Source organism: Cervus elaphus, chromosome 1 (genome assembly GCF_910594005.1).
Source record: "Cervus elaphus chromosome 1, mCerEla1.1, whole genome shotgun sequence".
Lineage (NCBI taxonomy): Eukaryota > Metazoa > Chordata > Mammalia > Artiodactyla > Cervidae > Cervus > Cervus elaphus.
Genome location: NC_057815.1, coordinates 71,382,612 through 71,526,790, shown reverse-complemented (window position 1 = coordinate 71,526,790; position 144,179 = coordinate 71,382,612). Strand labels below are relative to the sequence as shown.

Below are 144,179 nucleotides of genomic sequence, written 5' to 3'. Positions count from 1 at the left end.
TATGAGTGAACTGACAGTTCACAGGGTCTGTTTCCCTTTTGTGTGTTAGAAAGTGACAACTTTGCACTTGACAAAGAATGATTTGTTTTCTCGCTTAGCCTGATGGAGAATTTGGTTACACTAATGTTAGTCTTAGGAAATATACTGAGTGGCTTCTGAATCCCTTCTTGCTGGGCTGCCCACTGTCACAATGGCTGAAAGACTATTGAGGGCTGAAGATAGTTCTTTACACTGTCCTCAATACTCAGGTAAGGTCCATGCCACTGTTTAGTCTCCCCCATCTTTTTTTTTTTTTTTTTCTAATTATTTATTTGCCTATTTGGCTGGGTCTTAGTTCCAGCATGTGCGATCTAGTTCCCTGACCAGGGATCCAGCTCAGGCCTGCTACATTGGGAGTATGGAGCCTTAGCCACTGCACCACTAGGGAGGACCCAAGTTTCCCTTTATCTCATCACTTCCTGCAAGTCAGCAGCAGGGGACAAGGTTGTCAGGTGTATGCTCGCCTCACCCACTGTCCAAGACCGGAAAGAGGGTAACAGTGTCCTACCATCCCAGCCAACTAGATGAGAGATAATTCCAGCAGGATCTACCAGAATAACTTAAGCCACTCTGAGTATTTAAAACATAGGGAACTCAACACAGGTAACTGGTTATATGGGCTTTCCTTGTGGCTCAGAGGTGTAAGAATCTGCCTGCAATGCAGGAGACACAGGTGTGATCTCTGGGTCTGGAAGATCCCCTGGAGAAGGAAATGGCAACCCACTCCAGTATTCTTCCCTGGAGAATCCCATGGAGAGAGGATCCTGGAAGGTTATAGTTCATGGGATCACAAAAGAGCCAGATAGGACTCATTGGTTACACAAGAGATAAAAGAGCTATGAAGCCTAAGAGGACAGTAAGGCAACCCAGAGATGAGCAATAGCATGAAGTCATTACTGTCCCCAGGCTAGAAGGGACAAAGAGAGAAGGTGATACCTGAGCCCAGGGGCTAGAATCACCAGTCAGAATCTGGAACCAGAGAAGGCTGACAAGAGGAATTGGAGCCATGGAGAAGATGCATACCCTACATGAGCTGCCACCCAAAGATTTTGTAAAGATCTGATAGTAAACATTTTTGGCTCTGTAGGTCCTATATCTCTGTACAGAAGTCTATCTCTGTAAACTCTTAGGGTTAATTTGCTATTTTTTTTTCTTCTTTAGATACTTTCCCTCCTCCCCTACCCCCACCATATGATAAGGAAATAAATGATTGCTCTGCTATGTAGTTGCGAACTCCTGGAGGACAAAGAACCTGTGACAGGCTTCGTTTTCTGGCTTTTCCATCTGTCTGCTGAGTCTGCCTCTGAATTTAGTCCCACTGAGGACTTGATGTTCTAGAAATGCTTGTGGCTCCCTGCATGCCCCGACATGTTGGAGTTTCCTGGAGTTCTGTACCAGATCACCTTCTTTTTCTCTTCCCCAACCCCTGACCCATGGTTGGTATTCAGTAACACTTGTAGGATAAAGAGGGCACAGTCAGACCTTCTTGTTTTTAGACCATGAGATTCTTGTTGCCTTCCTAAAGATGAGCAGTTATGAGGTCATGGAGAGAGTGTTAGACCTCACTCCCATTATACTGCTTCCTAGCTGTGTGATCTAGGCAAGTGTTTTTATCATTTTGGATTTCAAGTTTCTCATTGTGTGGGAGAATGATAATAGGAGTTGTTGTGAGAACTAGTTGAGGGACTGCTCCTAGCAAAGTGCTGGCTGACATTGAAAAGATTCTTCTCTTTTTCAAGAGTCCTGCTTTTCTGTTTAAAAAAGTCTGTTTGTTGGACAAGCCTTGTGCTGTCCTGGGGCTCTAGATGTCTTAGTGCTCAGACCCATATACCTAAGCAGGAGTAGAACCTCCTTTCCTCTAGCCATAAGGCTGAGTACCATGTACATTCCTGTCTCCACATCTGTGTTTCAGCACTTCCCTTATCTTCAATCTCTGTTGATCGAAAATGCATGCTTTGGGAACTTCCCTGGTGGTCCAATGGTTAAGATTCCAATGCAGGGAGTGCAGGTTTGATCCCTGGTCAGGGAACTGAGGTGCCTATATGGCGTGGCCATAAATAAATACATAAAATTGTCTTTAGAAAGCTAGAAACCATCAAAATAAAAATTCCAATTTGAAAAAAAATGCACTATAAAAAAATGCATGTGTTCATCCCAGGTCTAGGTACATTTCTCCTAGACTATGTTGGGTTCACTTACAACAGATCAAACTTCCTACAAAAAAATATTAGAAAGCATGGAAAATGTTTAAAACTCTGTTGTAAGGGATCAGATTGTTACTAAGGCAGTCAAGACTCAAGAGTCAAGATGACAGAGAGCAGGGAATCCCAAGTTAAGGATTCCCCTAATTTAGCATTCTAAATGTCTTGCTCCTGGAGGTCTTCCCTGAGTTCTAAGTGGCCAGGTAGAGAGGTAGAGAAGGTGAGAGAAATGTGCACCTAAGGGGGTGGGTGTGAGGGAAGAGGGTCTTCCCAGGTGGTGCTAGTGGTAAAGAACCCACTTGCCAACACAGGAGACATTAAGAGACGTGGGTTCAATCCCTGGGTGGGGAAGATCTCTTGGAGGAGGGCGTGGCAACCCACTCCAATATTCTTGCCTGGAGAATCCCATGGATAGAACAGACTGACAGGCTACAGTCCACAGGGTTGCAAAGAGTCGGACATGACCGAAGCGACTTAGCATGCATGCACATGAGGGAAGAAGCACAGATGCTGGCAACCTTACAATGCTGGTGCTGGGAAGACAGAAATGAGAAATCAGTCTGTCAAGGACTGACTGTCCAAATAAAAGCCCAAATCACAGGAGAAACTGCATGGTGCTTGGGGATATCTTGACTTGGGATGAATCTTTGAAGGAGCTTCTAAATTTTAGTTGGGTATGTTTATATTCTGTTCCAGAACGGACTAAAAACAAGAAGACCTATAATTCTGTAGAATCTAAATTTGGCAATACATTGAAAGAATCAGAGACAAGTGTTTTGATAACTGTTGCTAAATGGCAACCCACTCCAGTGTTCTTGCCTGGAGAATCCCAGGGATGGGGGAGTCTGGTGGGCTGCCGTCTATGGGGTCTCACAGAGTCAGACACAACTGAAGCAACTTAGCAGAAGTAGCAGCAGCCTTATAATAAAATATTTATCAAATACAGAAGCAAAAATAAAGTGTCCTTGGGCACATTTGGGATGAATTTGTATAAATTTAATAAAAAACAAAATGCTAATGTCCTCTATTTGGCAGATTTTGCTCTGAGTTTTCAAGGAACCTCAGAACTTGTAGAAAAGTATTTTAAAATTAAATACATAATGACCAACTGGAAGAGTCAGTTAAAGCCATTATCAATTTATTAACCTTAAAATGCTACTTTGAAGTTTTCAGACAATTTTCTGAAAAAATTCAAAGTAAAATCATGCAAAACAAAGTGTTCAGTAGCATATTTCATGTCACAGGATTAGACCCCTGTGCATATTCCAAGAACATCTTGTTCATTTTTTTAAGGTTCATATTATCAGTTTAAAGAAGCAAACAATTGTTTAATATACACAGGTGAATGTTGTTTTTAAAATGAACTTAAATATAGTTTAAAAATTAATCTATTTTATAGATCCAGTAATGTGATGAGACCAATTTGTTGAACAATCAATAGGTATTAAAAAATAATCAGACTCATTTTCCTCAAGAAGTCCTCTGTGGTCATCAGGCTCAGAAGTGCCCTTTGCTGACTCTGAGCTCCGTAACAGCATCCACAGGGGAAGGCCGTAGCCTCTCATCTCATAGTCCCCTTAATTCTAACCACTTGTGGACATTGAATCTCCATGGGAAGGGGATTTAAGTTCCTAGTTCTTAGAGAGACTCTGTATTGTACTTTATTAATTTTTCACCTTGAGAGCAGGAAGCTAGTAATTCTTACTGATATCTCAGAAATCACTCACCAAACAGATTGGTTGGTCCCTGGAGGAGAAAAGATATTCCACTTTTCTTGCCTGGACTCTGGGCTATTACTGCAGATGTGCTAATAGCCTTATGCTTTCCAAGTATATCACTTTTGCGTGTACCCTTCGTCGCTAAGTTGTGTTTGACTCTTTAAGACCCCATAGGCTATAGCAAGCCAGGCTCCTCTGTCCGTGGGATTTTCCAGGCATGAATACTGGAGTGGATTCCTTACCACGTGAACCACCAGGGAAGTGTCAGTTATATCACTTAAATAACCAGAAAGGGTAAAACACAAAATAAATTGATTAGAAAATAAAAAAGAATGAAATTTACAATGAAAACAGATAGGATAAAACAAAACTGAATCATGATAAGATCCTAAAAAGCTAAGATAAAGCAGTAATAAGTAATAATTTAAAAAAATAGATTAAGGACAATGACAATACAGTAAACAGTTAAAATGAAAGGAATAAAAGATTCAAAGAATAAATCAAGCTAAGCAGAGATGGAAGCAAGGACAAGTTTAGGTGAAACCGATTTAAGATTGGATGTGGGCTTGGCAGCACAGAGTTCTTTGTCTAACTCTGCCATGTGAAAACAATCTTAGCCTTACTGGCTAAGTCAGACCAGTAAATTCTAGAGGCCTCGAGAGCTAAGTGGAAAGAACTCTTGGGCAGAGGGTCCCCAGGGCTGCAAGCTGAATGCTGGAATGCAGCTTAAATCTATGAAGCGAACCCTTTCCTTAGACCTAATTAACCATATAGGTCACAGATTAGGGTGTGGATGGTAGATGTTTCCTACAGTTCATAGGGTTGCAGAGTCGGGCTTGATTGAGTGACTGAGCACACAGGCATGCAGATAGTTCCTAAGAAAAACCATCTAGTCCAATCACCTTTCTACAAATGTGTGAACTAAGGCCTACGGCGAAGAAAGAGGCGTAATTCCAAGGATGAGGGTGGAGAGATGGAGGCATAGGGAACCTTTCCCAGACACATCATTTGGTTACAAGGCCTATCCGATTAAAGATCCTACTCTCAGCACCTTCCTAAATGACCTTCTTTCTTGTACATGAAAAATAGAAATTGACGCAAGTGGGCTCGCTGAGCTGCACAGCTGAGGTGGGTCCCAGAACAGGGGTTTCCCATTAAGGACACAGAAAGCCCTGCTGGCTTGGGATGCGTCAAGGCTGATGCAGAGGCGAGGTCAGTCCTGCAGAGGGCTGGGCCAGGTTTGCTGGAGCAGATGGAGACGCTTCCAGCGGGGGAAGAAAGATGTAGAGCCAAGCAAGACCGAGGGCAGGCCCCAGCTCCACTCAGCCTCTCTGCGGTGCCTGGGTGTCTGCACGGCTGCCTGTGTAGCAGAGGCCACAAGCATGGAGCTGGCGGGCTGGGTCTGGCATCTACGGTAAGACCCAAAGGGCCTGCAGGCTTCTTCAGAGCTGCACCCGCTCTGGAGTAAGGGACCGAATTCCTCCCTATTACTGCTGTAATACATTACCATAGGCTTAGTGACTTAAAGCAAAACAAATCTGTTACTTTATAGGGCTTCCCTGGTAGCTCAGCTGGTAAAGAATCTGCCTGCAATGCAGGAGATCCCAGTTTGATTCCTGGGTAGGGAAGATCCCCTGGAGAAGGGATAGGCTACCCACCCCAGTATCCTAGCCTGGAGAATTCCGTGGACTTTTGTAGGTCTAGAGGTCAGAAGTCTGAAATGATTCCTTATGGGCTAAAGTCAAGGTGTTGAGGGAGTGGGGGTGGTGAGTTTCTTCTGGAGGTTCTGGGGGAGAATAACTTCCTTGCTTTTTATAGCTTCTAGGGACTTCCTGTATTTCTCGGTGCCTGGCTCCATTCTCCATCTTCAAGGCCAACAACAAAGCATCTTCAAACCTCTCTCCTGACCTTTCGCCCCCTCCCCTTTCTCTCCTATCTCTACTCTCTACTTTAACCCTCTGGCCTTCCTCTTACAAGGACCTTTAATGATTAGATTGGACCCACTTAGATCATCCAGGATAATCTTCCCATCTCAAAATCTTTCATTTAATCACATCTGCAAAGTCCTCTTTGCCAAGTAAGGTAACACATTCACAGACTCAGGGGATTAGCACATGGCACCTTTGAGGGGCTGTTATTTACCTTTCCATCAGAGCGTTCATCCCATGTCATTTCAGCAGGTGGCACAGTGTCCTGGAGAACCACCCATACTGAAGATGTGTGTTTTCCAGCTTCTGGTCCTCACCACTATTTTGGTGGGAGCTGAAGGCAGACACTGCCTGGTATCTTCATTAAATGATGAGTGATGGAGCGAGCTGCTTTAGAGCCAGCTTGTGGCTCCACTTCCTGTGAATTCTCAGAAGCCTCTGAGGATTAGCCTCTACGGTGAAGAAAGAGGCGTAATTCCAATGAGGGTGAAGAGGTGGAGGCATAGGGAACCTTTCCCAGCCACATCATTTGGTTACAAAGCCTATCTAATTAAAGATCCTACTCTCAGCACCTTCCTAAATGACCCTCTTCCTTGTACCTGAAATTTAGAAATTAACACAAGCAGGTTCACTGAGCTGCACAGCTGAGATGGGTCCCAGAACAGGGGTTTCCCATTAAGGACACAGAAAGCCCTGATGGCTTGGGATGCGTCAAGACTGATGCAGAGGTGAGGTCAGTCCTGCAGAGCTAGGGCTGGGCCGGGTTTGCTGGAGCAGAAGCCTCTGAGAATTCTCAGAGCCTCCTAGGCCTCTGGCTGTTTAGTAAAAAGGGCACTGAGGGGTGGATGTAAACTTCTTAGTATCAAACGAATTTATTGAAAATAAAAGCATCCTCAATCCTTAGGGGTACTTGATGCTAGGCTGGGCAGCTGAACTTCATTGGTCAAACCTCCTGCCTTCAATCTTTCCCAGCATCAGGGGCTTTTCCAATGAGTCATTTCTTCACATCACGTGGCCAAAGTATTGGAGTTTCAGCTTCAGCATTAGTCCTTCCAATGACTATTCAGGACTGATTTCCTTTAGGATTGACTGGTTGGATCTCCTTGCACTCCATGGGTACATAACTGTTGACTACATCCCTTTTTGCTAGCCTGCCAGCACTTCTCACTTTTTTGGTAGATTTTATTAAATTTGGAGCCCTCTAATCTCTTTCTCCTCTGTATTAAGTCCAGATAGTTCTTGGGTAGCATTTAAGATCACATAAAAAAGAAAAAAACACCTTTCCGTTCTGATTCTGTTAAGAGTTATGTTTTCTTTATTTTTTTCCTTCAAAATAAGTTTTTTAAGCCCTATTAAATATAACACATGCTGGTTTCATTTGCTGTGATTCTACAGAGATTTCCTGACAAGACAACACAGATAAGGCACTGGAAAAATTGAGATTTGGCCTATATTTTTTCTAAACCCCAATATCACGAAAAAGTCCTCTCCCATAAAGTCAGGATGTGACAATAGTAAAATGATTATTTTTAGGCTATCGAATTATAACCAGTCATAGAAGCAGGAGGTAAACTTACAAAAAGAATACTTAAAACTACCTTTTCCTCCTTTTTCTCCTGCCCTTCCTTCCCCATTCTGTCCTTCTCTTCATCCCCGTCTTCATTCTTCCCTGATGAGCACTGATGACCATACAGTAGCCTACACACTCTTCTCTGCTTAGAATTTCCAAAATAGAAAATCAGGGAGTACTTAAGGGATGCATTTATAAAGAATCTAATGATGGAAACTGTTCAAAACTTTTCCAAATAAAATTTAGTTTCTGATTCAGTCCAGATTCTTTTTCATTTAAGTGGTTGGGTCAAACTTAGGACCTCTTTAAATGAAATATTAAAAAGCAAAATCCTGAGAATTTAACAATACTAGAACCTGCTGTTTTTTGTCTTTCCATTAGTTCCACAGCCAAAAGAAGACAGCTGTATTGAACATGTAAATGTGCTTTGACAGAGAGAGTTTATGCCTATTTATTGTTTTTTAAATTAGTAGACATTTTAAAGAGCTCTAAGTTCACAGCACAAGGGAGTGGAAAAGACAGTTCATTCCTGTACACTCCATGTGTTTACACATGAACAGCCAAAGTGTGCATTTGTGATCACTGATGAACCAACATAGACTCATCATCGTCACTTTGGGTTGTATCTGCACATTATGGATTCACACGTCAGGACTCAGCACACCATTTTAGTCCTCCAAAGAGTGTTGATAATTTTTGTTCTAGTATGCAACTGATTTAGTTAAACTCAGACTGGAAAGTCTGTGTAACTGGTGGAAGTTAAAATCTCCAATCAATTCTGTTAGTTTCAGATTAGTTGTTTGAGTGTATCCAGCATATATGATTTGGAGTTCTTACCCATAATTTATGGGTAAAGAATCAACCTGCAATGCAGGAGACACAGGAGACACATGACATGTGGGTTTGATCCCTGGGTCAGGAAGATCCCCTGGAGGAGGAAAATGGCAACCTACTTCAATATTCCTGTCTGAAAAATTCCGCGGACAGAGGAGCCTGGCAGGCTACAGTCCAAAGGGTCACAAAGAGTTGGGCAATATGAAGCTCACACGCTCTTCTTTAGATTTCTCCCATGCTCCTCACTTTCTGATGACCGAGACTTGTCTAGGAAGATTCCCTGGAGGAGGAAAATGGTAATCTACTCGAATATTCTTGCCTGAAAAATCCCATGGACAGAGGAGCCTGGAAGGCTACAGTTCAAAGGGTCACAAAGAGTTGGGCAGGACGAAACTCACATACTCTTCAGATTTCTCCCATCTGAAGTTGCTCCTTACTTTCTCAGGTCCTCACATGAGCAGGAGGGAGGGCTTCCTATCAGGGGGTTACATTCTGCATCCCCCTATCAGGGGGTTACATGTCATGGCTGTAACTTGTGACAGCCCAAAGGAGTAAAAATGGAAAAACTCATCCTACTCCAATCCCTTATCCCAAATTTTGATACCCCTTCCCAATTTTTCTGTTTTGTTTATGCTGCAGACACCTCAGGTAGCTTTTCTCTTTTCCTCCTATCTTTTCCCCAGTGGTTATGGTCATCTGTTGGAGAATTATTTTGTTAGGGAGTTATTCCATCACATAGAAATGGCTCTTCCCTCCATTTTGACTACATTAAATTTTTTTTCCCCTCAAGTATTTACTAAATCACATAGCAGGTTCTGGGAACACCAAGAGGTACAAAGTTTAGGCATTGAAATATGGACTTCAGAGTAGAAAGACTGAGTTTCTATAGTGGTTCTCCACCTTAGTCATCCAGCGGGGCAAGATATTTAGCATTTATTTCTTTGCCTGTCAAGGAATAATCAAAAAACATAATATGGAATGCTAAGTGGTGCCTTTCACATTAGAGGGACATAGGTTATGTTAGTTTCTCTCACTTTGTGAAGCCCCACCAAGTAAGGAAGATTACATATATGAGATAAATACAATGCAAAGAAACAGATTTCAACACAAGGTTATACAAAAGAGCAATGAAGAAGGACTATTTCCCACAATAGGAAAAGAACTGGGAGAATTTACTGGAGAAGATAGGTCCAAGCTGAGCCTCAGAGGATAAGTAGGAAGGACAGACTCAAAAGCATATATTTGGGAGATGAAATTGTTACAGGGAGAGTATAGGAGTCATAAGTGGTAGGCTAAGAAGTAGAAAATGTGTCTTGGTTGTTCATTCAAGATTTGGGACTTCATTTAGATGTAATAAAGAATCATCAGAGAATTTAAACATAGGGAGTTGGGACTTAACTGTTATTATGAGAAGGTGATTTTGTCACAATGGAACTAGTAGGTGATAAGGTTAGAGAAAAGGATATTAGTTAGGAATTTCATACAGTATCAATAGCTATCATATACTGAGCATTAAGTATGTATATTACTATATGTATTTTGTATTTGTACTATCATAAGTAATCAGGTTTTTAAATAGTTGTATCAATCATGAAGATTGAAATGCTGGGCTAGTTTTCAAACATAATTTCACTTGTTTTTTGCATAATATCTAATCTTCACAATAATCTCTAGAGTTAAATGTTACAATCTTAACCTTGTTTCATAAGTGAGGAAATTTAGGTTCAGAAAACCTGAGTAACTTGCCCAAGATCACACAGCCAATAATAAACCAGGGTAGAGAACTGAGTCAAGTTCTGACTGAAACCAGTAGTTCAGGTGAGAAATGACAAGGGCATGAATTAGGACTGACTGGAGAGAATCTTTTTTGTTTTCTGAATAAGGTTTGGTTTTGTTAGTCTCAGAATCATTCTTCCATCCTTCCTTCAATTCATAATGCCACAGAATTAAGCTACTGCTATTTAGGAATAATTGCCTAAGAACCACCATTGAAACAGATGTGCCATTTATGAGAATTCTCACCTTTCCACTTCCTTCTCCAGAGGAAACCTCTGGCAACAATTTAGATCTTTTAAGTCTGTGTTTATAGTCACACACATATACATATGTAATACATATATTGTTTATATATATGCACACAATTGTTGCTAAGCAGAGCTCATAGATATGATCATAGAGAAATGTTACTTTATTCCCAGTGGCTCCTCTGAGCCTTATCTGAGGAGTTAGTTCTTCCCCTGCCCTGGAGGAGAACACATTTAGGTCTTGTCCCTTCTCTAGTCACTTCAAATCACAAAATATAATACTGCACTAATTACCATGCTAAATTGCAAGTGAAGTGAAGTGAAGTCGCTCAGTCGTGTCTGACTCTTTGAGACTCTGTGGACTGTAGCCCACCAGGCTCCTTGGTCCGTGGGATTTTGTAGGCATGAATACTGGGGTGGGTTGCCATTTCCTTCTCCAGGGGATCTTCCCAACCCAGGGATCGAACCCAGGTCTCCCGCATTGTTGGCAGATGCTTTACCTTCTGAGCTACCAATAATACACAAATCTGGCTTTGATTTAGAGTTGAGGCTTCCTCCCTATTTCGTTTTGGCCTTGCTTCAGGAAAGGAGGCGTGGTGGTTTTTATCCATCTTGCCTCATCTAGAACTTCTGCTTGTCCTCTCCCATCTCAATAGCCTTGTTTTTCTGACTCCTCTGGGTAAGAGTATCCATTTCCTCACTTCTGACTCATAATTTGATGTCATTGTTCACAAAAGAATTCTGCCAGTCTGACAGACACAATATCTCATTGTTGTTCTAATTTCCAGTTTCCCAACTACTAGTGAGATAGAATATCTTTATATGCATATATTTATGTATATATATATATACACCAATCATTTTTTCTTCTCTGAGCTGCTTGTGTCTTTTTTACCATTTATTTATTAATTGTTTTTAAAAAATGATTGGTACTTTGTTATACTTTCCCTATATTATTTGTTAAATATTTTGCAAATATTTTCTCTGAGTCTGCCATGTCTTTGTGTATGACAATGTTCTTATATAGAATTTTTAAATTTTGGGGAGGTCCAATAACTATATAAAAAAAATCTTCATGACTCAGATAATCATGATGGTGTGATCACTCACCTAGAGTTAGACATCCTGGAATGTGAAGTCAAGTGGGCCTTAGGAAGCATCACTATGAGCAAAGCTAGTGGAGGTGATGGAATTCCAGTTGAGCCATTTCAAATTCTAAAAGATGATGCTGTGAAAGTGCTGTACTCAGTATGCCAGCAAATCTGGAAAACTCACCAGTGGCCACAGGACTGGAAAAGGTCAGTTTTCATTCCAGTCCCAAAGAAAGGCAATGCCAAAGAATGTTCAAACTACTGCACAATTGCACTCATCTCACATGCTAGCAAAATAATGCTCAAAATTCTCCAAGCCAGGCTTCAACAGTACATGAACCATAAAGTTCCAGGTGTTCAAGTGGAGTTAGAAAAGGCAGAGGAACCAGAGATCAAATTGCCAACATCTGTTGGATCATTGAAAAAGCAAGAGAATTCCAGAAAAGCATCTACTTCTGTTCTTTTGAGTATGCCAAAGCCTCTGACTGTGTGGATCACAACCAACTGTGGAAAATTCTGAAAGAGGTGAGAATACCAGACCACCTGACCTGCCTCCTGAGAAATCTGTATGCAGGTCAAGAAAGAACAGTTAGAACAGGACATGGAACAACAGACTGGTTCCAAATCGGGAAAGGAGTATGTCAAGGCTGAATATTGTCACCCTGGTTATTTAACTAATATACAAAGTACATTATGCGAGATGCCAGGCTGGATGAAGCACAAACTGGAATTCAGATTGCCTGCAGAAATATCAATAACCTCAGATACACAGATGATATCACCCTTATGGCAGAAAGTGAAGAGGAACTAAAGAGCCTCTTGATGAAAGTAAAAGGAGAGAGTGAAAAAGTTGGCTTAAAACTCAACATTCAGAAAACTAAGATCATGACATTTAGTCCCATCACTTCATGGCAGATAGAGGGGGAAACAGTGAGAGGCTTTATTTTGGGGGCTCCAAAAATCACTGCAGATGGTGACTGCAGCCATGAAATTAAAAGATGCTTGCTCCTTGGAAGAAAACCTATGACCAACCTAGATATCATATTAAAAAGCAGAGACATTACTTTGCCAACAAAATTCATCTAGTCAAAGCTATTGTTTTTCCACTAGTCATGTGTGGATGTGAGAGTTGAACTATAAAGAAAGCCGAGCACCAAAGATTTGATGCTTTTGAACTGTGGTGTTGGAGGAGACCTTGAGAGTCCCTTGGACTGCAATGAGATCCAACCAGTCCATCCTAAAGGAAGTCAGTCCTGAATATTCACTGGAAGGACTGATGCTGAAGCTGAAACTCTGATACTTTGGCCACCTGATACGAAGAATTGACTCATTGGAAAAGCCCCTGATGCTGGGAAAGATTGAAGGTGGGAGGAGAAGGGGCTGACAGAGGATGAGATGGTTGGATGGCATCATTGACTCGAAGGACATGAGTTTGAGTAAGCTCCGGGAGTTGCTGACAGACAGAGAAGCCGGGCGTGCTGCGGTCCATGGGGTCACAAGAGTCGGACACGACTGAGTGACTGAACTATATCTTTCCTTTATCTTCCAGGTTTTTATGTCTTGTCCAGGAAGGTGTTTACCCCTCCATGGTTATGAAATATTCTCCTGTTGTTCTTATTATATGTTCATATTTTGTACATTTATCTTAACTCTATAATCTATCTGGAACTGATTTTGTATATAAAATGAGATTGAGAGGGTGAGGGTATCTAAATTTAATTCTTTCCAATGGATAGCCTGTAGTTTTTAAATGCTGTTTACTGGAAGTCCATCTTTTCCCCATTGATATGAAATGCCACTTTTATCAGAAGTAAAATTATGGATATGTTTCTGGACTCTATCTTATACCATGAAATTGCCTTCTATTCTTGTGCCAGTACTGTGGTTTTTGTTACTGCGACACAGTTTACTTTGACTTCTGGTACGGAAGAAGCCCCCTTTCCTTCCCTTACTCTGTTTTCAGTGTTCTTGGCAATTCTTTAACATTTTATCTGTACATGAATTTTAGAACTAACTTGTCACAGTGTATCTATGATCCAGTTGGAATTATGGCTCTAATTTCATTTTATTATGAATTTATTGATTGGAACAGGCCTGACATTTTTATATTAAACTTTTACATCTAACACCATGGTGTGTCTACAGTGTTCAGGTCTTTTAAAGCTATCTAAATCTTTCATGTTTATTTCTAGACTTATTTACAGCTATATATTCTAGTTTCCTTTTAAACGGTCTTCTCTTATTAGTACTGCCTGTCTTGTTTTGGCAATATGTTACTCATCTGAGAGGAACTAATTTGTTTGAGTTACATAAGATTCTGTCATTCTGAGCAATGTGGTAACATTGATTCTAAATATTGGGTTGGCCAGGGAATTCGTTCAGGTTTTTCCTTAAGATATTATGAAAAAACAAACAAATGCTTTGGCCAACATGATAGAAGAAAACTTGCTAAAGTCATGAAACACAGGATTGCTCCCACAATTTATTATATATAATCACTTAAGTTTTTTTTGGTTCCTGTTGTTAGATCCTATATGTAAAATGGGAGCATTAATTTTAGCTACACATCTTTTCATTAAAACACTTGGGGGAAAGGTGATTACACATTTTTATGGTCTTAAGAAACTCTGGAACTCAAATATACTTGCATGTTACAATCTTCTTGTAAGTTAAAGAGAAGAAAAATATATCAGAAACTTTTTCAAAAGTTCATTAGATCCACTACATAGGTACATTATGAGAGCTTCAGGCTATATAACAGCAATGAGCATCTTCTAGATTCTAGTCAAACCAATAAGCACTTTACATGAAAGTGAAAGTCGCTCAGTCATGTCTGACTTTTTGAGAGCCCATGGGCTATATATACAGTCCATGAAATTCTCCAGGCCAGAATACTGGAGTAGGTAGCCTTTCCCTTCTCCAGGGATCTTCCTCACCCAGGGGTTGAACCCAGGTCTCCCACATTGCTGGTAGATTCTTTACTGCCAGAGCCATAAGGGAATCCCAAGGATACTGGAGTGGGCAGCCTATTCCTTCTCTAGCTGATCTTTCTGTCCCAGGAATCGAACCGGGGCCTCTTGCAATTGCAGGCAGATTCTTTACCAACTGAGCTCTCAGTAAAGCCCAGCATTATACATATGTTGTTTAAATCCGCAAGGCAGGTATTATTTATATTTCAAAGATTCCTTCCTTCTTTCCTTTAGCTACACATAGAGTCATTATGAGTATCCAGTGAGATACTATTTGGGAATATGAATTATATGAATGTAAAGGATTATCAGTAGTTAGTCTTCATTTCAAAAGATTCCTTCCTTCTTTCTTTCAAACTTACTGAACACTTGCGAGAGTATCTATGTCGTATTAATTCAGGTGCTCCAAAAGTTAACATTATACTATATTTACCTCTTCATTTTCCTGTATGTATTCAATTTTTAATATTGTACTATTATTTCTCAAACAATGGAGGATAATTTGAAGATAAAAAGCCTTCTTACTCTTAAATGCTTCAAGGACCCTCTCCCGCAGAACTATGAGGCATTTATTAGAACCAAATAACATTGATCTAATATTACTATTGAAACCCAGGCCCCATTTAACTTTTGCCTGTGGCTCTGTTATTGTTGCGGATTTTGGTGCTGAAGGGACAGGCCATGATTTTCTCAAAGTAACAAGCCTGAGAACAAGAAGAGAACTTGAAAGATTTCCCCCAGTTTTTCTTCTCACTGCTTTTCAGACCATCTTTGGCCTCAGGCTTCACTGATCTCCATCTTCTACAACCCAGCCAAGACAGACATCATGCTCTCCAGGGCTTCTTACATTTTCTTGATGAGTCTGGGAATCCATATTTCCTTTTTATGTCTATGGTTTTATCCGGTTTAACACTTGGCAGGGAGCCAGCACCAACCCTTGCTGGTTTTCTATTCAGACAAAAAACTTTCAAAAACTTTTCAACATAGTCAAATGGCTATCATTTTTGCTTTATATCATCTGGGTTTTTAATGCAGATTGTACATGCCATTTCCTAGGTTTATTTTCAATATTTTATTCTTCTTAAAAAATGAAGGTTGTGTATCCATCTGTCCACCTGTAATTTATGATTGTGGATGGTGCAAGATTAGCATATGGAGGTCTCTATTCTTATTTTTCCAGAAAAATAGTCAGTTGTTTTAATCATCACTTAAGATATTCATCCTTTTATTTCAGAATTGAGCTGTCATTTTATCATACAATAAATTCTTTCACATAGTAGGTTTTATTTTTGGATTTTCTACTCCATTACACAGGTCTGTTTGACTATTTCAGTACCAATGACATAATAAATAAAGTGGCTTTATTATTAAGGTCTTGACTCATTTGTGACTTAGCTGAATTTATTCTCTGGACAGTCTTATCATCAAAGATGAGTCTCATATCCAGAGTCACTAATGTTGACTGTGGTTTCCTATTTTAATTTAGAAATATTTGCTGAATCATATTTTTATATGCCAAAATATTGAAAATAAAATTCACCAATAATAATTAGCTTTTGATGATCCGGGTCATCCGGTTTGGTTGACTCATTGATAGGCAAATTTTACCTTTTTCTGTCTTTCTTTTTAAATACTGCATTGTTTTTCAAAGTTAATCTAAAAGGCTACATTATTAATGGTTGCTGCTAAGGAAAAGCAGGTGATATCTTAGATTGTCTTATTTAAGAGGTCTGCTAGTTGGATTCTGGTTCCGTTTCTTCAACAGATAATCCCAGTGGGGAACATAGGAAGGCTTCTTCAAACTTGAGATCAGTTATTCCTTTGATTTCTGTTAAAGAGGATACATTATTTATCATCACCAATGCTTCAGTTGTATCCAAGAAAGAGTGCAGAACTTTCCAGGAATCATTAAATGCCAACTTTCACAAGGGTTTCATTTTAATGCTGATTGAACTTCACATTTCAAAGACACTGACTAAAATTTGAAAGCAAATTGTATGGGGGATAAACAGAAACCACTAAATAAGGTTTCTTTGCATGTGCATATTTATATTCATTGCATCCTGTTTCCCATCTGGCCTTGACCCATCGCTGGTCCAAGAATTAAGTCTCTATGTATGTCTTAACTCTATAAACAACTAGGACTGCAATTTTGCCCAAGCGTATTATAAAGGAAATGCTTGATTTCTGTCTTAAAATAAAACCACATATCTATATGAATTGCATCTTCTGTACCCTACTTCCTCACACCTCATTCCTTATCAAGAAATAAGTTTCTCTGTATTGACTTAACCTAGAAAAACTCAGGTGGTAAGATCTGTAATTTTGCATAAATGTATTAGAAGAGAAATCTTGTGATTTATATTTTTAAAATATACAATGAACACTAAGCAGCTGGGTCAGCACATTAATATTTCTTGGAGAAAAACCATAGCAATATTTGAGCTCATCAAGCATCATTGACATATTTTCTGTATGCTTTCCAGGAAATGCAAAGCTTAGCTCAGTGCCACTACTTACATCATATATAAATAAGCCAAAAACATCCCTTTTGCACTCGTTGTAAATGTTTTCTCATTATATTGATTTCAGCAATTTGACATTTATAGCCAGTATCCTTCCACATCACAGGATGACTTTTGGAAATGCCACTTTCTCCAAAAAATAAAAGGAAAGGAAAATTTTCCTCTCTTCTACCTACTGAGTGTGAAATTTGGATCATTTTCAAAAGAAAAATGTTTGTATCCCAAAGTGATACTTAGCTTGTGTCACCTGAGTCCCCTGTATACTGTGTTTTAGGAGTGTAACAGTGTCCAGGGAAAAAACCTGAATAATTAGTTATGCTGAAATCCTTGTATTACAGCTGTGGTAAATGTTTCCAAGGAAATGTTCAGCTTATAAGGACAATGTATGGTAGACAAGAGGCTGAGGAAGAAAGACGGCTTCTTGGGACTGACAGGAGTAGTTGCTGACCTCTGCTAATGTAGACGAGGCTAAGGAGACCCTCTCTGTGATACTTTTTTGCTACTGGTGTTCCAGAGGAAAATAAAGGAAATCATTGAGCGAGGAGAGTGAAACAAGTGCAGATGCTGTCTGACTATCAAAAGTCCCAGAAGCCTCTTCAGTAAGGGTTGCAATTCTTCTTCTGGACCACGTGATCCAAACACTGTTACTTAAAGTAGGATCCATGGACCACCTACCACCAGTTCCCTGGGATGCTTGTCAAATATCCATACTCCAAGACCTGGGCCTACTGAATCCAAATGGGTGTGTGTTGGGAGTCAGCATTCTAAACAAGCTTCGCAGTGATTTTTACATGCTCCATGATTTGAGAACTTTAGCACTCATGTCTATTAGGCCCTCAAATGACCTTTGCATCCTTTTTGGTCTCTGAATCAATTCTGGGATAACTTCACAGAAAAAGGAGAGTAAAGCCATTGGTAGGATATCTGGAAGCAGCAAGGAGCCAACCTAATTCTATATGAAATTAAAATCTTCACAGTGTGTAAAAATAGAAAGAGACCTGAATGGGAAACCAAAATTCATGTTTGAACTCTGGCTCTGTCACTCACTTTGTATGATCATGGAAAGTAATTTCTCCTCTTGCACTCTGTTTCCTTGTTAATAAGATGATCAGAATTTTCCCGACTTCAGTCAATGAAGTATCACCTTGTAAAGAGTGTCACTTATGCTATTAGGAATAGCTTTCTTCTAATGGTTATTAAGCTTAATTAGAAAAAGGAACTTTACATCATTATCATAAACAGAAGCCCAATTATACTATAATTAGAAAGTAATAAGTATAAAATATATAACAATTAAAAAGTTTATCCCAGAAGCTCTAAAATAATCAAATCTACTTTTAATATTATTATTACCATACTTGGGGAAGCAGTTAATTAAATGCTATTTAAGAGCATTTTCTGTTTTATAAATCTAAGTACTTATTGGAGTATCAGGCAAATGGTTATTTCATTATTTCTGAGACAAAAAAAATGTTTACACTTGAGAAGACAGTTCTGAAAAATCATCCTTGAGTGATTATAAGACAAAATATGACATTTAATGCTACTCAACTACTTAATTAAATGTTTATATTAAGTATACAGCATGTAAGCAAGAAATATTTTCCTTAATAGCATTTGCTAGCTCCATCTGTTTCTTTTTTCAAATCATTAAAACTAGACTGGAATTAAAAAATATAGTAGTTCTAGCAGGTATAAAATTCCAAATATATTCACAGAATGCTTTGTGCATAATTTTTTCAACTTTATTAAGATATAAGTGACATATAACATTGTGTAAGTTTAAGTTGTACAACCTAACAGAAGCAGAAGATATTAAGAAGAGGTGGCAAGAATACACAGAAGAACTATACAAAAAAGATCTTCATGACCCAGATAATCATGATGGTGTGATCACTCACCTAGAGTTAGACATCCTGGAATGTGATATCAAGTGGGCCTTAGGAAGCATCACTATGAACAAAGCTAGTGGAGGTGATGGAATTCCAGTTGAGCTATTTCAAATCCTGAAAGATGATGCTGTGAAAGTGCTGTACTCAATATGCCAGCAAATCTGGCATATTGAGTGGCCACAGGACTGGAAAAGGTCAGTTTTCATTCCAATCCCAAAGAAAGGCAATGCCAAAGAATGCTCTAACTACTGCACAATTGCACTCATCTCACATGCTAGCAAAATAATGCTCAAAATTCTCCAAGCCCAGCTTCAACAGTACGTGAACCATGAAGTTCCAGATGTTCAAGCTGGAGTTAGAAAAGGCAGAGGATCCAGAGATCAAATTGCCAACATCTGTTGGATCATCAAAAAAAAAAAAAAAAGAGAGTTCCAGAAAAACATCTGCTTTATTGACTGTGTCAAAGCCTTTGACTGTGTGGATCACAACCAACTGTGGAAAATTCTTCAAGAGATGGGAATACCAGATCACCTGACCTGCCTCTTGAGAATTCTGTATGTAGGTCAAGAAGGAACAGTTAGAACAGGACATGGAACAACAGACTGGTTCCAAATTGGGAAAGGAGTACATCAAGGCTGAATATTGTCACCCTGGTTATTTAACTAATATGCAGAGGACATCATGAGAGATGCCAGGATGGATGAAGCACAAACTGGAATCAAGATTGCCGGGAGAAATATCAATAACCTCAGAGATGCAGATGATACCACCTTTATGGCAGAAAGTGAAGAGGAACTAAAGAGCTTCTTGATGAAAGTGAAAGAGGAGAGTAAAAAAGTTGGTTTAAAGCTTAACATTCAGAAAACGAAGATCATGACATTTGGTCCCATCACTTCATGGCAGATAGATGGGGAAACAATGGAAACAGTGAGAGACTTTATTTGGGGGCCCCAAAATCACTGCAGATGGTGACTGCAGCCATGGAATTGAAAGACACTTGCTCTTTGGAAGAAAACCTAAACCAATCTAGACAGCTTATTAGAAAGCAGAGACATTACTTTGCCAAAAAAGGTCCATCTAGTCAAAGCTATGGTTTTTCCAGTAGTCATGTATGGATGTGAGAGTTGGACTGTAAAGAAAGCTGTGTGCCAAAGAATTGATGCTTTTGAACTGTGGTGTTGGAGAAGACTCTTGAGCGTCCCTTGGACTGCAAGGAGATCCAACCAGTCCAACCTAAAGGAAATCAGTCCTGAATATTCATTGGAAGGACTGATGCTGAAGCTGAAACTCCAATACTTTGGCCACCTGATGTGAAGAACTGACTCATTGGAAAAGCCCCTGATGCTGAGAAAGACTGAAGATGGGAGAAGGGGACAACAGAAGATGAGATGGTTGGATAGCATCACCGACTTGATGGACATCATTTTGAGTAAGCTCTGGGAGTTGGTGATGGATAGGGAAGTCTGGTGTGCTGCAGTCCATGGTTTGCAAAGAGTCGGACATGCCTGAACTCAACTGAACTGAAGGTGTACAACATGTGGACTTGATACACTTCTATGTTGCCATATGATTACCACCATAGTGTTACCTAACACATCCATCACATCACATAATTACCATTTATTTTTGTAGTGAGAACATTTATGACCTAATCTTCTAACAACTTGCAAGTATATGATAATAATACGGTACTGTTATCTATACTCAGGCTTCCCTGGTAGATCAGTGGGTAAAGAATCTGCCTGCAATGCAGGAGACCCCAATTTGATTCCTGGGTTGGGAAGATCCCCTGAAGAAGGGATAGGCTACCCACTCCAGTATTCTTGGGCTTCCCTGGTGGTTCAAATTGTAAAGAATTGGTTGTAATGTGGGAGACCTGGGTTCGATCCCAGGGTTGGGAAGATCCCCTGGAGGACTGCATGGCAACCCACTCCAGTATTCTTGCCTGGAGAATCCCCATGGACAGAGGAGCCTGGTGGGCTACAGTCCATGAGGTCACAAAGAGTCGGGCATAACTGGATGACTAAGCACACACATCTATACTCACAACACTGTGCATTAGATCTTCAAAATTTATTCATCTTCTAATTGGAAGCTTATACTCTTTGATACACATTTCCTCATTTCTTCATCCTCCCAGTCCTTGGTAATGCCCTACTCTCTCAGCATTATTTACTACAGCCAAAATATGGAAATAATGAGTGTTCATCAAAAGATGCATGCATAAAGACATACACACAAAGGACTGTTATTCAGTAACGAGAAAGAAGAAAATCCTGCCATTGACAACAGTGTGAATGGCTCTTGAGTGTATTATGTTAAGTGAAATAAGTCAGATAGAGAAAGCCAAATACTGTATGATATAATTTATATGTAGAACCTAAAATAGCCAAATGTTTAGAAATGTAGAGTAGAAGGAGAGAGTACCATATTATCATTATATATAGAGAGTAATTTCTCATGAGGGCAGACCTTGTTAAGAGAAACAGAAATTTTTGGCATATTTTAAGTGGTTCCTTTTCCCTCCCACTGCAGGAAGAGCAGGGGATATTTCTCTGATATTCACTAATGAGAATGTGTATAGTTCCTGAAGGTAAAACTCATAAAAATGTGAAGGCCCCTCTGTGATTGGAGCTCCCTAGAGCTTTGCCCTTTTAGACTTGTCCAAATTGAGTCTCCAGCAATTTGTCAATTCAGTTCAGTTCAGTCCCTCAGTCACGTCCAACTCTTTGCGACCCTGTGGACTAGAGCACGCCAGGCTTCCCTGTCCATCATCAGCTTTCAAAGCTTGCTCAAACTCATGCCCATCAAGTTGGTGATGCCATCAAACCATCTCATCCTCTCTTATCCCTTTCTCCTCCCACCTTCAATCTTTCCCAGCATCAGGGTCTTTTCCAATGAGTCAGTTCTTCGCATCAAGTGGCCGAAGTATTGGAGTTTCAACTTCAGCATCAGTCCTTCCAATGAATATTCAGGACTAATTTCCTTTAGGTTGGACTGGTTGGATCTCCTTGCAGTCCAAGGGACTTTCAAGAGTCTTCTCCAACACCACAGTTCAAAAGTATCAATTCTTTGGCGCTCAGCTTTCTTTATAGTCCAACTCTCACATCCATACATAACTACTGGAAAAACCATAGCTTTGACTAGATGGACCTTTTTTGGCAAAGTAATGTCTCTGCTTTCTAATAAGCTGTCTATGTTGGTCATAGCTTTCATTCCAAAGAGCAAGCATCTTTCAATTCCATGGCTGCAGTCACCATCTGCAGTGATTTTGGAGCCCCCAAATAAAGTCTCTCACTGTTTCCATTGTTTCCCCATCTATTTGCCATGAAGTGATGGGACTGGGTGCCATGATCTTAATTTTCTGAATATCTAAAAACCAATGTACTTGTCAATTATAAATTAGATTTTCCTACCCAGGCACTGGTCCTGTGGAAGTTTCTGCCCTGATAAGTTGTGATTCTCTGTATTTGCTTGTTTGTCTCTAGAGTTTTGGGGCAGTAATTTTCCCTGTGGCCTCACTTGTTTGACAGATCTAGGAAGTGCTATTGGTTTTTCAGTTTGTTCAGCTTTTACTTGTTAGGATGGAGCAAGGACTTTGAAGTTCCTTGCATGCTGATCTGGAAACTGGAAGTTCTCTGCTGGGATGTTTTAAATTGGTGAATGGACTGATCCTGGAAGGAAATGAAAAAGCTTTTGAAGCTAAAATTGGATATATGCATAGATAACATGTGTTATACAAGTGCAAGACAGAAAGTACATGAGGTCTCGCCTGGCATAAAAACTGAGGTTTTTCTAGATGACTGAAATTCTGGGGAAGTGACGTAGGTTCATCAAAGATGTAAAGTGGAGAGTACTCGTATGCCCTAACTTCACTCATTTATTGCACAGATACTGATATACTGGGGATACACAGATGAAAATATCTCTGTCTATAGAATTTGTAATTTATTGGACACTGTTGGTTGGTTTCTCAGCTTCTAGACTCATGGCCTTCATCTCTTTTTTCAAAGGTACCACCTTACTTTCCATGTCAGAGCCCTTACTCTTTTTGCTCTGCCTTTATGCTATCCTTGCCTGCTTTTCCCCTTCAGCTAGGTAAGTCTCTCTAGAGAGAGACCAGAGAAGACGCTGATGGTTGCCAACATGTCAACTAATATTCATCTTCATTATGACGTTTTAGTTATTTGCTCTTCTCCACACAACGTGTGCACTAGTGATGGAGACTACTTCCCAGCCAGAGGGCAGATCCTGACTCATTGAAGTTAAACATGGAAATTCCATTTTCTTTTGTCAAAAATTAGTTTAAGAGAGTTTATGTGACAGAGTTGTGATTGAGAAGACATGAGAGAAAGCTTGGAGGACGGGTTCTAGGAATGGTTTCTTTCTTTCCAAGAAACAGATATGGGAAATGTCAGAATTTTTGCTCCCTTCCACATAGTCATGTCTGAATATGATGCCTGGAACTCTTGCAGCCATTTTAGCAGTTTGAGGCCGATGCACACACATGAAGTAAGGCAGAAGCAAGAGACCTAGAGAGGAGTGGGACTGAGGAAATGTTATGTGGGGAGCCTGCCTCATTCTGGGACTTCAAGTTTTGTGAGATAAAAAATGTCTTTATTGTTAAGTTAGGAGTTTCTGTTGATTGAAGTCAAAACTATTATTATTGTATATCATTCTTCATCAAACCGCTCAAAAGTCGATTCCTCAGGGAAGGCTGAACACCACTCCCTTCATATTAGTTCTGTTTTCTCATTTCATGCTTTTGTAGTTTCCTAGACTTTTCATATAGAACATTTATCACAATTTGTAATCATTTACTTCTGTGATTACTTGATCAATGCCTGGTATTACCATTAGAGAATTAGCTCTACAAGGACCCTTGTGTCTGTCTTGTTCACCACTGTATTACCAGTGCCCTGAATAGTGTCTGGCATGCAGTAGGTACTCGTTAATATTACTAGAATAAATAGATGAATATGCAAACATCTATACTGTTCATGGGGTTCTCAAGGCAAGAATACTGAAATGGTTTGCCATTCCCTTCTCCAGTGGACATGTTTTGTCTTTTTGCCTTTTTGAGAGTGGCAAAACTGGTTTATAGCTCAACATTCAAAAAACTAATTTCATGGCATCCAATCCCATCATTTCATGGCAAATAGATGGGGAAACAATAGAAACGGTGACAAACTTTATTTTCTTGGGCTCCAAAATCACTGTGGACAATGACTACAGCCATGAAATTAAAAGACGCTTGCTCCTTGGAAGATAAGCTATGATCAACCTAGATAGCTTATTAAAAAGCAGAGACATCACTTTGCTGACAAGGTCTGTATAGTCAGAGCTGTGGTTTTTCCAGTAGTCATGTACGGATGTGAGAGTTGAACTATAAAGAAGGCTGAGTGCCAAAGAATTGATGCTTTTCAACTGTGATGTTGAAGAAGACTCTTGAGAATCTCTCGGACTGCAAGGAGATCAAACCAGTCCATTCTAAAGGAAATCAGTCCTGAATATTCATTGTAAGGACTGATGCTGAAGCTCCAATACTTTGGTCATCTGATGGGAAGAGCTGACTCATTGGAAAGATTGAAGGCAGGAGGAGAAGGGGATGACAGAGGATGAGATGGTTGGATGGCATCACCAACTCAATGGACATGAGTTTGAGGAAACTCTGGGAAACAGTGAAGGACAGGGAAGCCTGGCATGCTGCAGTCTATGGAGTTGCAAAGAGTTGGACATGACTTAGTGACTGAGGAACAATAAAACAAACATTTATGTAAAGCTCAGTGGGAGCCAGGGGAAAGTTTTTAAGCCTGACTGGGAGAATCAGGGAAGGAGTCACAAGAGAGGTAAAAATACTAAATTTTGAAGGGGGAAGATGAATTTTACAAGCCTAGAAGTTGGTAGGGAAGAGTGGTCCAGACAGTGGGGAAGTATGTGCAGAGACACAGAGGTATGTTATAAGCCACTACATCCAAATGAATCAAACTTTCATCGCAAGAACTTTTGGTTCAGATCTATTCTCAAAATGATATTTAACAACACAAAGTATATTGTTATTCATAAAGTCTTTCCTCTTCCTTAATTTAAATTCCTGGACAGAGAAATTACCCCCAGTGTCCATCAGCTTTTCCACAGATTTCCTCTTTTTGCATAAATTCTCACTAACAAAACTCATTTATTCACCTTTTAATGGTCTGTTGGGGGAGAAATAAAGACCAACAAAGATATCTTGTGACATGTCATTCTGGTGACCTGTGGAGTTATTCCGATTAACCAGCCAAGACACTAATATTCTACAAGTCAAATCAGAGAAATAGAACAGACCGTAAGAGTCCACACTGCCAAATGGGGGTAAATTCTAATCCAAGTTACATCAGATCTATTATGAGTTTGGAGGAAAGTCAAATCTTTAGACTATTATATCCAGGAAACCTAGTCATCTTCCGTCGGCACCAGCTGCTGTAGCCCATAATATGTCATGTCCTATATAACACTTAGGAAATTGTTGCAACAGCATCCAATCCTCTGCCCCTTCTTTCCAGGGCAGAAATAATTTTTCAACAGAGAAGGAAACAGCCAGTCTGTAGGATGCTGGTTTGGAATGCTGTCTTCTAGTGACAAAATACAACATGTAATTGGTCTAGCTGATTTTGAATATAAGCCACCACTGATTCTTTATGTTCAGGGTGTAACTAATTCCACAAACTAGGCCAATATCATTTGTTTATCATCATACCATGAAGCTTGTAATTTTGGTCACAATCACTAAAAGTCTCCAGGAAAGCAAGTAATGATTTCATCCACTTTCAGATACTTTCCAAACGCAGATCTCCAATCCAGGTCTTTGTCCTGAGCTGTATGTATATATAGAGCCAATGGCCAAGTAGATCAGCTCAAGGGCAATCCAAGTTCAGTCTGTTCAAAACTGTATTCATTGTCTTGCCTACAAACTTGCTTCTGCTCTTGTGGCTTCTCTCCTTAAGCATGGAATCACAATTAACTCATTTTTCTTAACTAGAAACCCGGCAGGCATTTTGAACATTTCCTTCATTCTTTACATGCAAAGAGGCATCAAGTTCTCTAGATTTAGCCTCCTAAGTATCTCTTCATCCCCTCTCCCAGCATTCTAATTCAGTTCCTAATCTCTCATCCAGCTTCCTACAGTAAGCAGATTTATAACCTCATAAGTAGATTTATAGCTTCTAGCTTGCTCATTTACAATTTCCTCTACACTGTTGCCAGATGGATCTTTAAAAAATGAATATCTGACCAAGGCACTCTATCGTAAAAAAAAACAAAAACAACAACAAAAAAAACCCTCTAAGTGGCTCCTCATTGCTTTCAAGATAAAATGTCAACTCTTTAGTGCAGCATTCATTTTGATGTTTCATGACCTGGTCCTTATCTCTGTCTCTGGCATCATGTATCTTGTCTCATCCTTGTCTATTCCCTCCCTCTACAACCTCTGTTATTATAACTAACAATAGTTACCATTTACTGAGTACTTACCCTCACTTAGGAACCATGTAAATACTTTACATTTATATATTTTCTAAACTTCTCTGATGATGTCTATCACCTGGGATCTTTGCTAAAGATACAGTTCTTGGTTCTTAGCCCAGACCCATCGAATCGTAGCCTTCACAGAATGAGACTGGGAAGTAGCATTAAAGGCACACACACAAACATGACTCTAATCATCTGAGAATTTTGAGAAAATTCTGCTCTCTGTGAACTTTTACTTAATCCACATATAATTTAATATGATAACTATTCTTAGTCTCATTTATATATAGAAATCTGAGGCTTAAGGGAAGAAGTTGTTTTTTCAAAGACACCTAGTTAACTGATTATTATTATTACTCTTTGAACCTAGGCATCCAAACCCAGGATTTACACCATTCCTACGCTCTGCTCTTTTTTTTACTTGTAAATCAGCACATGCACTGTGACCACTCTCAATTCTCTGTGCCTCTTCTATCTTTTGAGCTGGCAAGTAATTTTCCTGTCTTTGCCAGGAAAAACTACTGCTAACCCTCATTCAGCTTGGATGCCTTCCTATGAACCATTCTGTTAATGTAACACGTCATCATCTACATCCTTATCTGTTTCCCTACCAGACCACAAGTAGGCACCTCGCAAGTCCTCCTATGTCTTTAGGCTAGCAGTGTGCCTGCCATATACCTGCTATATGATTAAATATTTGTCAAATGAATAAAAGCATGACCACTCACCTTAGTGTTGCAATTGCCTGGAGTTGAGGTTTTGTAAGTGGATGGACCTAGGGTTACTCAAGAAATGTATTTGTTTTTAGGTACTGATTAGCTATTTGTTTTTAGGTATTATTAGCTACCCCTTCAGTTTGAGCCATGCCCCTACTGAACTTACCTATTTTCGTTCTAGGAGCCTCTTAGAAGAGATGGCGTTGAGAACCCGACCCACTCCATTTGGAGTTTGGAAAAATCAAACATATGTGGTGTACCATAGTAGCCCCATCAAGACCAGATGATTGGGAAAGGGCAATGAACACCCCAGAAAGGGCCAGCATTACAAGGGAAAGAGGAGACTGGGCTGGTGACGTGGACTTAATACCAGAGTTCGGAAAACAGAGGGGTGTGCTGACATGGGCCTCGGGCACTTTTCATCCAGATTCTCAGTGCCGTTGGCACAGTGTGAGTGTGAAACTCACGGATGGAAGTAATATTTTCATTTAGTTATAAACCAGGTAGAGCTCCACAGCAGTGGCAGTGATGAAGACTTTCCGAATAGGAGGCTTGATTAGGGCCCCAAGTGTGTAGACTAAAAATCTATATACTACCAGGATTTCAGCAAATGGAAATGCCAAGACTCCTTTTTTCAGGAGACACGGATAAGGACTGGGCACAGTAGGCATACTCAACAGGTACAACAGCTTTCATGGCTGGTGGTGACTCCTGTGTTCCACCACTGGGGACAAGGCAGTGGCCATAGAGAAAGCCGAGACCAGCAGGTGAAGCTGTCCACAGGTGAGCAGACATCATGTTCATTTGTGGGTGTTGTGTGCATCTTGGTTCTACCTTGACTAGTTCTTAGTTGAAGGCAAGAAGTGAAGGGAACAGATCAACAGACAGGGGTATGCTATCCTGGCAGTCCTTAGGAGTATTTATTTGGGGCAAGAGGAACTTTGTAAGGGCAGGGGACTATATTTTCTTTTAATTTGACATATTCTTGGGTCTGATGTCATAATTTAGGTATTACAAGAAAAGCTTAGCTCACCAGGTTGATGAGGGCTGGAAATTTGGGTCACAGAATTTGGTAATAAAAGTAAACAAAGAGATCTTTGAAAATATGATCCCAATATGCTATGCTTGGGAAAATAGCATTCCCAAGCATGCTAAAGACAGTTATATGAAGTCATGAAAAACGAGACCCTACAGGTAACAGAGCAGAAACATGTCTTACTTGAGACAAGTTTTATTTGAAACACAAACTTTATTTGAAACAAAGCTTTATTCAAAAGAAGCCTTATTTGAAGAGAGAATTTGGTTTAGTACAAAAAGATGTGAAGGCATTCTGGAGACTCTCACAGATGGGCAAAAGAAGTTAGATCATACATGCATCTGAACAGAAGAGATGCTTTATTTGGAAAAGAGGGAACATGACTATAACATCTAAAAAATCGGCATTGTATATGATTACAAAGAAAAGAGAACTCTTGTGAGAAAGATGACATGTTCAGTGTTAAAGAGATTAATACATAACTGACATGGCTCATGGTCTGTGTAGACAAATAACCTTGTCATACCTTATAAAATACACTCATTGGAATCTTACCAAAGTTAGAAACAGGAGAGTCAGTTTCTATTCTGGACACTCTGCCTTAAGATACGTAGCCTTGACATGACCACATCCCAGTCAGCATAAGCCCCTTCTAGATGGCGGGATATCTCAGTTCCAGCTTCATAGCTTCGTCGGCCATGAAGTAAGCGCCAATTATCAAAGGTAATCACATCACCTAGACAAAAGATTTTTTACAGTGTGAATATAATCTTCCATGTAAATGATTCGCTGAGCTAGAAAATGTGAAATGCAAAAACAGCACTGCCACGTGGTTCACGCCCAGAGACAATATGTTTACTTCTTTACATGAAATTACATATTTGCTTTTTCATACAAATCAGACCACTAGATGCTGTTTGCTTTAGGCCTTTTGACATCTGAACTACATAGACGGTCAGGCCTCTGTAGACACTTTTATAATCTTACTTAAACTATTATCTCTATTCAAAACTTCTGAATTGTTCTTCCTAATTGTTACTTATCTCAGAAATACTCAGAAGTATTTTCTTTAAATTGAAATATAGTTGATTTACAATGTTATGTTAATTTCTGTTATACAACAAAGTGATTCAGTTATACATATAATACATTCATTTTTATATATTTTTCCATTATGGTTTATCACAGGATATAGAAAAATTTCCTGTGCTATAGATTAGGACCTTTTTGTTTATATATTCTATATATAATAGTTTGCATCTGCTAACCCCCAAATCCCACCCCATCTCGCCACCACCTTGGCAACCTCAAGTCTATTCTCTATGTCAGAGAGTCTCTTTCTGTTTCATAGACAGGTTCATTTGTGCCATATTTTGGATTCTGCATACAAGTGATATCATATGACATTTGTCCTTATCTTTCTGACTTAAGAAATGCTTATTTCTAGTTTAAAAGCTTCAGATAATTATAAGGATAGTAACATTCTTGGTTTGTCTTTTATGTTCTTAGTATTTATGTATATTATTTCTAAGCCTCATAAAAATCTTGAAATAAGAGTATTATCTCATCTTTTCATACATAGAAAACTGAAGCTCTGAGAAGTTGAAGCACCTTCAGAAGGTTTCTGCCATTAAATGGTGAAGCTTGAATTCTAACTCCTGTTTTTTGGGTATTTTTCTCCCATTGCATTTCCATTTTACATGTTACTGCTCTTAAAAATCAATGTGGTGTTGACTGCATAACAGTGAATTTATGAAGATTCTAGTAGTACTTTATTAGATCCAAAGATCAATTAAAAAAAAAAAAAGGCACAAGAGAAAAGTATCTTCTACTTGGCCCAGTCAGCAGGAGGGAGAAATTAGGCCTTTTATTTTAGATATCAAAAGCCTTGAGTTTCATGTCACTTTATTAAGTAGAGATGGTGCAGAGAACCCACAATGCTTTCTGCTCCTTTATCCAAGTGGCTGGAATACTTCAGTATGACTTTGTTTTAGGTAGCAATATGCCTGCCAGATCAGATAAGTGCAGTGAGTAAACATGACTCATGAACTTTAGAGTGAGAGTCATGGGGATAATTTTATCTGTTTACCAAGTTAGAAGAATTAAGTATAAGCTTCAGTTTGTATTGATTGGCTATCAGAATAGAAAATATGTCATCAGTCTTCATATCAGATACGAGATTTTATTTGGCTTGTAGCTTGTCTTTCAATATTTATTCTTAGGTTAGAGGTTATTAAATTTTGATGTGTTTAAAGATTACCTAGGAGCTTATTTAATGATGAGTATTTTAAAGTCAATTTAGAGCCAGGGTAGGAGCCAGAAGTCTGCTGTTTAAGCAAGCTGGCTATACACCAAGACTCTGTTGTAAGTTGTTCCACTTGCTATGTCTGAGAAAAACTGCTCTAGATACTGTGCTCAATGCTTAAGATTGAAGAAAACCCATTCTTGCAGTTGTTTGAGGAGGTGTGTTCACTGACCTGGATTCATCTTGAAAGTAAACTTGAAATCTTTACAGTTCATGAGGTCAACAAACTCCTTCAGGGCAGCATAGAAAGGCTGAACTCTCTCGACAGGTACATCAAATATCGTGTCTCTAGTTGCATTATTGAAGTTGATACGAACCACTTGATCTTTATCGTCTAATCTATTTTTCAAAGAGAAGAAGTTAAAATATAGAAGTCACGAAGTATTTATTTGCATTTGTAAGGGTCATTTCATCTTGGAAGCTGTTTCTGAAATACAGCATTAAAGAATCCAAACATATGTACAGAAAATATTAAGGTTATCTGTGATACAAAGTATTCATTGGTTTTTCATGTATTCATTTGGCAAGTGTTTTTGGAAATCTTACCACCAAAGTGCCAGAATGATTCAAATTACTTCAAAATAAATATTTCTGAGAAATTTAAGTTAAAATTTTTATTTGTTAGGAAAATGAATTCATTCTTCATTCTTTGAAAAAGAGTAGCTTTTACATATTAAAATATGTCTATGTTATAATTCATAGATCAATCAACTTATATGTTTTATCTATTGGGGTTTTAAGTATGATTTTATTGGATCATTATTGGGAAGAAAGACTTATTTTTTTTAATTTTTTTATTTTTATTATTTTTGAATTTTATTATTATTTTTTTATATTGTAGTGGTTTTTGCCATACATTGACATGAATCAGCCATGGATTTACATGTGTTCCCCTTCCCAATCCCCCCTCCCACCTCCCTCTCCATCCCATCCCTCTGGGTCTTCCCAGTGCACCAGCCCTGAGCACTTGTCTCATGCATCCAACCTGGGCTGGTGATCTGTTTCACCCTTGATAGTATACTTGTTTCAATGCTATTCTCTCAGAACATCCCACCCTTGCCTTCTCCCACAGAGTCTAAAAGTCTGTTCTGTATATCTGTGTCTCTTTCTGTTTTGCATATAGGGTTATCATTACCATCTTTTTAAATTCCATATATATGTGTTAGTATACTGTATTGGTCTTTATCTTTCTGGCTTACTTTACTCTGTATAATGGACTCCAGTTTCATCTATCTCGTTAGAACTGATTGAAATGAATTCTTTTTAATGGCTGAGTAATATTCCATGGTGTATATGTACCACAGCTTCCTTATCCTACCCTAGTGTTCATCGCAGCACTGTTTATAATAGCCAGGACATGGAAGCAACCTAGATGCCCATCAGCAGACTTTTTTTTTTAAAAGCTTGAAATGATCTGTTCTAATTCAATCCCTAATTTATAGATGGAGAAACAAAGTCACAGGGAAAGTAGAGTCTAGCTGGAAGTACATTCTTTGGATCCTTTCATCTATATTAACTATCTTAGTGTATAGGCTTCGAGAAGACTGATACTGTATTTCACTTAATGTTGTATTCTCAGCACTTACATAGAGCCTGGGCATAATAGGCAGTTAAAAAATATTTGTTACATATGCAACTTTGTATATTTTTTAGTACCTTTGGAGAGTACCAAGGTCTTTTGGGTATCTTGAGAGATTCTAATATTGTGATCTCTATAGTATTTCTTAGAAGTAAATCATGATCATGATAATATAACATAATACTGTTTTTAATGTAAGAAATAATAGTCCTAAGTTTGAGTTTGTTGGTTATAATTAGCAAGGTATGAGCATTGCTTAGTCACAGAGACAAAAGGAAGAAAAACTTTTTTAGCTTATTAGGAAGATGGACTTTTAGCCAGTTCTAAAATAGCAACCAACTTTATCTTTTCTTTAGGTAGAAAGAGGACAGATAGAGAAAACCTGAAGGTGGGCAAGGATGGTGATGAAGTGCCAAGAATTACTCCTGGGTCAGCTTAGGAGGTGGTAATGTGAGCCAATAGCTGACTGATTGGTCAAATAGAACAGACTCTGGCACATGTTCCAGGGCTTGGTGACACTGATTTGGGGTCTAGATTACACTTGGCTGGCTCCTCACACAGAGAGAACCAGTGGTATACAAAGTATGGCTACCTGGTCCCCATACTTTGTATCTCAGATTAATAGTCAATCCTGTGAGCCAATGGCAAGTGTAATGATAAAAGCTCTGTCTAGTCAAAGCTATGTAGTCTTTTTCCAGTAGTCATGTATGGATGTGAGAGTTGGACTATAAAGGAAGCTGAGTGCCAAAGAATTGATGCTTTTGAACTGTGGTGTTGGAGAAGACTCTTGAGAGTCCCTTGGACTGCAAGGAGATCCAACCAGTCCAACCTAAAGGAAATCAGTCCTGAATATTCATTGGAAGGATTGATGCTGAAGCTGAAGCTCCAATTCTTTGGTCACCTGATGCAAAGAGCTGACTCATTGGAAAAGCCCCTCATGCTGGGAAAGATTGAAGGTGGGAGGAGAAGGGGACGACAGAGGATGAGATGGTTGGATGGCATCACCAACTCAATGAACATGAGTATGTGCAAGCTCCAGGAGGTGGTGATGGACAGGGAGGCCTGGTGTGCTGCAGTCCATCGGGTCACAAAGAATCAAACATGACTGAGCAACTGAACTGAACTGAATGATAAACTCTTAGAAATAGTCATTAATAGCAACTCTTTGCTAATTGAGTAGTGACTGAAAACTACCTATTGAACCCATATAAGGAAAGAAAGTGTAAGAAAGAAACAGGTTTTCAAAAAAGGCTCTTAGAACTTGAATTTATATATATTGATAAAAATACAAATATGACTGAATAGGCAATGAAGTGCTCTCCCCTGCTGCCCCATCTTTTCCACATAGATAAAGGATGCTCTATAGCCTGCAGTTTGCAGCTTCAGGAACAAAGAATGAAGGAAGAGGTCAGTCAGCAGAAGAGACTGTGGATCTTCAGGTTTGAGTAATACAAAGCATAGAGCTTGAGACCTTTTGATTGATGTGTTCATACTGCTGGTTTCAGACCACTTTCACAGTTTCTGAGGACCTTTTGCCTTTTCACCTTATCTTTAAAATTCTAGCCTAACTCCTCCTGACACACATCCCTTCCTCTTCCCCTGTGTTATTTTCTGTGCATATAACAATGACAGACTTCCCTGGTGGCTCAGATGGCAAAGAATCTGCCTGCAATATGGGAGACCCGGGTTCGATCCCTGGTTTGGGAAGATCCCCTAGAGGAGGGCATGGCAACCCACTCCAGTATTCTTGCCTGGAGAATCCCCATGGACAGAGGAGCCTGGCGGGCCACAGTCCCTGAGGTCGCAAAGAATCGGACACGACTGAGTGACTAAGCACACAGATCAATGACAGCCTTTGTGTCATCCTTCGTGTCACTGACAAGGAGGTGACACCTTTGAAACTTCCCTTGGGACTCTTGCATCCCAGCCACTCTGCTGATTTGTTTCTTCTTCCTCTAACACGATGTACCATGGGATACTCCATGAAATCAGAATTTCGTATTTCATGGTACACTGTATTAAGCTTTCATTTCTAAGAGTTCATCTTTTGCTCAGATGCTCAGTTGTGTCCGACTCTTTGCGACCCCATGCATTAGAGCCTGCCAAGCTCCTCTGTCCTTGGGATTCTTCCACCAAGAATCCTGGAGTGGGTCACCATTTCCTCCTTCAGGGGATCTTGGAGACACAGGGATCGAACTCAAATCTCCTGTGTTGCCTGCATTGGCAGGTGGATTCTTTACCACTAGCACCACCTGAGAAGCCCCTAAGAGTTCATACATGTGGGCAAAAATAATCAATTCCTCTCTCTCTCTCAGTCTCTGTTTCTTTTAACCTGGTGTTTACTTTCTGTGTGAGAAAATAAGACACAAATTTGTTTTTTAGCATTCTAAAAAATGACCTAAGGGGAAATAGTAAGTAAATTTAGTTGTGAGGTGCAGAGAAGATGTTATTCTGAGGATGGAAGAATGTTAGAGGAGATGTGTGCTTGGCATCATGGGGATCAACTTAAAATGCAAAATTGGACCTTAGTAAGCAGGATATGCTACATGTAAAAAGAGGATGAAAGGAAAGTTTTGATGCAGGATTATATGCTGTTCAGTTCAGTTCAGTCACTCATTTGTGTTCAATTCTTTGTGACCCCATGAACTGCAGCACACCAGGCTTCCCTGTCCATCACCAGCTCCCGGAGTCTACCCAAACTCATGTCCATTGCATCGGTGATGTCATCCAACTATCTCGTCCTCTGTTGTCCCCTTCACCTCCCGCCTTCAATCTTTCCCAGCCCTTTCCCAGGGCTTTTCCAATGAGTCAGCTCTTTGCATCAGGTGACCAAAGAATTGGAGTTTCAGCTTCAGCATCAGTCCTTCCAATGAATATTCAGGACTGATTTCCTTTAGGATGGACTGGTTTGATCTCCTTTCTGTCCAAAGGGACTCTCAAGAGTCTTCTCCAACACCACAGTTCAAAAGCATCAATTCTCTGGTGCTCAGCTTTCTTTATAGTCCAATTCTCACATCCATACGTGACTACTGGAAAAGCCAGAGCTTTGACTAGATTGACCTTTGCTGGTAAAGTAATGTCTCTGCTTTTTAATATGCTGTCTACGTTGGTCATAGCTTTTTTTCCAAGGAGCAAGCATCTTTTAATTTCATGGCTGCAGTCACCATCTGCAGTGATTTTGGAGGCCAAAAAATAAAGTCTCTCAGTGTTTCCATTGTTTCCCCACCTATTTGCCATGAAGTGATGAGACTGGATGCCATGATCTTAGTTTTCTGAATGTTGAGTTTTAAGCCAACTTTTTCACTCTCCTCTTTCACTTTCATCGAGAGGCCCTTTAGTTCTTCTTTGCTTTCTTCCATAAGTGTGGTGTCATCTGCATACCTGAGGTTATTGATATTTCTCCTGGCAATCTTGATTCCAGTTTGTGCTTCATTCAGCCTGGTATTTCACGTGATGTACCTTGCATATTATAAATAAACAGGGTGACAATATACAGCCTTGATACACTTCTTTCCCGATTGGAACCAGTCTGCTGTTCCATGTCCAGTTCTAATTGTTGCTTCTTGACCTGCATACAGATTTCTCAGGAGGCAGGTCAGATGATCTGGTATTCCCCTCTCCTGAAGAATTTTCCACAGTTGGTTGTGATCCACACAGTCAAAGGCTTTGGCATAGTCTATAAAGCAAAAGTAGATGTGTTTCTTGAACTCTTGCTTTTTTGATGATCCAGTGGATGTTGGCAATTTGATCTCTGGTTTCTCTGCCTTTTCTAAATCCAGCTTGAACATCTGGAAGTTCGTGGTTCACATACTGTTGAAGCCTGACTTGGAGAATTTTGAGCCTTACTTTGCAAGTGTGTGAGATGAGTGCAATTGTGCAGTAGTTTGAACATTTTTGGCATTGCCTTTCTTTGGGACTGGAATGAAAACTGAGCTTTTCCAGTCCTGTGGCCACTGCTGAGTTTTCCAAATTTGCAGGCATATTGAGTGTAGCACTTGCACAGCATCATCTTTTAGGATTTGATATAGCTCAGCTGGAATTCTATCACCTCTACTAGCTTTGTTCATAGTGATGCTTCCTAAGGCCCACTTGCCTTTTGTTCCAGGATGTCTGGCTCTAGGTGAGTGATCACACCTTTGTGGTTATCTGGGTCATGAAGATCTTTTTTGTATGGTTATTCTGTGTATTCTTGCCACCTCTTCTTAATATTTTCTGCTTCTGTTAGGTCCATACCATTTCTGTCCTTTATTGTGCCCTTCTTTGCATGAAATGTTTCCTTGGTATCTCTAATTTTCCTGAAGAGATCTCAGTCTTTCCCATTCTATTTTTTCCCTCTATTTCTTCACACAGATCATGGAGGAAGGCTTTCTTTTCTCTCCTTGCTATTCTTTGGAACTCTGCATTCAAATGGGTATATCTTTCCTTTTCTCCTTTGCCTTTAGCTTCTCTTCTTATCTCAGCTATTTGTAAGGCCTCCTCAGACAGCCATTTTGCCTTTTTGCATTTCTTTTTCCTGGGAACGTCTTGATCCCTGCCTCCTGTACAATTTCTCCATCCATAGTTCTTCAGGCACTCTGTCTTTCAGATCTAATTCCTTGAATCTATTTGTCACTTCCATTGCATAATTGTAAGGGATTTGATTTAGGTCATACCTGAATGGCCTAGTGGTTTTCCCTACTTTCTTCAATTTAAGTGTGAATTTGACAATAAGGAGTTCATGATCTGAGCCACAGTCAGCTCCTGGTCTTGTTTTTGCTGACTGTATAGAGGTTCTCCATCTTTGGCTGCAAAGAATATAATCAATCTGATTTCAATATTTACCTTCTGGTGATGTCCATGTGTAGAGTCTTCTCTTGTGTTGTTGGAAGAGGGTGTTTGCTATGACCAGAGCGTTCTCTTGGCAAAACTCTGTTAGCCTTTGACCTAGTTCATTTTGTACTCCAAGACCAAATTTGCCTGTTAGTCCAGGTAGCTCTTGACTTTCTACTTTTGCATTCCAGTCCCTTTTAATGAACAGGACATCTTTTTATATGCTGAGGAAGGGTGAAAAGCCCAAAGCTGGGGAATAACCAGCTATATACTAGCTATGCATGCAGGACAAGCATTTAAACATAAATCAGCAACATCATGACTGCAAACTAGCAAATGCAAAACCTCTTCAGTGATGTCCATAAAAGAGCCCAGTGAAGACTGGGGAATCATCTATAATTCAAGTGGGGTGCTGTAGATTCTCTTCACTAGTTAAAATATTTCTCTTTGAGAGCGATATGATGTGAATGTGTTGTGAGAATATTACTATGGTCTTGCCTACCATATCATGTTTTATGAAGAAAATTTTATATCTTAAGAGCATCTTGCAAATTCATTATGTTCCTGTCTTGCTTTGGTCATTAGAAACTCAGAGCTGAAATTAAAATCTATCACCAGTAAATAGGTTGGATTATGAAAATGATAGCTAGCTAAAATTTATTCTGCTCTTTCTGAGTCAGGCATTGTGACAAGTCTGTCTGTATATTTTCTCTATAATTCTCACTGCAGTTGTTATGTAGTAGGTATTAACACTGGCTTCCTAGGTAGCTTAGCTGGAAAAGAATCTGCCTGCAGTGCAGGAGATCCCAGTTCGATTCCTGGGTCAGGAAGTTTCCCTGGAGAAGGGATAGACTACCCACTCCAGTATTCTTGGGCTTCCCTGGTGGCTCAGATGGTAAAGAATCCACCAGCAGTGTGGGACACCTGGGTTCGATTCCTGGGTTTGGAAGATCCCCTGGAGGAGGGCATGGCAACCCACTCCACCTATTCTTGCCTGGAGAATCCCCATGAACAGAGGAACTTGGCAGGCTACAGTTCATGGGGTCGCAAAGAGTCAGACACAACTGAGTGGCCAAGCACAGTACAGCACAGGTATTCATATTACTCCTTTTTTTTTTCTTTTTACTGACAATTATTCCTTTCTGTGGCTTAGCAAGCATAAGTCAATTGACCAACAGCATACAGATAACAAAAGAAGGAGTTGTGTTCATGTGACTGGATTTGTAACCACTAGGTTGCACTGCTATAGCTTAATCGACCAATATTATTTTTTTTTAATCACCATTATTATTTTTATCCTGGTTTATTTATTTATTATTGATTGTACTGCATGATATTTAATTTTCTCAGCAGCCTGCAAGATCTTTTTGTATTAAATAGGAAATAAGCATCTCAAAAGAGTGAAAAGATTTAACCACTAGGAAAATTAACCCGAACAATCAGAATACTGAAACCCTTGATTAACCGAAAACTCTGTTTCATTTTCTGTTGCTAAAAACACATTTTAAGTGAATTAATGTTAAACACATGACATTCTCTAGGGATATCTCTGAGACCTTGATAATGACCAAATTCTGGAATTTCATTACCAAAAAAAATAACAAAGCCAAATTATGATTCAGATGATGGCTATTTGGTTAACCTCATTCAATAGCTAAGTGGTTTTTTTTTTTTTTTTTTTTTGCCTCTGTTCACTAGCCTTGCGGAATCTGCAATCATATTGTGTCATAAAATAAATGATTATTTGTAATGGTCTTTTAAATATTTAAAACTATCATGTTAAACCTAAGAATCCTGAGAGTTTATGCCTTCTCTTTTCCATTCTCGATGACTGACCTCTTGGATGATGTTACTTTGGACCAGGATTTATTATTTTAATTCTGTCTTCCTCTCAGACCTTTCATCCAATATTTCATGGAAATATGCTGATTAAATATGCAAAAATATTTCCCAAAGAGGACTCTTCTCCACCCTGCTGCTGTCACCACCAGGACCACTTCTGTCCGAGGTACCCTCGGCTCTGACCTGCAGTCCCATAGGAACTCCTTCACTGGACTTCTTATTCCTGTGCTTGTTCTCCTACACTATTGAGCACGGCAGCCAGGGTGATCCACTAAAAGTGTAAATAACTTTATATGAATATAGATGTCTCTCTTTTGGTCAAAATCTTTCACTAAGAGTGAAAACCAGTGTTCTTATGATGGTTAACACAGCTTTATATGAACTGACAACTGTCTATCCTCCTCTCTTAACACTCTGCCCCACAGAGTGGCTTCTTGTGGTTCCTTGACCACACCCAGCATCTTCTTAGGATCATCCTAGGATCTTTGCTCTAGCTGTTTCTGGAAACTGCTCATTTTCTGGACAAATTCCTTAACTCTTAAGTTTTGCTCAAATATCACCTACTCAGTAAAGCTTGTCCTTGAAACACTATTTCAGTTCAGTTCAGTTCAGTTCAGTCGCTCAGTCGTGTCCGACTCTTTGCGACCCCCCTCGCAGCTCGCCAGGCCTCCCTGTCCATCACCAACTCCTGGAGTTTACCTAAACTCATGTCCATTGAGTCGGTGATACCATCCAACCATCTCATCCTCTGTCATCCTCTTCTCCACCTGCCCTCAATCTTTCTCAATCTTTCAGGGTCTTTTCCAATGAGTCAGCCCTTCACATCAGGTGGTCAAAGTATTGAAATTCAACTGAAACACTATTTAATGATATAAATTTTATCCTCCCTAAGTCTTTGGCTCTACAGGCTCCCCTAACCTGCCTTACTTTTCCTTGTTTCTTAAACACTTAAAATATCTTAACATTCATTTCAATTTCCTCATTTATTTTAAAAATTTCTAATTCTCCCCTCCCCCATTAGTAAGTAAGCTTCATGAGGACAGGAAACTGTTTTGTATACCAGTGTATCCCATGCACCAACAAGAGTGAATGGCCTCAGTAAATATTTGTTGAATGAATAAATGACAATCACGTGTATATTTAAGAAAGCTGAGTTAGTATATTGGGGATTTGATTATTTATTAGATGAGTTTATTTCATATTATTTGGTTATTTCTCCTAAAAGAAGAATACAAATTCAATTGTAAAATTGAAACACCTCAAAATTCATTAAGGTCACATTAAATCAAATATGCCCTAGAAAAAACAATGTAGGTTAATTCTCAAATAAAAGGATACTTGGGTGGCCTTTGTAGATACTGTCTTGTGAAATAATGCTAAACAAAAAAAGAACACAAAAAGTTCTGTGTAGGGAACATATGATTTTTTGTCATCAGTCTGGGGAGATGTTATTGTTTCTTTCTCTGCCCTTGTGGTACAGGTGAGGCTGACCTTTGGAGATGAACATGTGATCCAGGGACAGCCAATCAGAATTCTCTGACTTCCTAGTCATGGCAATTCTTCCAGGATAGGCTGAAACACATTCTGGGCAGCGAGTCTACATCTTTGCTGTAGCTATTGGAAAATAAGTATTTTTTGTGTCCTGTCATTACCAGCTCTAAGGACAATGAAAACTTGGAGCTTCTACTGATTATCTTTAAAAATGAAACCAACACAGAGGATGTGTTGGCTGAGACGTGAAGGAAAAAATAAAAGATCAATATCAGATGATACTTTTCAACTCCTAGACTATCCAGCTTGAGTTATATTCTTTCACTTCTGAAAGGGTCCTGATTAGTACAATCACACTGAGTATAACTATGCAGAATTTATAGTTTAAAAATGGAGAATACATGAAGTCTTAGTTACTTATATTGATTAAGAACAGAAATTTCATGGAGTTTGATTTTTTAAAATTTTTATGGTGAAAAGGTTCTTTCTTTTCTCCTTCATTAGAGAACTGGGCTAAACAGTTAATATAAAGTAAAGTTCAGAAATGAGTGGATTTTTCTGTTTAAGCTTTAGGTCAATGAAGCTTTTGCTGTCACTGTTTTATTGAGATGAGAAACTTAGAAACAGTACTTACTCTATAATTTTGTGTTTGGATTGTACAGAGAAATCACAGTAATCCACTCCAATGTCTGTAAAGTCCACGAAGGTGGAGGATAGAATCTGGAATGCTCGAGGATTTTTTTCCTTGAGCTTTTGGCATACGTTAAATCCATCTACAATTTCTGACTCACCCCCAGTGACAGTTTGCTTTATGCAGTGCAGAAGCTGAACCTAGAAATAGAAACAGAGAACCATGTTTTAAAATGGCATGCACCTACATTTTTGACAGCTTTAAAGAAAGATTCATAAAGGTAATATACTTTTATATCTATCACTTGTGTCAACAGAGAAAGAGGTTAGGGAAAAAAGTTGCTTCAAATCAAAAGTTTGCTGTTCAAATAGTGTTACATTTTAAGACAAGGATGCAATCAAACAATGTTTGTTTGTAAACAAAAGGCACAGATCATAAGAGCAGTAGGGAGTGAGCACTTCCTGTTGGCTTTACAGAAGAAGTGGAATTTAATTTGGGCAAAGTAGAAGGGATAAGATTTTAGATACATAGACTAGAACAGCGAGAGCAAATCACTTGGCAGTGTTGATGGGTGTGCAAAAACGCACACTTCACTGGGTCTCAAAATATCTGGCTTCAGTAGAGGGTTACAACTGGAAATAGTAATCCACTTGGAAAAGTAATTTGGGATCTAGTCAGGGAAAGTGTTGAATGTCAAATGAAAGATTGGACTTTCTTGTGCACAGAGAGGAATTGGTAAAGGCTTTTGAATATGGAAATAGTGTAGTCAAGACTGAGTTGAAAATTATTAGTCCAGTGGTGTTAACAAGGGATACAATTTTTTTAATGGAATAACTTGTAAGAGAGTAACTACTTGAGAATCTAATGCAATGAAAGTGAAAGTCTCTCAGTCATGTCTAACTCTGCGACTCCATGGACTATACAGTCCGTGGAATTCTCCAGGCCAGAATATTGGAGTGGGTAGCCTTTCCCTTCTCCAGGGGATCTTCCCAGCCCAGGGATCAAACCCATGTCTCCTGTTTTGCAGGTGGATTCTTTACCAGCTGAGCCACAAGGGAAGCCCAAGTCACAGGAGAGGTAGTTCAAGTATAATGATAAAGGAATGAGGTAGGATGAGGCTATGAGGATGAATAAGCCCAAGAAATAGTGGGAATGAGAAACCAAAAGGATGGGAAGTGTTAATTACTTTTACTAAGATTTAGAGAAAAATGCGTAATATGATTTTATTTTGGAAAGCTAAATGTGGTAATATTTTAAATAATATTCTTTTGAATGGAGTTATTTTCCTTGGTTATGTGATTCCTTTTAGTAAGTCTGCATGGGTGGGTGATTTTGAATATCTAAATTTAGACTGTGATTTTCTGTATAAAGAAACTATCACTCTTCAGCTGTGAAAACTTCCTTCTTCATTAAATAAAAATAAAAACCAATGTCTGACAATTTTTATAAAAAAAAAAGAGGCAAATACGATCAAATACACAGACTAGGGGGATACCAGCATAAGTGGGAAAAATATCCATTTAGCTTGGCTAACTCTTAACTTGGCTAACTCTGAGGATTGCTAGGGCAAGTGTTGCCCATTAGAACTTTCTATGATGATGGAAATGTTCTTCCATGAGCCCAATGTAGTCATCCCTAGTCCTGTATGTGTATTGTGCACATGAAATGTGGTTAGTTTGTCTGAGAAACTTAACTTTAAACTTTATTTAATCTTAATTAGTTTAAATTACAGCTTAATCCTGGATGACTAGTGTCTACTGTATTGGATAGTGCAGATCTAAAATACAAATCCTTTTTAAAAATTTAATTTTTTAAATTTAATTTTTATTTTATATTGGAGTATATTTGATTTTACAATGTTGTGTTAGTTTCAGGTGTACAGCTAAGTGACTCAATTACACATATACATATATCCATTCTTTTTCAGATTCTTTTCCCATGTAGATTATTATAGAACATGATGAATGTGTACAGGTTTTTTCCCCCCCAAAAGAATATTCTATCTTTTTTACTCTCCCTCTGCCAGCAAGCCACTCCCTCTGTCTGGAATGCCTGCCTCTAATCTGTGCCTGACTGATCTCAGAACTTCAGAAACTAGTTCACTTCTTCCCTGAACAGCCCCCATTCTGCATGACCCAGGCAGCATTTGGTATCTGTGTTTATTCAGGAAGCTCTTGCCCTGGTGCTAATTCTGCTTTTTTGGGACAGAATCTCCTCTGGTCCATCCCTTTGGAAACTGTGAGCTCCTGGAGGGCAGAAACAACATTCCCTACTCCCTTTGACTCTTACAGAGTGCCTCATCCGTAACAGATATACAATGAATGTGTGTTAAAAACCAAATGTGTCAGTCCGAAGAGGCCACATGTGACCTCTCCCAACGTGTGGCTGTGGGAAATCCTGCCTCCTTCCCAAACCATACAGAAGTTCTATTTAAAATCTAATATATACTTGATCTTAAACTATGGTGTTGGGCTGGGGGAGGAGGAGGAGACAGAGGATGAGATGGTTGGATGGCAACATCGACTCGATGGATATGAGTTTGAGCAAACTCCAGAAGATGGTGAAGGCCAGGGAAGCCAGGTGTGGGGCAGTCCCTGGGGTCCCAAAGAGTCGAACAGGATGGAGTGATTGAACAACAAATGCATATTTATTCATTCCCTACAACAGCCCTTAGAATTTGATAATTTCATCACCATTCTGTAGAGGAAGAAACTGGGACTCAGGTGTAAAAACTGGCCAGCTGGTAAGAACTCTGCTAATATATGGCAAAACTAGTGTTCAAACCTTGGCCTTTGTGCTTCAAATCCTCAGACAGCAAGTTCCTTTCCTGTGAAGGCAGAAGTCCCTTTATAGTACAGTTAGTAATTCAGTATTGTGTGGTGTGTGCGTTGTGTTTTGTAAACTTAAACTTATATTTTTAGATTGATGACACCTCATTTTCTGCTATTATGAGAGAACTGACCTAAATGAATAATTATCATCCTTAAATTGATGTCTTCTTTTTGAGCTTGAAAATATGTGCATAAACTGACCAAGTCATTATAGAAAATCATCTCATTGCCAAAGCAATGAGGGGTGAAGCAGCATGATTAAAAAGAAGATGAAATGGAAATATCAACCTCAAGTCTCTCAAACTCCAAGAAGGCAAAGCAATAACATAACTTGGTCTGTGGTAGAATCTGTGTTCTTCAAATCCTTTTTAGACTCTGCCATAAAGAAGTCACAGAATATTTCAAATATAAATCTTTAAAACAAAGGTCAACTGATGTCTTTTACATATGGCAAGGCCAACTAATAATCTTCTTTTGTTAATGTACATTTTAATGCAATCCTATGAAAGAAAAAAGATGATGGACCCAGACAACACTTTCATTGCACATTCAAAAGGTAAATATATGCCTGGTGTGTATAAAGCCCAATTTGATGTCATGTAAGTCATTCAGAACCAAAAATATTTTCTTTTTAAATGTTACTTTATGGCAGCATGTGACTTTTGGCTCAGAGACAGTGAATGAAACAACATCTGTGTTTCATTAAAGATATGTCTCCTTATCCTGCCCCATATGATTGAAATTGATCAAACTGAACTCTCAACAGGTAACTCATTATCCAGATCATTTCATCTGTACTGAAAAGAATATTGATTTATTCTATTTGTTATAAAAGAACTCAAACTTTGGTTCAAAAACCTTTGAATAATTCCAAGTGGAAACTTAATAGCACAAGCAGGTACCTGAATTTCAATCATTATTTTACTAGAATCTAGACATTTCAGGAATCATTTTTTATTTAAAAAATCTATCAGTTTATTTAGATTTGGACCTTTCACTTGCTGGTAAGGATTGGTACAAGTTTGTGGCATTTTAAACTTCTTTTTAGCATATTTATTAAGTCTCTATTACATCTAAGGTACTGGGCCAAGTTTTGAAATAACATGGAAGTAAAAGATTCAATTCCTGTATTTTGTGTATTCGTAATGTATGACAGTGTCTATAAATAGTCAGCATGTTACGGGAATTATGGTAATTAGAAAGTCCAACTCATGATCCCTATGATGTGGTAAATAATTTTGATGGAGGCCTTGTTTCAAGTTCTAGTTCCCTATTACTCACCCTGTGAAAGTATTTAACCATGCTGGATACCTTCATTTAACATAAAAAGACATGATTGCTTCTGTTTACCTTGAAGGAATGCTAAAGGCATCAAATAAAGCAATATAAGTAAAAATGCTTTGAAAGAATATAAAATACAGAAAGTGTAATATAAAGTACTATGAAAATGTCAAACTTTATACTTCAGGAATGTTTATGAAGTCATTTGATCACTTTTCTGTAGGCTTTCAATTTTAACCCTGAAATAAAACATAAATTCATAAAAAATCAGGTAATTTAAAAATTCAAATAGAATCTAGTTTTCTAGTCTAATTTTAAGAACTTTATTCCCTTTGACTTCTCCAACTTGTCTTTGGCAAATGAACTGAGATGATTAGTTTGGCTTTCAACCCCCAGGGTTTTAGAAAATTTTTGGGCCACATTTAAAACAAATTATATTGTGTGTCTTCCCCTCAACCCGTTTCTGAAAAGGTGACTATTGAGGGTCATTTCACTGTCGCATTTAGTTCCAAGAAATCATGTGGCATTTTACAATCAACAAAGTAATTTAAAACAGGTGAAGTAAAATACTAGACTAGCTTAGTTAATACTGATGACGACAATGGGTAACAAAGGCATGAAGACAGTGTGTCCAGTTAATATGATGAAAAACACAGATGAATTTTGATATTCCCCCATTTCACCTTCGTTAGCTAGAGAATTACCCCAAATTTCCACTTTCCTTATCTTTGAAGATACAAATTTCTGTGGGGCTATTTCCTTTAGTTGCATTTAGCTCTAAAAATAGGAACAAAATCTCTTTTCAAAGATAGGTTTCTGACCATTAATTTCTTGGTTTAGCAAAATGATGCTTTTGTAAAAATGCAGCTGTTTAGTAAAATGGTAATGTTGTAACAAGGTAATAGACGGGGAGGCTTCCAGAAAATCTGGAGGATCTGTGCTCCATGGTGAACATCTCCCTCCTTGATGAAGAATCGGACAGATGGGAGAGTAGATGGTTTCCCAAAACAACCAAAGTTATTCTGCTTCTTGCTTTCACACCCCTTTGTGGTATGTATTTGCAGCTTCTCCCACAAAAGGTGGCCTCTACTTCCTCACCCCTTGCTGCTGCTGCTGCTAAGTCACATCAGTCATGTCTGACTCTGTGCGACCCCATTCCTGGGATTCTCCACCCCTTGAGTCTGGGCTAAAACCTTCGACCAAAAAAGCATGAAAACGTGGCAGAGATGGACACTGTGCTGATTGCTAGCCTAGGTCTCAAGAGGCCTTGTATGTTTCAGCATGCTCTCTGGAGACCCTGCTACCTGCTATGTGCATAAACGTGGGCCAGCTGGGGTGGGGGCGGGGGTGGGAGGGGTTGGTGTGTGGGGAGATGATAGATCAGATGCGGCAGGGACAAGTCATCTCAGCCACCTAGGTCAACCAGTCCCTTGCAGACTCAACAGCAGCAGAATTACTCAGCTGAATATAGCTGAAATTATAAGTCAATGGCTACACTTTTAAGCTGGTAAGTTATGGAGTGGTTTTGTTTGTTCATTTGTTGTTGTTGTTGTTTTTTACTGCAATAGTTAACTGATAGGAATGGTGGCCATATGACTTTGTGGGAAAAACTCTATATTGTGTCCCCTGGTTTTATTTTCTCTTTCAACTCTCCAGGGAATGTTAAATGTTCAAAAAGACCTCAAGATATACTGCTGTGGTAAAATGTCTTGGCAAAGCAGTAAGTGCCAGTAGTTACTTCCAGGGAGAAATGAAGAAATGTAAAAAAAAAAAAAAAAAAAAAATGCACGGAAATCTCCTATCCCTTGTGAATGTGAGGCTGTTCAAGATTTAGGTACAGAGATTCTGTAAGCTTGGATTGTGTTTGGAGAAAGATCTACATTAAGACAAATTAGCTAGTGAAACATACAATTTTCTAGGCTCAAAATACAGGAGAGTATTGGTCCTTGGCCTGCCTTGTGGAAAACATGTTGAGGCTCACCTTACCCCAGGTGGGTGATGGAGGGCTGGGTAATCAGTATGAAAGCTTAGCTTCCCAGTTGTGTAAGCTACATTGTTTGCATCGATTTTGTCTTGCACTTGCCAAGTATGTCTGTAAAATACAAGAAACATATGTTTAAACAGTCTGTCACTAAGCCAGAGGAAACGTGTTAGAATGAACTTGAGACACGGGAGAAATGGAAACTTCATCTTATGAAATAATTACCATAATGACTATGAGCCAGGAAAAGAGTCTGACCTTTCTTTGTCCAAAGTAGCCTTCTCAGAATCAGCTTCTCCTCATTTCACTTCTCCTCTCCAAACAAAGGGTGCAGAGTTTATACAGAGGTGTATATGAGATGGTGGGCTTCCCAGGTGGCCCAGTGGTAAAGAATCCTCCTGCCAAATGCAGGAGGCATAGGAGACACGGGTTTGATCCTTGGGTCAGGAAGAGCCTCTGGAGGACGAAATGACAACCCTCTCCAGTATTCTTGCCTGGAAAATTCCAAGGACAGAGGAGCCTGGCGGGCTACAGTCCATGGGGTCACAAAGAGTTGGACATGACTGAATGACTGAGCATGCACGCATGCATATGGGATTGTAGGTTATGTTTTTAACAACAATGCATTTTAAAAATGAATTATTGAGGCAAAATTTACAGAATATGAAATGGCCATTTTAAAATGAAAACTTCATTGGCATTCAGTGGCATTCAGAACATTTACAATGCTGGTAACAAATGCCTCTGTTTATATAGTTTCGAAACATTTCCATCACTCCAAACTAAAACCTGCTACCTATTATGCAGTTTCTTTCCACTTTGTCCTCTTCTCAGTCTCTGGCAAATGCCCATCTGCTTTCTATCTCTATGGATTTAAGTACTTTTGTATATTTAATATAAATAGAATCATACATGTGACTCATGTGCCTGGATTCTTTCACTTAACATAATACCTTCGAGATTCATCTGTGTTGTAGCAGGTATCAGCACTTCATTCTTTTTTATGCTTGAATAATGCTCTATTGTATGGATATATTCATTATTTGATGGACATTTGTGCTGCTGCTACTTTTTGGTTATTGTGAATAGTCCTGGTATGAATATGTGGATTTTCATGTACATGCATTTATTTGAATAACTATTCTCAATTTGTGGAGGGGTGATATGAAGGAGTAAAATTATGGGGTTATATCATAATTCTATCTTTAAGTTTTTGAGTAACCACCAAATTGTTTTCCACAGCAGCTGAACCATTTTACATTGTCACCGGCAATGTGTGAGGGTTCCAGTTTCTCCACATCCTCACTGTACTTGTTTTCTGTTTTTTTTTTTAATTATTATAACTATCTTAGGGTGTGAAGTGGTAGCGCATTGTTTTGCTTTGTAATATCCTTATGGCTAACGATGTTGAGCAACTTTTCCTTGGAAGATGGTAACACTGGGTAAATGGAAGGAAGCTGTGTCTCAAAATAAACCAAAGTTGGTCACTATATACACATGCCATTTTATTGTTGTTACAATGTCCACTTATTGTATTATGTTCATGAGTGAGTGAGTGAAAGTTGATCAGTCATGTCTGACTCTTTGAGACCCCATGGACTATAGTGTCCATGGAATTCTCCAGACCAGATTACTGGAGTGGGTAATTGTTCCCTTTTCCAGGGGATCATCCCAACCCAGGGATTGAACCCAGGTCTCCTGCATTGCAGGTGGATTCTTTACCAGCTGAGCCACCAGGGAAGCCCTTATGTTTATAGTCACCAAATCATTTTCAATAACTATATATTGAGCAAATCTATTCGATTCCAGGTATTGTTTTAGCATTAGACATATAGTTGGGAACAAAAAGGACAAATAAGTAAGTACGAAATCTGATATCAGATAGAGATAAGTGCTATAAAGAAAATAAAGCAAGCTAAGGAAACAAAGATTGGGGCCAGAAGAATGTCATGGTAGAAATGATGCTTTGGGAAGTACTCTAGAAAGAGCTGAAATTTTTCATTGAGGCCTGAATTAAATAAGGGAAGGAGAATGTGAATTTCTGAGAGAGGTATTTGAGGCAAGGAAATGTGAAATGAAAAGATTGGGCTTCTTCCCCATTCTCTGAGATTGAGGATGAAATTAGCTATTTTGGTCTGTTTTTTTTTCTTCTCTCATTTAAATCTAGGGTGGAAAGCCTGGTGTATCTTTCATTAAAGATTAAAGAGCCATCTACATGTGGCCATGAACTGGAAAGAGACCTAGTGAAAGGAGAAGAGGGTATATATAGCCTGCTGTAGCTCATTTCAAGTATGAGTCAGGCAATCCATTATATCGTCATGACTATAGCCAAGAAATACATGTTCTCTATGAAGTTCATGTCATTCCATGGCCCATATATAATACAGATTCAGACTATTGTCAACATCAGCATTCCAAGAATAACCAACATGTAGGAAGGGATTTAAGGATACAAAAAAAATATTGTATCAAGTTGTAAAAGACATAAGGTCGTCTTAGAAGATGATGTTGTTGACCCAGTCAGGAGGAAATGACTTTATTTAGATTTTCTCCCCTAGAGTGATGATAGTTTTGCATTGATCCATCTACATTCTCTTTCCTGATTGCTCCTATGATCAAGGGTAGAGGAACCGAGTTTTTCTGTGGCCAGAGCTGGCTGAGATTCAAGGTGTGAACTTCAGCCAGGGAACAGATCTTTTCTTTGACACTAACTGGCTTCCACAGAGATGAGGCTTGTGACTTGGCCTCTTCAGAGCACTTCTCCAGCCCTCTGAGCTAACTGGCAGGGGATAATAAACATTTTTTAGCCCTTAAGTGTCTTAAGCACGGTATGGGATGTATAGCCTAAAAGTCTACACTCACACATAATGATAAATCCCAGGAAAGGAGTTTGCCAGTCCCAAGCATAAAATATTCTCTTAATAGTTATAGCATAAGTCTGGAAAAATCTTAGAAATGTCATTTGATCTACCTTTCCACCTCCTTATAGAAATGAATCATGCCAGGAAGGCTGCTGCTGACTGTCTATGACTCTAAGCTTTCACTTATCCTTTTCAAATCCAAATCTCCAATAAAACACAGTAGAAATAAATGCAAACATGATCCATTGGCCTATGTAGAAAGCATTTTTTAAAAGCCCACTTGTGGGCCTTAATGAGATTAGGGTGTACCTACAAAAGCACCTCTCATTAGTGACATATTCTTCGAATTCTAAGTAAGGAAACAACTAAAGCAGATTATCAGGAGTTATGATGCAATAGAAGTGGAGGACCAGATTGTTCTAAAGCTGGGGAAGCAGGCTCAGTGTAGCATCTAGATCCAGTGGTATAGACTTGGTTGGCATTGCCCTGGGGCAGGTAATTGTCACTGAACAAATAATACTGTTTTTGCCAAAGGCTGCATTAAATAAACCTGTGTATTTTCACTGAGCTGTTCATGTCATTCTAAACATTTATTAATACTTAGAACTTTCCCTTATATTTTTTCTTCTATTCAAGAGTTTGTTAAAAGCTTCTGTACATTAAAGTCATGATTTTAAGACAGTATTTCATGAAATTGGTTTGAGTGCTAATTTACTAGATTTACCCTAATTTAAATGACCATTCATAGATACCATGGTATTTCATAATATTAATAGTGTTTTGTGATGAATTTGAATCCTTCAATATGTATGGAGTACTGAAATTTTGCTTTTGGTAGATTTTTTTTCTTTATACCCTTGGTGATGAATTTATACTCTTGGTTAGTGGCTCATACTTGGAAAATCAAGCTGAATTCATTTCTAATCTTTTTCTTTTTTGAAGTAGTACTTATATGAAGGGATGTTATAAACCTGCCACCTAAATTTCTTGTCCCTAGCAGCTATAGCCTCTAATACAGCAAGTTCTTCTGGTTGGATTAAGAAAGAACGTCCTCTTTGGAACATCATTATATATCCCATTGGGTCAAAAATATAATGGTCATGTATTTTTTTTGTTTTTAAATTTTAACATGGAAAATGCTCTTCTAGTTAAACTAAAATGTTGTATAGTTAACCATCCAAAGAATATTCTATTGCTTATTGTTTCTAACTATATTTGTGACATTTCCACATGTGACTTCCTGGATGTAGTCACTCATTAGACCTCCAGTTACTTATATTTCCAGTACTATTTATTAGGCACTTACTAGTGGCCAGGAACTGAGGATACAGAATTGAATAGACTTGGTATTTGCACCTCATGAAACTGATAGTCTGTGGGGAAGACAAATTAGTGTGATTTATCTTCCAAAGTTAACTTACAGGATGTTATGAGAGTAAAGAAATGACCATCAAGTAGAGACATGAAGATTGGGTAGGATTTACCTAGAAGCATAAGGGTCATCTATGAACAAAGATAGTGGAGGTGATGGAATTCCAGTTCAGCTATTTCAAATCCTAACAGATAATGCTGTGCAAGTGCTGCACTCAATATGCCAGCAAATTTGGAAAACTCAGCAGTGGCCACAGGACTGGAAAAGCTCAGTTTTCATTCCAATCGCAAAGAAAGGCAATCCCAAAGAATGCTCAAACTACTGCATAATTGCATTCATCTCACACACTAGCAAAGTAATGCTCAAAATTCTCCAAGCCAGGATTCAACAATATGTGAACCATGAACTTCCAGATGTCCAAGCTGGGTTTTAGAAAAGGCAGAGGAACCAGAGATCAAATTGCCAACATTCGCTGGATCATCAGAAAAGCAAGAGAGTCCCATAAAAACATCTATTTCTGCTTTATTGACTATGCCAAAGCCTTTGACTGTGTGGATCACAATAAACTGGAGAATTCTGAAAGAGATGGGAATACCAGACCACCTGACCTGCCTCTTGAGAAATCTGTATGTAGGACAGGAAGCAACAGAATTGGTCATGGAACAACAGACTGGTTCCAAATAGGAAAAGGAGTACATCAAAGCTGTATATTGTCACTGTGCTTATTTAACTTATATGCAGAGTACATCATGAGAAATGCTGGATTGGATGAAGCACAAATTGGAATCAAGATTGCTAGGAGAAATATCAATAATCTCAGATACGCAGATGACACCACCCTTATGGCAGAAAGTGAAGAAGAACTAAAGGGCCTCTTGATGAAAGTGAAGGAGAAGAGACAAAATGTTGGCTTAAAGCTCAACATTCAGAAAACTAAGATCATGGCATCTGGTCCCATCACTTCATGGCAAATAGATGGAGAAACAGTGGCTGACTTTATATTTTTGGGCTCCAAAATCACTGCAGATGGTGGCTGCAGCCATGAAATAAAAAGATGCTTACTCCTTGGAAGGAAAGTTATGACCAACCTAGACAGCATATTAAAAAGCAGAGACATTACTTTGCCAACAAAGGCCCATCTTGTCAAGGCTATGGTTTTTCCAGTGGTCATGTATGGATGTGAGAGTTGGACTATAAAGAAAGCTGAGCACCGAAGAATTTATACTTTTGAACTGTGGTGTTGGTGAAGACTCTTGAGAGTCCCTTGGACTGCAAGGAGATCCAACCAGTCCATCCTAAAGGAAATCAGTCCTGAATGTTCATTGGAAGGACTGATGTTGAAGCTGAAACTCCAATACTTTGGCCACCTGATGCGAAGAGCTGACTCATTTGAAAAGCCCCTGATGCTGGGAAAGATTGAAGACAAGAGGAGAAGGGAATAAGAGAGGATGAGATGGTTGGATGGCATCACCGACTTAATGGAGATGAGTTTGGGTAGTCTCTGGGAGTTGATGATGGACAGGGAGGCCTGGAGTGCTGCAGTCTATTGGGTTGCAAAGAGTCGGACATGACTGAGTGACTGAACTGAACTGAACTGATAAGGGTCATCACAGCTAGAAAAAAATAGCTTATGAGAAGGCCCAGTGGAGGGAGAGAATATGGTCTATCACAGGATGAGAAAGAGGATGTCAACTGGGCTAGACCGACAGGATTTACTCCTTGGCTTCCCTTCACATTTCTGATTCCCTTATAGCCCTGCAAAGTCTTACCAAAAAATCTCATTCTATTAGGGTATAGAGATGGACCCTCCAAAGCCATAATACACGGTATCACCAATTATGTAGGAGGAAGCAGAGAGAAGGAACTAGATATCTGATGGCTCTGGAAAATTTCCAAATCACAAACATAGTCAGTGGAAAGTGCAGTAGGGCAATTTGAGAACGACAATTAAGTCTGAGAGAGAATTTTCACATTCCAGCATGGCTGAATACAAGAGGTCTATGGTAAGGAGTTGGAATAGTCTGGGCCCCATAAACTCTAAAAACTTACCAAACTCCCTTCTACGATAAAGCTCCCTTCTGAGAAAAAGACCCTAAATGAATATTACAGGGACAAAGGGAAAAGATCTGGATGAAAGGAAAGGAGAAGGACTGGGAGAAGGAGAAGAAGAATATTATCAGCCATCGTTGTAAAATCTGACATAAAACAATAAATTACAGAAGTTTTCTGAATCATATCCCCTTTTAACCATTAAGAAAACAAATTTTTTTTATAAAAATGAGCAACATAGAGATGATTAAGGTTTAGTTTCATATTTGTTTTTTAGAGGGAAAGAATAAATCAAAATAGCATACCCATAGACAATATGTACCAGAAGGATATGACCCCAAAAGATGAGCATAAAATATAATTATCCCTATTTCTAGTTTGTTTTCTACATATAGTTACTTCTAATGAATCCAGAAAACTTTGGTACACTACATGGAAGAATAGCTTACATAAGAATTAGAAACTAAAAATGGGGTGATATACTCAGAAAAGAAAAAAAATTAAAAATTTTTTTAAAAATGAAGGCTAAATTAGAAGAAATGCAAGATCAAATAAGCACAACAAATAATGCCTTTAGATAGCTAGAGGATGAAAAGGAGAAGAATTTAAATGTCAAAAAAAGGGAAGAGATAAGAAGTATTGGAGAGAAAGTAACAAATTAAGAGGATAGGCAAAGAAGATTAATATGTACATAATAGATGTCCTCAAAAGAAGAAACCCAAACTAAAAGAGAGCAAGTTCTAAAAACAACAATTTTAAAAATTCTTAAAATTAAAAAAATTATATTTGACACTTTACGTTGAAAGATCAGTCCAAATACTCTCTGAAAAAGTTGCCTCAGAGTAACCAACACCAAGACATAGTCTGTAAAATCAATACTCTTGAAAGAAAAAATCTGAGGGGATCTAGGTAGAAATACCAAATTACTTATAAGGAAAAGAAATTACTAATAAAATCATATGGACATGTTAGAGATGCTATAAGCCAAGAATTTGATATTTAGCCAAGCTGATTTTCAAGTATAAAGTTCTTAAGCTGCTTTCAACATGCAAGAATTCAGAGAATATTGTTCCCATGAGTTCTTCCAGAGAAATTTACAAGAGAATGGGCTTCAGGCAACTAAAGTGAATAGAAATACATTGACATAGCACTGGTGCTGAATAACAAATTTATATTTACAAATAGAATCAATTGTTAGGTAAGGAAAAAAGACGTCAAAACTAAAAAGTTGGGAAACCAAACTTTAGTGATAAGGGAGTCACACTGGGGTGATCATACTTTAAACCAGAAAAATATGTAAGTGAATATGGTAGTGAATACCTTAAAATTCAAGGGACCTATTACATGGGGGAGAAAAGGAAGGTTTGTGATTGGTTAGGACTTGTAGGTGGGTTGTAGAGTGGCTGCCAGTGTTCTATTTCTTGACCTGGATGGTATTTAAGAGTGTTTGCCTTAGTAATTCATTAAAATATACATTTGTTTTATGTGATTTTTCTCTATCCATATTATATTCTACCCTAAGAAGTATTTTTTATAGTCTATTTTTAAAGGTTAATAATACTCTCAGCAATCAAGTTGAAGATGGGCTTCCTAGGTGGCTTAGTGGTAAAGAATCTGCCTGCCAATGAATGAGATGAGGGTTCGATCCCTGGGTTGGGAAGATCTGTGGAGGAGGAATGGCAACCCACTCCCATATTCTTGCCTGAAAAAAAGCCCACGGACAGAGGAGCCTGGCAGGCTGCAGTCAATGGGGTCATGAAGAATCGGACATGACTGAGAACCAAACACACATAAATGATAGGAAGATGACAACTACTTTTAAAAACATAAACAGTTACAGCAATTTGCTCCAAAGTTCAAAAGGCCTTCGTTATGAAAAACTTAATTGTAGTCCATTGCAAAAAAATCTATTAGAATTCCATATTAAGCATATTTAACGGTTTTCTGGGGGGTTGGGGGGAGGAAAACTGCTTAATTTATTTCACCAGAGCAAGAACTGGATGATAGTTTAATAAATAATGTGAAAGATTAAAATATAAACTTCATCTTTTCTTGTAACAAGTTATCTGGTTCTTTGTCAATTGTCATTTTCCCTTTGCATAAACAGTTGGCTATAATTTGAGCTTAATAGAGGAGAAGGGAATGAATACTGATGCTGTCATTATGGTTTAGTTTGAGGACTTTCCACATAAGCCTGTCAAATTACTTCCCTGCCTCTGGGTTTGCAGTATGAGTAGAAGCCACATTTGATAGTCAACAATTATTATGGCACTAGAAACTATGAGAAAATGTTAATAACAACAAACCACCGTAGTAGCATGGTGTACAGGCAAGACTGCAGACTGCTGAGTCAAGTAAACCTGAGTTAGCAACTGATCTGCTTCAGTTTCCTGACCTTTAAAATGGGGATAACGATTCTTATCAGAAGTGTCAAGATTCAAGATCATGACGTAAAGCATGGAGTTCAATACTTAGCACATAAAAGGTGCTTAATGGAAAATTATTTTCTCGCATCCCAGTAACAGCAGCTGCTGGTCTTGACATCATAGAGTATTACCAAGGAGGTAACGGGGATTGGAGAAGCAACCGCTTTATTAGGGTAGCTTATAAATTTCCTCAAGTGATTTCTAGAGGAGCATGAGACACAGAAATTATTTTTCCTTTCATTCATGAGATGACCTCATACTCAAGTGGTTTTGTTGGCATTAACTGCAAAACCTAATATTACAGAAGGAACTCCAGGGACTCACTCTTGGCTGATAACACAAACCGGGATTCACAATGGCGAAAAGAACATAGCCTGCTCTCCTGCTTAGGAAACCCTAATACTCAGAAGAGAACACATTTTAAATACCCTCCCTCCCATCCTTAAATACTGTGCTAAATTTAAAACAACTCACTAAGAAATCTCAGTGCAAATTTTTCACAAACTAGGATGAAATCACAACTCAATTCAGAACTCAGATAAGTTTTCTTTGTTTTCTTCTCACGTCTGAATTGCTTCTAGATTGGTCTTTTCTAACTCAGAAGCCATTTTTATTCAAGAAGGGTTGTGTGGTTTCCTGAAGCAACTGCTTGGCTAGAAACTTCAGCAAAATGGGTAAACTTGTTTTTCCTTTCCCTGTTCAGTCCCCACACTTTAGAAATGTTTTCTAGTAACATGTACATCAAGCAAGTAGTTGTTTCAAAGTCAGATTTGGAGGGAGTACTAATGGTAGGAGTTATTTCTAAGGGGCCAGATGCCAAAGAATATCATATTTTCACTCATACATCCTCAATCTCTAAAACAAATTAATGTGTGAAATGCTGCTGGGCTGGCTTACAGAAATGCTAGCAGAAATCCAGTGAATGCTGGATGGGAGATATACTTGTTTTCCCCAGAGGCCATTTCAATATTGCTAATTCTTAACTGGCCTGGCTGGTGTATTTGACAAACAGCCCAATAGAAACATTTGCTGTTTGATATTTTTTGATTCATCTGATGAAGACTGCATGCAAGGCACTCATGCAGATGTAGATGTCAGCAGTAAGAGTAGCATTTTACATTTTTTCCGGCAACTTTTCATCCAAAGGCCTCGAAGAGCCTGATAGGTATTAAAACACTCCCTTAGAAAAGAGAAACAAGTTCTTGCTAGAAGAGAATGATAGAACTGTGGGAAATTACGTAAGTTTAGACCAGCTTCTCACCTGCAAATAGGTGGTGGTGAAGCCATGATTAAGCTCTGTTTCCTTATCGGTCCTGTGGGCAGCTCTCTGGGCAGTTAGGCAATACAGATGGTCTGGGGTATTCAGTCCTTAATTCTTTCCTAAACTTTTTGAAATGAAGTGTTTCAAAATATTTATATTTTTCCACTACAATTTGTGATCTTATAAGTTTTATTCAATATTTATATCACTTTCATGCTTGTCTCCACAAGATAAAATTTGGCTACCACCAAAATCCAGAAATTTCTTTTCTCTTATCTCTTTCTTACCATCTTTGTCTTACTCCTGATGTTACTGTTCCAGAAAAATGTATTATTATTCTTATTAGTCTAATCCTTGTTGCATGTGTTACTGCATCTTGCTTGTGCTAGAAAATAAGATTAGGAAGAAGAAAGAACTGAACTTCTGGGCTCTGATCTGGAAAGAAATCTTGCTAGCTAAGGTTGAAATTTGTGTTCTCTTCTGCCTGACTTTCTGGTGAGTTGTTCATGAGGTTAATTTTAAACTGAGGACTGTTAAATGTTGATAACGCTAAAAAAGAATTTTTGATATCTTGATCAAATGGAATTCCTTAACATCATAGCTTATATTCCCTTTTATTAACATTTCCTGAGAGATAAATGTGTGTGAGGCACCAAGCTAGTTATAAAGAAAAATGGTGGCCTGATCAGGCCACCATTCCTACCTGCAAGAAGTTCAATATGACAGTAGCAATGGCAATGAGATAAACTTATTGTCAAAGGTTGTCCTGGCTAGTAGTAACAGCAAGATAACTAGTTAACACACGATGCTAATGGTAAACACTTTAAAAAATATGATGTTTAATCCTCTTCCCCTATCCCATCTCTGTCACACACACACACACATTAATTGTCCAACTAATTAGAGAAGGAACTCTCAGGTTATGGTTTTGCCTTTTTAGGGAAGACCATCTGAATTTCTCAGTGTTGTCATATATTTTACAGTTTCAAAAGACAATGACCAGCAAACATTACTACAGTCCAACAAGCAGTAGTGATATCTTACAACAGAATAATTCACTTTTTTCTACACTATATGCATTATCCATAAGAATGGAATCTCTTACAGGAAACAGAAAAGTGCCTAACTAGATGCTATGAACATATGGGAGAGAGGAGACTTTTCAACTCTCTTTTCTGGATAAGCCATTCAGAATGCAAAACTGGCTCCTAGGAAGTGGAATAAAATACTTATTAATATTTCGTTTTCTTATAATGCCCAGGATTGAGCATGAGGTGCTGCTAGAGCTGAGGCTGGGAAAAGGGTTCTCTTCCCTAGAGTCGTAGAGGCTGCTAGGGCAAGGGGAGATGTAGTGTGAGTGTGGTTAGAATAGAGGAAGAGGAAGATGAGTAGGCCAAGCAAGAAGGGCATGAAAGACCAAAAAGGAGCCAAAAACAGAGGAGGACTTGGAACAGGTTGTTTGTAGACAGGGTTAAGGCAGAGAGATGGAAAAGTGAGAGAGGTGCACGCCAGAAAGAAGGTGAAGTAGGAAGGGGGAAAAGTAATCCTAGCAAAGTGAGGAAAGAACTATGCTGTAGTTGTTCCCTTGCATGGTTTGCATATATGTTGAGTTGGCTTGTGGTGGGGAGAAGGAGCTGTACGGAATTATACAGTTGTAATTAAATATGTATGTATCAGTATCACACCTATTTATACACTGGTAGCCTGTGTAAGTTTGAGGAGCCCTGGCTTCCTTCTCTCCAGTTGCCATATTAATTGCTGAATATCACCCCATCATCACCGTGCTTTCAGCAGACCAGGAGAGCACCACCCTTTAGCTCTGTGCTACCTTTTAACTACTGTTGGCATATATTGCCTGTCTTGTTCCCTCATTTGTAATGCCAAAAGTCAAGGACTCCTTGATAGTTTATTCCTTGGTCTTATGCGATATGTATTGTTCTATGTGCTTCCCTTGTGTCTCAGCTAGTAAAGAATTCACCTGCAATGTGGGAGACCTGGGTTCAATCCCTGGGTTGGGAAGATCCCCTGGAGAAGGGAAAGGCTACCCACTCCAGTACTCAGGCCTGGAGAATTCCATGGACTTGTATAGTCCATGGGATCACAAAGAGTTGGACACAACTGAGCGACTTTCACTTACTGTTCTACATTATCTAGAGGAAGCCAACTCAACTATTTACACTAATCCACATACAAGAATTGGAGAAGGAAATGGTAACCCACTCCAGTATTCTTGCCTGGAGGATCCCATGGACAGAGGAGGCTGGCAAGGCTTTAGTCAGTCCATGGGGTCACAAGAGTTGGGCACGACTGAGAGACTAAACCACCACCACCACATACAAGAATCGCCAAAGATAATTTTGCATAAGTAGTAACCCAAATCTGGCTCAGAACAAAATGCTGGTGTGATGTTTTGCACATGGCAAAGTATTCAATTGTTGCATGGATGTGTAGGACAATACCACCAACCAAGACATTCTCTTTCATTGATTATACTTATTTTCAGATTTACTCTGTGGGATGCTTCCTTGAATGCTTTATTCTAACTTGACAGTGGCAGTGGAGTGTAATTTACAATGACTATTTCCCATTGGGTTAAATTATGTCATAAATTCAGATAATTTCTTCAATAAAGAAAAGATCCAGACAGCTATTTTTGTTCCTTTGGGGTGGGCGTCAGGGACATGGAATGAGGTTTTTGGCCTTACTTTGTAAAAACTATGTTGCTCCAAGTCAAATGTTTAAATCCTCCTGAAAATGTTATCTTTTTACATACTGCTCCACATATATATATATTTGACAAAACTGATAATGGGAGTTTCTTTACCAAATCTTATTCTTTTCTCCCAGGAAAGATTTCATCATTAAGGGAATAAGGTTACTGAGCATTTCACATGGCTGCCTGAAAAAATATCACCTAGATGATGCACAGTTAAAAAAATGACAAGTATCTGAGAAAATACACATCTGGAACATGATGTAAACTTTACCCTCAAAGCTATTGCCATTTTGATTTAGGTGTATATAATTTTATAATTATGAAATCCTCTAATAATTATTGCATTCATCTACTGCTTTACAGTCCTTTTAAACCTAGGTGAGAATTTATTCAATAAATATTTATTCCTTGCCTACTATATACTAAGACTACACAAAGTTCTGGAATCTATTATTTTTATTTATCCAGCCAATCATATAAGAATGGAGATGACAGTCAGAACCCAAAATCAGATACTATAATTCTCAGTTTAGACCCATGCAATTCAAATTTTCTGAACTAGTAACCCTATTTGAAAGGAAAAGTACTAGGTGGGTATTAGTTTCCCAAGGCAAGCAAGTGTGAAGTAGCAAGCTATTATTGTTTTTGGCATGTTAGTAAGAGTAGAAACCAGCCTCCTTGAAAAATCTACCCGGAAAGCAAAGTTTACCTTTAACATTCCCCATTTTCCTTTCTCTGTCCCGCTCGTACTTTTGGCAGTCCCTCGTCTCCATTATTTATTGCCTTCATTTATTCTTTCTGTTCACTCACCAACCAGTTATTTTTCAAACAAAAGTAAGGCCAGTAGAGAAATAAAGATATGAAAGGGAGAGACCCTGTATAAGGCAGCTACTGATTATGTTATAAAGTTAAGTCATGTCCAGGCATTACCACAGAACCAAGAAGAACATGACAACTGCTGTTTAGTTACATAACTGTGAGAATGCAGAGGTTGTAAAGAACCCAAGCTCTAACTGAGACCTGCCTTCTCTTGAACTACCCTTCCTCTCAACCAGAGGCTCTAGACCTTTGATGCAAATAAGTATCACCTGCTGAGTTTTAAAATTCCTGCTACCCAGGCCAAATCCAAGTCTTGTTTAAAAAAAAAAAAAATCTCTGGAGATGGGACTCAGATTTTTTTTTTTAATTGGCTATTTCACTGTGCAGCCTAGGTTGAGAAACATTGTCCTAAATATCTCTCCTTTTAAAAAATCTCATGTTACCCTAACTTCAATATAGAAGAGGCAAATAACTTTAGGGAAAACATTCAGTTTTCTCATTGTGTTGACAACCCCCTTCCCAAAGCAAATAAGCAAACAAAATCTAAGCTAAAACAACAATAGCAGCAACAGCATAACTGTTTTCTGTAAGTTCTTGAAGTTGAGGATTAGAAATTACCAAAAATAAAAAACAAATAAAAGAGATTTTGGTTATCATTAGTGGAAGAAGAAGTAAAATAGAAAGAAAGTCATGTCCTGGAGTGTGGTATAGTTGGAGAGATATAGGGAAGAAAGCTGCTGAAGGGGAGATTTAGTAGGCAACCTATTTGGTCAGCGGCTTCCCAGGTGGCGCTAGTGATAAAAAACCTGCCTTACAATGCAGGGGATATAATAGATGCAGGTTCGATCCCTAGGTTGGGAAAATGCCCTGGAGGAGGGCACAGCAACCCACTCCACTATTCTTGCCTGGAGAATTCCATGGACAGAGAAGCCTGGCGGGCTACAGTCCATAGGGGACTTGTATGGAGTCGGAGATGACTTTGCACACACACAATTTGGTCAGTTGCAATGATCTTGGACAAAGGAGGTGGAATTGTAGTAGGAAGTCTGATATGTTGACAACAAACCTTTAGCATTTATTCCAGTAAATTGCTCAATATGAGATCAGTGGCTGAGTTATTAAGACTTTGACAAACAAAACAAAACACAAGTCATAAATAAGGACTAAGAATCTGACCCTTAGTGTGATGGATGGGGGTGGAAGTTAGGCAAGCATAACAGAGCCCCCAAATTTGGCCACTGTAATGAAATTATGAAATGTGTTGGCATCAATGCAAAAGTCTGGTGTCAGCAAGTAAAAATGAAGTAAAACAACATAGAAAAGATTGGTTTTGAAGTGGTCCGTTTACCTCCAGTGCCTGAAAGCATCCTTTCCATGTTCTTCCTTCATATTTTATTGCTAGTGAGGTAGACTAGGAAGCCCAGGGCTTGAACAGACCCAGATTCTAGCTTTGGTTCCTTATTTACTATCTGTAGGACCTTGGGGGTATAGTTTAATTTTCTGGGCCCCAGCTTCCTCTTCAGTGAACTCAGAGATAACATCTATTTCAAAAAGCTGTGAAAAATAAAGAACAAATAATACAGTCGAAGCTCTTAATAATTTCAAGACTCTTTCTCCTTTGTCTCTTTTAACTGCTGTTATCTCTAAAGTGAAGTCACTCTGTTGTGTCTGACTCTTTGCGACCCAATGGACTGTAGCCTGCCAGGCTCTGCCATCCACGGGATTTTCCAGGCAAGAATATTGGAGTGCAATTCCAGGAAAGAATATTTCCTTCTCTAGGGTATCTTCCCAACCCAGGGATAGAACCTGGGTCTTCCACACTGAAGGCAAACTCTTTATCATCTGAATGCGCCCGATCTCATCTGATTTCAGAAGCAAAGCAGGGTCAGACCTGGTTAGTTATCTCTAAAGGCACCTTCAATTCTTGCAGATGTAGAGCAGATAAAAATTTTGTACAACAAACTTGCTGATAGTAAAAGTAACTTCCTGGGGTAGGAATGGAGACTAGGTAATTCTTGCTTAAACATGATAGTCATCTGCCATGAATAAATTTGTTCAAATCACTGGGAACTGAATATTTTAAAAACTTTTTAGTTTGTTTTATTTTTGGCTGCTCTGGGTTTTCATTGCTGTTCATGGGTTTTTCTGTAGTTACAGTGAATGGGGGCCACTCTTTGTTGTGATGAATGAGTTTCTCACAGCAGTTTCTTCTCTTGTTGTGGAGAACAGGCACTAGGGCACTCGGGCTTCAGTAGATGAAGCACGTGGCTCCATGGTTTCAGTTCTAGAGTGCAGGCTCAGTAGTTGTGGCACACGGGCTTCGTTACTCCATGGCATGTGGGATCTTCCCGGGCCAGGGATCAAACCCGCGTCCCCTGCATTGGCAGGCAGATTCTCATCCCCGTACCACCAGAGAAGTCTGATTGAAGATTTTTGACCTTCTGATTACCTGCAGATGAGGTCTTGCCCTCGATTAGCTGACCTAGGGGCAAAGTCAAAGACTGGCAGGGACTTGCAGGTCTGAGGCAGGAGTGGGGACAGAATGTGTGAAACTGGAGTGTGAAAATGTGTTCACTTCAGGATTCAGACTTTTTTTTTTTAATATCCTGCAGGTTATTGGCAAGCAGGGGTTAAGCTCAGTTGTTGCTATATTTGATTTTTCAAGAAAAGTCAGACCCATATTTAATGTAAACTCTCCCAGTTTTTGACGGGAGATGACTAATTTCATTTTCTTTCAACATTATGTGGGCCAAACAAAACACATCTGAATACTGCCTGTGTGCTACCAGCCTGCGACCTTTGCCTTTTGGAGGTCCTTTTTGCTTTTAGTGCCCTCTACTCTGAGCCCAGGAATAAGTGTATTCATCTCAAATGACAGGCTTACCCTAATGAATACCCCCACTTCCAGATAAGTGTTTCCTGTTGTTAGTGTTTTATTATCCATAATTAATGTTACCTTCCAGGCAATTCTTTTGCAAATGGCCTCTTGTTCCAAAGTTAAAATCGATTATAATATTTCCTGTTACTTGCTAAAGTGTGTAGACTTAATTTTCTGCTCGTTAGTTTTATCTAACACATCTGCTGGCTGGTTTCACTTCCTCAGGGCCCAACTTCATTTTGCACCAACTCTTGGGAGGTAAAACTTAATAAACTTTCACTTTTGTAAAGCTGAATATTTTTAAAACATATTGCAGAAATAGTCTTCTACTTCACTTGTTATGGACTGAATAGTGTCCTCCCCAAATTCATGTGATGAAGTGCTGACCTTCAATGTGACTATATTTGGAGTCAGAGCCTTTAAGAAGGGATTAAGGTTAAATGAAATATTATTTTTTTGGACCAGGGATTGAATCCAGGCCCTCTAAAGTAAGAGTGTGGAGTCCTAATCACTGGACTGACAGGGAACTCCAGGTTAAATGAAATCTCAAGGATGGAGCCCTAATCCAATAGGACTGATGTCTTTATAAAAGGAAGAGATACCAAGAGTGCAGATACCCAGAGGAAAGACCATATGAAGATACAGTGAGAAAGTGACCAACTGCAAGTCAGGAGGAGAGCGTTCGCCAAGAACCACACCTGCCAATGTACATGTGTGCTCAGTCACTCAGTTGTGTCTGACTCTTTGTGACCCTGTGGAGTGTTAGCCCACCAGGCTCCTCTGTCCATGGGATTTCCCAGGCAAGAATACTAGAGTAGGTTGCCATTTCCTCCTCCAGGGGATCTTCCCAACCCAGAGATCAAACCCAAATCTGCTGCATCTCCTACACTGGAGGTAGATTTTTTACCATTGCATCACCTGGGAAGCCCATAGCTGCCAAGACCTTGATCTTGAACTTTGGCCTTCAGAACTGGGAGGAAATAAACTTCAGCTGTTTAAGCCACCCAGTCTGTGATATTCTGTTTTGGTGGCCTCAGTAAACGAATCTTCCACCTTTAACTACCGTATCTTTGGTGTCTGATGTCATTCCAGTCATGCTTAGAGAAATCCCACTTTTTAGACTCTCATCTTGCTTCCCGTTCAAAACAGTGTAGACATTTTTATATCATCAATCAAAAGAGTCCCCTGCCTGAAAAATATATCCAACTCTCTCTGTCATGGCAGAATACCAACTATTTGGTGACTCACCCATAAAATGTGAGATAAAGGAAACCAATCCTTTTCCCGAGTTTTAAAACTTCTCCTCGTTTGTCAGCTGCTCCTGTGAGTCGCACGATGCCAACCTTCTTGAGGCTGGAGAGCCACCTGTATGCATGCTCATCGTCTTTTAAAACATCTTCGAAATCCAGAGTAGGCAGCTGGAACTCTGAGCCCCAGTACTGACACTCTGTGAGTTATGAAAAAGGAGAAACCAGTGTTAAAAACACGGTTTTAACATACAATGAGAACTTCAGAGAAGGAACTAGTTTATTGAAGCTGACCTTTGATCTATCACGGAACAGACTAAAGTTCAATCATATTAGAAATGCCCAAATTACCAGCTCTTCTTCCCTGGATCCAGGCCAGTGTACTCAGGCTTTCTGCCTGCCAGTGTGCAAGACCCATGACTGGTGTTCACTATAGCACTTTGTCAAGAGAATGTTTATCTTGTGGATGGTTCTTGATACTTATGTCCTTAGGGCTTCTCTGCCTGGACATTGCTTAGAAATAACCTTGAAATACTGTGCATTTTTAACAGCCAAGTTAAATTACTCAATTCCAAATAGAGAGAAAATGAGAATGATGTGTTAGAATAGCCTATGCCTATCCCTAGGGGTTGGGCGGGTGGGCGGTGTTTGCCATGGTAGGAACTGCCCCTCCTTTCTCTTATTTCAACTGATAAGAAGCTTTCTCTGGGGTCAACTTGTTCATGGGAGTCAGCAAAAGCTATCCATTGAGAGGAAAAGTTGGGCCATGTTGTTTTGCCAGAGCAGGCTGATTAAAGTGGTAACAATGAGATTAGAACAATTTGGAATATACTCATAATTTTTTTGGGGGGGTGGAGGGTGTAAAACATGTTATTGGTCTTTCTTGATTCTATTAGCTACCCAATAATTTTTTGTTGGTTTATTTTTTCAATAAGCCTGATGGTGGTGTTTGGTGGTAGTGATTTAGTTGCTGAGTTGTATCTGACTCTGCGACCTCATGGACTGTAGCCCACCAAGCTCTTCTGTCCATGGGATTTTTCAGGCAAGAATACTAGAGTAGGTTGCTATTTCCTTCTCAAAGGGACCTTCCTGACCCAGGGATCGAACCTGGGTCTCCTGCATTGTGGGCGGATTCTTTACCGACTTAGCCACCAGGCAGTAAATCTTCAGGAACTCTTTATCTATGGAAGACTTGGACATGGAAGGTGACCATTAAAACACAATATGTCATAAAGTAACAATAATAAAAATTGATAAAAACAAATAAATAAAAGCAGTAAGATAGTGAAGATAAGCCACCTACAACAGTATGGATTAGACAGACTCAAAGGTGACAAACCAAACAAAAGTACACAATTTGTTGGATGCTATAGTTGAAGTACATTCAAGATACTATTCAAGAAGTACATTCAGAAGATCTGAAATATCAGATCTTCTGATCCCTCATTAATGCTCCTTCTATGATGCCAGTTATTCTTTTAAACACATGAAGTTCCCCATGTCTGTCCCTCATGCCTCAGCTATTTCTTCTAAAATCAGACAGAGCTGGTTTTTATGGGCCCAGCATGCTTGCGCTGTACCACTCTGCTCTCTAACAAGAGTTGGATTTATATGAAAGAACTTCTGTTCAAGAGGAGATCTGCTTGACTTTTGAATATTGGATTTTATGGTTTTTTGCTTTGCCACTCCTATTTGCCCTTCGCATTTACAGTCTCCAGATTGTAATATTTGATACCCATCATAAAGGCCTGTGAAAAGAAGGTGATAAATGTCATAAATACTGCTTATTGGCTACATGGATAGAAAAGTCATTTGGCTTCCCATAAAGAGAAAAGTTTCCTGGGCAAAGTATCAGTGTTAAAGAGAAAAATGATAAATCACTATCTCCTCTTTCCAAACCTTACACCTAAGTGGACTATACCTAGAATCTTAAAAAATATTGAAAACAACTTTAAGCTTATTTAGCCCCAAATGAAAACTGTAAGTCCATAGAGCATTAGAGGTAGATGAGATTTTCACATTGACTTTAGGATATCCCATCACTATGGGTTCTTATTATTGGATAGAAAGATCATCTAAACTATGGCTGAGGAGTTCTCATATCTTGGGCACTGTAATAATCTGGCTAAGAGCAAATTTTTCATTCCTGTATAGACTGCTAGATGGATTAGCTGTGGTCTACATGGTCATGTACTGCAATGTGTGATGTCTTTATTACAAAGGGTTAAGTAATTTATTGATGAGCCTTGTTATAATACTTAAAAGAAAAATTTCATGTCTTATTGAGAGAAAATCAGCCTGGAGAGATAGTATGGTCCAGACTGCAGTGTTGTCAAGTAGAACTTTCTGAGATGCTGGAACTATTTTCTTTCTGTACCATCCAGTACTGTAGCTGCTAACAATATGTGGGTATTGAGACCTGGCATATCGATAGTGGAACTGAGGGACTGAGTTTTTTCCTTCATTTAATTTAAACTGACTTAAACTTTGATTTGGGCTTCCTAGGTGGCACAGTGGTAAAGTATCCGCCTGCCAATGCAGGAGACACAAGAGACACGGGTTTGATGCCTGGGTTGGGAAGATCTCCTAGAGTAGGAAATCTCAACCCACTCCAGTATTCTTGCCTGGAAAATTCTATGGACAGAGGATACTGGTGGGCTACAGTCCATGGACTAGCAAAGAGATGCAACTGAGCAAACACACACAAATTTTAATTTAAATAGCCACATGTAATTGATACTATATGAACTAGGACATGAATAGAATAAAGGACTTGGAGCTAAAGAGACTTGGACTTGAGTCATCATATTGCCCCTTACCAGCTTGTTTCTTTGTCTTTTATCTGATCTTCCATCCCTAATAAAATAACCATACTAATATTTGCCTTGAAGGTCATATGTTAACCATGCAATGAGTTTATGCAAGGAGTCTGGTATAGTGCATAGCACATAGTAGACTAAGAAAATACATAATATAACAATTGGTATTTGCTGAATACTTTCTAGAGTCAGCTTCAATCCAAGGTGCTCTTCATACATTATTTTTGAAAATCCGTAATAAATATACATAGGAATACTGTGATTGTTTCAGTATTCCCATGCTACAGAGAAGGGAACAGAAAGCTGAGTCTAGCAGCTAATGATTTGCAGAGCTAGTTAAGCAATTTCAGGTGACTAATTCCAAAGTCTGTAATTTTAGCAACTACGCAGAAAATAAACATTTGATGCCTTGAAATACTGTTGTCACATGTATTTTTAAGTCCTATGTCTGAATGTTCGCAGCTTACTCTATCCCTTACACGGAAAATCTCCTTTCTGGATGAAAAGTAAAGCAGGGCAAGTTACAATTAGGAACACTTCGTCTGGACATGTTCAAGCCTGAGTGTTTAAAGATAAACCTTGGCTCCCAGTCAGGACTTTCAATGCAGAAAAAACTTTACAGCTAGGTTTCACGGCACAACTCCACAACAACATTGCTATTCACTGCTTTTGTGAAATGAACCAAGGCTTAAAAATCAGCTAGCTTCTTTTCAAAAAATTTATGCCAATACAAGTCAGTGATCCATGCCAGTAGTTTTACTTAAGGCCATTATCACTTTCCAGAGAGTTTTGGTGACTGCGTAGCAGGGAAATGTAATAAATAGAGATGGAAAAAAACACTTTCACAAGATGTAAATGTTTTAAAAACTTTTGTATTTTGAACACTTTGTGGATTCAAGAAGGACTGCTTAGGGTACACACTATATACATCAAAATATATTTATAGCGTATTTTAATGAATTTTTGTTTCTACATGAGTTGTTTTCCTGTTATAGAGTAACACACACATGCTCTCAAACACACATGGACATACAAACACAATATCCAATATTCTCATCTAACTCATAGAGAATGAATTATATTCTTTCAATAAATATGTTATTCTTTACATGTGGAAAGTTAACCATATTCACATAAAGACTAAAGATAAGGCAAGGCTGTTAATATAAACATCAATCTGTACTATAAATAATTTCACATTCATAGGATTTTACTATCAGGGATTGGTCACAGTACCTTTCAAGTTCTACAAAGTTTATAGTGTTCCAACTATAGCTCATATTTTGGTGGACCTAGACAGCCGCTTTGCAAAAATCAGTGACCGAGGGCCACAGTCCATCATAGAATCTGTGTCCTAATATGAGCCACTGATAGACTCAGTAATGCCAAGTGTAATTTTCAAGGATAGCATTGTGACTAACCAGTTTCCAAATTCATCATAACATCCTCAATATAAAATATTCTAGTTTTCCAAGAGAAATAAACTTCATCTTAATAAATCCAACCAGTAGGATCATTCTGTGATCTATGTGTAGATCCTATGATATCTGAACAGAAACTCTGATGTTGAAAAGGTAATTTGGAAGCATTTTCCCAGTCTCCCCCAACCATGAAACCTCACCACCAGGGACCATATGAAAACACACTGGCCTAGAAGAAATCATTTGTCAGGTGAATACATTGAAAGTAAACTTAAATTTCACACTTGGGTCTGGATACATAAACAGTATGGAAAATGACGGAATATTTAAGGCATGAACCACCCTTTCTAATTTAACTTATGGCCCTACTAATAAATACTTCCTTGAACATGTGCTTCACACATCATAAAATTTATGCACAGGCTACATGCTGGCTTTCAAGGAACCATTTGTACAAGGCTTGCTTTTCAGGGTTAAACCTCACATTCCTGAATCCTGACTTGTATTTCAAAAAAGGAAAAGACACAAAGAAGCTCTTCAGTTGAAGATTCATGAATGCGGTGTGCAGGGTTACAGTGTGTTATTTCATGAATCTAGGACCTTCTGTTCACCTGTACAGAACTGTGCCTGAAACAACTGTCTGAAACAGCTCATCTCATGTGCTGAGGATCAGCTGATGGCTTACTATCTTTTCCTGTAGATATCTTGCAGGGGCCCAGCCATAAACCAAATCTGACCCCCAGGAGTGGAAAGGCACCTGAGTGGAAATAGGGCTTTGATTCTCTTTTCTGCACTAAGGACTTGCTGCCCTCTTTGGAAAGGGCACCCTTGTCTCTTGTCTAGTGAACTCAACCTAACTTCCAAGATCTTGGTCATTTGTCCTCTTTTAGATTGAAATCTTCCAGAAGCTGACCCTAAGATGAGGATTTGAATGCAAGCAACTTACTAAGGTGAGAGTTGGACCATGAAGTGCCAAAGAACTGATGCTTTTGAACCGTGGTGCTGGAGAAGATTCTTGAGAGTCTCTTGGACAGCAAGGAGATCAAACCAGTCAATCCTAAAGGAAATCAGTCCTGAATATTCACTGGAAGGACTGATGCTGAAGCGCTAATACTTTGGCCCCCTGATGCAAAGAGCTGACTCATTAGAAAAGATCCTGATGCTGGGAAAAATTGAGGGCTAGAGGAAAAGGGGGCAACAGAGGATGAGATGGTTGGATGGCATCATGAACTCAATGGACATGAGTTTGAGCAACCTCTTGGAGATGGTGAAGGATAGAGAAGCCTGGCATTCTTCAATCCGTGGGGTGGCAAACAGTCAGACATGACTGAGCAAAATAAACAACAATTTACTAAGGAGGTCTCCCTGGAGGCACCAATAGGAGGTGAGGAAGTAAAACAGGGAAGCAGGCCTCTGGATGGGTGGTTTTTTTTTTTTTTTAACTTTTTATTTTATATTGGAGTATAGCCAAATAACAGTGTTGTGATAGTTTCAGATGAACAGGTGAGGGTTTTGCAGCCAGGACTCAGCACTGCTGGACCTCATGGCAATGCTGTAGACTATACTTCAGATTCAGAGTTATCCTACCCAGAGACAAGGAAGCGGAGATGCACAGGCTACCCATACCCACCACTTATTGGTTGAGAGCTGTTTCTGGGGATTCATTCCTGGGTCTCCTGGCCTTCCCTGTGTGTTGGTCAAGCAGGCTCCCTTAGGCAGAGAGGACCCTCCAGGAGCATGGCAGGCTTGTGATAGGAAGCTGTTGGCATGTACGAGAAGAGCGCTGAGGAGCACTGATGCAGCCGTGACAGCTTCTGCGAGGCCCTCCTTTGGGATCTGCAAGACTGGGCTAGGATGGCTGTCTCCTGTGGCGCCCAGCACCATACACAGCTCAGTCCCAGTGCTCACCACAGTGTGCTGAAAGGATCTTTCACTTACTCTGTACATGTTTGTTGAAAGCCTTGGCTATGTGAAAGAGAACGTGTTAGTGAATAAAAATAGATGTGATCGCTGCCCTTGGGAGGGAAAAGGTGAATAAATAAGGAAGCAAAGACATAAATACATAAAACTAAACACTGTAGCAAGTGCTATGAGCATAACAAATGGGGTATATTGACAAAAAAATCACTGGAAGTGGGATGGAGACCCTACTTAGACATGGCAGATAAGAAAGGTCTAACTGAAAAGATGCTGTTTAAGCTGCATCCTGAGGGGTGAGAGAAGTCAGTCATGCAAAGGGCAGAGAAAGTGTCCAAATAGGAAAGACAATAGGAAGAGGGGTGATCTCTTAGCTTATCAGAGGAACTCAAAGTCACTGAGGCTAAGACACCCTAGACAGACGTGGGTGTCGCAGATGAAGTATAAAAGTAAGCAAGGGTGGGCTAGGTGGGTCCTCATCTCTCTCTCTCTCTCACTAGACTGCAAGCTCCTTGCAAACTACAGGGATCCTGTCATTTATCTTTATTTACTCCTGGCTGTTGCCCCTAACTCCTTCTCCTGCTGGTGTACAGTGCAGGGCTGGCACTCAACAGATTTTCAGAAGACTACTATGTTCTGTATCCTTCATAAAATATTTGCTTATTTCCTAACGATGAAGCAACCCAAAAAGAAGACAGTATCTGAGCACCCTTTAGCATTTTAAAAGATAGAGAAATCCATAAAACCTTTCCTATAGGTGATAATTTTGCCAAACTTGAAAAGTCTCCTTGAGAATGTATAAACAAGTTTATAAGTTGCTTGAAAGAAGAGGAACACATTTTTGTTCTGGACTATTAGGTACCTAGTATATTATATATGTTCAGCCCTATGACAAGAGTGACCATACAGTTGGAAAAAATGAAAACACAGGAAATTATGAAAGAGCACTAAAGGACAGTGTGATAAACATTTACAAAAACAGAAGCTAACACACTTACTAGGCACTTTCTAAGCACTTTACATGGAGTGACGCATGTAATCCTCACAACAACCCCATAATAGAGATTCTAGTACTGTTCCCATTTTATGGATGAGACAGGCATCAGTATCTTAGGTAAGTGATGCAACATCACACAGCTGATGTTAAGTCAGAGCTGGGATACTACAAGAAGAACTGGACTCCAGATATTCAGAAAAAATTTGTTGAAGGATAACAAGCACCGAAGGATGTCAGGAAGGAAAATTGATATCTCAGACTTCCTTCGAGTTGGCAGTGCAAACCGAAAATTCAATTTTACCCTCTGTTATTATTTTAACTATCCTCTTTGACATCCTGGAAAAGTTGTAGAACACCCTCTTGATGGCTTTTAATTGCACAACACATGTCTCCCTATGGAGCAACCCACTCTGGTTCTAGTCAGCTCCAAATGACACAATCTTCTTCCTTGTACAAAGTCACATCTACCTCTGTCACCTTCTTTGAGGCACTAATTCAGTGCTCCAGAATCACACAGAATATGGCAGTCTTGGAGAAGGTATAAAGACAGTTACTGAACTGAGTTTTTCTTTCCAAGGCTAAATAAATAGCCCCTTTCTCACCTATATTTTTCATGTTTTATGGCTACCAAGCCCCATACCATCCTCTCTGCTCTCCTCTGGTTGATGCTTTCAAGTTTGCTGATGCCCTATAACAGCCTGGGTGTCTCAATTAATCAGGCATAATACTATAGGTGTGCTCTGGCCATACCTACACAGTGGGCTCGCTACTACATTTTTATTCATGCAGCCTAAATCTGATTAACCTTGTTTGGGCAGTCTCAAGTCTGTTGACTCAGCTTAACTTTTCAGTCAGCCAAAACATGTAAGAATTGCCCCTCAGCCAAGTCCTCATTTCTAAAGCTAGTTCACTGAGAATGTACTAAGTACTTATGTAGAAATGAGATGCAGGGACTTAGTGTCAAAAGTTTGAGGGTGACAGATCTGGATTCAAGTCAGAATTTTGACACTTTCTGTCTGCATGACCTTCAGAAAGTGATATCTTCTCTCAGTTCAATTTCTTTACCTGGAAAATACAGGGTGGAAATAACCTGCAGGATTGCAGTGAAATTTAAATGAGATGGTATCTTGAAAGAACTTGACATAGCACACCTAACTGCACTTGAACCAGAGCAGCTGAACGTGGCTGGATGAAAACATACCATGATGACCAATTTTATTGCATACTCTTTAATCTATAGTTAACTCTGTCCCATACTCCCCTAGCTGACTGTTTATCATGTTCTCTATCCTCAGTCTTCCCACACTTCCTCCTTCTACTCATGCTTAGCTGACAGCTTTGCTTCCTGTTTCAGTAAAAATTAGAAGGACTCGGAAGAGACTTCCATTCACCCCCATCACCACATCGAACAACCTGCCTGTATCTGTGTTCTTATCGTCTCTTGATGTGGTATAAATAAGTTCATAAATTTTGTGATCTCATTCTCTACCAAAAGCAAATTCCTTAAGGACAGAATCTTTTTCTGTTTTGTTCATCACTGTATCCCCAGCACGGAGAACAGAGCCTGGTACAATTCTATAATGCATGGAAGATATTCGAAAAATGGTACCTGTTATTAATATTAGTTTTTTTCTCTTGATTCCAATTTTCTAGTGGGGCAGACAGTCAAATACACAGACATTGGCCCTTGAGTGCAATAATGGCAATGGCACAGAGAAAGCATGTGTGCGAGCTTAGTTGCTTTAGTCGTGTCTGACTCTTTGTGACCTTATGGACTGTAGCCCATCAGGCTCCTCTGTCCGCTGGATTCTCCAGCCAAGAATACTGGAGTGGGTTGCCATGCTCTCCTCCAGGGGATCTTTCTCACCTAGGGATTGAACTCGCGTCTCCTGCATTGTGGGTGGACTCTTTACCACTGAGCCACCAGGGAAGCCCAGCGTAGAAAGAGAAGCTGGCACAAATTGCTACAAGCACACAGAAGAGGAGGAGGATGACAAAGGAATCTAATAAAGCAGATGCTTTTCAGTCAAATCTTGGCTCCATTACTTCTTCATCTCTTTTGTTTTGGACTAATTAATTTTATCAACCTCATTTTCCTCATGTGTAGAAAGTTGTAAAAATGTTGCCTTTGTAAAGTTGTTGTTAGGATTAAATACAGCAATGCATATTAAGCACTGAGCTCAGTGCCTAGCAATGCTTAAAAATATGAAGAAGGAAGATTAGCAAAGGAGTAGGGGACAAGAAGGGAGAAAGAGGGTATATGTTGCTAATTCAGACAGAGGGTTGGTGTAGGAGATAGTGAGATGTTAATGGATTCTGTATTGTTTTAGCAATAGGGCTAGAAGATTTTCTTGGCATGTTGGGTGTGTGGTATAAGAGATAATGAAGAGTTTAGATTTGTATTAATTTAATTGGAGGCTAATTACTTTACAATATTGTGGTGTTTTTTGTCATACATCAACATGAATCAGCCATGGGTGTACATGTGTCCTCCCATCCTGAGCCCCGCTCCCACTTCCCTCCCCACCCCATCCCTTTGGGCTGCCCCAGAGAAGAGCACCGATTTTGAGTGTCTTGCTTTGTGCATTGAACTTGCACTGGGCATCTGTTTTACATATGGTAATATACATATTTCAATGCTATTCTCTCAAATCATCCCACCCTCACCTTCTCCCATATAGTCCAAAAGTCTGTTCTTTATATCTGTGTCTCTTTTGCTCTCTTGCATATAGGGTCGTCATTACCATCTTTCTAAATTCCGTATATATGCATTAATATACTGTATTGGTGTTTCTCTTTCTGACTTACTTCACTCTGCATAATAGGCTCCAGTTTTATCCACCTCATTAGAACTGACTCAAATGCATTCTTTTTTACAGCTGAGTAATACTGCATTGTATATATGTATCACAACGTTCTTATCCATTCATCAGCTGATGAACGATGGTTGCTTCCATGTCCTAGCTATTGTAAACAGTGCTGCAATGAACACTGGGGTATGTGTGACTCTTTTAATTCTGGTTTCCTCAGTGTATATGCCCAGCAGTGGGATTGCTAGGTCATACAGCAGTTCTATTTACAGTTTTTAAGGAATCTCCACACTTATCCATAGAACAGTGTACTAGTTTACGTTCCCACCAACAGCATAAGAGCACTTCCTTTTCTCTACACCCTCTCCAGCATTTATTGTTTGTAGACTTTTTGATGGCTGCCATCCTGACTGGTGTAAGATGGTACCTCATTGTGGTTTTGATTTGCATTTCTCTGATAATGAGTGATGTTGAGCATCTTTTCATGTGTTTGTTAGCCATTTGTATCTCTTCTTTGGAGAAATGTCTGTTTAGTTCTTTGACCCACTTTTTCATTGGGTCATTTATTTTTCTGGTATTAAGCTGCATGAGCTGCTTGAATATTTTGGAGATTAATTCTTTGTCAGTTGTTTCGTTTGCTATTATTTTCTCACATTCTGAAGGCTGCCTTTTCATCTGGCTTATAGTTTTCTTCCTTGTGCAAAAGCTTTTAAGTTTAATTAGGTCCCATTTGTTTCTTTTTGTTTTTATTTCCATTACCCTGGGAGGTGGGTCATAGAGGATCTTGCTGTGATTTATGTCAGAGAGTGTTCTGCCTATGTTTTCCTCTAAGAGTTTTATAGTTTCTGGTCTTACATTTAGACCTTTAATCCATTTTGAGTTTGTTTTTGTGTATGGTGTTATAAAGTGCTTTTGTTTCATTCTTTTACAGGTGGCCGACCAGTTTTCCCAGCACCACTTGTTAAAGAGATTGTGTTTTCTCCATTGTATATTTTTGCATCATTTGTCAAAGATAAGATGTCCATAGGTATGTGGATTTATCTCTGGGCTTTCTATTTTGTTTCATTGATCTATATTTCTGTCTTTGTGCCTGTACCATACTGTCTTGATGATTGCAGCTTTGTAGTATATTCTGAAGTCAGGCAGGTTGATTCCTCTAGTTCCATTCTTCTTTCTGAAGATTGCTTTGGCTATTTGAGCTTCCTTTTTTTGTGCTTCCATACAAATTATGAAATTATTTGTTCTAGTTCTGTGAAAAATACCATTAGTAGCTTGATAGGAATTACATTGATTTATAGATTGCTTTGGGTAGTATACTCATTTTCACTATATTGATTCTTCCAATATACAAACATGGTATATTTCTCTATCTATTTGTGTCATCTTTGATTTCTTTCATAGGCATTTTATAGTTTTATATATATAGGTCTTTTGTTTCTTTACGTAAATTTATTCCTGAGTATTTTATTCTTTTCATTGCAATGGTGAATGGGATTTTTCCTTAATTCATCTTTCTGTTTTCTGTTAGCACATAGGAATGCAAGAGCTTTCTGTGTATTAATTTTATATCCTACAACTTTACTATATTCATTGATTAGCTCTAGTAAATTTCTGGTGGTGTCTTTAGGGTTTTCTATGTAGAGGATCATGTCATTGCAAACAGTGAGAATTTTACTTCTTCTTTTCCAATCTGTATTTCTTTTCTTTCTTTTTCTTCTCTGATACTGTAGCTAGGACTTACAACACTATGTTGAATAGTACTGGTTGACCCTGCTGCCTGACAGATCGAGTTGCCATCAACCAAGACAGGAAAGACTGTCTGTGAAGCAGGATTAGCTAAGACCATCTACTCCCATCAGAGGATTCATCTTCCCTCTGATCTTCCTCCTTTTTTCTTAATCACTCCAAGTAAATCACTTTATAACCTCCCCCTGTTTTGTCCATCATGATTATGATTAATCAATCTATTTTGGGCTAGACACTTCTGTTCCTGTGTGCATGCATGCTTAATCATGTCCAACTCTTTGTGACCCCATGGACTGTAACCCGCCAGGCTTCTCTGTCCATGGAATTTTCCAGGCATGAATTCTGGAGTAGGTTCCCATTTTCTGTTCCAGGACATCTTCCTGACCCAGGGATTGAACCCACATCTTCTGTGTCTCCTGCATTGGCAGGCAGGTTCTTTACTACTGGTACCACTGGGGAAGCCCAGACACTTCCATCATGCCTGTTTGAAGTCAGAGCTTAGACACTCTGCTTCCTCCTTTATGAGCACATGGTACTCTTCAGATGCCTTCCCCAATGTTCCTTATTAATATTATCTGTATTCATATGGTCATGAGACTGTATTTAATTTGGGTCTGGAATTTTTTTTTTTTCATCCAAGTATTGAGGTTTGTACATGAAAAATATCTGCTGAGTGTTGGTGTCTTCATCGGTAATGATCCTTAACTAACCAGTAGATAACCCATCACTTTTCCCCAAGTTTGCTGATCATCCTAGCTTCAGCAAACATTTTTACAGGCCTGATTGAAATTAGGGTCAAAGTTGACCAGTCTTTTCACGCCTTCCTTAGTTTTATTTAAAGAAAACTATCTGTTAGGTAGAAAAAATTTAGCCCAGACTTCAAATCAATGTCTGAGTGAGTAAAATCCTTTTCATGGCAATAATTCCTTCTGAGTCACTCTCAAGTGTTTAATTGGAATTATAATATGATTATTCTTCAAGTAAGGGGAACTCATCAATAAGATGTGATCATGACACTGTTTCTCTCTCTCCTTTGTCCTTACTCAGATGTTCTTTATTATGCCTCTGCTATGTCCATGGCTCTTTATGTAGGAGAAGAAGGGGAGGGAAAGGACCTAACAGGATTTGAGTAGCCACAGTATGCTAGGCACTGAGCTAAGCACAGCACTTAGTTTTTTCCACTCATTCTTCACATCCCACAGCTGAGAGGCATCGCCTCTTTTACATATGGAAAAAATGAGAGTCAGATCACTTATGACACAAGTCAGGTTCACAGAGCAGAAAGTCAAAGCCCCTCTGCTGATTCCAAAGCTGTTCTCCTTTCCCTGTGCTGTTTTACAGGGGAAGCATGTTCTTGGCATATCACCCTCTTTCACTTCCTCTCCTAACAAATTCTAACAAAATTCTTTTGGAAAAATGTATATGCTTCCATTGTTATATCACAGCCTTGCATTTTAGTGTTACCAGTGAAATTATGTCCATTTTCTGGACTTGCTTGCTTTCTGATCTGTATTTTGTAGTTTGACTTTGTTGTTGTTGTTTAGTGGCTAAGTCTTATTTGACTCTTCTGTGACCCCATGGATGGTAGCCCATCAGGCTCCTCTGTCCATTGGATTCTCCAGGCAAGAATATTGGAGTAGGTTGCCATTTCCATCTTCAGGGGATCTTCCAGACCCAAAGACTGAACCCACATCTCCTGCATTGGCAGGTGGGTTCTTTACCACTGAGCCAGTTTGTCTCAGGGATAAATATAAATGAGTAAATGATTGGGGAAACAAGCAGAATTTGGACAAAAGTAAGAATCCACATGCTTGTGGAGGGGGCTCTAGACTGTGGGATGATTAGAAAGTCCCAGGGAAGACTTTGGACTGTATTGTGCTGTAGAGAATCACCAGGGCTGGGGGAGGGAACATAATGATGGGCATCCAGAGGATAACCCAGCAGGGTTGTGCAAGCTGGGGGTGAACACAGAGGCCATGTTATTTCAGTAACTCAAGTATGAGATAACAAAAGACTTTGACTAAGTGGTTAGCAAGAAGGACAACTTATACAATATTTTCCACCTATAGCTTTTTGAATGTCAGTCTTCTCTGGGCAAACAGGCAATGAACATGGAAGCTTGATAGCTGATGGGAAAAAAAAAAAATAGGATTGTACTTTTTTTTTTCTTTTTCTGTAAACTGATATACTATTTAAGAAGGTCAAGAAGCCTCTCAAGGCTGTTCTCTATAGTTATCAATATTTACAGCTGCTTTCAAGGGAACCTTCTGAAGATGAAGTGAGGTCGTATGTAAAGCGAGGCGTCATTTTTCACTTAGTGTGGTGCTATTCAAGGCTGTAAGCAGGTCCCATCTCCATTGTGCAGATAAAGATTTGGGAACAAGAAAGGTTAAGAAAATTGTTCAGGGTCACAGATCTAGCAAGACTTAGGTTCTAGAGTACTTTTAATTCAGTGCTATACTGTTCTTTTGATTCAAAGCAAAGTTACAGATTGGGAAAAATACAGAATTTTGAGCAAAAGGTTAAAGTTAGAGAAATTGTTGAATGGAATGGAGACTAAAAATTATTTAACTAATTTGCTCAGCTAGAAAGTAAGCAAATCAATAGAATGGGTGAACAGCAACATCAAAATTCTTTTCAAAATCTTTTTTTTTTTCTTATGGGGATAGAAAAATTTAAGAAGAAATTAAAACTAATTTTTTTCCATGGACATTTTGAATGTTTGGAATTGGAATCTTAAAGAAATTTAAGTACGATGAAGATATCTACTACTCCAAACTATGTTTGTCCCACTATGTTCTGCCATCTTGAAGAACAAAGTAGAACCAGAAGTGAGAAGTAATAGTTTTTTAATCAGAATCAATTGTCCCCCCCCCCTTTTTTTTTCCTGGTTGGTGAATCTCCTAATGTGTAGGCACCAGCAGAAATGACATTAAATTTATAACTTATGTGCCTATATGTAGGTTTGGTAAAAGTGAAGCCAGCATACAAAGCAATTCGACTTTACTTCTTGAAATTGCCACACTTTAGAATTTTCTTAATTTATAAATTCTAAATTTGCAGTCCAATTGCCAATGTTACAAAACTTATTCCCATGCTGCAAGAAAAAGTAAGTCTTGTTTGTGAGAAATGGAAGTTTTTCACTCATTGGAGAAAGCCCACTCTACTTTTTCCGTTTGAAAAAAAAAAAGGAAATAAAAGAAATAAATTTACTTTAGTGTAACTCTAGATAATTACTTTTCCAAGAATAAAGAAGTTAATATATTTTCCTTAACTTTCAATGTGGTAGGTATACTGAAAAATTATGAAAAGGGAATAGACTATAATACTTCTTCCTTAAAATAGATTTACTTTAGGTTCTCAAAAATAGCCTCAAACTTTTTTAAGGCTTTTAAAGATATCAACTTTTTGAAGACATGAGCTTTTCGAAGTCCTATTTTGCACTAACATTGGATGATGATATGATAGTTTTATCTCATAAAGTTGTTAAATAATAAAAATGATTTTAAAAATATAATTAATGTTTCTTACCTAAAAATTTTTAAAAAGTAATAGATGTAGTACATAGGACTTTTCCCCCTGTATTTCTGTAATGTGTCCAGCTACAAAACAGACTTTATCTTTAATACTTTAATACATATCTCTGAGTATATGATTATGACTTTTCTAGCTGGAAGTGTGGATGGAGATGAGAAAATGCAAAAGAAAAAGGATCTGACCTAGAGTTTACAAGTAGAACCACAAACTAGGCAGATGGCTGTGGGAACAACCTCCGGCCTGGGGGCTTCTGTTGGGTACACAACACTGCAGGATGCTTCTCAGGCTGTCAGTCTCCCATCTTGGACTCCCTGACTTATAGTCCACAAGGGATGTTAGACCCTTTAGATATTATGCCCTCGTTTATCAAGTGCAATGCAGATACTGAGTTTGATAACAGATGATACGTGATTCAGAAAAGAACAGGACATATTGAAAGTCATCACTATGGCACAGAGAAAAAGGGCAGCAAAGTATGCGTTTGTGAACTTACAAGCATTTAAGATACCTGTATTCATTTCATCAAAGCCCCAAACATATTTCTCTGAAACTTGATAGGTTCATTTCATATATGGCAGGCAAAATAGAGACTTTCTTCTTAAACATACAAAGACTTTGGACCATTCTCCCACCTGTGCATCACTGTGGGCCTGAGTGATCTCAGGAAGGGACTTTTACTAGGTCTTTCTTGGGAAGGCAATATAAATGGCAATGTGACATGGTGGCTTGATTGCTCTGATGCAGCTGTTTTAACAGAGCTCTTCTGAAGCCATTCTGACTGGTAGCTCCTATACAGTTGGAACATTCTAAGATAGCTTGGGAAAAAAACCTCCCAGTCCTTTTTATAATTACCAAGTAATAGGTGAAACAGATATCTTCACTCCATCCCTGACTTGCACTGCTAATTCCCACCTCTGGGGGTTTAAGAATGGATGAAGGATGGGGCAACACTTAGGGACATGGGTAAACTATTATGTGGGAATTGGGCATATTTATTGTGTACATTACTTGTTCATTTTTTAAAAAGATAATAATTTTTGCTTTTGGGGCAAATTTCTATAAAAATAAGCTGTGTACCAAACCAACTCTATTCTTTGCACTATAATAAAAATCTTCATCTTCAAGAACACATATGGCCCTCTATTAGAAAGAGGGAGTTCTGTATTTTGGCTGTTTTTTTTTTCACCACGTGCAAGATCACCACAGAGATCTTAGAGAGCCCTTAGAGCTACTTGAGAGTTTTCAGTTCCTCTTGTGGCATATTCCTTTTGAAACAAAGAAGGGAGTCATAGCTATGGACCAAAGGGTTGTAATCTGATAAAGTACATAGGTGAAGGCTTGCTCTGATAGAAGAGGGACATATGGAAATGAAGGGAAATATTCTTTTCTGACTGTACAATGTACTTAGTTTCTGGATTGCTGACAAAAGTGAGCAGATTGCTTCTATGAAACAAAGATTTTCTTCAAATAAGCACCTTTTAAATCTCAATTTGTGATAACAAATAATACTGATGTCAGAGACTAATACACAAACATTTCAGTACTAATTCAAGGAGATAGCTAGGAAAACAAGCATTCATTCTGCCACCACGTGTTAATAAAAAGAACAGATATTTAGGTTTGTATACAAAAGATCACATTATGCATTGATTCTTTTCTATTTTATTCCTATCAGTTTTATTATGGGAATTTTGCATCTTAAAGTTAGTCACCAAAAATGGGTGTGTAATTATGCCAATTTCTCATGAAAGCTAAAAAGCAATTTCATAAAAATTCTTCATATTTCCAATGTTTTATTAAAATCTTCAATTCTGTCCATCTATTTGGAAGCATTCACATGCTAGGCTTGGTTTTAAATGGGTAAAGATTAGAGGGCAAGAACCTCCTGTCCTCCAGGTTAATATCTGTTTCCCTTGAGTACAAATACTATCCCTGTGCTCTCTTCTACTTCCCTAATTTAAGTTCTTAATGTTTCTTACAGGATGATTTCTAGATCATGCTATGGTTACCCTGCTCCTGAGCATTCCCCACACCAATCCATCCAGTCCAGATGACCATGACCAAGAGTTTTCTACATCACAGATCTGATCTCTTCACCCTCTTTAATAAGATAAATACAAACCAAGAACCAAAGGGGTACACTGGAGGAGGGAAGGATAGAATGCATTAAGAACAAAAGGAAGCTAAGGAGACATTCACAACCTCATAGGCACTTGAGAAATTATATGCATTTGGTAAAAATCATCCTAAATGTAAATGCATCCTAAAAAATGAAAATGTAAAATGCATTCTAAAAAAATAGATAAAACAATCTTCTTCTTAAACTTATAAATAATCATTTCTCTGTCCTTATAAGAAGAGAATCAGCCTGAAAAACTAACAGAAGGAAAAATACTTGACCTTGGTGCTAAGCAAACTTCCTTGCCTTCGGGTTTAGGACTGAGCCTCTTAGTAGGGCACTTAAGCCACTTCTTTGTTGCCTAGCAATTGTAACTTCATCTATATTAAACTAATTGCAGTTTCCTAAACCTACCCTGCTGTATTATACTTCTTTGCTCTTTTCTCTGTTGAGAACTTCCTTACTTTCTATCTTTGTCTAACAAATGGGTTCTTCAAAACCCAGTTCAAATATTGGGTCTTATTTGAGTCGCATTTTCTTGTCTCTTCAGAGTCCTTGTGCATTCTAATAAACCTTCTATGCATGTCTTCATGAACTTAAAATAATGTACTATACTTGTTTGTCTCCATGGCTGGTGTCCCCTCCTAGGTGGGATAAATCCTCTAGGGCAGAATCCATGTTTTTCTAAAAAAAATTTTAATTGGAATATAATTGCTTTATAATATTGTACTAGTTTCTCCTGTACAACAATGTGAATCAGCTCTAAGTGTGTATATATATATAAGATATATATATATATATCTTCTCTCCCTCTTGGGCCTCCCTCCCAACCCTCTAAGTCATCACAGGGCATCTAGTTGAGCTCTCTTTGCTATACAACAGCTTCCCACTAGCTATCTATTTTACACATGGTGGTGTATATATGTCAATGCTACTCTTGCAATTCATCCCACTCTCCACTTCCCCACTGAGTCCACAAGTCCATTCTCTATGTCTGTGTCTCTATTGTTGCTCAGTTGTGTTCGACTCCTTCGTGACCCCATGGACTGCAGCACCCCAGGCTTCCCCGTCCTTCACCATCTCCTGGAGATTACTGAAACTCATGTCCATTGAGTTGGTGGTGCCTTCCAACAATCCCACCCTCTGTCATCACCTTGTCTTCCTGCCTTCAATGTTTCCCAGCATCAGGGTCTTTTCTAATCAGTCAGCTCTTCACATCAGGTGGCCAAAGTCTCTATTGCTGTCCTGCAATATGTCTTTTTAAAACTTGGTATTGCCTTACAGTTTTCAGCACAAGATACGTGCAATTGAATAGAAATGTATGAGAGAATGATTGTTTTTCATGTTTTCCAGCTGTGACTGTCCCATGACAAGAGCTTTTTCTGGCAGATGGTCTTTGCATTTCTGAGTGCAACATCTAATGCCAAGGGAAGATTAAGGAAAAGTAATCTGCATCTTGATACCAGATTTTAAAAGTCTTTCTTCACTCTAAGGAAAGAGCAGCAGAGAAAACACTGCCACTGAGGACTAAAAACAAAGCTCTTTCACAAGTGTAACTGAGTTTGTTTACTTGTTCTGAGTATGAATGTTTGAAAATACACAATGGCAGGGAAATAAGGTGTCAAATTCTACAGGCAAAAAGCCACAGAAGCAATATTTCAAAAATGGTCCATTAATTTCTTCTTTTACCTACCAACCACACAGCTTGAGAATATATTTTAAAAATCTGATCTTGTTTTAAACCAGTAAAATATTTTCCATTGTCTAAATAACAGCCAGTTCTCCTTATATTATTCTTGTTTGCAGCCTGTCCATGTGACCTGTTTTTTCCACTGTTGAACTGAAAGTAGTATCATTTCCATCCTGCTACTGCCTGATAGTACTGAGAAATGCAAGCTATAAAACTGTGCTTGTCAAGAAATATTAATGGAGGGGGTGGCCGTATACTTTTACAATGCTTAAAAGCTTAAGCTCTAATAATAAAAAGTTGGCTTTTATTCCCTGAGATCATCAAAAGAACTTGAAGGAAATGAAAGTAAAATCCAACGGGATTACAAAATTAAGGCAGAGTTAAGGAAAAATATTTTCAGTACCAGAAGAAATCTAAAATAAATAAAAAAAATAATACACTTGTGATATTGCTATTTGACCCAGACAGTTTCCATTCAGTTATGTAATTGGAGACTCTTTGAAGAATCTAGCCATGAACTCACTGGGGGAAGGCAGAAAAAACATCTTTCCTTGGATATCCATCTGGATTCCACCAGCTAGCTTGACTAGATAAAGAGGAAAATGGGTTTCTGATGGTTTAGACAGAAAGCACTAGAGCAAAACTTTGTCAAATGTCCGAATGGTAAGATCAAGGGATGGAGGCCAATCCTTGAACAGGAAGGGAACCACATCATACCCTATTGATAACCATGGGACAAGGTGAAGCTGTAGGGTTCAAGTGGGCAGATTAGTAATCTCTCCACACCTAGGACACTGTTGTAAGTCTAGCACTGAAAACCATGCAGAGTCACTATACATGTTTGAGAATTTCAGATTTGAAAGCAATAAGGTAAAAATCTGTATCTTGGTATATGACCCAGAATCCCCAGAAGAGATGTGTTACGAAATCCAATAAGGCCGATCAGTTGCCCAAAGGGACAGTGGTCCAATATATCTGGTTAACAGTGGAAAAGAATATTCAATGAAACTTACCTTGGTAGTGTATTTGTGCAAGTCAAGATTCTAGTAAATACATAAGAATCAGCATGTTCTCAAAAGTTGCCTTTGACCACATCATCTTATGACACAAATCTTCAAAATACATAGAGAATAAAGTTGTAATGGCTTCCCAGGTGACTCAGTGGTAAAGAACCCACCCGCCAGGGCAGGAGCCTCAGGAGACGTGGGTTCAATCCCTGGCTCAAGAGGATCCCCTGGAGCAAGAAAGGGCAACCCACTCCAGTATTCTTGCTGGGATAATCCCAGGGACAGAGGAGCCTGGTGGGCTACAGCCCGTGGGATTGCAAAGAGATGGGCATGACTGAGCATGCACAAAGTATTACTAGTTCCCACTTCTCCCCAGCCCTTCTGATTGAGCTGTATTATTGTATATCTCTGAAAAGTCGTATTTAAAAAATAACTTTCTATTTTATCAAGTACATATTTTGTATCTCAGATCACTATTTAAATCTTCTTTATAGAGAACAGATTCATAGTTGCTAAAAGGGAGAGGGGATTGGAGGAAGGATGGAGTAGGAGTTTGTGGTTAGCAAATACAAAGTATTATATGTAGAAGAGATAAACAAAAAGGCCTACTGTATAGCACAGGGAACTATATCAACATCCTGTGATAAACCATAATTGGAAAGAATATAATAAAAATGTATTTATATGTATAAGTGAATCACTTTGCTGTAGAGCAGAAATTAACACAGTGTTGTAAATCAACTATACTTCAATAAAAAAGAAAAAAGACTGAAAGGAAGGTTTTTTTTTTTTTGAAGGAATGAAGCCTTCCTTTTTGACTGTATCTGTCTAGTGGAGATTTTCTGAATATTTCTGTGGTCACAGATTCCCTTGAGACTCATATGAACTCTCCCCAAGCAATTTGCTCTGCACAAGCCTGACAGACACACTCACATGCACATTCAATGCTGTGTATACTATTTCATGAGGTTCATGGATCACATAATTTTATCTGTGGATGCCAGTTTAGAAATTTCTGCCTTGTTGATCCTGTGTTTTTCTGGCCTCAGATAAAACTTTTAAGGACAAGTGTGCCGTTGATTCATCCTGCTTCTTTGCAGGAACACTTATGGAGTGTCTGTGGAGTGAAAGTTTTTGTGTTAGATAGTAAGGATACAAATTTGCTAAATTTCTTTTCTTTTGAGGTGGAAAATTCCAAGTTCTAGAATGTCTAGAACTGCTCTATGTTTCTTTCTGTTTCTACTTTAATGATCTGTGTGGTAAATCATTAAACATTCCACATAAATTACAATAATATTTTAACCAGGGTACAAGGGTTTTAATTTGTTTCTGAGCAATTTTTTTTTTTACCATATGAGGTTTAAAGGTTAAAATCTGAAAACCATAGCAAGGTTACCTGGCAAAAACAATTCTTTCTGGAGTCTTTCTCTGGCCTGCTGTGAAAAGCATCTTTTCTTCAGCCAATCAGCTTTATATTCACTGTAGTGGTCATTTGGCCACATGATATGAACCTTATAACACAGAAAGCAAATATCACATAAACATATATTATGCTTCTATGTACTTTGGTTCTCTACTATTGCTGTTTCTGAAAGTTATTTAAGGTTATCAGAGAATCAAATTAGCTCTTGCTTTTTTACCTTCTGTTTTTTAACTTATAGACTCAAAAGCATAGAATAAACTTTTGACAAAAAAAGAAACTGAAAGCCAAGGAGATACAACTGAGGTCTGAAGCCCCTTAAATATCACACAAGAAACAAAACCTGGCTAGATCTGAAGTTCTTGTTTTATATTCTTAAAACTTGTGGTCCCTGAACTTCCTGTGATGATTTGAGGTCAGAGATCAATTAAGATTCCTGCCAAGAATATCAGAAATAGTAATGATGATGATGAGGTAGATAATAATAGGAGGAATAACACAATTTTGAGTGCATACTACACAATGAGCACTATAGATATAACTCACTTAGTCCTCATACAACTTGTGGGAGAAGCTATAACTAATATTCACATTTTCAGGTGAGGCAAGTAAGAGGAAATAACATGGTTAAAATCCCACAGCTAGCAAGCAGTGAACTCTGGCAGTAAAGTCCTTGATTTGAGACGAAGACAGAAGTTGGGGTGGATGACCTTGCTGGTCACACTTCCTCTTCTGATAGCCATCCTAGCAAATTTGGAAAGGAGAAACAGGCTGGGGCCATGTCTGCTTTGTGGTTTTGAGAGCTGAGCTGTCAGGAATCCTATATGAAGTCTTATACATCTACTCACGAATTTGACTAAAAATATTAATCAATACAAGCTTTTGAGTGCTCACTGTATGCCAGCCACATGCTAAGTAACATTTTACCCATATTATCTCACTCAATCTTCACATCATCTCTAGGAACAAATCTTGTTAGTATCCTTCATTTCTAGATGACAGTAAACTGAGGTAGGGAGCATTCCTTGTATTAGAGAAATAGTTTGATTGTACCTTCAAGGCTGCCACTCACTGAAGGAATAATGAGCAACTTTGTATATTTTATTAAAGATAATAGCAGAAGGAATAAAAATAGTAATAATAATAGCAGAAGCTTTCATTTGGTGAGCATGCTGACTTGGCACCAGGCATTATGCAATCACGTTTTTTATACATGACTCAGTGTTAAAGAATCTGCCTGCCAATGCAGGAGACACAAGAGATGTGGATTTGATCCCTTGGTCGGAAAGATACCCTGGAGTAGGAAATGACAACCTACTCCAGTATTCTTGCCTAGAAAATTCCATTGACATAGGAGCCTTGTGGGCTATAGTTCATGGGATTGCCAAGACATGACTAATTGAACACATTCCTGACTCTGATCTATAATATATACATACATTAAATAAAATATAATTCATTATTTGAATTATTTGAGTCTAGACCTTTTATTTAAGTTGAGAAGGCAGGGAGAGATAATTTGGAGATAGTTACCTTTTTCCTGTCAAACATCAAGTCTTTGATCCCAATGTACACATCAAGAGCTTCGATAAGAAGTTTCCGAGCTTTTGCTGAATCAAGATAGCAGTCAGGACACTGACAATTGTCCCGGAGCCACACAGCTGGGTAGATAGAGTCTGCACCATCCTGCCAGATGATTCGCATCAAGTGAGCTCCATCCAGCACTTCTGCCTTTTGGATGACGCAGTCCATGTTTCTGGTCCTTGGGGGTAAGCCTTGTCAGCTACCTGCTATGACAAATCAGTGTTAAAAGGACTCTCAGGAGGATCGGGTCTGAACTTGACTTCTAACAACTCAAATGGACTCTGGCTTCTGCTACTTGCTTGGGTTTGCGGTTTCACTTATCAGTGCTGGGACCTTTGTTCTGATGAGAGTATTTCATGAGCTGTAAACAGAAACACAGTGACTAAAAGTAAACAAGATAAATGCTCTGTCATGATCCAGACAGAAAGAATTCCTTGTTTTCTCATAGCACTTTTAAATAATAATTTCAGAACCAATGACACAGGCACTTTTAAGCTTGCATAAAAGCTCTGGATTTTTCTAAGGGAGAAAAATACCCCACAAATTGAAAGTGTAACTGTCACACCTGTGCTATTTTAACTGATGCCCAAATTCACTGGATCCAGCCAAATCAGGAACTTTCAAATCTCAGTTCCTAGACTCATTCTGCCCCCATTGCTAGGGATGACCTTTCACAAACTTTTCTTTTCATGAGCCAGGCTATCTGTATCTTGGTGATCTGGCAAATAGAAGCTTAAATAAGTAAAGAGTTTGTTTTTCTTGTATAAAAAGAAGTCCCAACGTGACTGTCCATTACTGGTAATGTGATTTCACAGAACCATGGGAGGCCCAGGCTACTCAGATTTTATCCTTCTGCTTGTTGCCCCATGTTTGCAAAATGACTGCTCCATCACCAATACCACATCTACATTCCAGGGAGGAAAAAGGAAAAACATCATGTGGCACTTAAGTCTACCTTATTTTCAACTCTTCCCCATCTAGCAACTTCCAGTTATATTTCGTTGGCCAGAATTATATCACAATCTAACTTTAGCTATAAGGGAAGCTGGGTAATATAACTGTTTACTAGTTACATGCTTGCTCTTCAGAAATCAATGTTTAATTAGTGAAGACAGAAAATAAGATGGACTCAACATGTATTCAGCAGCATTGATCACATCCTTTAAGACTTGCTTATATAGATATCTTCTTTAAACAGGCCATCCTGTGACCTCTCAGACAACTACCAATGTCACTTATGCCCAGCCTTCCTTATTATTATTATTTTTTACTTTCATAATTATCTCCCTTATTTTCAAGTCTGGAACTTCCAAGTGATCTTTGTATCCTCTAGTGCAGCAGGCACATAGAAAACATTTAATATTGGAATGAAAGCTTTAGCTTGACACATGAGGAGGAAAAAGAAGACTCTTTTCTGTATTTAAGTAAGATTGTACCTACTGTAGTAAAAGCTTAACTTACATAACTTGATCAAGGACAGGAAACTGCCTGTGGGTCAGATGTTTTTATACAGTCCATGAGGAAAGAATAGTTTTTATATTCTCAAAAAGTATGAAAAAATAAAACAAGAACATGCAACAGGGAAAGTATATAGCTGTAAAGCTGAAAATATACTATCTTCCCTTTAAAAAAAAAAAAAGTTTGCCATCCTCTGAGATAGAGAAAAATTGACTACATTTACTCTTTTTCTCCTTACACGTCTAGTATGATTTAAGGATCTGGTTATATTAGCCCAGATTAACTGGAATCATCACTGTCCAGTGAAATATCTACGGCAATTACCCAGGTAAGCAGCAGGAGAAAGAGGCTGGGAAATACTAGAATACAGGTGACACCATCTTAAGATCTCCTAAGAAGTAAGACAATTAAATGGAAAAATCCATCTTATTTCTTTTTTCAAACTTTCATGTGTATTGGTATATATTCAAAGTTTAACTCATTGTCAGTGAAGTGCTGATTAATAAGCTTGAAGGGCTTCCCTGTAGTTCAGTTGGTAAAGAATCTGCCGGTAATGTAGGAGACCTGGGTTCGATTCCTGAGTTGGGAAGATCCCCTGGGGGAGGAAATGGCAACCCACTCCAGTATTCTTGCCTGGAGAATCCCAGGGACAGAAGATACTGGCAGGCTGTAATCCATGGGGTTGTGAAGAGTTGGACACAACTGAGCAAGTAAACCACTACCAATGTTGAAAATGTTTGGTTTGAAAGGATTTTCATAAAACTTGAAATTTCACACATTAATTCTTAATAGATACATTGTTTGAAGGGTGCATCTTCTACCATAGTAAACACTGTTCTGTACTCACCCATGGCTCTGTGCCAAGTCCCACTAACTGTTGAAGTGATCACACCTACAGATATAGCAACACCAACAAACACTTGTTCCATTCTAACCTGCCATTTTTGCTTTCTCTCCCTCTTTTTTCCTTTATCTGTTTTTTTTTTCTTTATCTGTTTTTTTCCTTTTTCTACCTAGCAAGTTTGAATTGGAGAGGGAAAGTGCATTTCCAAGTATTAGGGGCACAGGGCTTGCCAGGTGGCAGTAGTGGTAAATAATCTGCCTGCCAATGCAGGAGACACAAGAGACGGGTTTGACCCCTGGGTTGGAAAGATCTCCTGGAGGAGAAAATGACAACCCACTCCAGTATTCTTGCCTGTAAAATTCCATGGACAGAGGAGCCTGGCGGCCTACAGTCCAGCGCGTTGCAGAGAGTAGGACACGACTGAGCAACTGAACACACATGTGTACACAGACTCTTCCCCACCCCACTCCTCTTGGTCAAATGGATGTTCTGGGAAGGGTATCCTGAGAGAGGCCACTCAGGAGGGTGGCTGATGGAGGCTGCCTGAAGCAACTGCAAGAGAGTGGCAGAACTGGAAAGACCTGGGTGTTGCTAAAGTTAAATTGTTTGGGTATCTATGAAGGAACTTGGCAGGTTATTTCTATGCTTCACAATCCCTTTCCGAACTTTATGACAAATGTGAATGGTAATCCAAACAAAAGGAGGGAAAGGATGGGAAAAGAGTTTCCCTCTTTAACTTTTCTTGATTTATTTAAAGCTTTATTGGGATAAGTGGGATGAAAATGGAAAAAGGAAAAAAAAAAATCAACGGACATTGTACTTGAAAACAAATTCTCTCCTGTAATGTACAGGCTTGTACGTGTGTGTGGCTTGTTAAAATATATTTTTCAATTTGACTTGTTAAAATTGAGCTGTGTTCCTGTGGCTGATTCATGTTAATGTTTGGCAGAAACCAACACAATTCTGTAAAGCAACTATCCTCCAATAAATAAATAAGTAAATATTAAAAAAAAAAAACTGAGCTGTGTTGAAGCATAATGACCATTCAGTTATTTGATAAGTTGTTGTGTTTCTCTGAAGAAAAAAGAAAAACCAAAACATTTGATGCTCATAGCTATGTATATATACATATGTATTTATATATATATATATATAGAGAGAGAGAGAGAGAGAGAGAGAGACTTCTCTGGAGGCTCAGATGGTAAAGAATCTGCCCACAATGAGGGAGACCCAGGTTGAACCCCTGGGTCAGGAAGATAACCTAGAGAAGGAAATGGCAACCCATTTTAGTATTCTTGCCTGGAAAATTCCATGGACAGAGGAGACTGGCAGACTACAGTCCCTGAGTTCGCAAAGAGTCAGACACAACTGAAAGACTAAGAACTCACGCTCTCCTCCTGGGGACCTCAGAGCTGAGTGCTGTGGCAAGCTGTCCTCTCTCTCTCTCTCTCTCCATATATATATATATATTTCTCAGTGAGACATTTTTGCTGAGTTAAGATGGTCCTATAAAATGAAAATATTTATTTTATACCTATTTTCCCTCTTATTATTCACAATTGTAATTTAGTTCATGAAATATCACTTGAGTTTGGTGGGAGGAAGTCGTGTTAACGTCCTGAGAAAGACTTTGGATTGATGTCAGGGGGCTTACTATCTAATGGGATAGATTTCTTTTCATTTCATCCCATCACTTGATGTGTGTGTATGTGTTGTCATCTTCCTTGCTAACTCACCATATTTTCCGCCTTCAGAGTTATAGACCTTTGTTTGGGACTCCTGTTTTGCTCAATAAGTTGTTTTAGAGATTATCTTACTTCAGTCACGGGTGTGGTTTTTGTCTTCTTTAAAGTTTTACAAACTCAAAATTTCCCAGCTGGCTTGGAAAATCAAGAAAGTAGCACTGAAAGTTATTTTATGTGTTGGTCTTGGGAATAACATAAACTTAGGACTGGAGTCCGAAAGAAAAATCTATGCTATCATTGGGTTGAGTGATTTCATCTGATAGCAAGGAAAATGGAAGCTCAGAAATGCCAGGTGTGATTTGTCCAAGCACATAGTGCTGCCTGGTGGGAGAGGTTTCCCCAAACCTGGATTGGCCAATCTACAGTACACATATAAAAGTGAACACCTGCTAGTTCTAATCCAAGGGAGTGCAAAAATTCCTCAAATGCTAATTGCAACTAATTTGAATTATAGGTTTTGGGTAGGATTCTCAAGAAATTGACATAGAAACTGCATAGTTACTATATATATAATTAAAATTGATGGAGGTTAATAATATACACCAGAGAAGGCTGATTCATCTACTAGATTACTCACCGTTCAAAATAAAAACTGTCATTTTCCAACTGTTTTTCTGTAATGGAAAACTAGATAGAGAAGACTCATGTTATCAAATATCAGAATCTGTTAATGTCTTTTTCCTCTTCCTCAGGTAAGTCATCAGCCCTGCTGTGATAGAACAGGATTTTCTGTGTTTGACCTTCTGTCTTTAGGTTTTAGGATTAAAAAAAAAAAAATGATCAAAATGCAAGAAACAGGCAAATTGCATGGGTAAGTATATGAGATGTATGTACTAAATCATGTATTCAGCACTTTTTATGTGGTAGCTGCTCTACTGGTGCTTTCAGTTGAATAAACCTTATGTAATCCTCTGGAAAACACTGTGAGATCCCTGCCATCATTCCCTTTTACAGATGATTGGAGATTTAAGAGGTAAAGAAACTGACTTGAAGGCAGAGGAAACAGAAATCATGGCCACTACACTTGACTACCTCATGGAGAATCTATGGTCAAATAATTTTCCAGGCAATAACTTCAATTTAGCAAAAACGTACTTTCAAAATAGCAGCTAACTCTCAAGATTGTTGGTTGTTGGTTGACCTCACCATCCGACATTTCATCACTGAAAGGAGAGGACAGGAAGAAGTTTTCCAGACATTACACCATAAAGGCTTAAAATATTATTATTCTTTTATATATCAACCCTTAAGTCATAAAACTCAATTCATTTCCACTTGGTGAGGTAGAGGTTGACCAGACCACATTTGTAGTATGTGAACCTTAATATGGTTTGAGTATATACATACTCTACTCATTACTTTTGCTACCTAAGTCATTTGAAATTTTAGAAGTTGTTGCCTTTTTTTGCTAACTTGATTTAATAAGTGACTGAGTTACTTAATAATTCACGAGTGTACTCTCAGGGGAATAATGAATTCTATGAAACCCTTCCTAAAACTAGTCCATTCTCTTGAGTAGGTTTACCCTTCTGCCTGCTCACTTGTTTAAAGTATCACATTTTATGCAAATATTTCCTTCCTAAGCTATTAAAAGGAAAAATTTAGCTTCAATCTGGTGACATTATTACATTCAGATTGAGACAAATTATCAATGCATTTGTTTATCAAGGTAAAGCGGAGTACTGGTCTATACAGTACTGGGCCTAGATTTTAAGAAGGTCTCTAAATCTTTGAATCAGAATATATATTCATTATGAGAAATCCTATGTTTTCAAAGAAAAGCAATTCAAAATTTCTGTCATACTTCCTCTTCAGCTATATTCAGGAAGCAAAATAATTGAAGAGGGATACAATAGCCTTAGTTGACCAGTATTCTAAAAAAGCACATTATATTCAGTTTGGGAGCTTAACAAAGGGCCACCATATAATATGCAGTCATTTCCTTTGGGCTGGACTGTGGATTGGTCAGTGAACATTTTCAGATTCCAGCCAGAACCCTTCCTCCCCCCATCACCCAGTCTACTTTTTTAGACAGTATCCCCTCTGTCCTCTCTGAATGCTTTCTGGATCTGCTTAGGGACTGCAAAGCAATTTGACTACTAGACTAAGCCAAACATAATTGGGAAGGGAAGCTGCCAAGAAGCAATCAGATCCACTGCATTCCAAAATCAAGCCTATTGCAAATGCCTGATGGACCATCCTCATCTCAGCCCACAGGGCTGAGAGACTCATGTGACTGGATTTCCAATTGGATGCCCCCTCCCCCGACCCCTAATCCATAGACCTGGATCCACAAGCTCCTCCAAATGAGAAAAAGTTGAATTCAACCATACCTGTTCTCAGATGTGCATTAGGCCCCAAACCATGCAAAACTTACCAAGGCAGGAAAACGTAGGCTTTACTGTTCAATGTCCCTTGGACAGGGAGCCTTCGGTGCCTGTCACCACCCAGCTGAATCTGCCTGCAGTGTCCCTGTAGTGCTCTGACTTGTAAGCTTTTCTTTCTGCTCCTGGCAGCTCCACTGCTGCCCTGCCCCCAGACACAGCTGAGGCTTGCAAATGAGGAAGGATGTCTCAATCTGAAGGTGTAGCAACTCCTGAGGGGAGCTTGAAGGTGAAAAAAAAAAAAAAGTAAAGAGGTTTTATGGCCTAGGGGAGAAGCAGTTAGAAAGAGAAAATCCTTTAACTCCTACTAGTTCCTGAAGCTGCAAAACCCCAGGACTCAGGGCAACTTACACTGCCTTTGTTAGACTCTTTCTGATGCACAGAGGACAGTTCTCAGGTTCTCACCATCTTATCTCCGGCCCCTGAGCTGGCAGCAGCAAGCGCAGGAGCTTCTTCACTCGTCCCACCTGTTCATGCAACAGCTTTATTGTTGCAACACTCACTTGGAGAAAAAAATTATTGAGATGTATGTTTAACAGGGAGGGGCTACCAGCTCCCCACCTGAGCAGAGAGGAGATGGTATCTCCGTGTCCATAGAATCTTCCTTAGGAGTCTCTTTGGAGGGAGCCTGACTAGTTTTCGGGAGCTGGTAGGAAGGTTGGGATGGGTCTCCCTGAGCCTGACGCCCTTCTTTCTCTGCAGCTTTGACTGAACTGACCCGCAGTGGCCAGAGAGCATGGGGCTTTTCTGAAGGCACCTGGCTGTCCCAGTGACTTGACTCTCAACACACAGCCCTTGGGGCAACAAAAGGGAATGGCCAGGGTGGGCAGCCTGCTAGGGACTCAGAGCCTGGCTGCCAGGCATTCAGATGGGTCTGAACAGTGCAAAAGGAGGGCCAGTGGGTGAGTCCTAGTCTTTAACAGGGCCCAGATTCCATTAAAAGCAACTCTGCAGGTGGCAAGTAAAGTCTAGGAAAGAGACACATGCCCTCTGCCCTCCTCCCAGCAAACACCACCCTTCGCAGGAAGGCACCCAAACAGCCTCAGCCCACAACTTGTTGATTCTTGCCCGAAGGACATCCAACCTGAGAGACTCAGAGAGGCAGGAACTAAAGAGCTAACTAGACAGAGAGAGAGAGAGAGAGAGAGAATGCAGATCCACTCTCTGTGGTCTCCTCTTTGGTTTCTTGCTCCGGACAACTCTTCCTTCTGTTGTAGCCACACGTTCTGGGAAACAAACTTACTCAGAAGGACAATGCAGATAGTGGAGTGCAGTTTATTACACCAGCGGGCCCAAGGCAGTCTCCTCTTAGCCAAGGACCGTGGCCAGTTTTTCTGAAAACCCTATATACCCTAAGTGTATGTGCCCAAACCCACCTCTCCAAATTCACTGAAACTAGTCTGAACAAAGGAAAAGAAAGATACAATCAAAGTTAAGCCTAGGAAGTTAACAGTGGACAATTATCAATAGGCCTGTGGTCATACCCCAATGAGCATAATAGAATTTATGATTCTATTTTGTTACACAGATAATTAGGGTATTCTTTGAGGCAATGGATAGATACTGGGCATATAGCTCAAAGTCCACAGTCCGGCCCAAGATGGAGTCCTGCTTTCAAGATGGAGCCTGTTCTGTCTGTTTCCTCCTTCACTCCAGAACTACAGTGTCCCTTCCAATAATGATGCCCTGTGGACTCTTTCACAGTAAAATTTAAACCATGTCATTTGTGGTCCCTTCCTTCCCTCTCCCAGGTCTCCAGATCAAATGACTGACACCCAGCGTCCAATGAAAATAAGGCAGGTTTTGTTTCCCACGTTTGGGAGGAGGGTGTGTGGACGTGAGGGGCACTCATCAATGTTGCCAGCATTTTAAACCCATGGTGACTGAGGTGATGGGGATGCCAGAAGCAATTAGTTAATTATACTTTAAACATTTAGAGGACATAATAGAAATACACTCCACTAACTTTTAGTTCACACTTTGTGCTTTAGTTAACAATTGCTGGAATAAATTACGTGAATTCCATTTTAGCTCTCAGAACGTAGTTTAAAAAGATACGTTGCATGAACATGGGTTCTATTAGAAGAGTAAAAGAAAACAAAACAATAATAAACAAACATGTTAATGCTTAAAGTTTAAAAACCTACACATAAAGAATTAATTTCCACATTGAAAACAAAGAACACAGTAACAAATTCTACTCCTGACTGCGAGAAGCCTCTTTAAGAGTGAAATAAATACCAGTGGTTCCCTGAGGGCTCTCTCCTGTCAGTCTTAAACCTTCATAGCCTTAATTGGCTTTTGTATTTGGTCTCTCAGTGTACTATCCAGGAAGTAGCAAACAATACTAATATTCTGGGTTTCAGATGGAAAAAATGAGGCTGAAAAGGTTCATGAACTACAGAAGGTCACAAAACTTGCAAGAGGTGACGTCAGTATCAGAGCCAGAAATGCTGACATTTTGCCCATGTGTTTCTTAAGCTTTAGACTAAAGAAAATTTTATTTTAAAAGTTAATTCCCTGTTAAGTACAGATAATTGAACTTAAGTCAAACCGAGTTAGACATTAAAAACACATTGAAACTCAGTTTTTATTCTAAACAGAAATATAATGAATGATGCTTTCCTTTCAGTGAGCATGCACAAATGGAAGATGATCTGGGTTACATGAAAGACTTCTATAATGTTGTAGGATTTGATGAGATTGAGCAAGATGTAACTCAAAGATTTGAAGATGGGTGGTATTTCCAAAGGAGGAAGCCTTTGGAGCCTGGAGACTTTACTGGCAACATGCTTGTCTCATTTTTAGCATCTGGTGATGCTGGAGGTGGGGGCGTGACTTGGGCTTAAGAAAATAGTGTAAGTGGCAGGACCATTTAGCTTCAGTGAAATCTAGTACCTGTGGGAAGATTCCCCTGCTTATATCATTTCCAATTTTAAGGAAAAAAATAGCAGGATTTGTATGGATACTTCCCACACAGTTGATTCTTTCTATTTAAATTTTAGTCATTTCATAAAGGTTAAAAAAAAACAAAATATAATGATATTAAAAAGGCTATATATGTACTTCCCTATAAAGAGGAAAACCAAAGTGGCTCATAATCCCATTGCCCTCATATTACTCAGAAAAATATGGAAATATAATAAAAAGCCTTCCTTCTCCTTTTGAATTCCTTTCCCCAAAAGTAATTGCTGTTAATAACATTTTATTTTTAGTCCACACTGATTTACTACACATATATGTAACCCAGTGGTATGCTGGTAAACATTGAACAAGCAGCTCTGTGTGCCCACAAGTTTCTAATTCTCAGGTAAATAACAAAAGTGCTTTCATTATCTAGGGTCAAGGGACCCGTGACCAAGGAGCAAGCCCAGCCAGAATCTGCAAGAGGACTCAGCTGGGTAAGTAGAAGGAGCACTCTTATTGAGTAGGAAGCTCTCCTGAGTCCATCCTCAGCCGTCATAACAAATGCTGTGATGAAAAATAAATATTGGTAATCATTTTGCAAACTGAAATCAGTAACTCAGCTCTGAATTTTTAGTCATTTATTCTCTAAGAACTAAGTAATTTTCAAATAAATAAGTTGTCCATGAACAGTCATTCTTAATCTTACGATGATTGATAGTCACTATTAATCTTAGAGAGTGGTGATGATATAACCAATTTGATCTTGAACATAATTTGTTTTAAATATTTGATATTTAAACTATTAGATGTTCTCTTGTGAAACATGAGTTCCACCAGGGCTTTGGGAATTCTGTATTTAGTATCATTCTTAGAGAGTAAAGGCTTCTATACTGTGCCCTTTCCCATGTAAGCAAGGTAATGCCCCAAATCCTCTAAGCTAGGCTTCAACAGTACATGAACAAAGAACTTCCAGATAGATGTCCAAGCTGGATTTAGAAAAGGCAGAGGAACCAGAGCTTAAATTGCCAACATCCACTGGATCATAGAAAAAGCAAGAGAATTCCAGAAAAGCATCTACTCCTGCTTCATTGACTATGCTAAAGCCTTTGACTGTGTGGATCACAACAAACTGTGGAAAATTCTTCAAGAGATGGGAATACCAGACCACCTTACCTGCCTCCTGAGAAATCTGTATTCAGGTCATGAAACAACAGTTAGAACTGGACATGGAACAAAGGACTGGTTCCAAATTGGGAAAGGAGTACATCAAGGCCATATATTGTCACCCTGTTTATTTAACTTATATGCAGAATGCATCATGAGAAATGCCAGGCTGAATGAAGCACAAGCTTGAATTGAGATTGCCAGGAGAAATACCAATAACCTCAGATATGCAGATAACACCACCCTTATGACAGAAAGTGAAGAGGAACTAAAAAGCCTCTTGATGAAAGTGAAAGAGCAGAGTGAAAAAGTTGGCTTAAAACTCAACATTCAAAAAAAAAAAAAAAAGATCATGGTGTCCAGTTTCATCACTTCATGGCAAGTAGGTGGGAGAAAATGGAAGCAGTAAAAGACTATTTTCTTGGGCTCCAAAATCACTGTGGACAGTGACTATAGCCATGAAATTAAAAGATGCTTGCTCCTTGGAATAGAAGCTATGACAAACCTAGGTAGCATATTAAAAAGCAGAGGCATTACTTTGCCAACAAAGGTTTGTCTAGTCAAAGCTATGGTTTGTCCAGTAGTCATGTATGAATGTGAGAGTTAGACCATAAGGAAGGCTGAGCACCAAAGAATTGACGCTTTTAAACTATGATGTTGGAGAAGACTCTTGAGAGTCCCTTGCACAGCAAGGAAATCAAATAAGTCAATCCTGAGGGAAATCACCCCTGAATATTCATTGGAAGGACTGATGCTGAAGTTGAAGTTTTAATATTTTGGCCACCTGATGCAAAGAACCAACTCATTGGAAAAGATCCTGTTGCTGAGAAAGATAGAAGGCAGGAGGAGACAGGGACGGCAGAGCATGAAATAGCTAGATGGCATCACCAACTCAATGGACATGAGTTTGAGCAAGCTCCGGGAGATGGCGAAGGACGGGGAAGTCTGGCACACTGCAGTCCATGCTGTCGCAGGGTCAGACATGACTGATTGACTGAGCAACAATTCTGGCCCCATTCCATTTGTACCACTCCCCATGGGTGATTTAATATGGGACTAGGAGATCCACCCAGAGCCCGCACCATCCCTCCATTCTAAATGATCCCATGTGATCCCAGAACCTGACATTTCAGATCTGCAAAGACTTGTGTCTGTTTCTAGGATCTATAAACTGTTCTCTTCTCTACTCCAGGGCCACTGAGGTTATACAGTTCCTTGGTATGAAACCCTAGGCCTGAGTGTTGGTCCTAGGCAGCTATACGTGTGTGTGTGGTGTATAGAGAAGCCTACATATGTTTTCTGGAGTGTGTCTGCATGATCTTTCTCCTAGAGAAGGATTAAACTTGAGATGATTGAGAAGTGGATGGAGCCATGGGCTCAGGCTGCAGACTGGAGGCTAGAGTCCAAGACTGGCTCTCCCTTCCCAGCCAACCTATGGTGCAGAAGAACAGAAATCTGGGAATTTTAAATTCAAACTTGGCCTCCTAGCTTATTTTAAAGGTTATTTTTCAAGGTTGGGGATTAGAACATACTTTATTCAACTGTTAGGTTGTCATAAGCAGTGGTGAGCTGGAGAATATTTGACAAGAGGCTCTCTGAAAACGACAACAATGACAATGACCCCATCTGTAGTGTTTTCTATTTGCCATGGTATAGATGCTCCCACCATGGCCAAATTCAAACTGCCAATGCAACATTCCTGAATATGAATTTGGGAAGAGTTGCATATAGTTGGCTCTCCTGAACTGTTAACAGCTGGATCTAACACAACATTATTTATGTAATAGGGAAGAAGAAATCTGATTTCATATTAGATGTGTTCCTTTGACTTTAACCCTTGTGCTTTGTGGCCTGTGCTTAGTCATGCTGGTTCTGCGCCTTTTGTAAAAGAATGTTGCTTATAGCCTGAAATATATAGAATAGCCTACTCTTGGGGTTATGAAAATCAAGAGTGCATTCATATAGAGAAAAAAGTTGCAGAACAGAAAACAGCCTTTGTTCTGTTGGGGTTTTATAGGAACATCAGACCTGACCTACATGAATAGCTCCGAGAACAAAGGATTCTGTTCTGACACCAACAAGTTTGCAACAACAAATTGTGCCTCCATTCTCACCTTCCCTTTAAAAGCACTTTGATGGAACCCTTTGAGGAGTTCAGGATTTTTTAAGGCACGAACCACCTGGTCTTCTTGCATGGTCCTACAATAAAACTTTTTCTGCTCCAGACTCTGACTCTGGGCTTTTTTTTTTTTTGCCTCATTGTGCGTCAGGCATACAAACTTGTGTTAGGTAACATTTATATTTTAAATATTTAGCCATGTGGTGTAGGACCCTCAGTTTGTACTCCCATTCTTGGACCCTCCCCCCCAAACGTTAATGATGCACCCTAGTGTATAAAATAGTGCTGACATGCAGAAAACCTTAATAAACATCTCCTGGATAAGAGGCTTTATAGTTGCATGACTTTAGATAAGCCATTTATCTATAAATTCATCTGTACTTTATAGAATTCTTGACCAAATGATACAATTCATGTGAAAACATCCCACATGGTTCTTGGCACCTTAGATACAATCAATAAATTGTGTTGAAAGAATGAGTAATAGACTTTCAATAAATTTTCATATTTTTTTATTATCATATTTGGAAAAATTCAAGTTTTATAGTTTAAGCTGTTCTTAGGTGTTTGTAATTTTCTGCAGTTGTCTCTAGGTCAAGACAATTGCCTGTTTCTTTGAGGATTTTTCTTGGAGAATCCTTTGTGATAAGATATCTCATTTCATACAGTTCCCAAGGGAACAGTGCTCACACAATGTTACTCATTTTAGAAAGTTTGGTAAAATTCCATTTGGCTACAAGTCTGTTATCTGAGCCTCTGGGAGGAAAGGCTGTATTTTATGCTCTTACTTTGCTCTCAGCTGTATTTTGTAACCTGGGGTTACAAAAGGACTTTGAAATAATAGCTAAGATCAAGTCATTGCATATGTTATCCTCAGTGAGGAATTCAAGATGAACACAAAAAATAAGAAAGTGTAAAAGATTCAGCAGTGGCATTCTCCCTCTCATTTGCTTGGCTAATTGAATAAAGCTTAATGATGAGTAATCATTTCTGCTGAGAAAGTTGTTACCTGTGAACATAGTCCATTGACTGGTTATTGATACATTTAGAACATTTCTTTTTCTCGATCATTCCAATTGACAGATATTTTACTTTTCATGAGGGTGTTTTCTTCCTCCCAAAGTATTTCAGTATTGCTCCCATGTGCTCAATGAGCTGTTTGTTCTCCCTTCAATATTTTTTTCATCATTAACTGTGTTTTCTTTTTTTTTTTAGGTGTAATTTTTCTTTATTTTCTTTTTTTTAGCCATGTTTTCTTTTCACAGGGCCACAAATAACTCATTGTTTTACTTCCCAATTTCTCTGAAAAAGTTGAAACCGCTCTGTTTCTATAAATTCAAAACTCTGAGAAAGAAATCACTTGTAAACAGCAAAATTCTTGTCCGAGAATCTTCCTTTATACTATCAAAAACCCACAGTTCTTTCTCCAAAAGATCTCCAAAAAGGGATAACCTAGCATCAGATCACAAAGTATTGAAAACTCATCTGAACAGATGGCTGAACGGAAACCCAGATTGACCCATATGCCCGTGAACCTAAAGGCAGGGCTCAGGAAAATCATCAGTAAATGTACAAATATAATTGCAATTGAGGAGAACCTTAGACATCTTCTGATTTAAAATCTTATTTTATAGATGGTGAATCTGGAATATTTTTAAAGGAAGGAAAAACCAGATATCATTAAGGTGATATCATCTACATGTCCACTTTAGAGATTTTCATTTCAATGTTAGTGAGGATGGGTTGAATTATGGTGCATAAATAAATAACTGCAAAAGCTTAGTGGCTTAAAGCAACTGAGAGGCATTTCTTACACATATAACATGTTCATTTTATTTGGGCAGTGGGATCTGCTCAATGAACTTGAGAATCAAAACTAAACTTGGGGATTTAGACTGATGAAGTCTCTATTACCTGGCACATCACCAGGTGCTGTGACAGAGTAAGCATTGATAATGATGCCTGGAAGTTAAAGACTCCCATCTGTAAGTGTCGCAAATCACCCCCACTCATTTCATTAATTAAGCAAGTCAATCATCACACATCCTTTCAAGGAGGCAGAGAACTGCAATCCAATCATATTATTGGGAAGATGAAACTAGAGGTATTTTTGAACTGTCCAAATGTCTGGAAGTCCTTATTCCTCCTACAGTCACTGAAAATTTTCAAATGTGTGAACTCATAGACACAGACAGTAAACATAAAATATACTAAGGCATAATAAGTCCTTAACAATAAAATGTTTTGAGAATGTAATTATAGGAAATGCATTCTAGGAAACTGGCATGGAACTGAGTGGCTGAAACAGTTCTTCCAACTCTCACCTGTCTGAATTAGTAAGACCCGACGAGTTGTAGGATGTGTGTGTGTGTGTGTGTGTGTTAGTCACTCAGTCGTGTCTGACTCTTTGCAGCCACCGTAGACGGTAACCCGCCAGGCTCCTCTGTCCATGGAATTCTCCAGGCAAGAATATTGGAGTGGGTTGCCATTCCCTTCTCCAGGGGTTGTTTCTGACCCAGGGATCAAACCTGGGTCTCCTACACTGTAGGCAGATTCTTTACCGTCTGAGCTACCAGGGAAGCCCCTAGTTGCGGAATAAATGATATCAAGATATTTAAGGAAAGGGTCAGGTGGAAGGTGAGGAAATATTGAAACATAGGAATTAGAAGAAGAACGCTGCCAACACCCCTCTGGCACCACACAAGGATTTGGCAGTGAAGATGGATGCCTTAATGTCTGACAGCATATATCCAAAAACATTTGAGACCCACAAATAGTTCTCCTTGCCCACCAAGCCATTTTTATATCAAAATCTGTCTTTCACAAATTTCTTTTCATAGAAAGAGAAAATGGACAGCTTAGGCTAATATGAATAGCTGCCATTTCATAGTTAAGAGTTCTTGTTCTAATTCAACAAATTGGCCTCTAGTTTACATGCATCAGTGTGGACATTGCAAGGCAGTATCTCTTGGTGTTATCAACTCCGAGAGACTGACATTTTCTGGGTCTCCAGGGCCAATACCTAAGATAAATCCACCCAGGAGATGCTGCTGAGTAAGACTTTCTCCTCACCAATATCTAAGCTCCTTTCTGTCTCGTCCTTTAGAAGAGTTCTTGCCTTCTCCATTGGAAATGTTGTCTTCAAGCTATGATGTGCAAGGTGCTAGTTAACTTTCTTTTTTAATATGATCTCTTTTTGGCCAAAAGAAACTACACCAGTAACAGGCGTCCCATTGATTGCTAGGCAAGCATCTCCTCATTAAGATTTAGCCTCTTCCTGAGACCTTTTCAAATGCAAATATCCTTTGAGAGAAGCACTACTTTGTCATTAATGTTTACTGAGAGTTTCTTATGGAACAGACACTTTAATCATTGTTTTCTGTTCTATTTTGTTCTATGTTCACTAAACCCAATGAGGTAGATACTATTATTCTTATTTATAGGTGAGGAAATTGGAGCTCAGAGAAGGTTGGTAACTTGCCCAAGTTTATTCAGCAGGTAATTAGCAAGGCTGGAATTGAAATGCAGTTCTGATTTCAAAACCAGAGCTCCCTTCCCATCACTTTGTAGCAATGAAGAGACTAAAAGCAACTGCAATAATCATTTACTCCCTTATTCAACAAGCATGTTTATGAGCCTGCTATAAACACTTTGAGATGCTCCTCAGGGAGCTATTATTGAGGAACACAGACAAGAAGGAAATAAATTAATGAGATAATTTCAGTTAGTGGTAAGTGCTGCAAACAATTTACTAAAAAGGGAAGTAGGGTGTAGAGAAATTTGTGTGAAAACTTATTAGTTGTGCTGGTCAGGGAAAGCTTTTAAAAAAAAAATTATGCAGAAAATGCTCAAGCTGAAACAAGAATGATGAGACAGCCAGCCTTTGGGGGAGGATGAAAACATCACAGGCAGAGAGAACAGAAGAATGGGAGAGAGTATAAAAAATATTTCAGGCAGGGAGAAGGGCAAAGCAAAATGGTTTGAGAGAGGGGTCAGTATGGTGCCCTTGAGGAAAAGACAGGCCACCGCAGATGTACTTGATCAGACAGAGAATGCGAGGAGCGAGGTTAAGCAGATGGGCAGGAATCATTTAGGGCAGAAGATGAGAGGCAAGGAGCAGCATCTGCTCTCGGATGAGAGTAAAAGAAACAAGAGGGAAAAACTGAGGAGTCTTGGGAGACAAAGTTTTACAGAAATATTTCTTTCCAAGGAGAACCCTACTTCCTGGGATTCTTAATTTGTATCCCGCCCCCAAGATACAGTGACATGTATTACAGATTCGGTTTTAGCTATACAAACCATTGCATTCCCACAAGCACCTGTTGAATATAAACTTGGGTGCAATTAGGTCAAACAGGCGTATTACAAATGGCTGTTTGTGGTTAAATTTTTTGCATTTAGAAAGATGTGTAACACACTGTTGGTGGTTCAGGTGAACACACAGCTGAAAATGGGACTAAGTAAATGGTACCTGTGGATCTGAGGACATAAACTGATAAATATACCTTTCTAAGATTTTCCAGTGGTTCCTAGATTAACTCTGGAATGTGGATCTGAATCCTACATGTCTACCTTGAAACTAGGGGGTTTCTTTAAATCTCCAGGCAAAGGGTCAAGTGATCTCAAAGATGCAACATGTTTCTTATCCTTTGCCTAAATTCTAGGAGACCCAGGGGGATCCAAGGGAACTTGCCTTGCTGTTTTCTTGTGAGTGCATGCCAGCATAAACCTTTTCCTGCAAGCCAGCATACTCTGACAAAGTAACAGATAGTTCTGTTTTCTGATTTGTTGTGTAACAAATGAAGTACTCTCCAGACTGTTTGGATACCTTAACAAAAGACTTAAACATATGTGTGGGAAAACAGATTTAGAATTTGAAAATATACTGTGGAAGATGAATTTAGAGTGTGACTGGAAGAAAATATATACTACACTGAGCTATCTGAAAGAACCTGGTCCAATGTGTGCAATTGTGGACAAATTTGCACTTGAGAAGTATATTAAGTGTCTTTTGCTCCCTTGAAACTAAATCCTAAAATCTCACATTCCTTTCTTATCCAGATGTATTTACAATACTTTTTATTTGTTCTCAGCTTTATAGGGTTCTATAACATTCTTTGTTTTTCTTTCGTGATCATTTTTCCAATTAGCTCACAAGACTCTGATGGCATTTTTGGCAGAAAGAGGGTGGCTTCTCACTCACTGCATGATTTGAGCAGTGGGAAAAGAGAGTTAACACACCATGTATATAAAACATTTGGGAAATAATGATTTGTGGGTTCATTATTTGTCTAGCCAAATTTCAATTTCTCAAAATGCTCTATTTTTTCCTACTTCTGAGAAAGTCATTTTGAGTATCAAAAGCCACTAAAAATGCTTCATCCAGACATGTGTACTTGATTTGCAAATGTAGGAGTGAATTTTAGTTTTGAGATACTTTTAGACAGATAAACTAGCGATATAAAAACATCTCAATGGAAACGTTGTTTTACTCTTTAACAGATTACTTAAAAAGGTTGGGTTGGCCCATTAATGGCTTTAAAAAAATTGACAAACACAGAGCTCTGAGACAGAAATACAAATGGAAAGCTGGAATTCATTTATTTTATAGTATATTAGTGTTACTTGGTTATTTCATGAGACCAGTCATGAATATATATAGAATGAGATTTTAAAAATATTTCATACTTCCTTACTTAATATAATGATTATTATTATTAATTCCTATACAGTCCATGGAATTCTCCAGGCCAGAATACTGAAGTGGGTTGTCTTTCCCTTCTCCAGGGGATCTTCCCAACCCAGGGATTGAACCCAGGTCTCCCACATTGATCCAGGTCTCCCACATTGCAGGTGGATTCTTTACCAGCTGAGCCATTAGGGAAGCCTGCCTTATCAATAAATGATGTTTAAATATTTTTTATTATAACTTACCATATTTTATATACCACTAAATTAAATAACATTAATGATAAATACCGGGCACAGAATAATTGTGACATATCACATGAATATACCAATTTATGGATTTCTCAGTGAGTTTGGAAATAAAAGAAATCATTAATTGAGATTATGGCTATATAATTCTGATAATGAAGATCTTTGTTTCATATTTAAGGAAATGCTTTTATTTGTATCACTTTCTTTTTTTATAAAATGTTACATGATCATAAAATTTTAAATAATATGAAACTACATAACTAAAGCACATGACTAAAGTTCTCTCTTTACTCTCTTGTCCCCAAAGAAATGTGCCAGAGAGAATCATGGTAACAGTTTGGAGAATATATTTCCAGGTTTTTAATGTTTATATAGACTTACATAAAGGTATGCCTACACACACAGTTAATATACATGTACACATTTGTACATGAGGCATGTATAAGTTCATATGTGTACACAAGAAATGAGATTATATTACGTTCACAATTCTACAACTTGCTTTTTCACTTGGATTGTAGTAAACATTCCCTATGAGAACATGTAGTAATGCTTTACTATTTTCAACCACTGATACTGAAATATGAGATTCTGTTTTTTACTTCTGAACTTGGCAAAACTGGACAAGATTAAGTCCTGTCTTTAGGAAGAAATGGAGAAACAGGTCTAGTGGGTGGGAATGTAAATAGTGATGATATGAACAGTTCTAACAGTTTTTCTGGGAATTTAGGCAGTATATAACAAAGTTTTAATGTGCCATGCCTTTGGTTCAGAAATTTTCCTTTCATTTTCTAGCATGCAGAAATAATTTTCTTATTCACAATGATATATGCAAAGAGATATTGACTGCAACATTCTCTGAATTTAAAATTTTAAGGAGGTAAACAATGCAATAGCTATCAACATGGTGGAATGGCTACATTAACTCATATCTATCCTTTTATTTCTCACATTTTGCCAGTTGGTTGGGCTCCAGCTGTTCTAGACAGGGCTTGGCTGTAGTTCATAAGTTGGGTTCATGTCTTCTTCATGGGTCTCCTATTCTGTTTGGACCAGTGACTTGTTCTTCATCCTCTTTGGACCTGACACTTGTTCTTCTCATGATAAAAAGCAGACGTGCAAGAGAGCCAGCCAATCCACCTAAATGCTATTTGTGTTCTTGCCAACATTCCATATGCCAAAGCAAGTTCCATAGCTGAGCCCAACATGAATGCAGGGTTCATGCCATTTTCTTCCAGTCTATGGAGGCAGACAAGGGGAAGGGAGTGACCATTTGCAAATAATTTAATGAAATATAAAAATCTAAACTATTTTAAATGAATTGTACAGGCTTCCAGAAAATTTTAGGTACAAAGAAGTCCAGTCTAGTCTAGTTGAATTTAAAGCTTCAATGTCATATTCAACTTACTGCTTCTGTCTTACTCCTCTGCATCCGACTTCAGCTTGATTTAGAGCAGGAGCACATGTTATATCTCTTCATTCTCTATTTTCCCTTTCTTATTCTCTCTATTATGGAAAAAGATGGAATAGTACAAGCATCTGTACCTTAGCAGGTCACAGCAATTCTCCGTATCTCTGGGCAGTCAATAAGTCACTGGCTCAGACTGACTGGCTGCTGATACCCCTGTAAGGCAAGCATGCATATGCTGACTCTTTTGTGGGATACAAGAGGGCCCTTTGAGGTTTCCTTGTTGCCAACTTTTATTACGAGATTCTTTCTAGCTTAACTGTTTGGAACCCATCCAGCCTGTGTTCCTGGTAGTTTATCTCATAGCTTCTTGATGCTCTTGATATCTCACTGCATGCCCAACCCTTTTGGGTGTGTTACCAGCAAGATATTTCCTGTTCAATTACCATTTGACATGTTCACTTAACCTTGAAAATTTCACACACCTTTACCAAATCTCACCACTGATGCCTCTTTCTCCTGGTTGCCATCTCTCCTCAGTCCTTTTGCCTTGCTTAAATGGGCAGTTTAGTATGTGCATTGCGTAAGCAAAGGTCCAACCCGGGAATGAGATGATAATTTCCTATTGCTGTGGAGTCCTCAGGCTCTCGGATTGTTCTCTATATGCCCTCCTCATTTGCCGTGGGGTAAAGTTAAGAGGCATCATTCCCTTCCTTACAAGAAGCTGAAGTTGGGGAGTCAGTGACTCCCTAATCCCATATACCTGTAGCTCTTTGTCTATTCAGGATGGAGGAGGCAGGGAATAGAGGAAGATGACTCAGGTAGCCAAGACATGGTTTGGCATGAGCCAGATCTACTGCTTCTAAATAAGCCTTGGAGAGAATTTGGCTCACCTTTGTTTTTTGTTCTTTTTAAAGAAGATGTGGTACACATATACAATTTTATACATATATACAATTCAGCCATAAAAAAGAATGAATACCAGTCAGTTCTAGTGAGGTGGGTGAACCTAAAGCCTGTTATACAGAGATGAAGTAAGTCAGTCGTGGTCGAGTGGTTAAGGCGATGGACTAGAAAGAGAAAAATAAATACCATATATTAACGCGTAACAGAGGAGCTTGGCAGGCTACAGTCCAGGGGGCCTCAAAGCATCGGACATGACTGAGCGACTAAGCACAGCACAGCATATAGAATCCAGAAAAGTGGAATTGATGAACCTATTTGCAGGGAAGAAGTAGAGACACAGATGTAGAGAACAGACCTGTAGACAGTGGGGGATCGTGAGAGCGGGAAGAACGGAGAGAGAAGCATTGGCATATATGCACTATCATGTGTAAAATAGATAGCTGGTGAGAAGTTGTTCATACGACACGATAAAGCAATTTTCCTATAATTAAAAAATAAATTAAAAAAATAAAATGTGGGGTACTTGTCATGTTGCCATCTGCATAGGCTCTTAAGAGTCAGTTCTAAGGAAATGGTGGAAAAGTCCGTTCCATTTCGTATTATTTAGTATGTGTGAAACTGACATTTCCAGTCAAGAGCAGAAATGCTACTAGGGAAACTGTTCCACCTGCAGGGTATAATTTGAGTGCCCTGGAAAGATCATGTCTTGGATAAAAATGCACAGGCTTAAAATTCTAAGTTGCTGGTATCCTAGGGATAAGCATTGTTTACAAAAGGACTAAACCAAGAGAGTATTTTAATCCCTTCTATTCTCAGTTCAGTTGTCTGGCACCCTGTCCAGGTGGTTCAGAATTGGGTGGCTAGTTGGAACCTTTCTGAGAGGCAAGATAAAAGGATATCATTTAAACTTACCAAGTATAGAACCAGCTATAGCCTTCCCAGAAGACATGCTCTAATCAAAACAAGGGAATCATGATTCTTTTTGACACCTTGTAAATAACATTATTGACTCTGAGCTGGACTTCTACCTGCTGATCATGATGGGGAAGAAGAAGGGTATTGGAAATCAGAGAGATCTACATTCTAAGCCAAGTTCAGAGTCTTCATCTGAAAATTGGGAATCATAGTAATGTCAGGCGAGTGTATGCTCCTCGGTTCTTTGTCTCATCATAACAAAAATTTGGAGTGACAGACATTAAAGCCCCCCTCAGCGGGTCACAGCTCTCGGGTCTTGGACAGACCGTGTTATAGCTCTCAGGTCTTGAACGGACCATGTTATAGCTCTTAAATAAATCTGTGTTACAGCTCAGTGTTACAGCTCAATTTTATTTAGATAATAACAGGAAAATCCATCTTCGAGGCGTGAGGGCACGTCGATCCAAAGATGCGAAGAGAAGATCGCCCCATCGCGCGGGAGAGAGAGAGAGAGGAGGGCTTTGGCGCCTCTTTTTATATGTTTCTCTGTCCCTGGGCCTGTCTTATGTAAATTGGGCCATCCAGGAGTGTTGTTTGTTTTACTCGAGGTTCTCACTCCAGTCCTTGGACCTTCCTTTGTTCTATTTTCGTGGGCTTTTCCCTTCCAGATCTTTTGGCCACTGTTATTCTGGACTCCTTTTCCCTATTCTAACTACCTAACAGTAATGACCTGATAGCATCATTGTAGTTAAGTGATAGAACGTATATAAAGGTCTTAGTACACAGTATGTGCTTACTAAATGGCTACTATTATTTATAAAAGCATGACAGCAGATAACTAATTGAGTTGGTACTACATATAGATGCAGCTTAGAGAATATCCTCTATGGTCTTCTAATATCTGCTATTAGTCATACCCTGCAGAAACTTTTAATTTTGTTTGAAAAACTCTTTCTTTTTACAAGTCCCAATTTTGAAGGACCTATAAATAATATTGATTATTCTTTAATATATTAGACTCTAATGCTCTAGCTAGCCAAAATTAAAAATAATATGTTATATTTTATGAAGCAAAGCCCAGGAAAGATGGTCTTGGATGACAACCAACATATACTGGTCTACAACATGATGATTGTTTTCATTTTTCATTATTTCCTTCTATTCATGCCAATGCACACATACCCAGTGCCATACAATAGTCAGCGCCATTTCTTCCCTGTAGTCAGCAACTGAAGAATGGCCAGCTCTATGTATAATGCAGTTGTTTAATACGCATCCACAGATTCAAGCATGAAGAGGAAGAACCTCACAGAGCTTTGCTTGGGACTTGTTTCTTTTATACTCCAGGAAAATGAAGAGCCGATTTGTTGGAAAAGATCTTGCTGCTGGGAAGGATTAAAGGAAAAAGGAGAAGGAAGCAGCAGAGATAGTTATATAGCATCACTGACTCAATGGATATGAATTTGAGCAAACTCTAAGAGTGGAGGAGAGAGGAGCCTGGTGTGCTGCAGCCCATGGAGCTGCAAAGAGTCAGATACAACTTAGTGACTGAACAACAACAAGAGTGAATACACTAGTTCAGGGAGCACATGTGCGCCAGCATCACAGAACTTCTGGCTCATGGCCTGCTATCATGTGATTTTCCAAAATAATTTTTGACCTTTGGCATTCATCTTCAAGGGAAGCGACACACTACTTTGGAAAGATTGGAAAAAGCATGAGATCTGGAGCCTGTGGTGGAAGTCACCAGCTGTCAACCCAAATTCACTCTTTGCATATTTTCTAGCATCCCCTCACAGTTGAGTGTGCCCATGTGACTTCATTTTTGCTAATGCAGTTTGATTAGGAATAATGACTATCCTCCTAAAGCTGGCTTACAAGACTTCTCCAGTGTGTTCTTCAGTGTTCTTTCTGGTACATGATGATGAAGATTTAAAAGGCTATAATAGATCCACAAGACAGAAGAAATTTAGACCACTGATGACCACATAAAGGAGAGTTGCCCCACTGACTCAAATGATGCTCCTGGGACACCTATGTGAATGGGAGGCTTCTATTGTGTTAAGCCACTGAAAGTTCGGGGGTTAGTATCATTGCAGCTTAATCAAACTAATATATAATCAGGTAGACTTAAGCCCTAAATCTGATACTTACCTTTTATTAGATATTTAGTGTTGGACTCTTCACTTATCCTATCTTATCCTTTTACTTTGTGTGAAATATAGATACAAATAGGTCTACTACAAATTCTTACTAGGATTTCAGAAAAGGTAGGTAAAGGTATAAAACCACATTTCCTATCTATTTTGGAACTGGGAGCACAGGATGAGATTAATCACAGTCTTTAGCTATGAAGCACTCTCATCACTGGCTCATGAATGGTTGCATTTGTTTTGCTGTTTATTTGTTTATAATTATTCATTTATTTCCAATAATACAAGAAACACTTGAAGACTCACTATTTAATATAAGAACTAGAATATAGCTTAAAACTACCTTTTGCTCACCCATTATGGATAGATTACAGTTATTTGGCATAACCAAATATCAGACCAGAGGAGAAGACCCTGGTTCTTAGGTTGTGGGGCTTTTAATCTGTATGTTTAAGGAGGTTCCAGCTCCTCTGCCAATGTGATCAGATTCTAGAATAAAATGGCAAAGTAATTTAGCAAAACTTTTAGTCCAGCCCTATCTTGCTAGTTAGTAGAGGATACCATTAGCCTTTCCCTTGTAGGGTTCAGGAGGTAAGGCTCCCAATCTATCAGTTGCAGCTGTATGATGGGTGGTAGAATTTGCCTCTTGGAATGAGTATTCATGTTTATAGAAGCACCAGTCTATCACAGGGCATTTCAGGGGGCTGGGCTCTAAGCATTGAGATTAAATGTATTGACTAAGTATTTGACTGGGCTTCCCTTGTGGCTCAGCTGGTAAAGAATCTGCCTGAAATGCGGGAGACCTGGGTTCGATCCTTGGGTTGGGAGGATCCCCTGGAGAAAGGAAAGGTTACCCACTCCAGTATTCCAGCCTGGAGAATTCCATGGACTGTATAGTCCATACGGTTGCAAAGAGTCAGACATGACTGAGTGACTTTCACTTCCACTTTCACTTTAAGTATTTGACGAATGCTTGTTTCTGTGAAGCTTTGCAGGAAGCCAGCTCTTTTTTGGGGAGATAAGCCTACAGTTGTTAGGAAAAACGCCGCGGGAGGAAAAAAGCCGCCTCTAAGGACCGGTGGTAAAGGCCTTTTATTAAGCGTCGCTCTCGGGCAGAACTCCCGGGGGCTGGTGAGTGAGGAGACAAAGGGAGTCTGCAAGGTATGAGGGGTGGGGAGGGGTTTATATAGTCCGGGCAGGCATCCAGGCCAGGTCTTTTCATATAAGGAAGAAAGCGCGGGCTACAGCGGTGGTCAGTGTCCGAGGGCTCTGTGTTGGTACCTGATTGGACCAGGCTGCAGGGGGCCAGCCCCTGGAAGTTTAGCCAGCCTCCGGAATTTGCCTTGCAGCACTTTCCCGGGGCCATGCCCCGATCTTTCAACAGTGAATTGGTCTTGAATAGTTAATATGTACTTCTCAAACCTATTATCTAAAATAGTCTCAACATTTGGCACTAGTCAAAAATCATTACTCTTATTATTATTTTGCCAACTAAATGGATCTAAATGGCATGTTTATATTATAATTTGTATTTTCCAGGTATCTGATGATACTGAATCTTTCTCTGTATGTATACGTCAACATGCGTCTCCTTAGCCTCAAAACACACGCTCATGCCTTTAACTACTTATTAGTGTCATTTGCCCTTTCCTTATGATTTCCCACGGTTCTTTATATGTTTTTATTACCTTTTTATTGGTTATACATGTTGAAAATATCTTCTTCCAGTTCATAACATATATTTTCACTTTCTTTGATGTCTTCTGATTAACAAGTGGTCATAATTTTAATATAGTAAAATTCATTCATTTTTTTTTCAGTTACAACAATACATTTTATGTTTTAAGAAATTCTCTCTACCTTGAGGTCAGAAAGAAATTCACTTGCATTTCCCACTAAAATCTTTACTTTTGACATTTAGTTCTCTAATCCATCTGGAATTGATTTTTGTGGGGCAGGCAGAAATCCAATTTTATTTTTGGCCATATGGATAACCAATTTGCGATGGTCTTTCTATTACATCATTTGTGCTTTAGGGATTTTAGTTTGACATTCTACCTGGGTTAACATCTTACATGATATAGAAGAGACCTCATTATTTCTTCCCTTAGACAAAGTCTCCCCATCACAACTAAGCAGAAAAAGGTTCTGTCTTCACCATGGCTAATTTTTATTTTATTTTTAGTGAGACTGATTAAACTTTTTGTTTCTTAAATTTTTCTGAGTGTCGATATTATTTTATTTGCTTTGCTTTAAATCATAGCTCTTTAAGTTCTTTTAGGTTGATTTTTCAGAACTGGGCCATATATTATTGCCACCAAATCCTTTCTTCTGGATCCCAATCAGTGAAGAAAGATGAATCATGTGTTTGTTGAGGGTCTCATCTCCCTCCATTGAGATTTCATCCAGGATATTCAAGGGTCACTTTGAAGAAAGAATATGTTTGAGTGTTCTGCAAAGTTGGGGAAGAACACACTGGTTTGAGAGTGAAAAGCTGCTGAGATGGTATGGTCTGCATGGTGTATGTGTATCCAGTACATGTGTGAGGTGGTGTTTAGTGAGTTCTGTGGACTCACTGATGAAATTCAGATCTCTGTGGTCAGCAAGATCTGGTGGTTTCCGATGATAGTTCTCTCTCCTCTCTCTCTCTCTCGGTTCATTCTCAGGAAAAAGTAAAAATACTACTTGACTAAGTTAGCATATAGTCTCATTTTGGTAAACTTTTGAGCCACATAAATATGGACTGCCTTTAAAAAAAAAATCAAAGCTTATCCTTATTATTTGAAAAAGTATCTTATTGAATAAGTGGCTTACAAAGAAGTGTTTTCCACAAGCATAACTTCAATCTTTCATTTTTATTTAACAGACTTTTGCACAACTGCTGAGTAGCATTGATCTAATGCTAGGATAAGGGAGGTACTATAGAAACTCAGTAACAGAGAGAAAAAAATCTTTTTTTTTTTTTCTCCTGAGCTTCAGGACAACAAAAACCAATTTGTGCTATTATCTGCAATTCAGCATACATTTAGCATACTGACATACTTTCCTCCATCTTATTTTTCAAATCAGTGTTGCCATTGAGTCAGAGTCTGTGGTGAAACCAGAGCCCTGAACTGCACTGCAGGCTGTTATAGCCACTTCATGATGACACACGACCTACAAACACAGGCCGTTTCTTTGGCATAACACTTCACTTGGAAATCCTCACCAGAAACCCTAGTAATGTAGCGCAGCACGTCATTTATCTAAGAAGCGTTTAAATAAAGAGTTGCTGAAATCTTATCTGTCAAGATTCCAGAATATAATCTTGTGAGCACAGTTTTCTGAATGGTGGTCAAATAGTCCAGTTTTATAGTTGCTGTGGGTCAGGGGAAAAGCCTATTCAATTCATTTCAACTTGATTTGACTCGATTCAATTCAATGTAGTTCAATTCAACTGTAGTTGAACATACAATAGTTCCATTATGTGAACTTTATGAAGAACCTAATATGTACAACTCACTGTGCTGGGAAATGTGAAGAGAAACTGTTTTGCTGTATTCATTTTACACGAGGAGACTGAAAGCTCCGTGGTAGCAGTAATAAAAATCCTTCTGTTTACTTTAAGCAAAAGGATTTAGAGGAAGGGTTCAGAGGGTCATAGAACATAGAGTATTATCTTGCCATTTACAACACCCATATAAGCAAATATAGAGAAGGAAATGGCAACCCACTCCAGTATTCTTGCCTAGGAAATCCCATGGACAGAAGAGCCTGGCAGGTGACGGTCCATGGGGTTGCAAAGAGTCAGACATGATTTAGCGACTAAACAACAACATAAGCAAATAGCCATATAAACAAAATTCATACAACCATGAGTAACTTAAAAGTACACTTATCATTGAACATTTGCCCTTATTTCCAGATATTCATTTTTGTATTATATACAGCAAAATAAACAAAAAAAAGTTCATAAAAGCAGCTCTGACTATATGGATCCTTGTTTATGCTTTTTAGAATCTAGATTAAAATTTTTGAGAAAATGTGGGTAAAGTGTTAGTCTTTTATTATTTTCTTCCGTGAAGAATCTGTTGATTTGTTCTATGTATTAAGCATTAAATTGATTTATCTCGTAGCTAAAGAAAGAAAGTGGAATCGCTCAGTCATGTCTGACTCTTTGTGACCCCATGGACTGTCACCTACCAGTCTGTTCCGTCCATGGGATTTTCTAGGCAAGACTACTGGAGTGGGCTGCCATTTCCTTCTCCAGGGGATCTTCCCAACCCAGGGATCGAACCCAGGTCTCCTGCATTGCAGACAGGCGCTTTACCATCTGAGCCACCAGGGAAGCCTCGTAGCTAATGAGGTAGTTAAATATGAACAATTGAGTGCAATGTTGAAATATTTGATGTGCTTGAGTTCGTAGTTTTGATAAATCTCATAGCTGGCCATGGAGTCATGTCAGAGAAACTTGACTACTAGTGCTAGAGATTACCTAGCCAAGATCTCAAACTCAAGAATTTTATTGAAAATATCCTCAAATGCAATAAAAAGGTAGCAAGGAGACCAGGCTCAGGAATGATGTAATATGTAATATAATATAGTATAATATAATACAATGTTAAACATTATATACTGTGTATATATATATTGTATAAAATGCATATATAATATATGTATCAATCCAGAGGTCTAAAAACGCAGGAGGGTTGAACCATTTAGCAAATTTCCCCAGCCGGAAATAGCATGCTGTATGCTGGTGATATAGTAGTTACTGTCACTCTATCTTCCCCTTTGATAAGAATGATTGCTCCTTAAAGTCCCCAAAGCATCTGATTTGTTGAGATTTGGTCACAGAGCAATACTAGCTGAGGCAGAGTCTGGGCTAGAATTACAGGTGGGCACTTGCAAGCCAGGAATTTCCCTTCCACAAACTTCAAAAACAATGGAGGAAGGTGACTTCCCTGAAAGAAATTGGGTACTGATTAGAAAAGGGATGACCAGGAACTTCCTAGTGCAAGCAAGATGGGCATCGTCATGTTGCATAGAGAATGAGGAGCAGGAAAGGACCATCGAATTTGGAGATGAATTAGATAATTATTGTTGCTGATAGATGGGGCAACAAGGAAGTGCCCTCAGAAAGCACACAGAAGATGAAATAATATGACCACATGAGGATTACTCTATAACATGAACACTTGAGGTTGGATCCGTCAGGGATAGACAAAGCTACATAAAGGAGAAAGAGTGCCTTTCAGGCTGGTAAGACAGAACTGAAACCTGATTGAAGGCATTACCTTATCTAAGAAAAGAGTGTGTCATTCAGAAGAGATGTTGCCAAGCAGAGAGACACAAGCCAGAGGAGGGAGTGCTCTGATTAGAAGGTCTAAACATCCATTTCTCACAGGCAGATGCGTTCTTATCCTGGAAGCAGACACACTGGTGTCATTATTCATTCTAATCACCAAAGCTGACCATAACACATCCAGTTCTTTGCTGATCAATGATACTTCCTGATAAATTCTACAGGGAAAGAATGTGCAGTAGGAAGAGATTGTCCAAAAGTTCTATTCTTTTTTTTTTTTTTCTTTTTAAAGAAAGAAAAAAGAAAGAAATAGAGTGTTTGGTTGCATTGGGTCTTAGTTGCAGCCTGGGCTTCTCTCTAGTTGTGGCACGTGGGCTACCGAGCATGTGCCGGCTCAGCAATCACGGTGCATGGACTTTAGTTGCCCTGTGGTTTGTGGGAACCTAATTTTCCAACCAGGGATGGAACCTGCATCTCCTGCGTTGCAAGGCGGATTCTTAAGCACTGGGTTACCAGGGACATCCTCCCAAACCACGCTTTAAACAAAGATCAGAACAGTGATTTAAATAAAAATTTAAAACTAGAAACTCAAGATGCATACATATAAATGTAGATATAGGCACAGATATGCATGTGGGCTTCCCTGGTAACTCAGCTGCAATGCAGGAGACCCTGGTTCGATTCCAGGGTTGGGAAGATCCCCTGGCGAAGGGATAGGCTACCCACTCCAGTATTCATGGGCTTCCCAGTAGACCAGATGGTAAAGAATCTGCTTGCAAAGAGGAAGACCTGGGTTTGATCCCTGGGTTGGGAAGATCCCCTGGAGGAGGACATGGCAACCTCTCTCCAGTATTATTGCCTGGAGAATCCCCATGGATAGAGGAGCTTGGCGGGCTAGAGTCCATGGGTTCGCAAAGAGTCGGACACAACTGAGTGACTAAGCACATATATGCGTGTGTATAAAATTAACATTTATAAAATGTGCATAAGGAAGAAAGTAGAATTATTTAATTCTGTCACACATTCTATATATATTTTACAAGCATAGTAAAATCGACACCAACTCCATTATTTCCTGCTTTCATTTTCTCTTTTTCTCTTTCTGATTTTCCTTATCTTCATGTTTTGGCTTTGAAGGAAAGTCCAGCTGTTTACGTTCACCACCTCACTCACAGCCCTGAAACTATGTCTACTGCACTGTCACTTTTGGTTCATGCAGCTCCAGAGCTCTTCTGATTTCTTCTTTCCCAGCAAGGGAACATTTTTTTCAAGAAGAAGGAGAAAAAGGATCTTTTCATGTTTATCCCCTACTGAATCTATTCTTTAAGAACTCTTATCTCTTTATTTTTTCCCATAAAGATTCCCAAATGGACTGTGATTAGGAAACAAAAAATACTCCTCAAAGTCTCCTCACTTTTAGAAAGAACTATTTCCTCGAATTGAGTAAGCAGAATTTTCCTTTTAATTTAGATTTCTAGCAGAGTAGTAGAGCAAATTCCACATCTCTTTTTGAAGCAGTTTTGTAAAATTATTTTTTTTTTATAATTCAGGAGATTACTTATTTATTTAATAGCCGGATCCTCAGAAGGTTGCTCTACAAATATTTTGAAAAATTTTTATGCCCTGCCACCATGGGAAGTTTAAAGTGATAATGTCACTTATAAGATAATGATTAATTGAACAGTAACTAGAAAGAAAATAGCCCCTCCCCCTCCCCTCCTCTGGACAAACCATGTTAAGATTTTATCAAAACAAGTCTTCTCATTCCTGACTTCCCTCTCCAGGTCTTATTACAAACTGTTATAGCAGCATCTACTTCTCTGTTATCTATCATAGTTGCAACTGTCTATTTATTGACTTAATCTACAGTGTTTACTGAACATTCTGCTCTGTCAGGCATTGTTTTAGGCACAGAGTCTACAGCAGGAAACAGTGTAGACAAGGTCCCTGCTCTCACAGTTTTCTCCTGTTGGGGGAGACAGACAACAAAAAAGACAAATGGAATAATTTTAGTGATAAGAGCTATGAAGAAAATAAAAAGAAAATACAACAGGGAAACATGATAGAAAAAGAATGTGGCAGAGTCTCATCTTAGATATAATGTGTTTAAGTTAGCTATTGCTGTGTAACAAGTGACCTCCATGCTTACTGGCTTAAAAATAATGACAGTTTAAATTTTTCACAATTCTTCGGGTTGACTGGGTTAAGCTGAATGATGTTTCTGTTCCACACTCTGTGATGAGGCCATTCACACAACTGCATTCAGTTGGGAGCTCAGTTGGCCCTGTCATGTTCATTATGGCTTCTCACCTTCCCTGGTCTCTCTCCATGTGGGCTCCTTCGTGCAACTGTCTAACCCAACCTTAGTTGCTGGCTTCCAGGGTGCAAGGATGGAAGCTGCTCTTGGCCTTTTAAACTGTGGGCCCCAAACTAGCACAGTGTCACTTGCACCACATTCTATTGATCAAAGCAAGTCCCCCAGCCATCCAGATTCAAAGGGAGGAATGTAAAATGCCGCCTTCTGATGAAGGAAGCAGTCAAGTGTGCATGATCAGTTGCCCTTCATGTATGACTCTTTGTGATCCCATGGACTGTAGCCCACCAGGCTATTCTGTACATGGGATTCTCCAGGCAAGAACACTGAAGTGGATTGCCGTGAGTGGATGCATTCACCTGAGTTTGTGAGCAGACAGTACTTGTGTATGAAGAAAAAGGAGCCCCATTCTCCAGACAGATATCTAATGTTTAATCTAATGATTTGATGAATTATACAAATTTCCCAGTGGTATAAGGTAACTTTGAGAGGATATTTGAATATGAGCAATCACAGGCAACATAAATGAAGATTCTGCATCAGTTCTTCATTTTCAACTCTAGAGTTCCTCTTTCTTATAAGCAAAGGTCTTTCAGGTTGAAGATTCATACGTATAATTCTTTATTTTAGGACCAGTTGATTCTACCCTGCCCTCAGTTAGGTTTACAATGGTGACTAGTAAACATCCAACAATGATAATGTTTCCTCCATGTCAAAACCACCAAGTGAAAAATGAAAGTGTCAATCAACCAGATGTTTGGTCTACACCATACCAAACTATTACTTAGAAAAATCAACATCCCTCATTCCCTTTAATTGTCTTGCCAGAGTATAGGGGAAGCCCTCATCAATGTAAAGGCCAGAAGCCCAGCCTTTTTGTCTTTTGAAGCCAAAGAGATAAGATTAGCCTGTTGATAGAAGCTTTCAGTCTTCAGCCAGATGCTGGGGCATTGTAACCATGATACCATTTAAAATATGTGAATTCACAGCAGGCATCCTGAAACTCTCTAAGTATCACTGTACTCTAATACATTAGACAAACCTTCCTAATACATATCTTCCAAAATTTGTATTTTCTTCTTGCTTTGAATTCTATAATACAGCAATTAATTCTGGGAAGAATTTTAATCTGATATTCAAGATCCTCAGTCTAACTACTATGTCTCTCTTGTCCTCCTGCCTCCTTATGTCTTATATATAGAGACCAGGGTTTCTCAACCTTGGCACTACTGACACTGCAGGCGGAAGACTCTTTGTAGCGGAAGACTCTATGCACTATAGGATGCTGATCAGCATCCCTGGCCTCTATGCTTTTCCTTTCATGTCAGGCTCTATCCCCCAATGCATGCGGTTCTTTCTCCTTCATAACCTTTTTTTGGGAAGTGGAGTGGATCATGTGTCAGTGCAGTTTTTTCCTTTTTACCAGGAGTCAGGAGGGAGAGAGGAGGAAAGAAGAAGCTAAACAGGAAGGGGATAGGAGAATGAGTATGGACTGTGGGTGTTAATCATTCTGATTCCATTGTATTAACGGGGCAAAGACTGCTTGCTCTTCGTTCTTTTGTGCATACATGCTAAGTCACTTCACTTGTGTCTGACTCTTTGAGACCCTATGGACTGCAGACTGCCATGTTCCTCTGTCCGTGGAATTCTCCAGGCAAGGATACTGGAGTGGGTTGACACTTCCTACTCCAAGGGATCTTTCTAACCCAGGGATCAAATCCGTGTCTCCTGCATTAGCAGGCGGATTCTCCAGGCAAGAATACTGGTGTGGGTTACCATGCTCTCCTCCAGGGATCTTTCCAACACAGGAATGGAACCTGCGTCTCCTACACTGGCAGGTGGATTCTTTACCAGTAGCACCACCTAGGAAGCCCGTTTGTGCTTTTACACCTCATGCAATAGTGTAAAATACATGCCACACCACATACCAACCCTGAGGTGCATTCATACTCAGTCGTGTCTGACTCTTTGTGACCCCATGGACAGTAACCTGCCAGTCTCCTCTGTCCATGGAATTTTCCAGGCAGGAATTCTGGAGTGGGTTGCCACTTCATACTCCAAGGGAATTTTCCTAACCCAGAGATCCAACCCGTGTCTCCTGCATTAGCAGGCAGATTCTTTACCACTAAGCCACTTGGAAATCCCATATACCAAACTGGAGTCTCTTATTTGATCCTCGTCAATATCCTAGGAGATAAGGACCATAGTATCCATTTATAGAGAAGAAAACAGGCCCAGGAGTTTAGTCATTTGCCACAGACAGCCCTGGTGATAAAAGAAGAGCCATGACTCAACACCGCAAAGCAGTCTGCGCCTAAAGAGCTTCTCCTTAACACTCTGCTGAAGTTCGTGTGATTTAAAAGGTATTATCTTTGAGATGGTTGGCTTTGGTTTCATCTTCCTGTTATTAAGAGATGGATCACATGGGAGAAAAAGCCAATTGAATTCCCATCTTCCCTGTGTATTTCAATTCCAGGGCTTTCATTTGCCTTTAATGGCTTTCTCAGGTCCTTCTTTTGAGAGTGAGACCTTCCAGGGCTGAGCTCAGCCCAAACATAAAACTTTGGGAAAAGAGTTAGGAAAGTCTGGTCAGCTGTTTTTGTAGGTGGAGAGGGGCTGAGAAGGGATAAGATAGAAAGTACCCTTTCTTCCATCTCCCAAATATCTTAGTGTTAGAATTTTCAAATTAGCATGTGGTCACATTTTTATGGGAAAGTCCAAAATTAGTTAAAAAAGACGAACTCTCGTTCCCTTCTTGAGCAAAGCCAAAAGCATGAGCCATGAGTACCCTGCTCATCACATAGTTGGTGAACTAGTGACAGATAAGCTGAAGACGCTTTGCACGGAAAGCTCATTAGCCATGGTCACTTTGGGGTAATCACTGGGCTTCTCCTCTTCATTCTTCCTTTGACCTTCTCCCCAACAGGGTCTTCTCCAAATTTGCAATTCTTTTCTATACAGCTCCCTTATTCATGCTGAATTTATGCAAAGATCCAACCCAGGGTTTGTTCATTCATTCATTCAGATATATTTGTTGAATTGCTATGAAGTGCTAGATTTAGTACTTGTAATTTTATGTGTGTTATTTTATTTTGTGTTATTTTATGCTTGTTATTCATGAATAAATGAAATATCATCATCACTGATGCATGTAAAAGGAACCCAATCTATGGTCAGGGTAAGCAATCTGTCCTTAGACATTTGTGTTGTGAGTGCAGAACTGAAATTCAAGCCAGAGGTTTGTCGGTTTGCAAAGCCCATGATTTTAACCACTGTGAATAGCTGCTTCCTGGTAATAAGGTAGAATGAGAAGACCCTGGTTCTCATGTTACAGAAGGAGGGGTTGGAGGAATTGGGTCTGTGGAGCCTGACCAAAGAAGCTGCCAGGTCTTTGATTAACTTGAAGTAGAGAAGGGATAAATGGGGCTGAGTCTCTGAGTAGTAGAAACCCCACGGGGAGAGATTTCAGTTCAAAATATGGTAGGACTTTCTAAGAGTTGGAACTCTCTGACAATTGAATGCATTCCTCCAGAGACAAGGGAGCACCCTATAATTCAAGCAGTGCAAGCATGTGGACTGTATAATCACTTGGCAGAGCTATCAGATTAAGGCAGCTGATGACTGACCAGGTGAACGTGATGAACTCGGCCTCCCTGGGCCATGATTCTGTGATGTCCTGGCCTTAATACCTTGAGCTTATATGACCCAGAATAAATTTCTTCACTTGTTTATACTTCAGATTCTCCATTTGTGAAGATTATTTCTATCTCTGATATTCTCAGATTATGTAGCTCTCAGACCAAAACTATGTATAGGGATGCAATTACAAGTACAGTTTTATTACTATTTTAGCCTGACAGAGGTTAACATAATGTTGAAATCTTGGGTTTCATTATCAGGTTGGCTGGCTCAGTCCTGAAAGCTTGAGCCTGAAGTCAAGGTCTTCTCCTGCCAATCTTCTCTAACATTTCTTTCTCACTTAAATCTAAAGTTTGTTTTATGTAGCTCCCTGTGTCACTGAGGAACTGTCTCCAAATACTCCTGAACTCTTGATTTAAAGACTACCTGATCCCTTCACAATTAGCACTCCTTTAGAGGGTAGGATGGGCCAGATCAGGAGAGGCTGGTAGCCAGAGAGAGAACTCTGGCAAGAGTGGGGATCAGGGAGGAGGAAAGAAGAAGTGTTGGCATAGGCATCTGGTGATACTCTAGAAAGTCATTGAACAGTTTACAGGCAAGACTTGTGAAGGACTGTTGCAAAGTTTACCTGTGTTAAATAAGTGTGATACACTCAAACTAGTGTGCTAGGTATATAATAAGTATAAAAATATTGTGTATTGTTTTATTTCTATTATTATATTATTACAACTATTATGCTCTAAATCTAGTAAATTGCACATAGTAGGTATTCAACAAATGTTTGTTGAATGAACACAAAAATGAGTGAATAACCCCTTTGAAAAATAGTGAATGGTAAGCAAAGTGGTGGCTCCATGTTTTGGTAATGGTCATATTTTTACAGAGGAAATGGGAGAACCCTGCAAAGCCAAACATCCTGTTAATATTATGTCATTATTGTGAACTGTCAGTCCAGATTTTTCACTGTGATTCTTTTCAAGGCAAAACTCTTGGAAATTAGAGAGGCTATGGAAAATGTGATTATGGAATAAGTATTTATCATTAATGTGGCCTTTGCCAATTTCTAAGCCTGAATGAGTTTTTGTTTGAGCCAAACAGTTAAAAATTCTTCTATTTCCGAAGTTTCCCAAGTGAACACAATGCCTCTAATTAGAAACGAAGTGCTGCTTATTTATTTCTTGTATTTATTGCTAAGTATATGCACAGATTAGTGTTCACTGGGCCAAACTATCTGCTTTTATGCTGAACAGGGTGAAGATCCAAGTCTTCTCTGAGCGTGTGCTGCAAGGATCACCATGCCCTCTCCTGAGTTCTTGTGCATCTGCACCAGCGTCTCTTCCTTTGCAGTCCAGGTAGAGACTGCATAGGGGAGAAGCAAGCAAGCTAGAGAATTACTCATTGCAGAAATTTACACTTCAGGAGGTCTGTCAAGCTACAAGCAAATGTCCCCAAGTTCTCTTAGTGAAGCCCGCATACGTCTGAGCTGACACAAGGCTTGGATCCAATCTTCCAGCCCTGGCAAACTCATGACTTGGAGACTATAGCGTACTGCCAGGCAGTCAAGTTCCGGAAATCACAATCAGAGCATGGGGTTACATAAAGAAGAGCATGCTGTCACCCTAATCCTTTCCATAGTGAGATCACCACAAATGAGTTCTGGCCTTAGTCTTATATGTCTGAAAACTGGACTTTTCAGGGTACCCAGGACCAAATACGTAAGTAGTACTCAATAAATGGGCTTCTCAGGTAGTTCAGTGGTAAAGAATCTACCTGCCGCTGCAGGAGACAAAAGAGATGTGGGTTCAACCCTTCTGTTGGGAAGATCCCCTGGAGGAGAAAATGGCAAACTGCTCCAGTATTTTTGCCTGGAAATTGCCTCGGACATAGGAATCTGGTGGGCTACAGTCCAGGGGGTTGCAAAGAGCTGGACACAACAGAATGATTGAGCATGCACACTCGATAGATATTAGGAATTAATATTCTTATTCTCTCTCACCTCGTAGCCCTGTTGCCAAGCTTTGAGAGTTCTCTTACTATAGCTGCCCATGTATTGCAATCCCTGGGTTTCTTTCATGTGCATCACCCCCACTCTCAAGTCACAAAGCAAAAGCACTGTTAACATTTGGAAAGGAAGGGTAAGCAAGTTTACTGTTATCTCCTGCTGTAGCTTTCATTCTCTTGGCCCAAATGAGGAGTGTTTGTGAAATAAACACATATGTGCATAGGAGTTTCTCTTATATGAATGGAAACAAACATGGCTATGGCTTCTGAGATGGCTAGAATGGGGAAGTCAGTATATATGACACATACATACAACATCTAAGGCTTATTTGAAATACATCTTTTTCATTTTAACCTAAGAATACACAAGGTGTCTCTTTTTTTATTGGGGTACAGTTGCTCTACAATGTTGTTAGTTTCTGTTGTACAGCAAAGAAAATCAGCTATCCGTTCAGTTCAGTAGCTCAGTCATGTCCAGCTCTCTGTGACCAATGGACTGCAGCACGCCAGGCTTCCCTCTCCATCACCAAATCCCAGAGCTTACTCAAACTCCTGTCCATCGCATAGGTGATGCCATCCAACCATCTCATCCTCTGTCATCCCCTTCTCCTCCCACCTTCAATCTTTCCCAGCATCAGGGTCTTTTCCAATGAGTCGGTTCTTCAAATCAGATGGCCGAAGTATTGGAGTTTCAGCTTTAGCATCAGTCCTTCCAATGAATATTCAGGACTGATTTCCTTTAGGATGGACTGGTTGGATCTCCTTCAAGTCCAAAGGACTCTCAAGAGTCTTCTCCAACATCACAATTCAAAAGCATCAATTCTTAGGCACTCAGCTTTCTTTATAGTCCAAACTCTCACATCCATACATGACTACTAGAAAAACCATAGCTTTGACTAGATGGACCTTTGCTGGCAAAGTAATGTCTCTGCTTTTAATATGCTGTCTAGGTTGGTCATAGTATTTCTTCCAAGGAGCAAGTGTCTTTTAATTTGATGGCTGCAGTCACCATCTGCAGTGGTTTTGGAGCCCCCCAAAATAAAGCCTCTCACTGTTTCCATTGTTTCCCCATCTATTTGCCATGACGTGATGGGACCAGATGCCATGATCTTAGTTTTCTGAATGTTGAGTTTTAAGCCAACATTTTCACTCTCCTCTTTCACTTTCATCAAGAGGCTCTTTAGTTCCTCTTCACTTTCCGCCATGAGGGTGGTGTCATCTGCGTATCTGAGGTTACTGATATTTCTCCCAGCAATCTTGATCCCAGCTGTGCTTCAGCTAACCCAGCATTTCTCATGATGTACTCTGCATATAAGTTTCATAAGCAGGGTGACAATATATAGCCTTGCCATACTCCTTTCCTGATTTAGATCCAGTCTGTATTTCCATGTCCCGTTCTAGCTGCTGCTTCTTGACCTGCATACAGATTTCTCAGGAGACTGGTCAGGTGGTCTGGTATTCCCATCTCTTATAGAATTTTCCACAGTTTGTTGCGATCCACACAGTCAAAGGCTTTGGCATAGTCAATGAAACAGATGTTTTTCTGGAACTCTCTTGCTTTTTCAATGATCCAGCAGATGTTGGCAATTTGATCTCTGGTTCCTCTGCTTTTTCTAAATCCAGCTTGAACATCCTAAAAGAAGATGCTGTGAAAGTGCTGCACTCAATATGCCAGCAAATCTGGAAAACTCAGCAGTGGCCGCAGGACTGGAAAAGGTCAGTTTTCATTCCAGTCCCAAAGAAAGGCAATGCCAAAGAATGTTCAAACTACTGCACCACTGCACTCATCTCACACACTAGCAAAGTAATGCTCAAAATTCTCCAAGCCAGGTTTCAACAGTACTTTAATCAGCCATATGTATACAGATATTCCCTCTCTTTTGTATTGCCTTCCCATTTAGGTCGCCACAGAGCATTGAGTTCCGCCACACCACAGGGTAGAGTTCACTGTACTATAGCCAGTTCTCATTAGTTATCTCTTTTACATGTAATGGTGTATATATGCCAATCCCTATATCTCAATTCATTCATCAACAGAGGAATGGATAAAGAAAATGTGGGATTTCCTGATAGCTCTGTTGGTAAAGAAACCACCTGCAATGCAGGAGACCCTGGTTCAAAAGATCCACTGGACAAGGGATAGGCTACCCACTCCAACATTCTTGGGCTTCCCTGGTGGCTCAGCTGATAAAGAATCCTCCTGAAATATGGGAGACCTGGGTTCAATCCCTGGATTGGAAAGATCCCCTGGAGAAGGGAACAGCTACCCACTCCAGTATTCAGGCTTGGAGAATTCCATGGACTATACAGCCGAGGGGATTGCAAAGAGTCATACCCGACTGAGTGACTTTCACTCAGACTCAGACTCAGGGCATATATACAATGGAATATTACTCAGCCATAAAAAGGAATGAAATTGTACCATTTGCAGGGATGTGGATGGACCTAGAGACTGTCATACAGAGTGAAGTCAGAAAGAGAAAAGTAAATATTGCATATTAATGCATATATGTGGAATCTAGAAAAATGCTATACATGAACTTATTTGTAAAGGTATCCCTTCTTAAAGGGGGATCTTTCATGAGCTTCTCATGGCCAGACTGAAAGGGAATAGTAGTACTTACTTTTGCTCAGTATTATAGTAAGTCTGCTCCATACATTGGTTTATCAAATCCAAGAACCCTGCAAACTACGTGCCACAATTCCCACTGTACAGCAGAGGAAATTGAGGCTCCTAGAAGTTAAATGTTTTGCTTATGTTCTACAGCTACTAAATTGCAGAGTCATGATGTTAATCAGAATTCTGCCTCTGCTTTCCATGCTCCTAATAACAAAAGGAGAGAGAGAGATGGAGAGCAAAGGAAGCAATAGGAACGAGCTTGGCTAAGCCAGGGGGAGGGGAAACCAGGGTAGCAGATAACTGACACTTGAAGGGTAAGCAAAAATATACCTCAGAGCAGAGCGAACCCACTAGGTTTTCTGCCCTTTATAATTTTATCTGCAGCAGGATCATGTGGAAAATGTCAGTGGTTGACTCAGTGGGACTGCCAGCAAAGCATACGTTTTGAAAGTTGTGCAGAGCACCCTCATTTAGAGCTGGGCAAAGATCAAAGCAAAAAAAAAAAAAAAAAGATGTTCAGGAAACACATTTCCTTAACTTCTGCAGGAGGAAACTTTTCACAACTGGAAAATGCAAGCCATCACTGCCAGCCCCAAAGCATGGAGGCTTCACCTCATTAATCACAGCTGTCAGGTTCCACTCTAAACAGCAAGCTATTGACATACAAAATGTCTTGTTTTTTGTGGAAAAGAAAACAAAGGAGATGGTGTAATGTACAAGCCATTCAAGTAAATGCTGTTAAAATCAAAATAGGATGCTCTGTGCCCTTATCAAATACAAGGCAATGCAAAATTCTGAAGTCATCCAAAAGCCTCAAGAGGAAAGAATCAGAGGAAGGCAGTGCTAAAATCAAGTCCAAAGTGGGAGGGAGAGAGGAAATGGAGCCAAGAGCCGGGAAATAGGATCAATGCAGAAGAAGTTCGCGAATAATGACACACACTTTTGTGGGACAAAAACAATAACGAGACATATTGGGAGAATCAAGGTCAGTTCCTGCCATTTTTACCAAAACCACCTTGGACCAAGCTTTCGTCATCTCCCATCAGCATGACCTCGTGGCAACCAAGTGGCTTTCCTGCTTCCATTCTTACTGCCCTGTGTATAATCTCCTCCCAACGTGGTCTTTTTTGTATAAATCAGACCATATCATTCTTCACCTTAGACTTCCAAGTTCCAACTCTTTGCAATCCCATGGACTATACAGGCCAGGATTCTCTAGGGGATCTTCCCAACCCAGGGTTCAAACCCAGATCTCAGGCATTGAAGGCAGATTCTTTACCAGCTGAGCCACAAGAGAAGCACAATTGAAATTTGAATACTATCCAAATGGAAATTTGATAATTGAAATGAATTATACTCGAATATTATTAATATTTAAATAGTATATATCCTATATTAATTAATACTAAATATACCCTCTCCTTAGACTTCCAGTGGATTAAAATGATAATACTACTCAAATTTCCTATGATAACCATCTTATATTACCTAGCCTCTGTTCTCATCTCTGACCCAAAGTTTTTTAATTTCCTCTGATTTACTCTGCTATAATCCCACTGGCTTCCTCCCTCCCCCTCCATCTTCTCAAACTTATAAAATTACCTCTGCTTGAATGATTTTGTAGGAATACTCTTTCCTGTAATATTTACATTCTTGGCCTTCTACTCAAAATCTAAGGCTCAGTTCAAATAACCTCTACTTACTCAGAACTTCCTTAGTTATCTTAACTAAAATACTACAGTTCACTGCTTAATATTTATATGTACATATTGTATATACATGTATTTATTTTATTTATATACATATATATGCATTTATTTATCTCTTCCCTCAACAAAGAGGTCCTAATGAATTCATTTTATTTGCACATTTAAATATAAGATCAAGAAGGGCACAGATTTTATCTGATTGCTGTATCCTCAATAGCACCAAATACATTGTAGGCATCCAATAAATGTTTTTTGAGTGAATGAATAGATGAGTGAAAAGCAGTCCTGTAGGCTAAGTGGTTCCTGGATCAGAAATTTTTATATTTGGATTCATCCTGACTGAATAACATTTTTGGCTATGAATACTGGGCTACCATTTCCAAATGGTGGACCACCATAACTTGCCTGGGGCAATTCAGCTTCTATAACTTGGGTTAAGAGAGAATGTGATAATACTTGTGAAAGTGCTTGGAAAACATACTATTTAGCAAGAAGCTAGTTGTTCTTAGGTAGAGAACCACAGAGTAACACAAGTGTAAGGAGATACTTTGTCGTTGTTTAGTCACTAAATCGTGTCTGACTCTTTTGTGACCCCCATGGACTATAGCCTACCAGGCTCCTCTGTCCAAGGGACTTCCCAGGCAAGAATAATGGAGTGGGTTGCCATTTCCTTCTCCAGGGGTTCTTCCCCTTCTCTGATCTCTTCCCCGGGATTGAACCCACATCTCCTGCAATAGCAGGCAGATTCTTTACCAATGAGCCACCTGGGAAGCCCTAGGGAGATACTTGGTCCAATGTAAAATCAAGCAGAGAAAAAAGGTCTTTGAGAAAATTGGGTCTGCCTTTTTCAATTAAGGGAATCATATAGGGAAAATGTTCATTTCACAGACCACGTGTCATGGATCCTGGAAGAGGCTGAGAGTTAAGAAGTTATGTGTCCAGTCTCCTGCCTCCAGAAAGGAAAAGCCTCATTAGTGGTTTTGACGGCAGCAGAGGAGTCAGATTGCCTGCGTTTGAATCTTGACTCCACTCCTGTCTAGCTGTAAGACCTTAACCTCTTGGTGCCTCAGTGTCGTTATCCAGAAAGTTCAGAAACTATAACATCCACCAGAAATGTTATATAAAATAATGTATGGAAAACACTTTGAGCTGTGTCTGTTCAACTATCTTCATTTTGCAAACAAAGCGACTGAATTTCAGAACATTTAAGGGACTTCTCCAAAGGTGCACAACTAACAAATGATGGGGCTAGATGTGAGTCCAAAACTTCTACCTCCCAAGTACTGTGGACAGACTGAAACATTTTAAAAATATTTATGCAATTGAGCATATTTAACACCTGAACTAAAGGAGATCAGTCCTGGGTGTTCATTGGAAGGACTGATGCTGGAGCTGAAACTCCAGTACTTTGGCCACCTCATGTGAAGAGTTGACCTATTGGAAAAGACCCTGATGCTGGGAGGGATTGGGGGCAGGAGGAGAAGGGGACGACAGAGGATGAGATGGCTGGATGGCATCACCGACTCGATGGGCATGAGTTTGAGTAAACTCTGGGAGCTGGTGATGGACAGGGAGGCCTGGCGTGCTGCGATTCATGGGGTCGCAAAGAGTTGGACACGACTGAGTGACTGAACTGAACTGAACTGAACTGAACACCTCAACTAGACATTGGCCACAAAGTATTGTATTATTATGATATCATTTTTTCTAATAATATACATAGATATATGTGAAAAATACTAAAAGAATGCAAATAGAAATGCAACTATTGGGTGTATGGAATGGGGAGTTTGAGAATTATAAACAATTCTGTTTTCTTTGTGTTTGCTGTTTGCCCTGCTATTAGAATGCAGCAGGTATGGTCCATATAACTAGAAAAAAAGTTATTTAAAAAGCAAAACAACAATAAAAACATCAGTTATTAAATAAAATTAACAAATTAAATTAGATAAAATTAAATTAAATTAAATAAAAGTAACATATCTCTTGAATGTGTGATTATACAAAATTCTTATCTTATTTGCACTGTTTTACATTTTCCAGACGATTCTAGTTTAGACTCTCATTGAGCTTTCATAGAACCTTGTACATATGCCAACGCCCTGTCTGCCACACTCAAATTCTCTTTTAGGTGTCAGTTTCCTTACATGTCTGTACACAAGTTGTCCATCTCTATCTGCAGTTGATTGGTTTTCAGGGCCCTTGTGGATACCCAAATCCAGGGATATTCAAGTCCATTATATATAATGGCTTAGTATTTGCATATAGCCTATGCATATTTTCCCATATACTTTAAATCATCTCTAAATTATTTATAATGTCTATATGTGTGCTCAGTCATGTCTGACTCTTTGGGGCCCTGTGGACTGTAGCCTACCAAGCTCCTCTGTCCATGGAATTTTCCTGGCAAGAATGATGGAGTGGCCTGGGGATCTTCCTGACCCAGGAATTGAACTCACGTCTCTGGCATCTCCTGCATGGGCAGGTGGATTCTTTACCAGTAGTGTCACCAGTAGGAGATGCAAGACTTGTGTGTTCCATCCCTGGGTCAGGAAGATCCCCTGGAGTAGGAAGTGGCAACCCGCTTCAGTATTCTTTCCTGGAAAACTCCATGGACAGAGGAGCCTGGCGGGCTACAGTCTATGGGGTTACAAAGAGTCGGACATGACTGAGCATACACTCGCCTGCTAGATTACTTATAATCTCTAATACAATATAAATGCTATGGAAATAGTTGCCAGTGTATTACTTTTGCTTTTTCCTTCTTGGAACTTTTTGGAATTTATTTTTTCCTTTTAAATATTTTCAATCTGAGGTTGGTTGAATCCACGGATGTAGAACCCACAGACTCAGAAGGCTGAGTATACTATTTCTATCCTAGTTACCTCATATGGTTGCATTTTGACAATGTCTGATGAATAACATATCCTTGAGGATTCTGACTCTGGAAATAGTACTCCTAAGGACCACCCTGATTCCAAAATTACTAAGATGATTTGCAAAATCTCCTTCTCTGTACTGATGAATGATTGTTCCATATTTCTGTATTCTATTTCTAACCAAGACTTTTCATATCTTCAGTTATTTTTCCTTTTATATTAAAACATTTATGAAGCACATTCAGCATTCATATTTCACACTCAAGTAAGTATTCTTCTTTATCAAGAAAATTTTAATAACTATCCCCTGAAAAACATCCCAAGGAAATTCTACCATACCTTCCGGGGACATTTCATATCTTTAGTGGTTTTCATGGACACTTTTATTACTTGTTAAAATAGTTTATAACTGAAGTTTCAAGGCTTCTCTCAGAAACTTTTGAGTCTGTTTCCTTAGCAAAATTGTAAATGGAGAGTTTAAAAGACAATGAAATTACATAAACTACAGGACAGCCTCTCCATGTGCCATGCATAGCACACCCACACCTGCCAACTTCTCTGAGTGTGGTTTTGGTTATTGCAGAGGCTAACACAACCTAGCGTCCTTTATCACAGACTCTATCTATGGAGTACCTCAAAGTAGGATATGCTAGTGTCCATAAGATCAAATTGTAAGTGTGAGGTTGAGTGGTATTGAACAGCGCCTCAGAGAAGGTATCAGTGAGAAATTCTGTTACCAGAGTCAGCTTCTGACTGACAGAACTCGGCATCTGAGCTGCCTTAGGCTCTAGGCTGACTGGCTTAGAGAGGACACCATAGGGAATAGACAAACGGTGGCCCCGGTGGGCCCTTACCCTCCATATTCTTCTTTTATTTGATCATATATTCCGCTAGATAATCATCAGCTTAAGAAGTGAGAACATAGTGAAGTAAATAAAACATCACAGTTTTAACTTTGGAAAAATTACCTAGGCTTTCTGGGCCTCAGTTATAATAATAATAAAGAGCATAATAGCAGCAACTAACATTTACTGAGGATTCATTCTGTGTCAGGTACTATTCTAAGCTCTTGGCATATATTAATTCCTTTCATATAATACTTTCCTCACACAGTTTGTTGTCAGAATTAAGGGAGTACCCAAGCAAAGTTCTTAGCATAGGCCCTAACCAATAATGCTAAAATGAGTTCTCCAAAAAAGCTGACTATTTTGTTTAATAATAACTTTTTCCTACTCCAAATAAAACTCTAAGAGGCTTTTTAAACTTTCAGTTAGATGGTGTCTCAACTCTTTGTAATATCTCAGCATTACCTACAACCTAACTAGTGCCTGACACATATTGAGTGATCAACAAATATTTATTAAAGAAAGACTATCCTACATTGTATGAATGTTCTTATAAGTACATTCCTCAGGAAAGAAAGTACATAGTTTTCTTCAGATTCTTAAGATATTTCATGATCTAAATAATAAGGCACCACTACTTTTAAAAAAAAGAAAAAGAATTTTGTCACTGTGTAATAAAGTCTTAATAAGAATAACAAGGAAGCAGAGAGGGAAGATTTGTGCGGGGCTGGCTCCCTATCCTCATTTGGAAACTCTCTGTAATGCCAGCCTCTGTGTTGGTAGCCCAGGATGGTTCACTCTCCCCACCTGCAAATTCCTATTTGACCTCTGGGGTCATTTACAAAAGACTGTGAGATTACTGGCTATATGTTTAGCCTTGAATGGATGATTCAATGTTAAACAATTTCATTCTGGTTTTGTAGGAATCACAGAATGTCAGCACTGGAAAGAACTTCAGACATCATCTATTTTGAGGTTTTCAAATTTGTAGCAGATGGGTTACTACTCGCCTACTTGCATGCATGCAAGACATCTCTAATTGGGGACACAATCTTTGCATCTGTGTTATTTAAATCCTTTTTAATATACTATTATTCTATGTAGCCATTAACAATTGACTGAAATTAGCACCACGAGAAAACCAGTTTTCCATCCATATCATGAGTCTAACATCTTCCTATCACAGCTGGGAAAATTGAGAAGATGACATTTAATACATCTGTGGGTTAGAGGTGATCACCTTGAAGTGAGTGATATGAGGTTTTGAGATAGCAAGGGTTGTGACCACAAACTACAATCATTTGAGTACCAAATATCATCTTTGCCTCTGCTGTTATCTCCTTTCCTCATCTTTCATAGAATAAAGACTGAAACTCTCTTAAAAGATCATTTACCTATTTCCCACATATTCTTGGTGGTTAAAAGCAGAGTCTTGGATGATGAAAAGAAATAAAAAATGATTGTATGAAGTATTGTTCCATATTTTGTTCATTTTTATTTTAAACAATGAAATAGTTATGCAAAGCCACAGGCCTCAAGTTACTCTATCTCAGCATCCTTGAAAAAGGCCCTGTGGGAAAATCCCATATTTAAATCTAGGAGACTTGGAGCTGTTGGCACTAATGGAGGATTGGTCACTTTCTGAACCTCAGTTTCCCCTATTGTCATAGGAGGATATTGGACACTTCAGAGGAATAGAAAACTGGATTCCTCATGCATGGGAGAGAAAGAATGACTCCCTGTTGAAAAGGAGATTATGAATACTTATTTCTAGTGTGTGTGTGTGCCCACATGTGTGTGTTTGTGTGTGTACATGTGTGCAGATATGCACATATTTAAGGTGAGGATGAAGACTTGGCTGGGGAACTATATGAAATAAAGTGCATTTCCACTTTTAAAATTATTAATGAAATAATGTAGAACTGTCTTCAAAATTATCAAACATTGCTGTAGTTCCTACAACTTAGAATGGAGCTCTCCCTCTGCATTCCAAGGGTGGATAAGCTCTGAGCCTCACCATAAACTTTTTTTCAGTTAATTCTATGCAAAAACGCTAGTGAAAATTGGAGTTTTAGGCAGACCAGCAGAGATCGAGTTTTGACACAGTCTAGATTTTTTGTTTCCTTTTGAGGATGGTAAAGGTGGCCAGGGAAGGGAGGATTGCTAAATATGCAGCGATCCTCTGCCTTCTTTATCATATACTCTAAGTAAACTGGCTTAAATCCCAGCCTTTCTTTCCTTTTGCATTGGCTCCTTTTTGCAGTATGAAAGTTATGAATATAAATTAGGAAATAAGCAAGTATTATATAAGAACATATTTATTGGCTGAATAATAAAACTTAGTTAGGGAGTTATGAGAATTAGAATTCCCTCTACTCAAAGTACAAGTTTTCAATAAGCAAACAGAAGCAAAACCCCCAAATGAGAAAGAATACACTGGTAACCTAAATCACAGGCTTTTGGAGGTGTGTCAAGACGATCTACCTACTTCTTTGTAATGGACTGCAGCGCTGATAACACACTCACACAACCAGAGACATGGCAAATCGGCATATCACAGGAGTTCATGACCACCACAAAGGTTAGGCTTCTTAAATGTGGCTCCTTTAACTTAAACACATCCCCACAGAGGCACCGCAGACATCTTCCTGCAAAAGATGATTTGCATATAGTTTCTAGCCAATACTCTTTAAAAAAACACCCCCAAAATCCAAAAGAAAAAAGAAGACAAAGAAAAACAAAACCTTGAAGACCATGGTTAATAAATAAGAAGTAAAAGGAGAAGAAACAAGCAACTTCCATCCTCTGGCAGGCATGCTGAGTAGCACCTCTGACCTCATCTGAAAAACAGGCGATGTTGACAGCTTTCAGAGCCCAGGAGAGAAGGCTGAAAGGAGCTGTGCAGAAGCTCCCTGGGCAGCTTCACTTAATCTCCAGGATGGGGAATTTTAATCAGTCCTCACTGCATAAACTGTGTCCTTTTAGATGTGGCTGAAACAGGTGTCTCTGCAGAGTTTATAAAGCCCTTCTAGGAAAGGCAGGAGGCATGGCTTTAAATTGTCCTTTCCAGGTGACAAATCAGTAACAATCACATAAATAGTGTACAAAACTAAAACCACTTAACTCTTACTTTTTTTCTTTTTCAGGATCACTTCTGATCATTCTCCAAGTGCAAATCAGGTTATAAAAACTAATAATTATAAGGGGAAAGTTAGCCCTGTGTCTGTCCCCCATCCTCCACCAGGAGGGCTGACTTGATGCCCTCTCCCGGGCAGTTGGCCCCTTCACCTACACTTTAAGATAATCGTTCTTCAGCCGACCTAGTCGGGTCCCATGGCTCCTGATGGTGAGGGCCAGCAGCTCATATTTGTCCCTGAGCCCCACGGAGATGTCCAGCGTTTCCTTCAGCAGGGACCTGGTGTGGACCAGCATCCCCAAGAAGTCCTCGTTGAGCCTGCTCTCTTGCCGGCTGTCCTGCTCCTGGCCCTGCTTGAACTTGCTTTCCAGCTCAGTGAGGGACTTGTCCGAATTGGAGTAGGCATCCCCGATCTGGTGGGACTCCCGCCGCAGGTACTTGCCATAGCTCTCCTCCCCGTCAAGGTCGTAGGAGATGCTCTTACTGATGCCCTCCAGCACGCGCCCCGCGTCCTCCACCTGGCGGCCCAGCACGGTGAATTCCTCCCGCAGGGTGAGGCTTAGCAGAGTGCTGGCCGGGCTCCCCTCCCCCTGGGAGCAACGCCGGTGGTCACTCACCCTGAAGAGCAGCTGGCATTTCTCGGGGTCGTCGTTCTCCTCGTAGTCCCCGTCCGGCACAAAGTAGTGATGCAGGGTCCCATTGGACATCTCTGGGTAGAGAGGACCGTCGAAATAGCCCTGACACAGGTGGCACAGAAAACCCATCCAGAGAAGCTTCAGGAACACCATCCTGGATATTCAGGATGACCGGGGACCCCTGGAGAAGACTTTTCGCCCAGGCGCAAGGAAGAGGAGGGGGGTCCCCTTAGGAGTCACTGCCTCCCTGCGACGGCGTCAGCCTCAGTCCCAGTCGCCTTGCTGCACCCTGACCCCCCTCCCCAGCTGGCTTCATGTGGCTGCGGCGCAGAGCCTGGGTAGCGAACCCCGCAGCCAGCAGCCCAGGATGCGCCCTCGCTCTGAGCTCCTGCGCTCGCTCGGTGGTTGGAACTCAGCCGGCTGTTTCCTGGCGGGATGCCGGCACGATGGGGAACCCCTCCTCCAGGGTTCTGGCTGGATGCTGGCTGGCTCCGTTGCCCCAGTCTGGCTCTCCCAGGTCCCTCTTGCTCCTTGGGAAATGAAGCCTGTAGCTGGAGAGAAAGGCTCTTGCCCTGTGATACGATTTCGACTCCTGGACTGGGTGGGAATGCGGAGATTTTCCTTTGGCTAATGATATCCTGAGGATCTTTCTGCTCTCAAATTACAGCTGGTTTCGTCACTTGGAAGCCAGGGAACAAGTTTGGAAAGAAACCTCTCACCAGGTCTCTGCTATTAAAGGTACAGGGTCTCTTTTTGAGGATTGGTAGGGAGACCCTGGAAAACAGAATTTAAACTGAAGGAACAAATGGGAAGAGGATAAATTGAATTCCCATAACAGAAAGGCTGTTTAACTATTAACTATTGGGAGGAAGGGTAATTACCCTGGAGAAATGCCACTTCACAATTTTAAATAAGTGTCTGTTAGATTGGATTCTGTGAGTATATCTATTTTTATCACCAACAAGTTTATGACTTTGAAGACAGATTTGCAGTGTATGAAATGGCAGTTTTGTTTGGAAATGGTTAGTTAATTAAAATGTGCAATAACAATACTTTGGAAGAAACAAGAATACAGAAAACTGACTAATGTATGGTTGCTAGTATGTATAGGAACAAAAGCTGAGAAATGGACTTTTGCCAGTTTAGCCAGTCAGTGGACAACTGAGATAATTATTTAATTTCATGAAAGCCCATCCTTGCTAAGTTCCTTCATTGCATCTTTAACCTAACACCTTTACAGCTATTGCCTCATTTGGGACACTTAAAAAGTTTTTGAAGACTAGGGGACTGGTACTGTTATCCTCATTTTCTGTATGGAGAACCCAAGGGATAGAAGGTTAAACAAATTATTTATTGTCACAAAGATTACTGTTGAACCAGGAAGCACTCAGTATGTCACTGGATCTTTTAATTTAATTTAAGGGGGAAAAAAGTGTTTGTTTCACCCAGCCATTTTAGTTTTTGATGTATGAATTGCTTAGCAAATTGCCATCCTTAAGGACATCTCATTTGTTCATCACACATTTATTGAACATTTATCATATGCCAGAATCTATTTTAGGTACTATAGAAAGAGCAGTGAGCAAAAATAAAGAGAAATCCTTGCCTTCCTGGTGCCCTAGATTCTGGAACACAGAAAGAAGATTAACGTAAATAAATAAGAGAGATTATATGTTGAACAGGGTTGTGAAGGAAAAGACAGGGAAAGAGTAGGCAGACAGGCAGCATCCTGTTTCTATGGTTATGTCCTCTTTCTGCCTTGAAATGTAACTGAAACACTCATGTGATTTGCCTGTGTTTATACTTATCTTCCTCTCAAAGTCATAACGCACAGGTATCACTACCACAAAGCCCTTCTCCTGCCATCACGTTCAGTGACCTAAACCACCCTGGCTACACAATGAGAAGTCTGGTTAAGTAACTGGATATTTATCCATGTGATGTCATATGCATAGATTATGAGGAGCATGTTGACCGCACATTTTAATTTTTATCCAGATATCTGGCATCATGAAAACAGAGACCAAATGAGTTTCCTCAGTGTTTATGCTAACTAAAGACTATGACTTATTTTCAGTGTGTTTCAGCAGAGAACGCCAACCATCTCCAGTTGAGAGACTGGACTCTTGGACTCAAGAGCCATATTGCTTAATTCCGTTTCCCTTGGCACATGGACAAATGACAGCAGATGGATTCAAATGGATTCTTGGCTTGGCCAAGAAAAGGAAGAGGAATTTACTCTGATTCACTCCACTTCTTGCACAATCTCTTCCCTGACTTACTAACCTGTTCAACTAAACAAACCTATTTTAAGCACTTACTATACTTGTCCCCTACTATGTGCACAGATACACAGGGTCTGCAATAAAAAGTTCACATGTATACACCCAGTGTTTGCTTTTTCCTGCAGTTTCTTCATTTAAAAGACAAACCCCATGTCACAAAGTTGGAAGGAATCTTTTCGGTGCAAGTAGCTGAAAGTCCAATTTAATCAGACTAAAGGCAAAAGGAATTCCTTGACTTGAAACTCTAAGCTTCGGTTCGTTCAGTTCAGTCGCTCAGTCGTGTCTGACTCTTGCGACCCTATGGACCTCAGCACACCAGGCCTTCTGTGCATCACCAATTCCCTGACTTTACGCAAACTCATGTCCATTCAGTTGGTGATGCCATCCAACCATCTCGTCCTCTGTCATCCCCTTCCCCTCCTGCCTTCAGTATTTCCCAGAATCAGGGTGTTTTCAAATGAGTCAGTTCTTCACATCAGGTGGCCAAAGTATTGGAGTTTCAGCTTCAGCATCAGTCCTACCAATGAACACCCAGGACTGATCTCCTTTAGGATGGACTGGTTGGATCTCCTTGCAGTCCAAGGGACTCTCAAGAGTCTTCTCCAACACCACAGTTCAAAAGCATCATTTCTTCGGCACTCAGCTCTCTTTATAGTCCAAGTCTCGTATCCATACATGACTGCTGAAAAAACCATAGCCTTGACTAGACAGACCTTTGCTGGCAAGGTAATGCCTCTGCTTTTTAATATGCTATCTAGGTTGATCATAACTTTCCTTCCAAGGAGTAAGCATCTTTTAATTTGATGGCTGTGGTCACCAACTGCAGTGATTTTGGAGCCCCCCCAAAATAAAGTCAGCCACTGTTTCTACTGTTTCCCCATCTATTTGCCACGACGTGATGGGACCAGATGCCATGATCTTAGTTTCCTGAATGTTGAGCTTTAAGCCAACTTTTTCACTCTCCTCTTTCATTTTCGTCAAGAGGCACTTTAGTTCTTCACTTTCTGCCATCAGGGTGGTGTCATCTGCATATCTGAGATTGTTGATATTTCTCCCAGCAATCTTGATTCCAGCTGTGCTTCAGCTAACCCAGCGTTTCTCATGATGTACTCTGCATATAAGTTAAATAAGCAGGGTGACAATATACAGCCTTGACGTACTCCTTTTCCTATTTGGAACCAGTCTGTTGTTCCATGTCCAGTTCTAACTGTTGCTTCCTGACCTGCACACAGGTTTCTCAAAAGGCAGGTCAGGCGATCTGCTATTCCCATCTCTTTCAGAATTTTCCACAGTTTATTGCGATCCACACAGTCAAAGGTTTTGGCATAGTCAATAAAGCAGAAATAGATGCTTTTCTGGAACTCTCTTGCTTTTTTGATGATCCAGTGGATGTTGACAATTTGATCTCTGGTTCCTCTGCCTTTTCTAAATCCAGCTTGAACATCTGGAATTTAATGGTTCATGTATTGCTGAAGCCTGGCTTGGAGAATTTTGAGCATTACTTTACTAGTGTATGAGATGAACACAATTGTGCAGTAGTTTGAGCATTCTTTGCCATTGCCTTTCTTTGGGACTGGAATGAAAACTGACCTTTTCCAGTCCTGTGGCCACTGATGAGTTTTCCAAATTTGCTGACATATTGAGTGCAGCACTTTTACAGCATCAGCTTTTAAGATTTGAAATAGATCAACTGGAATTCTATTGCCTCCACTAGTTTTGTTCATAGTGATGTTTCCTAAGGCCCACTTGACTTCACATTCCAGGATGTCTGGCTCTAGGTGAGTGATCACACCATCATGATTGTCTGGGTTGTAAAGATCTTTTTTGTACAGTTCTTCTGTGTATTCTTGCCACCTCTTCTTAATATTTTCTGTTTCTGTTACATACATACCATTTCTGTCCTTTATTGAGCCTATCTTTGCATGAAATGTTCCCTTGGTATCTCTAATTTTCTTGAAGATATCTCTAGTCTTTCCCCTTCTATTGTTTTCCTCTATTTCTTTGCATTGGTCACTGAGAAAGGCTTTCTTATCTCTCCTGACTATTCTTTGAAACTCTGTATTCAAATGGGAATATCTTTCCTTTTCTCCTTTGCTTTTCACTTCTCTTCTTTTCACAGCTATTTGTGAGGCCTCCTCAGACATTCATTTTGCTTTTTTGCATTTCTTTTCTGTGGGGATGGTCTTGATCCCTGTCTCCTGTACAATGTCACGAACCTCCACCCATAGTTCATCAGGCACTCTGTCTTTCAGATCTAGTCCCTTAAATCTATTTCTCACTTCCACTGTATAGTCATAAGGGATTTGATTTAGGTCATACCTGAATGGCCTAGTGGTTTTCCCTACTTTCTTCAGTTTAAGTCTGAATTTGGCAATAAGGAGTCCATGATCTGAACCACAGTCAGCTCCCGGTCTTGTTTTTGCTGACTGTATAGAGTTTCTCCATCTTTGGTTGCAAAGAATACAATCAATCTGATTTCAGTGTTGGCCATTTGGTGATGTCCATGTGTAGAGTCTTCTCTTGTGTTGTTGGAAGAGGGTGCTTGTTATGACCAGTGCATTCTCTTGGTAAAACTCTATTAGCCTTTGCCCTGCTTCATTCCGTACTCCAAGGCCAAATTTGCCTGTTACTTCAGGTGTTTCTTGACTTCCTACTTTTGCATTCCAGTCCCCTATAATGAAAAGGACATCTTTTTTGGGTGTTAGTTCTAAAAGGTCTTGTAGGTCTTCATAGAACCATTCAACTTCAGCTTCTTCAGCATTACTGGTTGGGGCACAGACTTGGATCATTGTGATATTGAACGGTTTGCCTTGGAAATGAACTGAGATCATTCTGTTATTTTTGAGATTGCATCCAAGTACTGCATTTTGGACTCTTTTGTTGACTATGATGGCTACTCCATTTCTTCTAAGGGATTCTTGCCCACAGTAGTAGATATAATGGTCATCTGAATTAAATTCACCCATTCCAGTCCATTTTAGTTCACTGATTCCTAAAATGTCGACGTTCCCTCTTGCCATCTCCTGTTTGACCACTTTCAATTTGCCTTGATTCATGGACCTAACATTCCAGGTTCCTCTGCAACATTGTTCTTTATAGCATCAGACCTTGCTTCTATCACCAGTGACATTCTTTTTAACGTAGGTCTGTCCAGAATCTAGTTTTTCTCTCACCGTGTTTTAGTTCTACTTCCTCGGTTTATATTCATTCTCGAGCAGTCTCTTTAATTTGTGGTTCCAACATGGCTACCAGCGTCTTCTGGAGTTACAGACTTCTTTGTTCATATCTAGTAGGAATGGCAGATTAGATTTCCTGGTAGCTCAAATGCAGGTCCTTCAGATCAACCTCAGATTCTATTGTTGACCTGATATAGATCTTTAATCCATTCTTGAATGAGGCTGATCATAGTCAGAGGTTTGGGATAAGCCACTGGGCTTAAGACAATTAGGAGCCAATTCTATGGCTGAAGGTAAGGTACCAGGCAAAGGATATGGCTGGGAAATTGGCACTTGCTTAGGAAGGGGGCAGCATGAGAATAGATTCTGGTCAAGTATCTGCAAATATTCCCCCTTCCTCTGCTTTTGTCTTCAGTACCCACTTCTGAAAGACACTGGCACCCCATTGCAGTGATGTGCTGGTAAGTGCTTAACAACTGGCTTGAGGGGAGAAAGGAGACCCCTTTCTACCATTTGCTGATTTCAGTGGGGCAAATACTCTCACCATATCCAATGCCACCGAATGCAGATTTAGGAAGATGTACAATGAAACATCATTGTATAGTATTCTTATCGTCCGCATACATTAGACACAGATAACCACAAAGGCACAGAATGTAGTCAAATAATCAAGAAATGATGAGTCCTACTTATGCATTCCCTTTATTTTAGTATAATTCATTTAGTTGTAAGTTTAAATAATAAATTTTAATAAAGACAATCGATGTTTAACAACTGACTTGCAAAATTTCTGAAAACCTAACAATTAGCTCTCATGAGCCAGTGCTAGCCAGCGACAGCCCACTGCAACTTTTTGCATTAAACTCTTTTTTTTTTTTTTAAGCATTTGTTTACACAATCTTTGTTTATGCACAGTTCCATCCTGGACTGCTCTTCTAGGTTCAGAGCTAAGGTGGGCTTCTGAGAATAGGTCTAAAATAAATGGAGCCAGAGGAAACATCTAAACACAGACATGCCATGCAGAGGATTTTGGAGAGTAAAATCAAGAAGCACTATCTGCTGAAAGGGACAGTGATTGAGTTTAAGACTGAAAATTAGAGACAAAGTTGAAGGACAGGAACTGTGTAAATTCAAGAATAAAGGAGGACCTCTGTGACCCAGAGGATCTGATAACTCAGATGGTAAAGAATCTGCCTGCAATGCGGGAGACCTGGGTCCTATCTCTGGGTCAATTTTTGGGGGAAAATTCCCCCAAAGAAGGAAATGGCTACCCACTCTAGTATTCTTGTCTGGAGAAGGCCATGGACAGAGGAGCCTGGCAGGCTACAGTCCATAGGGTCACAGCAACTAACACTTTCACTTTCTGGGACAGGGACCAGAGTCATGTAGATGTCATGTAGACAAGCACTGCTTTCCAATACCAGCTACTTATAAGCAATTCTTGTTATGCAGTGCCAGCTAAGTAGGCTAACTTAAAATTTGCTTATCCTTTATTCTTTTCAGTGCATTTTAAAATCGTGTTCCTTTGGTATAGTCCCCACTCCAGAGAGAGTTACTGAGACCAGGAATTCAGGTTGTCACCATGAGCCTAAACATTTGTAAGATTTCCTAAGCTCTGTGATTTCCCTTTGACAGTTTTTTTTTTTTTTTTGGTGTGATCCTCTGACTGTTTCTAATTATGATAGTGGTAGAACTTTTATAGAAAACAGGCTTCTGTGCACTAAATATAAGAAAGGTTTGGGAGATTAGGTTCCACTATATAGTCTTTTAGACTATATTTGGATTGCAACCCACAAGGAGCCTCTGGGGAGTGGAGGCTCCAACGCCCTCCCAAAACTGTCAAGAAAAGAAAGAGAAAGTGAGTCACTCAGTCTTGTCCAACTCTTTGCAACTCCATGGACTGTAACCCGCCAGGCTATTCTGTCCATGGAATCCTCCAGGCAAGAATACTGGAGTGGATTGTCATTCCCTTCTTCAGGGGATCCAAAACTGTCAGGCTAAAGACAAATGAATAAATAAAGACAAAGGAAAGACAAACGAATAAAGGGAGTTAGTCTGGACCAGAATGGGGGTCTTGGAGTGGTAGAAGAGGAAAAAATGTTGGGGAAGATGAGTAGGACACAGTATTTAACACTTTGGGGATTATGTGATCAGTTAACATGTCAGTAGCATTTATTGAGCAGCTATTGTTTACAAAGGGTGGGAAGGAGACAGG

At 39.3% G+C, this 144,179-nt stretch overlaps 2 protein-coding genes across 4 annotated transcripts; both read right to left on the bottom strand.

Annotated features, from left to right (window-relative positions):
• Positions 1 to 28,245: 28,245 nt before the first annotated feature.
• On the bottom strand, positions 28,246 to 94,151 carry BBOX1 (gamma-butyrobetaine hydroxylase 1). 3 transcript variants are annotated; one of them, XM_043908294.1, is made up of 8 exons: positions 93,923 to 94,151; positions 87,448 to 87,704; positions 85,891 to 86,005; positions 64,433 to 64,631; positions 46,808 to 46,913; positions 40,713 to 40,909; positions 30,530 to 30,696; positions 28,246 to 28,788 (listed from the first exon to the last, which is right to left on the bottom strand). In XM_043908294.1, the coding sequence occupies exons 2-8, from the start codon at positions 87,664 to 87,666 to the stop codon at positions 28,628 to 28,630; spliced, it is 1,164 nt and encodes a 387-aa protein (XP_043764229.1). In that variant the 5' UTR covers positions 87,667 to 87,704; positions 93,923 to 94,151; the 3' UTR covers positions 28,246 to 28,627. The 3 variants fall into 3 exon arrangements, with proteins under 3 accessions (XP_043764229.1, XP_043764236.1, XP_043764221.1); XM_043908301.1 differs by having other exon boundaries at positions 87,448 to 87,701; XM_043908286.1 differs by lacking the exon at positions 93,923 to 94,151 and having other exon boundaries at positions 87,448 to 87,805.
• Positions 94,152 to 135,034: 40,883 nt separating this feature from the next.
• FIBIN (fin bud initiation factor homolog) lies at positions 135,035 to 137,163 on the bottom strand. Its single transcript, XM_043908308.1, has 2 exons — positions 136,025 to 137,163; positions 135,035 to 135,380 (listed from the first exon to the last, which is right to left on the bottom strand). The coding sequence occupies exons 1-2, from the start codon at positions 136,654 to 136,656 to the stop codon at positions 135,344 to 135,346; spliced, it is 669 nt and encodes a 222-aa protein (XP_043764243.1). The 5' UTR covers positions 136,657 to 137,163; the 3' UTR covers positions 135,035 to 135,343.
• Between the last annotated feature and the right edge of the window lie 7,016 nt (positions 137,164 to 144,179).

What these genes read in the sequence shown, in the direction of transcription:
- BBOX1 (XM_043908294.1), bottom strand. Translation starts at nt 87,666, where the DNA reads ATGGACTGCGTCATCCAAAAGGCAGAAGTGCTGGATGGAGCTCACTTG. An exon ending in CTTTATCTCACATTTTATGG is followed by an intron (nt 46,914 to 64,432) that starts GTGAGTCACCAA and finishes TGTATTTTACAG; the next exon opens with ACATACTTGGCAAGTGCAAG. An exon ending in TCCAAACACAAAATTATAGA is followed by an intron (nt 30,697 to 40,712) that starts GTAAGTACTGTT and finishes TTTGAAAAATAG; the next exon opens with ATTAGACGATAAAGATCAAG.
- FIBIN (XM_043908308.1), bottom strand. Translation starts at nt 136,656, where the DNA reads ATGGTGTTCCTGAAGCTTCTCTGGATGGGTTTTCTGTGCCACCTGTGT. An exon ending in AAGAACGATTATCTTAAAGT is followed by an intron (nt 135,381 to 136,024) that starts GTAGGTGAAGGG and finishes CATCTTTTGCAG; the next exon opens with GAAGATGTCTGCGGTGCCTC.